A 141,767-nucleotide genomic window follows, 5' to 3' on the forward strand; every position below is an offset into this window, starting at 1 on the left:
AGAGAAACTTTTGGGCAGACAGGAAAAAGACACAGAGGGGTTTTTGTAGGAGAAGAGAGGTGGTTTTTCTGCAGGAGTGACCCAGACAGAAAAAAAGCTGATCAGGGTGGGGGCAAACTTGAGCTTCAGGAGGACTGATGTGGACAATTTCAGCAGACGCAATTGCAGAATCCCACCGACAGCAAACAGGCACCTGGGGGAGCAGAGCTGGCCAGGAGGGATACCCAGAGAGGATGGGTTGCTGCTGCAGTGGATCTAGGGGAATGAGGCAGCAATGGGGCAGTCTGGACCATACTACCACCCAGAGCAGCAGAGCCAGCGCACAGCAAGGATTGGGCTGAAAGAGCCAATGCTCCCACCACCAAGAGGTCCTGGGCATGGGAATGACCCAATGCACTTCCAGGAAAGGGGGACATTCAGCCCAGCTGGAAACTTCATCAGGAGAGATATAATTCCATTAAATTTCCATAAGTGCCCTTCAGCAACGCTCACACAGAGCAGACAAACAGCAGTGTCGTTAATCTTCACAAACCACACGTGGGAAATCACTCATGCAAATATTACTGATCTCTTTAGTGTGTGTTGGAAACTGCTCAGGTCTGCAATGTTGAGAATGGTGGAAGGACCTGCACAAGACACTGGGGAATATTGGGAGTCCAACAGATGGGAGAAGCCTCCCCACAGGGGAAGTATCAAATGATGTGAGTGTCTTATTTATGAGAGGATTGGTAGGAACACAGGTAGCAAATAGACCTGGCTGAGGAAAGAGATCAGACTATTTCCTGTATGGAAAAGGCTATGGGGGTATGGACTGGAGTGAATGAAGCCATTCAACTCAGGAAAACATCAAGCAAATGGCATCAGGAGCCCACATCCAGCACGGTGCCTTCTCCTGCCTGCCCCTGTCACATACACAGCTTCTTGTGGGCAGTGGGCTGAGATTGTGGGCCAGAAACATCTCTCCTCTCCTCTCCTCTCCTCTCCTCTCCTCTCCTCTCCTCTCCTCTCCTCTCCTCTCCTCTCCTCTCCTCTCCTCTCCTCTCCTCTCCTCTCCTCTCCTCTCCTCTCCTCTCCTCTCCTCTCCTCTCCTCTCCTCTCCTCTCCATTAGACCAGTATCTGCAAAGAGAAGGGCAAGTGGGGATGAAGGAATGATGTGGAAGACAATTTCAAGCTAGCACTCTGCACAGGCACAGCAGCTTTTTTCGAGTTAGGACACTAGACACCACCTGATCTACCCCTTGTTGGAGCCCCAGGGTGCTACAGCAGCAGCAGGACACACAGCCGTGGTGACAGCACTTCTGAGGTGGGCATGATGGACCAGTGGGTGAGACGTCTGGGAGCAAGGGACGTGCTGCTTATCACGTAGGCAACTGGAGGTAAGGCTTGTACGCTCCCCTGGGACTCTTTCAGCTGAGTATTTTAGACAGAATTTAACTCTTACTGCATGTGAGCAAGCAAGCAAGCAACTCCCAAGCAATGCTCAGCACAGCATTGCAGCACAAAATAATACAAACAGCTAGAAGCCCCATGCTACGCTAGCAAAACTGATGAGGAGAAGCATTAAAAAAAAATGCTGAAAAAGCAACACCATTGTTGGGGCTATGTCTGTCAGAGGCGCTTGCTGCTCTCTTTTCATGTTTCCACCGACTCCCTGGAGACCTCACGACGAAGGAGGCACAGAGAAATGCTAGCAAACAAGATGCAAGCATTCACAAACCAGAAGCATCTCATGTTTTTATAGTACTTCTGACCGCAGAGGAATGCCTTTGAAACCGAAACCTCCGGAAAAAGCAGCACTTGGGAAATTGTGTTGATATTATGTTTTTGAACTTGAGCATTCATGCTAATTGATGCTCTGCTGAGCAGTTGCAGCACAGAGTGGTGGAAGGTCTCTCCTTTCTGGCCGTTTAGACACTGACCACAACCCATGGGTAAAAGGAAAGTGAGGCATAGATGGCTTTGAGCAAATGATTGCTTAAATCATGATCTCAGCCCCAAATAAAGAGGATACATATAATCAAAGGAGACAGCTCTTTACTTTAGCTATGAACAGGAGCAGCAGGGAGAAACATGAAAAGGAAAAGAGCAGTGCAATTCATCACCAGATTAATATATGCAAACAGAAATGAGCAGTTTCCCACCTTGCAGCAAGGCAATAGGATCCATAAGACACCATGCTCAGGCAGACTCTCTCACCCCACCCTCAAGCCAAGCTCCACAGGGGAAATACAGGGCTTGGTGCTGGTGGAGATCTAAGCAGGGCCTGGCCCAAAGACCTAAGTAGGGCACAGTACAGGACCATGATTTTCAAGATGGACTGGGTTTTTCCAGAGCTGCGTTTTTAGGGACTCAACTTGGGATACTTGTTGGTGCTTCATTTTCCAGAAATGTGGAGACCCTGCTTTCCAGTGAACAAAAACAAGCCTTGTGTGAGAAGTCTTTATAAAAGCCATTGTGCATCACCCAGATGCTGCTGTGTCCAGGCTCAGGACAACATCTGGACCCCCAAGAAACCAGTGCACTCATTAAGACACAAACCCTTCCAACTTTTACCATGGGGGCTCCATGGGAGCAGCAAAGGGTCCTGGCACCCCCAAAAAATAGGGGCTGTGCTAAGCCAGGACAGTGTGCTGGCGCTTGGGCACCCTCACCATGGACCTTCTGCTCCCCATGCATTTTCTCCCAGAAACAAAGCCACCAGCAGCCAGGGAAAAAAACTCAAATGGCTGATGCTTTGCAGCCCTAGCTTCCTAAATAGTGTATGAAGAAGAGAGAAGCTTTCACGGCACATTTCTTCTGTCGGTTTAATCCAGCCGCTCCTGAAGATATAAATAGCACTTGTGTGCTGCTCCACTCCCTCCCACCCAGCAGGGAAAGGAGCTGATCCCACAGGCAGAGGCATTGTGCACAGTCAGAATAAAACCATTCTGAGTCTTTTGATTGCTGGTCTCTGCAAGTCTGATCTGAGCAGCAGCTGAGGTGGGCAATGTCACACTGCTCCAGAGACCCTCAAGAAGCTGGTCTAGGATCTCTTCTGCCACTGATCACACCTACAGCATGATCAGCTCCTGTGTGGTGTCACCTCTGGCCATGATATCGCTGTTGTGCCCTGTGCCAGAGATGTGTGAATTTCAGTGACGTTTCTTGGAAAAATCCATTTCTGGACAGAACAAGCAATTACTGCCAAATAACAGCAAGACCTCGGGACTCTTTGAGGCAAACAACATCTTGGGAAATCAAGCACTGATTGTATTTTGAAAGAGCTCCAGCCACAGATGACCAGTCTCTTTGGACTGGACACAGGTCAGGCCTTTGACACCCCATGGCAAGGGCTACAGTGTGAGGTGCAGGGGTCCTGAAAGCTAATATTTGGGTTTGGGCCAGTTGAAGTCACCTACTGAGCAGAAGGACTACAGGCATGGCTGCAATGGCTCTTCAGGCCTCCTGGAAGAGAGGATATGTAGAGGGAGGGAGGGAGGGAAGTTGTTCCCTCCTGCTGCTGCATGTCAAGCTGCCACCTTGGATTTCACGCTTGCAAAAGCATGAGACAAACAGCTCCCCAGCAGGAGCTCCCCAGGACAGGCACTGCATGTCCCCACGCTGCTGCAGAGGAGCATCCTCCACTCTGCAGTGGCTGGAGAGGACAGAATGGTGGACGTCACACAAGCATCCCTCGCTCTCTGCTCCATCTTGGTCCGAAAACTGGCCCAAGTGCTGCAGCAGCAGCCAAAGTATGGGGAGGCACAGGGAGAAGATCAGTGTGTGAACACCTCTGCCATCTCAGGGAAGGATCTCTGAGCACATGTGAATGAATAACATTTGCAGAAGCAGCCTGTAAACTCTACCTTTTATTAATAAACATTAGTTAGTAATGAAGCGTCAATATGATCCCACATCCTGTAGCAATCGGTATCTGCTTCTCAGCCTGCGAACAAACCCTGACAGTCCTGCCGTAGGCAAAATTCCCATTCAAGTCAGCAGGACTGAGGCTTTGGGCTTTGCTCATGAATAACTCAGCTATCCCCAGCCCGCGCCAGAAACTTCTTATTCCAGTCCCCGCCTCCACAGGTATTTCTGTGCCAACCACAGAGGGAAATGCCAGGAGCAGAAACAGGAGTCATTTGGGCTCTGCTGGAGATCTTTGCTGAGATGAACTGGGGCACGTGTCTGGCTCTGACCTCTGGGTCCCTTCAGATTCTGCCCATATGGGTAGCTCTGCACGGCTGACCCCATCCGTGCCAGAAGGTGCTCCCCAGCAGGGGTTTCCTAAGAGGCAGGGTTGGGGTTACCATCGGTCTACAAGCTCTGTTGTCCTGTTTTAGCTGCTTTGGGGACTAAGCCTCTAAACAGGAGCCAGAAGCTGCTGGGACCACCCAAAATGGTCATTGCCTGGACTGTGGTGGGGCTGGAGACCAGCCCCAGCCACCAAGGTTTGAGCACAGGTCCTCTCCATTCAGCTGGGTCACACGATTTCTCTAGGGTGCGTGAAGACTGGTGGTCCTGAAGCCATCCTTGATAACAATGGCAAAGGCACTCACCCATTAACATCCTAGTACCTAGGACAGGCCCTGATGCAAACTGCATCTGGGTTGCTCTGAGGTGGGGAGACACAAAATCACCAGCACATCCATCCCATGGGGCCCCATTCTCACCCCATCTGGTTGGGATCTTCTTGCTCCCTAGGGCATAAAGCAGAAATTAGGTAAATAATCATTACTTCCTCATGAGTGAGGAGCCTGCAGTCAAGCAGCAGCCCTGACACATGAGCTGCAGGAGGCACCCCCAAAGGTGACTCTTTCCCAGGCAGGCAGCTCCCCAGATGTCAGGAGGCTTGACCGTTCACAGCCTCATGTCTTCCTGATTGCTTAACAGATTTGGATTTTTTTCTCATGCTTCCACTATATCAAGGACTTGCCAAGTCAGAAGGAAGATGGGGTTTGGGTTTTCCTGACACACACACACAAACAAGGAGATGTTGGGAGATGATTCCAGTTGTTCACCTTGGCTGGTTTTTTTGTGCTTTGCTAACTGAAACAACCAGCGAAGCCAAACTGAAAACACTGCTGTCAAACATAACAGCCCTGAGGACACCAACAACCCTTGATGGCCCTGAGCAGCCTCACCTGGAGCCTCCAGCCACACCCATGGGCCCAGGAAAGGTATTTAAGCTCCGCCCCAGGCCTTAACTCCCTTCCTAAACTGTGTTGGAGGAGTGCTGATCTCTAGCTCAGCCCCAGCTTGTGCTTGGCTATAGAGCCCCTGGATCTGGACCTCAGGCTGACCTCCTGGATTAATCTTGTCTCTGCTGTGTCACTATAGACTTGCCTGATACTCCTGACCTATGGGCTGACTTCCCAGCTTGACCTTGGACCTGCCTCATCAACCTGGTATTGCCTTCTGATTTAGATTCTTGGTTGGACCTGGCCACCATCTCTGTGTCTGTCCTGCTTGCCTTGCTTGGGTAATGTGGGACTAGGTCCCAGCTGGCCCATGCCCTGATGGTTGTGTGATCCACACTGGCTCTTGGCTCACCTTCCTGAAGGGAGCAGCCCTGCTTTTGCTGTTCCATCATGACTGGGAGCAAGTGGGAAGTTGCAAAGCTTCAGCTGCATACATGAGTCCTCTGCCTAGAGCATAAAACAAGAAGAAAAATCCTCCAAAAAATAAGGTAGGCTTATGGATGAAGCATGTTCTTTCTTGAAAGTGCTTCACGTCTTTTGCAAAGACAAAAAATGTTTTGTTGAGTGAAATGAGGTTTTTGTCCAGAGTAAGGCAGGGAAAAAAAAGCAACCAGCCACACCTCCTACTTTCTCATTAACTTTCCAGCTACATCACAGCTCTCCCTCCTTGGCTAGATGCTTACCCATTAGTATGATTAGCTGGGTGGAAGGTAGCAGCTTGCAACCACTACCCAAGGAAATCTATTTGGGGATATTATAAACACTGTTGTTTTTCAGCTACGTGCTAAAATGCTTTGGTTTCTGGACAGCTGAAGTCCTCTTTTTTGTTGCAGAATAAGATATGACTTACTAAATTCATCAATGCTACTATGGCAGGGGCCTCTTCTCTCCTAAGAGGTAAGGCCTGGCCTCTTATGGACCATCTAGACTCTTACCTCTCACATGAAGGATATATTTTATGAACAGGTAATAACAGACAAAGCATTGAGTGTTATCCACTGCTCTCCTTTACCAACCATTTCTGACCTAGGGGAGGAACCAAAGACTTCAGAGTCCTTGCCAAATCCCTTGAGCTCTCTTCAGCAACTAGGGCGTATCAACCAATTAATGAATATAGATAGATTTTTATGAAAAATGCATGGTGAATGTACATCTCAGAGAAGGAAACATACATCTCTCTCAAGCCTGGAAATGCACCAGAACCTTGAGGAAGGTATCTGAAGTTCACCTGAATGACCTTGTACATATGGAGAAATTATTCTGCCCCTACAGCTAAGGGTTTGAGTGCTCTTTGTTGCATCTGGCGCTCACAGTCAAGAAATAAAAAGGCATAGAGTTGTCTTGCTAACATCTCTAATGTCAGGGGCACATCTGAGCCCATCTATAATAAATATGGTAATGGGAAAGGCAGAAGTCACTTCCATTCAAGGGTGGGGAGACACTCTCGGTGTCTTACTGTCTATTCTGGAGACAGAGTCTCTGCACTTATGGGGAGGGACTCCTGGACATGAGCTTGAGAAACAGACTCTAGCTGGAGACCAACAGCAAGTGGAGTACTTCAAAGGTCTATCCTGGGACCTGTGCTGTTTAATGTTTTTAATGACCTGGAGGAGATGGAGTATTTGCTCAAGGTTTGCAGATGACATCAAATAGGGGGAAGCAGTCAATATGCTTGAGGGCAGCATTATAGTGACTGAATACCTCAATCTATTCCTTTCATGGAAGTTCCTGACCCCTGTAAATTAAAATAGTCAGGAAAGTCTAGCCTGCAGTCACAGACTGTGGAATAAAAACCTGTGTACATCCTGAGATGTGCACAAGTAGGTATTTCTCTCCTCTTTTCTGACTGATCAGAAAGTGTCGGGATCCTGTGTTTCTGGGAGAGAAGTGACACAGCCAGCTAGCACTGCTGGATGAGGAGAGCAGGATGGGGTTTTGTCATGAACCTGCTGAACAAAGCCAGCAGCACAAGCTGGGGAGATGGCACATCCAGGGCTGCAAACACCACGCTGAGTTCCTCTATTATATGCTTGTCAATGGCTTATTGCTTCATCGACCAAGCTGGTGACTGGGTGTGAATCACAAAGTCAAGCAGGCAGGGACAAATCAATGCACTGTAATTCTTCCCTTCCTCTCTCTCTGGAGAGCACATACCGAATTGTGCATTGGTACTGATGTTGACAGTGAGGGAAGTAAGCTAAAGGGACACTTGCTCGCCAGGAGGTCTCTGACTGCAGGTCTGTGGTGCCTCCACATCACAGCTACTGCATTGCTTACCTGACTGTGCTAAGAGCTATATATTGCCTCAACCCCTAAAGAATTTCATGCAACTGAACCTGGGCTTGATGACTTATGATTTTAAGGCAATGTTTTTTCCCCTTCAGATTTGATTGGGGGGGGGGGGGGGGGGGGGGGTAGTTTTCCTATAGCCAAAAATGTCATAAGTTGGGTTTGTTTTTCTGCAAAAGTTTAAGAAAAATTTTCCATTTCTGCACCAGCTCTAATAAATAACAAAGACTTAAAGCCTCAGACTTAGCTAGAAGTGTTTTTATAACTGGGAAATCTCAGGGTTTTTCCTGCTCACTTTTGCTGAGAGAAATGAATCTCAATCTCCAATGGAAAAGCAGCAAAGCTAATGCATATCCATTGCCAGCCCAAGCTAGAAAGGTAATTCTTTTTGGCTGTGAGACTTTGGGTGAAGCTGCCTCTGTGGTTCACGTCTCTGTGGAGATAAGTTTCATTCAGACCCTTCTGCAGGGGTCTGTTCCATTTCTTGGTTCTGTTTACCCTGAAAGTTGGAGTGGGTCTATAGTGCAAGAGATAAGGCAGGATGTTTTAATCATTTCTAACAGTTTGTGCAGTCTGGGATCCCAGAACAGGGGATTTATTGCTTTACTGTCACAAACTCAATACTACTGCCACAAAAACAGCAATACTACTGCTTACATCCTGAGAGGTAGGTGGACAGTGGGGGTGTCTTCATGACATCCACTTCGGGCTGTCAGACGCATAACACAGGATGCTGTGACACAATCTTGGCAGAGAACACCATCTTTCTACATGACCTTCATGGTGGCTTTGGCTGCCTGATTTGTGGAATGATGTGGATTTTGGTAATTCACTTCTCTCTGGTGATGGCAGGGCTCTTGCTGGCAGCCCCACTGCTGCTGGTCTTGTCTTAGGACAGCGGGTACCATCTCAGAAGTGCTACTGCCCTATGATGGCACACATACCCTCTGCAGCTTCAGCTGTATTTCCAAATTGTTCTGAAAGGGGAGTTTTCCAAGGAGTTTTTGTGCCAGGTCACCATTTTCCACTTTCATGGCTGTAAGAGGAGATGGGGTATTTCATCCCTGATCTGGAGCTGAACAGAGAGGGATCCCTCTCGAGAAACTGGCTGCTGAGGAAATACAGCTCTCCGGTGACATTTTCATTCCTTGCAGTTTTCAAAGTGGATTAAGTTAAATTCCAGACTGATGTGGATTACTTCAGCCAAGCGAAGTGTGGAACAAGCTCCTTGTACGTAGTGCATGGGATTGTTGTGCACAATGACTACACCAATTATTTTGGGCTGGGGGAGGAAGCAGTTTCCTGCAGCTAACCTGCCTCTTGTTTTTTTCTGTTGGAGTGTAGGGAGAGAGAGGAAGGACATACAGAGAACTCTGGACAGGAAATCTTTTAATGTCATGCAACCAAGCAATATTTTGAAGGCTGACTGTACTAACCCAGCAGAAGGGGAAACTGGCTGAGGTTTAAGGACTCTTCCCTTGCTGATGCAGCCAAAACAGCCTTCACCTTTCTGCAGCCCTGTATGTAGTCCTGGGAAGCAGGGACCCTGCCTTGGAACCTGCCAGAATAACCTTTGTCTTTGGACAAAGTGCAAGCCAGCTGAGAAGGGCCAAACTGAAAGCTGGAGGTCACAAGTCAGCTTCAGTGGGATGGTTTTCCTGTTGGGCAGAAAAATAGAGTAAAACTATAGTAAAACACCAAGAAAAACAAAAAGCTCCATCAGGCTCCAAAGGTCTGGTTGCTTCCACCTATTTGTAAAATAGCATCACTAAAGTCAGCAGCCACCTCTGGCAGAGAAACGGGAAGATGACTTTATGAAATCAGGCTTTTGAGAGCCCCTCATTTGGGTGAAGTCTGTTCCCTGCCTGCTGCATGCATTAGCATTGAAAAGGCCCTCGCTGAAGTGGAGAGCAAACTTTGTGGCTGCTGATTGTGTTTATAGTTCACCAGGGCTGCAGAAACCCAGCAGTTTTCATCTCTGGCAGGGAAGCACAGCTCAGGCAAGGGAGCGCCCTGCCTGTACAGAGCTTCCACCTTGCTGCTGGCATCCCTGTTTGTGTTTTCAGGCCATGTGTCCTGGGAGTCAAAGGCTACACTCACATGAGCCATTTCCTCAGCTGCAGGACCAATGTACAAAACCAAAAGGCCTTTTTTTAAATATATGTAATTTTAATATGTCTGTCTTGCCATGTCTGCAAAAGCAGATGCTCTGTGACATAACTCTCTTGGTACTCCAGGGACATGCAGGTTAAAAATGTGCATGTCTGGGGTTTGGATTCTAAATTTCACTCATTTTGAGTGGAAGCTGGTGAATGTATATGCTGAGTGAACATGATTATTGGTGATCTGACTGGCTCAGGGCCCAGAGTTGAAGATGCTCTGGAAAAATCACTATTAGGATGAGGGTTAATGGGGGAGGGAAAGGCAGGCTGGAGCAGACTCCTGTGCATATGATCCTCTGCAAGAGAGTTCTTGAGTGCTAATTTGTTTCACAGTCCATTGAAGGACCTTGTGCCAAGCAGCTGTAACCCAGGACCAGATCTGCAGGAGCTTTAATTTGTTTTCTTCTGCTCTGGAGGAAGAGTTGGGTGATAAATTGCTGCTCATCACTGCATTAAATGATTGTGCCTCCTGCAGAATGTAGTTACAAATCAAGATAGTCTATGGAATGAAATTGTCAAGAACACTGGAAGTCCCCACCCAATTCCTGACCACCCAGGGAGGCTGGAGAAGAATCTGAGCTGGGATGACAACAGCTGGGATGTGCCTGGTGGACCTGGATATGTCAAAGAAACAGGAGATACAGTTTGTTGGGCCTAAAGAAGATTTAAAGAGAAACCAGAAAGCTCTACAAATATGGAGGAAAAAAGTGAATGAGTGGAGACCCTTGGGATGAGGTGTTGGCTTCTCTTGCTTCAAAGAAACCCCACATCCAGTCACCTAGAGCCTCCAATCACAATTGTTTAATGTCAGGGAAGAGCAATCCATCCCTTCCAAAAGCCCTTAGACAATGAAGACAGAGGGCACTTGGGAGACTGCAGAAGAGGCATCTGCTCCCACCAACAGCTCTAGGTGTGGGTGAGACTGTGGTGTCCCCACTAGTACCTTTCACCATAAAAAATGGAGCTGAAAAAATCATTGAACTTTTGTAATCAATAGCCAGTGACTTGGTTTTCCAGAACATGAGCGTATGTGGCAAAGATTTAACTTGGTATTTGCAAAAGCACCACTAGAAGTGCCAGTAGCCCAGCCTGGGCCAGCAGATTGGGTACAGCAGCCTGGAGAACATGGGAACTGATCTGAAGACTCAGCATTGCCATCAACAACCCTTGAGGGTCTAGGGTCTCTTCTACTGATCACCATTTTCAGCAGGTTACAGCTCTTGGAGGAAAGGCTGTTGGTGAGACTCAGTAACACTTAATAAAAATTCTTGGTGATATAATCCTACAGGACAGTCCCAGAACTTGTGGCATTTGAGGCCCCAACAGACAAGGAAGCCAAAGCAGGGAGAGCCCAGCTTGCTGGTGCCCACCATATCTTGCTCAATACTGCTTGCTGCAGCAGTAGAAGTTGCGGTCTCCAGTGTTAGCTTTGAGAGACAGGCTGCTACCCCTGCCATGAAAGCTTGGCAAAGACCCAGATGGGGTTAATAGGAACCACAAACTGGGAAGAGAGGAGCTGCCAGTGCAGACTGCTCTGAGTGCTGAAATAAAACTGAAATTTTTTTTCAGTTTTATTTGTGATAGCCTGACCCAGGAGATGTGACAGAGCAGTGGCAGGCTGTGGCTGACATGACTGAAAGACAGGGGCACGAGCTGTGATTGACAACCCAAGTCTGATGAATCCATCTGGAGAAGTGCCTTGTACAGCTCCACCTTGACCCCCTTGTGTCTCATCCCATGCAGTGGGTTACGAGGGGAGTGAATCTTTTGAATTCTCCAAAAGCCTGCGTGCCAATGGAAGAGCTGGTCTCTGCTCGGCAGAGCCACAGGGCAGGCCTAGTCACCTCAATGACTCAGAGGAACAATTGTGCTGGTGACTTTATTAATTCATGACTTTAGTGAATGAATGGAGACAATCTGGCAACAATCAACTGATAACTGTCCGGGGAATGAATAAAGGCACTTTGGCAATGGGGCTATTTTCCTAATAACTGGTCAATGATCAATTTGTGCAAAACTTTTATAACATGAATATATGTAAGAAAGAGAGCAGAAAGAGAAAAGAGAGGAGGAAAAGGGGAATCACCACCCGTGGATCCTGCATTGTCGCAGAGTAGCCAACTTGGTCTGTAGGTGGTGGGTCAACAAAGACACATGTGGGATGTTCCCTTTATATAGTCTTTCTTATGCATGTGCAATAGGTTGGTCCAGAAGGCTCTCATTTTCTACCTGCACAGTTAGGCAAGTTCTGTCTCTGGGCAACAACAGGGGAAAGAAACAGCCAACTGCCCCACCTCTGCAGAGCTTGCTCTGCTTCTCCCTCACAGGGCGTCCCACTCGAGTTGTCTGAGACATCTTCTTTATGAACAATTTGTGACACCTTGCTGGAGATTGCCTGAGTAAGAGTTGCTGAGGAGCAGCTCTCCTATGGTCAGATGTTCAGGCAGCTTGCTCCAGCCCAGTCCAAGCTTTTTCTTAGCTGCTGGAGGGGCAGATGACCACAGCACTGGGGTGAGCTGGAAAGAGTCACTGAGTGACCTCAGCTTATACAACATACTGAAATGTCTTCTTTCTTCCAAAGACTTCACTCACGTATAAAACAAAAAGCTGACCAAGATGTTTTCATGCTTATGAGGCTTTCAGGAGGGATGACTGGGAACCTGAGGTTGGGGATGAGAGAGGAAGGATGCGACCCAGGCTGGTAGCAGAGGTGGAAGAGTGGTGACAAGTCACAGCTCCGCAAGATGGGTTTCTGCCAGGGGTAAGAGTAACAGGGAATAATGTCTACGAGTTTTTCTTGGAGGGTCACTCAATAGCTTGTGTTAGTCTCTTCTATTTCTGCTTCAGTCAGTTTTGATTTTCTTTTCACTTAGAAAAGTGACTCTCCCCACCCTCGACTGCCCTGCTCAGGCAGTTGTCCCCTAGGAAGCTGAGGAAAATGGGTAAAAATAAGCATCAAAATTTCACCTCTGCTTCTGTAATCAAGCAATGCAGGCACCACTGTGACTGGGGGCAGCAGTGCTGGCTTGGAAAATTACAGCTGAGTCTCAGAGCAGTTAAAAACACCCTCCAGTAAACTCTGCTTCCTTCTTCCTTTCTGGCAGCAGAAAGGGTCCTCCCCTTCTCCTCCCAGTTTACTTGGACTCAGATTTAAGTCTGTGTTCTTATTTGTACCTCCTTGCTGCTTGCTAAGAGTTTTACTCCCCATCCTATCTAAAAAAGTTGAGGAATAAATTCAAGGAGTTTCTTTCCTGCTTTTTTTATCTCTGTGAAACTCCCCAGCTTGGTTGGTCTTGAGCTTCATTATGTCATTTTTGGCTTATGGAAAGATGAAAATAATGAAGTGATCAATCCCCCTGAGGAGACTAGAAGCCACTGTGCTCCCACCTTCATAATGCCACGTGCAGTCTAGGCTCATAGGGATAACACTAAGATGAAGATTTTCCTTAGGGCTTCCCAGGAACATCTCTTTCATGTTATCTTTCTGGTCAAAGTTGTCAGACACCAGGAATAATGTGTGTTTGTGTGTGAGCAGGTAGAGGTACCTCTTGCAAGGCTTTCCTGCCCATCGATGCCTCTGAGACCACTCTGTGCATGCCATTAGGCCAAGCCTTGAAAGCAACTCTGTCTTCCTCAGGCTTTGCCCAAGAGGATGGAGAGTGTTAATGCGGCGCTGGAAACCTCATGTTCTTGTCAAACCCCCAGTGATTAGTGTTCCCAGATTAATAGATACAGCTCTACTTAAAACCAGATCAATAGTTTTCACTCGCTTTTTTGGTCCCGTTCCCTGGAGCTGAGGCATTAAGTGATCGCTCCTGGAGATATATTGCACAAGGTGCAGTTCTGTATGGAAATGAGCTTCCCGAGGAGAGCAAATGTTCGGATAATAGCTCATGCCTTTGACCATGCCTTTATGGATGGTGACTGCTTGATCAGGGATATGTATTTCAGGGCTGTGAATAATTACTAACCTTATTTGGCAACTGATGTAACTAGAAAAGTTTCTTTCTGGGGACTCAAACAAATGTTAGTGAATAAAGGAACTGTGTATCACTTGCCGTTCATAAATATGGGGAGTTTAACCATCCTGCCCAGAGATAAGCCTGGTGAATGTCAGGTGCCATCAGGGGTGTTCTGCTGTTGTCCATCCCCTCACATCCGTTATAGCTTAGATTTGTCTCCCTGTGATCCGCTTTGTCCAGACACCAGCTCACTCTTTGTGAGCAAACTCGGAGCACTAGACATTTGGCTTTTCCTGCAGTTTGGTCATAAGCTGTTGGGCCACATGGTATCCTGTACATCTCAGAATCAAAGATTAAATATCTATTGCACAAGTGCATCTGGGTAGCAAAGAGGGTTCTTGTGTTTCTGGTTTTCTCTAGGCAGGAATGGTGCCAGTTAGAGACCATTGTCACAGGATAATGGGTCCCCCGCTGATGCATCAGCACCAAGGCAAAGCTGAGACACTTATTTTCCAAGCAGGAGATGCTCATCTTGTGACAGAGCTTCTTGTCTAATGACACTAAATGATTGATGCTGCAGATGCAATCATTTGCTTCGTTGGACATTGCGGGAGCTGTGGTGATACACACTAAAACCCATTACTGCACTGCTCTGTCCTCATTGTCTCCCTCACACTACAGGACTCTTGTCTTGAACAGACATCAGCCCATCTATAAAACAACTCCTCATCCAAAATGCATCTTAACTCAGTATCAAGAGGATCCCTGACTGACTAAGCTTTATCTTTTAAAATGTTTTCCTGTCTGCTTCCCTTCTTTTTGCAGGGTGACAGTGTGTCCCTTGGAAGATAATGCACTCAAAGCAAGATGGTGGGAACTCTGAAACAACAGGTTTGTGTGTGGGGACTGCTCCTTGTGCAGAGGCAATGCACAAAGTAGTAAAACCTTCCTGCCCCAGGGGAGGAAAAGCCCCCCCCCAAACAATTTCTGTTATGTAAATGTTGACAGTTTTTTGTTTTTATCCTCTGGCTGTGAGGATCTCTTTTTGGAGGATGTAAACTTTGAATCTGAGTAGATTTGCATACGTTAAAGGGCTGAGTTTCTATAGGAAATGGCTTGGTCCTGACTGGACACCAGACCTGCCCCATCCCCACGGAGGTGCCTGATGTCCTTGGCTGGGGGCTACCTACCCTGGAGAGAGTTAACAGGGTGTAATAATACTTGAGAAGCAAGCAAGGGACTGGTTATAAATCTGGTATGACAACATTGCAGCAGGGCAAGCTGATTTTAGACTTGCTTAAGCACTGTGTGTCAGGGAGCAGGGAGGAGTTTGGCAAATGATGGTTTTTTGAGTCCTTTCTCCCCATGGGTGCTGCTGTGATGGGAGACCTTAAGGGTTGAGTCTGCTGATTTGGACAAAGACCCTACAGGAGTCAGTGCTGGGTGTAGTGGAGTGCAAGGTGCTCCCTGGGTGCAGTTATGGGGATGCTGGCCTCAGTCCTATAAGATCTCTTCAGGTGTTCTTCCTTCCCCATGAACCTCTCTGCAGGGGATACATCAGCAGTGGAAAGGAGGAAGGGAAGCCAGGACAACTTCCATCCAAACCCATGTGCCCAGTCCTTGCCAAGAGGCTGTGCAGCCCTTCCCCTTGTCCTGAGGAGGTCTCTGTGCCCATAGAAAGAGACACAGACCCATGGCCAAAGCCTGGGACCCCTTTCTCTGGGTGCACCCTTCTCCTGGAGGTGACAGATCATAGTCTGTAACATAGGTATGAGCAAACAGCTGAGGCAACCCCTGGTCAAGGCTCAAAGCTCTGAGTTTCTGGAGAGCAGTAGGCAACAGGGTGACAGACCATCCAGCCCTCTGTTTCCCCTGTCCTTCTCCCTTCTCAGCACCCAGAGACATTTTCAGCTCTAATCGCCCAGCAGCTGACTGTCCTGACATCAGGAGCTGTACAACCTTGTGCCTTGCTTCCTTGATGCCTAATTTGGTAGCCCCAACCATGAGGTGACACTGGGTATGCTGAGCCCGCAGGAAGGAAAGGGCTATTGGGAGATGTCTGAGCACACAAAAAATGAAAGAAAACAACATTGTCCCCCTGAGCTAGCAAACCTTTGCATTAAGGCACATTGGGCTATTTGGTGTTTGCCCAAGGTCACAGGCTGAACGGGTCTGAGAGCTGACCATGGACCTCAGAGGCTTTGGCTTGGTCTCCAGCCCACAGCTGCTGAGGATGAGCTACAGTCTGTCCATGCAAACCCCACCAAGCACCTCTGACATGATTGCAGAGCTAGAGCAGAAGCAGGCAATAAATAAGATGTTTCACACAAGCCTGGCCCTGCTCTGAGATCCAGAAAGCCTCCATTCAGTTGCATTCCTCCTCCCATTTTCACTGCCAAGTCTGGAGAAGCATCAAACCATCACAAGGAAAGCTGCGAGTGTGTTACTGCTAGTCTGTGGCTTCATTTAGATGAGCATCACCTGCCATACAAAGCACAGAAACTGGATGATGGATTTGCTGATGGCAGAAGAGCTCCTGGTACTTTGTCTGACAGAGGGAGCACTGGGAAGAAGGGCATAGAGGGCTGTGACATCCTTGTTTCACATCCTCCCTTAACCAGAGTCACTGGAAGTGCTGGGGTCTGGCTGGTGCAGACATCCCATTTACTGTGAAAAACCCTTAGAATCTAGTGCATTTCCACCAAGTATTTCTGGAATTGCCTTTTGTTATTTCCAGTAAGCACAAATTATATTTTTAATATAACACAAGCTATGCACTGTCATCAGCATAGCACTGCACTCCCATCAATATGAACTAATTGGGGAAGCAACTTCCCCTGATAAAACAGTGCAGAGTGGAGACACACTGCAGTTCTTATGCAATGGGCCAAACTTTTTGCATTGCCATTTAAAGTGATCAATGAGCCCGACACATCCTTGTAATTAGATTTTGTTGCTGATATCTAAGCTCATACTAAATTAGACTAATCTCCGGCTTTCAGAAGCAGATGCAAGTTATCTGCCATTGAGATGCTCCAAGCGCAGAATCAGCTAACGGTTCCCAAAATGTTGATTTTGCGGTGCTTGTTTTGATTCCCTGCAAGGAGACACCTCTCTGGGGTGTAGCAGTGTTTCTTCTCCCCTGAAAACTCACAGATTTACAATTCAATGTGGTTCAGGGGGAAGTGCCAAGTACTCTGGGGAAGTTGCTGGTGGACCTGGCCAGAGGTGGCACGACATGATGTTCTTCCCCTCCAACTTTCTCAGATGCGATCAAGTCCCTGGGTGTTCAGGACTCAGGAAATTGCATTTTTGCTGTGGGCACAGGTGCAGCATCCTGGAGGCACAGGTTAATGGCAGGTCAATGTTAGGGAGGGTTAACGGATTGCTGAGTGATCTTGGCATTGAGTTATTCTGAGAGTTTTACCCTACTTTGGGGCTTGGCCCTGCACCAGTGTGTGGGTGTTTTTCACCCACCAGCTCTCATCCATGTGCCTTCTGCTCTGTAGGAGATGTAATGATCTATTCTGTGAGGTTATTTCTGTCTGACTGCTCTTTTTGGTCTCTGCTCTAGCCACCTCTTTACAGCAGGCTCTGATAAACTGGGAACTCCAGGGAACAAGAAACTCTGCCAGAAGCAGGAGGACCTGTGACCAGAGATGGGAAAGGTACAAGAGAAATAGTCTTCCAGGATGGAGTTCAGGGTGGCAGGTGGGAAGGACCCACCATGGAGGGTGGGCTCATAGCCTGCACCTCTGCTTCTAAGTAAAATCAGCCAAGGTTTGTCCCTGAGCCCTGGGGTCCTTGGTTGTGACAGCACTAATATCTTCTCTCCTGGCTTCCCCCCAGACAGGGCATCCTCAGCCACGCTGATGTTTGGGAACATACCCTGTTGGGATATGGGCTATCCTTTGGGAATGTATCCTGTCGGGATATCCTTTCAGGAAACAGTCCCCAGAAAGGCAGCACAGCTCTGCTCTGCCCTAGAGTGAACAAAACCAGCTCAGCCTCAAGGGGCAGTCAGGAAGGGATGGCCATCAGCAGCAACACTCATTGCTATGTTTCAAGGTGTGTTAAGTGATTTTCACAGACAAAAGCAGAACCAGAAATGGTTTAGAGAACAAAATAACATCTTCCTAGAGCAATCTGAATTTCCCCTGCTGTGTTGTGAAGCAAACAGTGTTTGGGTTGCAGCATTGATTCTCCACTTGCTTCATCTGTCAAAGGAAGGATCTTTTCTGAGCTGGAGGCAACAACATAAGGAAAAAGGCCTGGGGAGAGTTGACAAAATGTTTTGGAGTAGCAGGAGGAAGGGCTGAGCTGGAAGTCTTCCCCAAGCCCTGCCAGGCCCATCTGGAGATAGGATCCTGGTGAAGGTGGCCAGAAGCTGGGTTGTGTTCCTACCCCAGGACCAGGAGGCGGGAACACAGCTGACTCCCCAGCTGGCTTTGCTGGTCCTCAGGAGTGGCTGACATCGCTGGCTGCTGGGAATTTTACCCAGAAAGAAAGGGAGGGGAGAAAGACCTCAGTAACTGCAAACTGAGGTCAAACCTGACAAATAGCTTTAGTCCAAAACATGAGGGGAACCTTTTTGAAAGCGTCAGGACGTCTTTCATTGACATTTCTTTAAGTGTTTTCATTTGATCTTCTCTTACGATACTTCAGGATTTCCTGGCTTCAGGGCAACATTTTCTTCCTTTAAAATGACATCTGCTCTTTTTTTCATTTTAAAGGGCCCCATAAAGTGCAGAATTCCAGTAACCTCAACACAATGCTTTGCTGCAGGCCATGTGAATGGCTCTGGGATGATGTAGTGGTTTCCTTCTGCTGTTTCCAAACAACCCCAGCCCCTAAATTCTGCTTGATCAGCCCAAACCTTCTGTCTTCTTGTGCCTTGGATGAGGGGTCATGCTGCTGCAACCTGCGGCTTCCCAGGGCAGTGGTGTGAGAAGCCAGACCACCCTCTCTCTGAAGTGATGCACTGCCTCCCATCACCGTGCAGCCAGGGCCTTTCCAGGCAGCTTTCTCTTCCCCTGGTTTGCCAAGCCTGGGAATTTAATTATGAACTCGATGCTGCCTCCAAGCACAACTGGAGGCTTGCTTGATCCCAGTAGCATGTCATCATTTGCATGGCCCATGGGGCTGAATGAACCCAGGCAGCTCCTCTCCTTTGGGATCCATGCAGCTGGTCTCCTCTGGCAGAGTATTGCCTGCTCAAAGCGTGTAGCTGGAGGAAAAAAGGGAGAGGGAAGGAAACGGGGGATGTGAACTGTAGGACCCTGGAGAGGCAGCATCATCCCAGCCTCCCTGCTGAAGGCAGGGTCAGGAGAAGCCGCAAACCATCTTGGTGTTTGCAATAAGGAGAATGGGAGAAGGGGAAACACCCCGGATAACGTTGCTTCCCTGGATACATCATTCTTCTGGGACAGAGTGGGTAAGTGCAAGCAGGAAAGGTGAAACACCACCAAAGCGACATATCCCCCTCCCATGGTCCTACTGTGGGCACTGGGTTTCTCCCCATGGGCAGCTCTCCCTTTCTTCTTATTACCTGTTTAACTGAAAACAGATCACCAAATTTGACCCAAATATTCCTTCCCAGAAGTGCAGGAGTTTGTGCCCGGAAGCACTTTGCCCTCCTTGCTCCCTTCTACAGCCCCATTCTGCCTTTCAATCTGCCATGACTGCTCATTGCCAGGGTTCCCGGCGTCCTCGTTAGCACCCCAGTGCGTGCTGACGCACCTTCCCTGTGCACTGAGACCTTGAGAAACGCCGTGTTAATGATGCTGCTCCCGCTCTCCCCAGCAGACTCAGCCGCTGTGCTCAGGCTCTCTGGGGACCTCCCGCCTGCGGGTGCCCTCGGCGAGGTTAATTGCAGCAAGAGCCCCGGCAGCTTTCCAAGGAGGCCATTCCAGCAGGGTGCCAGCACAGTGGAAATCAAAACCTTCCCCTGTCTTGGTTGCTCTCCATAGAGCTCAATTATGCACAGAACAGCTGCCCTGCTGTTCCTGCAGCACGGATGGATGAGGTATCATGCAGCAGACACTGCTGCAAAAAACCACAGTTTATTGTTTAACTGAATTTACCGTTTCCAGCCTGGATGGGTTTGTGCAAAAAAGTTCAATTTCACAGCACGTCTTTTTACAAAGGAGCTCAGGACAGGTGACCCAGGCAGAGAGCACCTGCATCTCACAGGGGGACCACGGCGGGCACCCAGGTCCTCGGCAATGCTGGCATATGCACAGCACGTGTGCTTCCCCACAGCCACACACACCCAGGTGGAAAAGGCACATACAAGATACTGCAGTTGTTTCAAGGACTGATGCTATGGAAGGTGCTATCAGGCAGAAGTATTTTATATACCTGGATAATGCTAATGGACCAGGACAGGGGAGAGCCTTTTCTCCTGCCTCAGGTGATTCAGGTCACAGAAAACTGACTCATTTCAGCACATGCTACACGGATGGTCTTGGTCCTCAGAGATCATGTCCACCCCTCCCAGCTCAGCAAAACTGCATCAAACTGGGAGAGAAGAGTCTCCTAAACCTGAGGCTCCTGACCCCTGCTTGAACATTTCCATCTCCAGGACATCTGCAGAGAGATACAGAGTTTGCTCAGATCTCTTGTCCTAAATTTCTCTTTTGTGGCCAGACATTCCCAGAGGAGCTGACAGCCTCCCTCACCCAGCTCTGTCTGAGTGATGGGAAGAACGCTGTTATTTTAGCAGAACATAGGTGATATCACGATAAGTTAGGGAAATATTGGCTGAGGGAAAGGCTTGTAATGTGTCCAATGCTGTCAAAGATCTAGGAAAGATACGGCCACCGCAGGTGTGGCCTGGGGTTAACTGGTATTCCTTGAAGTTATTAAATCTGAAAAAATACCTGTGGTTTGTTGTGATTAGAGCTCTGCCCTCTTGGGGAGATAAGGATCTGTCAAGTGCTTATAGACTTATAAATTCAAGAGCTTCTTCTGCTTCAGTTTATAGAAATCATGTATAGATTCACCTGCAGGAGCTGTCTCCATCAGCCCTGCCAGAAGTGGAGGTGCAGGTGAGTGGGAAAGAGTGTCGGGCACGACTCCCTGTGCCAGGCAGAAGGTGAGGGCACAGCACAAGGTGGCATTTCCCCATTGAGAAATTGAGGTTTTGGATGAATAGCAGCAGCAGGTAGTGGACAGGAGGTGCCGAAATGCTTCAGGAGCAGAGCTGAGCTGGCCAAGGGCTCTGCATCATTCCCTGGCAGTGCACCAGTGCTGGGGGAGCCGTAAATGCCACTCGTGTGATCCGCAGTCCCTGATTTATGAACCTCGCCTCCCTTCTTCCAAGCAACTTTTCTTTCTGCTCACGAAAGCAGCCACCCAACCACCCAGGAAGGCAGTGTCTGGGTGCCACCGCTCCCACTGGCTTGGCTCAGGGGATCTTCACCTGAAGCATTCCCCCAGCCAGGTCCTGCCTGCCCCTCACTGCTGCCAGGGTCCCTGAGCAGCAGGTCTGGCACTAGGCTGCATCCCAGATACATTGTCCAGCCACAGGGATTAAGCAGAGTCTCTCCAGCGGGTACCCAGATCAACCCCTCTCGCCTCCCAGCCTCAGGCACGCTGCTGGTGCAGCTGACCATCCCCCTGCCTCATCCCCAGTGAGGATGAGCCCTATTTACTGCTTCTATTGAAACATTTATTATTTATTATACTAGTAGCACAAGCAACACCTTGCAGCTCTGTTCTGGACCAAAAGCCAATTGAGATTGCACTGCAAAGCTCTTCTTTATGTAGAAATCTTCTCAAGCGTGTTTCTTCAGTGAGGCTGAATGGTATCTGCTCCTGGGGCATTTAATTTGTCCCTGTTTAATAGCGATCATCCTGGGCTCTTTCTTGCTTTCGGGGCCATTTTTGCTGAGTAACCCTGCCAGATAGGCTGGCTGAGCTCTGCAAATGCTCTCCTGCCTCGGCATTTTCTGGGTGAGTGCAGAGAGTAATGCAACAGTGAGCTGCAGTGCAGATAAGAGAAAGCTACCTGCAAGCTGGTGCAGAGGACTCTGCCCTTTATTTCCTACAGGCCAGCAAGTAGAGATGGACTTCTCTTCCCTTTTTTTTTTTTTTTTTTTTTTTTTTTACATTCAGCCTGCAAGCTAGGTCTTGATAAATACCAGGCAAGTGACAGTGGCTGTGATTCAACTTAAAGAGAGGGAAGGTTCCCAAGTACTGTGGGGACACAATTGCTCTGCAGGGAGCTGCCCGAGTCCCAGTGCGATGCCAGCAGCCTCTCACGGCAGATGCAACACAGCCTCCTGTCAGCAGCTCAAGGGGAGGAGGGAGCTGGAGCCAGTGCAAGAGAAATACTGGGATGACGAATCAAAGTGTATTCCCAAAACTGCAGTCCCATTTGACCCAGACACATGGTGCTCCCTTCCTGGGCACATGGGAGGAGAAATGCGTGGTCTTGCCCAGCAGCATGATAGATTGGGGACAATTCACAAGAAAACCTGTGAATCAGCCCAAGGTAAGGCTCCTTTAAAAACAGCACCTGCACCTTTGTCCTGCTCCAGTTAGCCAAGGAAGGAGACCACCTCTTCAGGTTTCCCATACAGTTAAACCCCACTGGACTCTTGTATCAGGTCTGCATGGGAAGCTGCACTGGGAGAGCGCATTGACTGGGGTGTGCGTGAAGGGGAGCAGATGCTGGATCACACAGACCCAAGAAGTCATGTCACTGCTCAGCTACCTTGGGAGAGCTCTAGCATGTCCCTGCAGCCAGTATCGTCACAAGGCAGGCTATGGCAGTAATCCTAGCGTCATTTCCTTGTGTTGGCTTCTGCCAGGTTACACCAACAGCTTAGACCAGCTGCAGGGACACCAGCCAACCTCCTCCCACTTTGCACAGCTGCAGCCAGGCAGGAGGGGGTATCAGCAGACGTGGAGCACAGGCAGAGTGAGTTGGAAAACCCACCACAAAGAGGAACCATGCAGTCCCAGTGCCTCAGCTCCACCTACACTCCTCGCTTTAGCTGTCAGAGGGGCCAGGACACCAGTAATGCTACAGGCAGAGGCAGGATTGCTGGCCAGCATCAGAGTAGATACCCACATGGTGCCAGTCATGATGCAGCATGTCTTTCACAGGCTTACAATAAAAATGTCTCTTGCCAGTGAGGCTTGGTTGCATCTCTCTGGTCATCCCAGGCACATGCTTCTCCTTGCAGTTCAGTCACACAAAGCACAGGTCTTCCTGAGACCACTGCAAGAAGCTGCCTGTCCCTCCACCCTGCCACAGTGCTGCCAGGTAGCTCTCAGGGCTGGAAGAAAGGGGAGGGCAGGGCAGGACAGGGGGAACATGTGGGCCCCTTGCTCACCTTGTCCTCTCCATCTCGACCAACAGGTCCTTCATTTCAGCTGCTTTCTGAAGCACCATCCACAGAGCAGCACAGCTCCATGAAAAAGGGCTCCCCACCTAGCACAGCTGCCAAATACAAGGGTGTCTGATTTTAGCAGGACAAGATGAAGCAGGGGGGTGTCCGCTGACCCCACAGACCTTCTGTTCCCAAGGCTGAGCACAGTGAGTGATGGATGGCTTGCTGGGTGCTGCTGGGGAGAGGCAGGGGGTGGAGGAAGGGTGGAGATGATTTCCATCACCCTGCAGAGTTGGCAGTCTGCAAGGAGCTCGCCGGGAGCAGAGATGTTGGGGGTGGGGATGGGAGGTTATTTATTTATTTATTCTTTTCTGCCTCTCCACATATCTAAAAATAAATCAATTGAAACAAATAGCAGGAGCAGATCAAGGCCAGCACAGGCTCCCAGCGCCTCTGAAGAGCAGCAGGAGCGAGCAGCAGATCTGGATGCAAAGCAGCCTGATGGGGCTGGCATTTTACTTCCAACTTCTTTTCACCCAGGATGCAAAGGTCACCGCATCTGCTGCCGCTTTGTCTGCCCATCCCTCTTCCCTCCTGCCTGCTGGGAAGAAGGCTTGCAGGCAGGCTTTGATCTTTAGCTATTGCAAGTTGAAATCTCAAGTGTCTCATCTCCAATGTGAACCCCTCCAGGGGAAAGAGCTGCTGCGGGCACCCTTGTGCAGGAGATTGCAGCATCCCAACATTGCCATCACGTCCCCTGCAGGCACCTCAGCACTACCCCAGTCATGGGGAGGTGCCCGCATCATTCCCAGGCCTTTCCTAAATCTCACCCGTTCCTGGTGTTGTGGCCACCCCAGAAGCTGGAGCACTTCCTCAGGGAAAGCCCCCAGAGATAAACTCACCCATGAGTCATGGCCCATTACAGCAAGGCTTGTGATGATGGATCTGGAGCCCAGGGAAAGGAGAAAGTGAAAATATTGTCTTTTCTCTTTGCATTTCACACCATTCACTGAAAGCTGAACTTTTCTGGGACTTTGGAGAAGAATTTGCACTTTGGGGCTTGATGGGACACCTCTTGGCTGGTATGTCTGCCCTTGGCTCCTAAAAGGCTTTGCAAAGTGCATTGGCTCTACTGTCATTCCTCTTCCCCTGGTCAAACAGGGACCCAGGGGTGTGATCTTTTGAGCACAGATCTCTGGTATAGAGCTGACTCCAGACAGTGGTGTGACAAGCCTGGCGTGGTGTCTCCTCCACCAAGGTCAAGGAGAAGAGTGTTAGGGGCAGCACAAGCCCTTGGAGACCAAAAATCCTGGGGTTTAGTCCAAGATCTGAGGCTGAACATCTTGCAAGCACGACTAAGAGTCCTTCTTTCACTTTCCCACTGATAAAGAAAGGGTCTTGCTCCCTTTTAGAAGACCACTGCCACCTCTATAAATAGCAAAGAATCTTCTGATGGGCTTGTGCTAAGTCTCCTCCTTATGCCAAAGCTCTGTGACATTTAAACACTGATTCACTACATGTCTTAAATACATCGTTAGGTTTTTGTAGGGGAATTGCAGTCAGTTATGAGGCTCCTGTAAAATCCTCCTTCCCACAAGGTGATCTTGCAGCCGAGATGGTGGCGTAGATGCCCCAGAAGGATGGCAGGATGGCTGCACAGCCCTGTACCACCACCTCCCTGCAGGAACTCAGTGGGATCCTGAAGATACAACTGAAGAGGGCCAGGAGCCTATTTGCCAAATCAGAACAAACACCTAAAAGCAGACACAAGAGATTTAGACCGCTCATTCCCTTGGCAGATTTGGATGGCAGGAGCTTCAGACTCAGAAGCAAGTCAGCAGATTCAGATATTGTCTCCCTCCTCTACCCACAACAGCCCTAAACAATGCTCATTGCTGATGCCCATTTCCAGAAGTGATTTTGGCTTCTACCCATCCATGGCCAGCAGTCCCACAAAGCCCAGGGACTTGGGCCACAGCCAGGAGCCCCTCTGGGAAGAGAAACCAGTGTCTCTTTGGAGAGAGGCTCCCCTCCTTCTTCTGGAGTCTCAGAGATGCTGCCTTGCCTGAACCCCAAGGTTTCAACCACATTTCTTGCAGCCTCCAAATTTTTGCTGTGGATGAGATTTCCCAGCATGGTGATTTGTGCCATGGAGAAAAGTAAACTGAGACAAAGTGGGAAACTCTGCCTTTCGGTTGCCATTGCCAGCAGTCCCGGATTGAGACAATGGTCGAGCACAGAGGCTCCTCTGCCTTCCTGTGACATGGGGAGCAGGAGGCTCTCCCAGGGCAAATGCAGTGTGCTCAGCGCGCCTGCTTGCTGGTGGTCACTGAGCGCCTGCTCTCCTGAATAACTCTCCCTGTCCTTGCCCAGCACTGTGATTTGTCCTGGGTGTCAGCACAGCACTCCCTGGGAGCCATTAAGATGAATCTAATAAATATAAATATGACCTTGATGATTCCTCCACCAGCAGAAGCTGGAAAGAAAAGAAAAAAATAAATTTATTTTACATTTCAGTAGCACGGAGGACATACAGCAAACGGCACTGCTGCCAGAAAGCCACATTTGCAGTGGGGGGTTTCAAGAGTAAAGGACTCTGCTGTCACTTGGCTGGCCACCACTGCCTGCGGTAAGAGTCACTTGCTCTGCTGCAGCCTAGGGGTGGGGTCCCACGCACCCCTCGTTAGGATGGACTTCATTAAGCCCCCACAGGATCGGCAGCAACAGGGTGGAAGGGAGCAGGTTGTGGCCCTGGGATGCAAGCACAATGGAGCACCACCAGGACCATTCATCTTCATTCCCAGGGGACATTCAGCTAAAAGGGGGCTTATAAAAAGACCTCAGGCTTCTGCCAGCTCCCAGGAGCAAGATGGGTCTGTTGCTGCTGTGGAAAGAGCTGTCTGGACTGGGGATGTTGCTAACTACAGTTCTACAAAAAAAAAAAAAAAAAAACCACAAAAAAACCCCAAACCAAAGTCTAAATCCATTCAGGACACGTGAAATACTTGGCTTGTTTGTATGTTTTGACATCTACAACACTTAAAGCCAGCCTCTAAGCATCTCACATAGAAACACTGACATGTTTTCGTAAGAGTGCACTGAAGACTTTGAAGAGTTTTAGGGAGTTCTAGTGGGAGAAGTGTTGTTTCAGCCTCCTCTTGCCGACCAGAAATTGTCCCCACCCCAGCCTCTGTGCACAAATCCACAACCTGCCAGGCTGGTTTCAGTGGGACCACACAGCAGGGACATACTCTGAAAAATGTGCTGTTCTGGTCTGCACTGTAAAAATGGATGGATCAATGATGGATAGAGGATGGATGGATGGATGGATGGATGGATGGATGGATGGATGGATGGATGGAGAGAGAAAGCCCCAAAAATGTCCCTTCTACATAAAAAGCATACCTGGGCAGTATGAACATTGAGGAGATTATCTTCCTCTTGTTTGACCACATCTGGAATATTTTGTCCAGTTTTGGGCACCCAATACCAAGACAGACATTGATAAACAGCAGCAATTTCAGCAGAGAACCACAAAGACAGTCAGGAGCTGGAGCCCTTGCCGTGTGAAGGCACTGCAGGACTGGGCCTTGCCAGGCTGGAGAGGAAATGGCTTTGGGGGACGTGACAGCAGCTTTCCAGCCCCTGGGAGAAGAGCTCAGGAAGATGGAGCCAGGCTACCACAGCAGCGCATGGCAGGAGGGCAAATGACAATGGACACAAAAGAAACAAGGATGGGAAACGCTGGATATAAAAGGTTTTTTCACAGCAAGGACAGTCAGGCAGTGGAGCACATCCCCAAAGGGGCTGTGCCACCTCCTCCCTGGGATGTTTTCGGGACCCAACTGGATCAAGCCTTAAGCAACCTGGTCAGACCTCACAGCTGACTGTCAGGGCCTTGAAGGCACTAATTGGTTGTAACAGCCCTGAGCATCCTCACCTGGGCCACCCATGGGCCCAGAAGCCCATTTAAGCTCAGCTCGGGGCCCTCACTCCCTCCCTGAGCAGTGCTGTAGGGGTGTTGGTCTCCAGTTCACCTGCAGCCATGCCTCTCCTTGGCCACTGATACTCCTGATCTGGACATTGACCCATGGAGTGACTTCCCAGCTCAACCTTGGACCTGCCTCATCACCATGAGTTTGTATGGTGATCTGTTTGGCTGACTCTAGCTGATAGCCCTGTGTCTGTGCTGCCTGGAGATGGTGGGACCAGGTCCCTGCCCTCCTGGCTGTGTCTTTGGGTGGATCTCCTGGGGGGCTCTGGAGGATTTAGTGCCCTAGGCTTCTCCTTCCTGTCCCTGCCGCAAGAGGTAGGACAGGTACCTGGGGCTGCTCAGCATCCTGGATCTGCCTCCAGAGACACAAACACAGGTGAGGAGAGGCACCAGCATAGGCATTGCTTCTGCTGAACTTGTCTTGATGGTGTTATCCAAAGTGGAGTATATTTTTAGACTGGTGTTTGCAAGGTCTGTTTCTTCCTTGCTACAGTCATTGTGTGTGGGCAAAGCCACTGTAGAGGAGCAACAGGGTGAAGGGAGTTTCATGTTGGAGAGGGAAAGGCAGAGCCCACTCAAGTAAGTGTGGGTTCAGAGAGATGATGAGAACAGCCATACCTGGTGGCTGAAGCTTGTCTGGCAGTCCAGGACAGCTTAAAGCAGTCCCAGCACCTGCCAGGGAAGGGCTGAGTGCTGTACAGCCACCCTGTACCACTGGAGGGTCAGGGCTGGATTGCTCTCTACCCCCATGCCTGTGGTAATTAATATCACCAGGGAGGTAGTACACAGATATTAGTACTTGATGGTGATTAATGGGTCTAATGGGATTCTACCAGCCAGTCATTTTTGTTTTTCACTGTGTCTTTCTGAGCTTGGCAAATGTAATAAAAACTCTGAAATAAAGACCATATTACTTTTTAATATTTCAGTGCTCTGTTATTGAAAACCATTATCTGAGGCTTCTTGCCACGGTGAACTCGTGCACTGATGCAGCTCACCACCCACACTTGAGGGATCAGTGTTTTCCCACCCTACAGAGCCAGGCGCTGCTCCCACGCATGCAAGGCCAAATCGCAGATTTGACACGAGCAGAGTTTGTCTCCCTGAGGTCAGAGGACCAAAGGGCGCCTATGAATCCAGGTCTACAAACCCCTCCTACTCCAAAAATTCCTTCTCCTTTAGAAACTCTAAAGATCTTCACTTCCTCCTCAAAGCATATGTTAATCTAATTTAATCATGCCTAGTAATACTGAACATTAAGTCCTCAGTGAATTCCCACAGTGATTCTCTTTAGCAGCAGGGCTGCTCTGCTGAGCAGCTCTAATTCCTCTGCTGGAGGCAGTCACCTGCTGCAAGTAAAACAGTTCATTTAATGCATCGCTCTGGGCAAGGACTGGTCTCTGGTAAACACCACAGACCAGAGCTGTGTGGAAGTTTGTGCCTGCACAGCAGCGTTGCATGCTAAATACCTCCTGCTGAAGCGGGTTCTGGAGATCACGTTGGTAAGTGCGAACTTGATGCTCTGTGCAGAAAGACCACCCTGGGTCAGCATTTCTGCAGTAAAAGGCTGCCCAGAGCTGTACTGGCCCTTTGGGCTGTCTCACTGCAGACTGATGCCCACCTCTTCCCAAGCGACTCCTTGTTCTTGCTGATTCCACCTTCAATTCCTGCTGCAGTCTGGGTTTTGCATTGCTTGTCCCTAAATGCATTAGCTAGCTCCTCCTGAGCTATTCAAGAGGAATGGGGATGCATCAGGTCCAAAACTGACCTTCCCAAACTTGGACTGGGGGCTTCTGCAGGCAATGCCCATGTCTCCTCCACCATTGCAGCTTGCTGCAGAAGGGGTTAACAGTAATCAGCTGCTGCCAGCAACTGCTTGCCCATATTTCACAGCTGTCCATGTCCTCCCCTAAATGCCATCCAGCTAAGATGCAGCCTAATTGATTCCTTCCCTAGTCCCTGTTTTGTTCATTGCTGATGAGTGTTATTAATTGTAGTCTGCCCTCCCTGTGGGTATAATCCAGTGAGGACAGCTGTGCCCTTCACTCCATGGCAGAGCTCATGAATCTTCTTAGAGGAGGAATGGGAAAGCCCTGGAGGACCATGAGACCAAATGAGCTTCAAAGAAAAGTTCAGGATGTTTTGCAAAACCTCCTATAGCCTTGGCATAACCTTAAAGCAGCAGGATTAGACTGGGACGGGAATGCAAGCTTTGCATGCGCAAAGGAGACTTTAAAGCATCTGAAAGGTGCCATGTATGTGGAGTCCTTTTCCCCATCATGCTGTGGAGAGTGAGTTTATCTCCTGTTGCTTTCTCCTAGTGCTGGTCTTGACAGGACTGTTAGTGTTACTTGTTTTAAAAGAGAAGTAAAATGCATCTCTTAACCCAAGAGGGATGATCTGCCAAGAACTCCCCAATGTCTGCTGACCCCATGCCCATGCAGAGTGACCCTGCTCAACCCCACAGCCATGCAGAGCTTGCTGGGTTTGCCATCCTGAGTCTGCACTGAGTGATGGCTTGGGAATGGCTGAGGATCAGGCACTGGAGTCACCCAGGCACCTCTCACAAGTATGGCAATCTACCTGAGTCATCTCTTTTCTGTTCAGCTTTGAGTGCTGCACACCCAGCTGGCTCAGAGCAGAGCTTTGCTGGACCCTCTGCATGTCCAGGCTGACACATATCTGAGACCCTCCCATCATATTAAGGTGGGCTCTGAATCTGCTTGTGGGATAATGGTGCTGGTGCAGGTGATGTGGGGAGGTCTCTGAGAGCTCTTCTCCAAGCAAAATATATCTCCATTTCTCTTCCGGCAAATGTGTGAAAGCTCTGGAGAGATCAATCAGCTCTGAAAGGATTATCCATGGAGCTTAGTGTTCAATTAATGCCCCAGATCTAAAGATGGGGCTATTTTTCAAAAGGGACACCCCCCACTTAGGAGTAATGCAATAGCTAGTACAACCTAATCACACTTCCCCACGAGCCCTGTCACTGCTCATGATGGATAGTGTTAATTACAGTATGCTACAGGAGCCACGGTCCAGCCCAGAAGAAGGGTCATCCCAGCACTCAGCAAGCCACTGAGCAAGGATATAGATGTTTCTTGCCAAAAAAACTGAAGCCACCAGCCCCAGGAAGAGTTGCCCTCACAGCAGCCATGTGTGGTCTTTTTGGCAAAACTCTTGTTTGATGAGCAACTTTGGGATGTTCCATACTGCAGCTCTGAAGCTTCCAGTGTGAGGAACGTTCCTTCATGTGAAATGGGGACATTTGCCGTGTCTCTGCAGCAAATGTCTGATAATGTGGTGGAAGAGGCTAGAGACTCATCTTTTGCCCAGATGCCTGCTACTTGACACAGTTGCTAATGTCTAAGAAAGTTTAGCCATCCTTGTGACATCTCACTGAAATGAAGCATTTTGAGTGGCAGCATCTCACTTTTTGATGAAATCTCACAACAGACTTTTTCTTCTTGCTTTTAAAGTGACTCCTCAAAGCCAGACTCTATCTGCTGTAGATAAGAAAACCAATAAATGAGCTTTTCCTTCCACAGGAACGCAAGACCTCCCTCCAGCTGAAATCCAGCAAGGAGTCACAGCTCCCCAACCTGGGCCAGAGTCCTCCTGCACTACTTTTTTCCTTCAAAGGCCCCAGGTTTGCTTGTCTGGATATACCCAAACATTTTTGCCCTGGGGAGAGGGGATGAGAAGCATGCTGTGCCCTGGCACTTGCTGCTGGTGTCTGGCTGGCAGTGGCAGCTCTGCTTTGGTTCTCGGTGGTGGAGGGATGCACGGAGGCTGTTTTCTGGTGGTGCATGCAGCAAACGCAGACCTTTCAAGTGGACTCTGAAAGCAGATTCAATTAGTGAGAGAGCAATGATGTTCCCTTATTAAGTGTTGCTCTCCAGGCAGCTTCTGGAAGCAGCCAAGCAATGGTATTAGAGGCTTTTAATTTGTTTTCCTGGCCCTCCTGGGTGAATACACATACCCAGTGCCAGCACAGGATGGGGAGGGCTGGACTGGCAGTGTCCTGTCTAGCCCTGCCAGAGGGGACCTGACCTGGTGTCCCCTTCCCCCAGCTGGAAAGGGCTGTGGGGTAGAAAATGCCAGAAGATAAGTGGGGTTATTCTGCCGCTGTCCTGGGATATGTAAAATCAGGGTCTTGCTGGGGTATTGCAAGGGGCTGTGTTGGTGTCCCCAGCTCCAGAGGGATTTTCGCACTCTGAGAGCAGGGCCAGCATCCCACTAGATGGCACAGCAGGACAGCCGGGGCCACCGCCTCCTCACAGCTGCCAGTCCCAGGCAGCACTGGGGGTGCAAGGTCTGGGCAGACTCCAGACGCCCCTAACTGCCCCGGCCTCCAGTTTCCCTAGCTGGGAAACAGCGAAGGAAAAGGTCCCAACACTGCTGCATAAAGCTCTGAGCTCTGCCAGGAGCCTGAGCAAACCTGCTGGTGTGGACGTGCACTGCTGGTGCCATCCATCGCCTAGGTGACACTTTAAATGACAGCTTCAACCATGATCTGAGCCCCTGGCACAGTCAGGACCTCTCTCCACTTCATATTCCTCCTCTTCCAGTATTGCATATTTATGCAATTTATACTTCTGACTGCTCTCTCACCCGGAGCAGCCGTGGACCTATGGGCTTTGAAAGTGGGGCTGAGTCCTTGATCTTCCTCAGGGTCTTCCTGCTCAGCCTGCAACTCTTGCTGCAACGCTGCTGCTCTGGCACTTGTCCGAGCATCCTCCTGCAGCGCTCCACTGCGAACGGATGCAAGTGGAAAACACTGCCTGCCTTCCTGCAGCTTTCCTCACCCTCTCTCAGAGCTGGGCAGAGAGGAAGAGGGGCTCCTCGGGCGGGTATCGCCTCTGCTGTCCCCACTGTCAAAATTCACCCTGGGCTGGCCCAGCTCCCAGGACGTGTGTGGCTGAAGCTCCAACCATGAGCAGGGCTCTGCTGCCCCAAGTGCTGCGCAGGCGAATGGCATCAGCAGCCTGAGCCGGGAGAGCCGACAGAAAAAGCAGATGAGTTTGGGGTAAGCAAAGGAGCCAGGGGTGAAGATCTGGCTTCTGGCTCATCCTTGCCCTGGGATGGCTGGAGATGTGGGAGGAAAGCAGATTGCCTCTGCTCCTCTTCACACCTGGCAGATGCATTGCCTCCTCCTGAGCATGGAAACCTGACCTGGGCGAAGGGGGTGACATCACCCCCAAGGAACGGGATCTGCCTCCCGAAATGCACAGCCATCGAGCGAGGATGTCAGCCCTTCCTCCTGCATCACAAAACCACAGTACCCGGGCTCAGTCACGCTGGGACGGGCTGGAGGACGTGGAGGCTGGTTTGTTTGATCAGGGCATATTTGGCTCCGCGTCCCCTCCCGCAAGGCGAGGCGTGCTGGCACTGACACAATGCCTGTTTGCATAGGCCTCCCGCTCCGGGGCAGCTCCCCGACACTGCTGTGCCTGGGCACTCCACGTTTCAGTTCACCCGGCTGTTGTCTCTTTTGCAGGTTCTTTCCCCAAACATCAGCTTGGGTGATCTGGAGCCCTGCTACAGAAGGAGGGACCAGCAGAGACAGAGATGAATGTAACCACTGTAAAAATTCAATTCACCAGTGCAATGAGTTGCAAGGTCTCTGCGCTGGCTCAGCTAAACTGGTGTCCAGTGGGAGGTGGTGGGAGCTTCAGTGGACATCCCTGTGGGTGCCCAGGGTGGGTTGCAAGGGGCTGAAGTGCCCTACAGCCCTGGCAAGTCAGGGGAGATAGTGGGAGCAAAAAGGAGGTTCCCATGCGGGGTCAGATGAATCCTTTCTCATCTAAACTGTCTATCTAAACTATCTTTCTTCGGGTTGCCAGCAGGAATTTTTTCACCAAAATCTTACCCAGTTTGATTGCACCCAGCCATATCTTGCTCCAACCCACCCACAATGGGGTTATGGGACAGAGCAGACCCCTGCCCCAGCAGTTCAAGGTCCCTATTTTCTTCAAACCAAAGCCAGTCCTGGGGGACACCTCCCACCCTCACTGTGCCACATAAGACGCCCTGTAGAAAGGCGCTTTGGGAAGTGGGGATGGTTAAACACCAGTGATGCCTGGACCGGGGGAATCAGTATGGGAATGGGTTGCAAGGAGGGTGCTGGAGCTGTTTGCTGAAGCGCTCCTCCTTGGAGTTGCAGAGCAGAGCAGCTATCTCTCCAGTCCTTCCCCTGACCCTGCTGTGTCCAGGGGTGAGCCAAAAAACAATGGGACTTGGCAGGGGTGTCAGGAACTAATTATCCCACTCTAGGGCCCCTCTGCTTCCCACAGTGCCAGGTAATGCTCAGGTCTCCTTGGTGATGGATTACAGGATTAGAGGGTTCAGGTGAACCCTCTTGCACATGATTTGGTTACTCCCGGGAACAGCATCATTTTGACATGCTGTGGGAAGCATCCCCGCTGCTGCCACGTGCCCAGGAAGGACCATGCATCGGCTGAGGGAAGGACCAGGAGGGCAAAGGATCCGTCCCACAGTCTGATGCTGTGGTCACGGGTGCCAGTGGTATTTGGGTCATGTCGGGCCCTGGCACTGAAAAGCATGGGGATGTCCCTGCCCTTCCCCACCTCTCCCACCTGGGAGCACACAGACGTGCCCCTGTGGAGGGCAGAGACTGATGGGATGTACTCGTGGGGCTGCAAAAACCACCAGGGGCTTCCCAGTCACTCCTTTCCCACTGCACCGGCTGCTCACAGCAAGACAAAATCAGTGCTCCCAGCACTTCCCCACACTGGAGCTGTTGCTCCCATCCAGGCCAAGCACCTGCAGGGATGCATCTCCGACGCCGTGGGTGGCAGCCCCCAGCTGCTTTTGCAACCCCAAACTCACTGTTTGGGGGGTTTGTCCAGCTGGTGACTCCAGATGGGGCTGTGGGTCTATGGGCAGGGAAAGGGCACTCCACGCCCTGGGTCACACACACCGGCCGAGCTCAGTGCCTTCGGTGCCTTCCCACTGCCCCTGCATGGCTCTTCCAGTTGGCCTCTGTCCCACAACACCTTCATGCTGGTCCTGCAGCCCAGGTGTTGCTGCTTTCCCACTGCCTATGCCTTGCATCCTGTCAAAAGTCACCTGCTTCACCACATCCGCATCCCTTACAAGGCTTTCACAGACTGCCTTCATCCTTCTGCATCCCATCACCATTCTTTGCCACCCTTCCTGAAGCCTTGGACACATTCCTTGCTCTTCTGCTCTCCACCCTTTCCCCAAGGTCCTCGAAGAGCTGCCCGTGGGCTCCCTATTGGGATCCTCCTCCAAATGTCCCCCCAGGGCTCAGGCTGTGCAGCCTGCCCTGTCTCCTTGCAAAGTCCCCACCAGTCTGTAAAGCCACCGCCACAGCAATGACACTGAGACCACAGCATCTCAGTGCACGATTAGAATTTCAGCAGGGGGACCTGGGATCATTTTTATCCCAAACCAATTGGCTGTAGCAGCTGTGGGAAGGCTCCTTTTCTTGTCTCAGCTAGCAGGTCCCCTGCCCTACAGCAGCAACTGGCATGGGGTACCCTCCAGGAAGAGGGGAGAGGAAGAAATGGTCTTGGGAGTGGAGAAAAAGGACTTAGATTCTAGGGTGGTGATTTGTCTGGGGCAGGATTGGGCCTGGGGATCCCTCTACTTTGGGGATGTTCAGCTTCAGAGTTGAAGATGGGTGATGCCCATACAACCCAAAGAATGGGCTGGATGTGGACGTTCCCTACCCTGGCTCCTTCTTCTGCCTGATATCTGCATGGCTGAGGGAGGTAGGGAGTGGGATGAGCAGCCATCTGGGTGGAGATACAATGTGGTCGGAGATACACCATGGGTGTGCAAGTGGAAGGAGAAAAAATATGGAAAGGGAGGATTTCTCTCCAAAGTTGCTAAATGACAAAAAGCCAGGGGAAAGCTTGTAGGGACCTTTCCTCCCACCGGTACAAGACAAAACCCCCTGTACAGGGCTCCCCATGGGCAGGGGGGACACTGAGGTAGCCCAGCCATTTGGCTGCGGCTCAGCGGCCAGCAGTGGCCAGGGCTCTCCCATCCCACCTCCCGGCAGCGCTGTTTGCCATCTGTTATTTAAGCATTCATCTTGTTTAAGCACCACTTTAGCGCTGCGGGGCTGGAGATATCTTGTAGAAAAGAAACAAGAGCCTTCCTCCTCCCCTCCCTCACTTTCCCCCGGGCCTATATTACCCCAAATAAACACTCACTTTGGGTAATAGTTAACTTTAATGGCTCAGTCCTGGCTTCGGCTGCATGATAGGGCACCACGGGGAGACTCGAGGGGTTGATAGTCCTCAGGATAAAGGAGATAAGGTCTGGGTTTGAAGGGCAGCACTCGCGGCAGCTGTCACGGCAAGCATGGACGTTCCCACAGGGGTGGGAGCAGCCACTGGCACATGCACCTCTCTGTCACCCACCCCAAAATTTAGCCTGCCTTGGCACTCCCTTCCCAGCCCTTCTGTTTTCCAGGTGAACAGATGGTAGGGGCTGACAGCACCACCACTGGAGCTGGTCCCCCTGTCCCCCAATGCCAGGCATCATCCCAGCCCTGGGGTCCCATCCGAGGCTTTGCTGTATACACCAACAGCCACATCTCTGGCCCACACCACACTCCTTTGCTGAGCTGCAGAGATACCTGAATAACCCGCCCAGCAGCTCTTTCTCTCTTAATTGTGCTTTCCCGAGTCAATGGATAACTTTACAGCCCAGGCCATGAAAACATCAAACAGAATAACCTTGGGGAGACAGCTATCTGCTGGGGGGGAGATGCACTGGGTTAGTCACTTGGAGGGAAAGGGACAATTAAGTTCAAAAATAAATCCATTCTGAAAGTCACTGCCATGTCCAGCAGGCGCCTGTGGGCAGAGATCAGCACTGGGCTCACTGCAACGCCAGTGCCACTCGGCCAGGCTGGGGATGCAGAGTGGGCACCCATGGCATCTTCTCCAGATCCCAGGGGAAGCTGGGTTAGGTTTTCTCCCACCCTGTCCCACCAGACCTTGCGCACAGAGTGCTGCTGTGCAGGCACTTCACTGTCCTGGAGTGGTGGGACCTTCCTGCCTTCCCCTCCAAAATCACCCCAGGGCAGCTGAGGGAGACCAAAGCCTTGTTGAGCCTCCCCCACTGACCTGCGCATGTCCACCAAGCCCACCAGACCCTCCTGCCAGGGTGACTCCCATTGCTTTCCAGGTGCTAGACACGGCATGGTGACATCAGCGTTGCTTCCTCCTGGATGCCAAGCGAAAAACCCGAGAGGACCCAGTTGGTGCCTTTGCCTCCTGGCCATGCCATGCAAGATCATGCGGCAGGACCCCCTCCTCCAGGCTGTCACCTCTGTTTTTTATCCCCCACTTCCACCTCCTCCTTCCTTCCCTGTCCTTGACCAGCCACACTCTTAGCATTCCTGCAGCTTTAACAGCCCCATAACTGTGCAGGAACAGTCAATGCAATCGAACCACGGTTTTACAGCAGTGTTGCTTCATCGCCGGAGCACAAACAAGGCAAAGATGGTACCGGCAGCTGGGGGGACACTGCAGGCAGTGAAAGTCACGGGGTGGGTAAGGGGGGTCCTCTCGCTGGCTGGGTCTGAAGGGTGAAGGGCTTTCAGCAGAATGAGGTCCTGCTCTGCTGAGGAGCCTCTGGGGGATGAGCCTGAACTTCTAGCTCTACTTTGAGCAGCATCCCAGATTTGCCATTGTTTGGAGAAAGAGGATTTTTTTTTTTAATTGCAGCCTTCTCCTCTGTTTCAGGGAGAAAGCTGACCCAAAGGGACCTGAGCAGGGTCTTGCATCTCTCCCTTGGGGATGCCCAACACAGAACAGCTCCCCAGCACCCAAAGGGACTGTGTCCTCCCAGGACATCCCACCCTGACTTGGAGAAGGACTCTCCACCTCTGGGTCAGCAGCTGACCCTCAGACCAGAACAGGGCCTTCTCAGGTCTGTGATGCCATATGGGTAAAGCAGAGCATCACCACCCCAGGGCAAAGGACCAGGGTTGGGGCCCTGGGTAGGGAAAGGGCCAGGGTGGGGAACCAGGGGCTACACAGCCCTGTGCTCCAACAGGGACAGTCTGTGGCCACCTTGATGCCTGCCTGCTGTCCTCAGCCCCACCGACACGCTCCAGTCAGTCCTGTCCCTCCAAACTAGGGATGGTACAAATCATTTTTGGCTATGGAGGTAGAGATGAGTGAGCAGAGACAGCTGTGGGTGGGCTTGACAGGCTATTTTCTAAAAAGGATGGTTTGGAAACCTGACTGGGGCTTTTCTGGAGGGGCATTTTAACTTGAGTGACCCAAAAGGTGAGCCCCTCTTACCACCTCCTGAGTTGTGTCCCCCCCAGCTGTGGCCTATGGCTACGGGAAGCCTTTCTGGGGCAGAAGGTCCCCATCCCACATGACAGCAGTGCCACAGAGGAGAAGAAGCCATGGCAGCGCCATCCACACTCTCCTCTGATGCCCTCTCCAGGGTTTTTCCTGCTGCAGCTCCATCAAGGAAGGACACTTCAGTTCCGCATGCAATAAAATAGCCACTCTCTGGACTTTCCTGACGTCATGGCAGATCTTCCCCATTATTCACTACTTTGGTGATCTTGCCAGGAACAGCTTGGTTGAGCAGCCAGAGAAAAGTCCAGAGCACAGCAGCATGCCGAAGGACATGCAGGGTGGAAGGATGGGGCGGGTCGAGGATGTGTTTGGGCATGTAATGCCTCTTGCCATGGGAATGTATTTAGCAAAAATGAATAGCATCCCAGCTCCATCCATACTGGCCAGCATGAGATCATACATCAAAAAACGAGTTTCCACAAATACTTGTAGAGCAGGAGATGGCTTCAAAGGAGGCGTGTTGTACCCAGCAGTCAGTCCGTGACGAGTCCATGGCGATCTCCACAAGGCTCCCTTTGGCCTTCAGACATCCCCAGAGGCTTCAGCCACTGGCCCATGTCTTCCTAACACCTCGCTCTGCAGAAACCCCCATCTCCTTTCCAGCCCCAAACCTCCCGCCCTGGGCCAGAGGTGTCTCTGACATCCCCATGCGCAAGGATGGGGTCCCTGACAGCATCCCCTTCCTCCTCCCCCACTTCTGTCATTATCTGCAGGCAGAAGAAATTGGAAAGGTAAAAACCAAGGCTGTTGAGGAGTTGAAGTCAGCAAATAACTACAGGTTTCTTCTCCCCTTTGCTAGCCATGCAGCAAAAGAGCGGTTCACAGTGCTGGTTTCTCCCCCAGCTTCCCCTGCCTATGGGCTGCACAGGTTTGCTGTAGCACCCAGCATCAAACACACCTTGGAGGGCTGCGGCCAGCTCCTTCCCAGGCAGGGAGCACTGCCCAGCGCTCCCTCCAGCTCTGCGCAGGCAATAGCTGCAGCAAAACTTTTCAACTGCAGGGAAGTGACAACAGGAGAAGGTGGGTGGCTCAATGTCCTGCTCTCCCTGCCCCCCTAATCTTCGTTAGATCTCGGTCCCCAAGTTATTTGGCAAGTGATGGTGGAATCTGGAAACAACTGAGGGAGGAGAAGGACTTGGAAAGTAAAACAGTACAATAGGAGAAGGATGTAAAACAACTTGTCTCAGCATTGTAATGAAGTTCAAGATGAGGAAACCTAACCAGTAGGGAAAGAGGATTTTATCATGAAAAATGTAGCTGAAATGCAAGACCTTTGGAAAGCAATAGGGAGTTGTTGATTCTACCATGGAATAAGACTCATGATCCGGCAAGCATAGCCAGGCCAGGAGGCAACCGCGGGAAGCGATCACAAAGAAGATGCTGGAGAAAGCAGACGGGATCCTGCCAGGAATGGCTTATAAAGAGCTTTTTAGTTCAGCCTATATATAGGTATGTGTGCGTGTGTGTATTTGTAGGTGTTTGCGTATGTGTGTGCAGGTGCGTGCATGCAAAAGGCATGAGCTCAAAAGCCCTTGCTGAACCCGTGCTGCCTGTTTGCATATGTACAAATGTGTGTATATATACACACAAAAGTACACAGACGGGGATTTTGAATACCGTGTCCCCAGCCCAGCACTTCCTCGTGTGTCCCCCGTCTCTTCTCTCTTCCCCTCTGCCTGGCCTGGGGACGGAAGAGGCTCCCACTCTGCTCCAGCTCCCTCTGACCCACTTGGCCTGTGGATGCCCCCCTCTCCCCTCACAGAGCAAAAAAATGGGAGCACGTAGTAAAGGCAGAGGGGATTTTAAAAAATAGTGCCCTGCTCCTCCATTTTCTTTGCACAGCATTGCAACATCGGTTTGAGAAGAAAGGGCTTGCCATACCTCCAAAACGTCAGCTTAGGTCGCGTAACAACACTAATAGCGTTGCCTGGTGCCCCAGGCTTATACCATGCACAGATCTTTCCCTTGCTCACATACCCATTTTTCCTAATACAACTTAAAAAAGCTTTTTTTCCTTTTCTTAAGCTTGTAATCAACATACACACAAGCATCAGTGCATAAAGGCAAAAAGAGCATTTGCAGTGGGAGGGAACAGAAGAAAGACCATGTCTCCATGTGATAAAATTTTATTACAAAATATGAGATAGATTAATAGTTGTAGGGGAGTTTCAGGAGGGAGAGGGTTATGTAACAAAAGCATCACCGGAAAAATAAACCTTCCACCCAAGTTTTCCAGGTCCCAATTTTTTTTTCACATTGTGTTCATCTTGGACAGTAAACAATCACTTTCAATCCACGCAGATCCGCGAAGCAATGCAGTGCTCTTTTCCTATTTACAGTGATTTTATTTTTTTTCCCCGCTATGATACAGGCGCAGCAGAGACGAGCCGCCTGCCTCCTGGCCGGACTGGCATTTGTTCTCCACCAAGCACAGGCTTGCAAAGCCTTCCAGGCTTGGAAACCAATGTCCCTGTCACCTACATGTCCCAGGGATGGAGGGACCTTCGTTCAGCTGGGGTTCACACACTCCCAGCTACTCAACTTGGCTCCAAGTCATCCCTCCCACAGCAAAGAGGGGCTTTGCTCCATCAGCATCACTCCTCATCTCCCCCAGCTTTCTCCCAAGGAATAGCTGCTCTCAGCCACCAACAGCTGCAATGAAATGCAAGGCTAGAGTCTGTCCACTTCTGTACACAAAAAATAGAGAAAGAAAAGCTGAGGCTTGCTGTGGTTTTCCTTCCAACTTTTTCGTTTTTTTTTAAACTGTTGCCTTTGCACTAGTAAAACATTTGCATGTCAGCATTTTGTACACAGACCAGTGGTACTGCTTGGGAAGCAGTACTTGATTGGGGTGGGTTTTTATTAAAACACTTCTTCCTCTGCCCTCCCCTCAAATTAAAAAACAAATAAAAAATAAAAAATACATATATACACACACATAGTCTATGTGAGGATAAGCAGATGCATTTTTTCTGTAGTGAAAAAACCCCAAGATCATCAGGAAAATTATTCAAAATTCCCCTAAGATTTAAAGCTGCCTGTTGGTTGTTTTGGTTTTGTACTGTTTTTCAGCAAACAGGTTTTGGGCCCCATCAGCACAGCAAGGGAGGGAGAGATGGAAATGGGGGGGGGGGGGAGTGGAGGTTTCCTTCTCCAAAAATAAGAGGAGTGGCAATGAGACCCCTCTGAGAGGGCCATGGGTGTGAGGACTAATCCCATGCCCAGCCTGATGTCATGGTGGCTGGGTCAACCCTGTACCCTGCAGTTTGGCCAACACATTTATGAGGTTCAACCACAACAGACACACTGAAAAAAAGGTCTTCCCACATGGAGGTTGCACATATAGCCATGGGAGCTGCTGGCTCCTGAGGGGGAGACATGGGGACTGCTGTGCCAGGGCTCACCCGCCAAGGAGCTGAACGGGTGCCAGCAGAGCAGGGTGGAGCCCAGCAGGTCCCAGCACAGCTGCAGTGGGTCCCCACCAGCCCCATTAAGCCCCACTGAGCTTCCTGGAGATACCAGCAGGGACCGGCTGAGGCATCTCCACGCTACCCTGAAATTCCTTTAGCATGAGCTCAATCCTCACGCGCCAGCAGACACACACGTTCCTACACCCTGCACTACCCCATTCTCTGAGGGGTTTTTCCATAATCAGCCCTTCCCTGAGGCTCTCCAGACCCATCATCTCTAAGCAGGAGCAAGAGGTAAAACTGCTCCCTGCATGGAGGCTTCAGGACATGCACCACTCCCATCCCCAATTTTTGGGGGGGGAGATGGCACTGCAACACCCTACTCGCTCATATGGCTCAACCTAACCTCCAAGGTGAGGTGGTAAAAAGAAAGAGCTCAGGTCACAGTGGTGGCACTGGCAAGGTCCTGCTTTGTGCCCTGAAGAGGAGCCAGACCCTACAGCCAGCAAGGTAAATGGCAAACGAGCCCATTTGCTCCAGCACCTGCTGATCCCCAGCGAGCTGCGATGACAAGCAATGAAAGAGTTGGAAAAAGGACGTGGAGGACATACACGTGGTCAGAGAAAGCTGATTTATGAGCCAGACTCTCCAATCCTCACTTGAACACGGTATCAAGAAGGTGCCGTCATCAAACCCTCCAGCCAGACAAAGTGCTGAGGTCTGGAAAGCCCTTCCCACACACCATCAGGGAAAGTCACCCAAGCCAGCTCCCAGCAACAAGGTGTCCTGACTTCACCCCTCCATTACCACCCTCCCTGGTGGTATGGAGAAAGGAGGAGGCTTATTGCCAAACAGCCACACGAAGGGCTCACTGGAGCGCTGCACCACCAGCCCCGGGCACACCATCCATCCCAAAGCCTACACCACACTGTGCACCCCCCCCAGATCCTTCCTGCCCTCACCTGTCATGCCAGACCAGCCACGTGTGCCGCAGGTGTGATTGGTTTTATTTATCCAAGGCAAAGGACAACCAGGAACCCAGCTGCGGTTTTCGGCTAATGTGCTGTTGGGCAATAGCGGAGAGGGGTGGCCTTCAAATTTCCACCACCTGAAGATGCCATGGTTCAGCATGGCCTTTCAGTTCACGCTGCAGACACTCATCAGTCTGCGCATTACTTAAATTTGTTCAAGGAAGAACAAAAGAGGAGGATGGCATGGGGGAAATCAATATTCTGTTGAACGCACCAGACCCATTATTTGTTCCTGATTTATTTATTACCTGCATGGCTGCTGTTTAAACTGGCATGGCCTGGTTCTTGTTCTGCCTAAGTTTAACCCCCGGTAGACTTTGAATAATGGCTGATGTACCCCACACGTCACAGCACCCCACAGAAGAAGAGGGAAGGTGCCTTATGGAGCCCGAGGCGGTGAACCTGTGAGGTAGGTAACATGATTACAATCTGAACAGCAGGATTTATCGGAATTTGTTTCAAAGATGCTTTCTTCTTCTTTTCTGTCTGAACGTGATGAAATGGCAACAGCAAAAGACCAGTGTGATTGGCGATGACTGATTCCTTGTGTACATGTTCAAGGCACGAGCAGACCCTGCCCAGTGCTTTTTGGAGAAAGGCACAGTGTATTCTGGGAGACCAGAGCTTTATCGGCAGCTTTTTCTGCAGTCCCCTGGGTGGCTTCAAGACTCCTGCTGGTCCTCCCAGAGACACCTGAAGTAAAAATTCGTCTTGGAAGCAGAAATGCTAAGGACACAACCAAACAACCTGACCAAGCAGGGCAGATATTCGCAGCCCCAAGTGAGCTGGCTGCCAGGAAACCACAGGTGGGCTCAATGGGACACAGATGATGGCTCTTGTCATCTGCTTTTGTGCTGTCCCTTGCTTGAAGGCACATCAGGTGAGTATGTCATAGGCCCTTTCTTCTATGCCCCCATAGAGACTGGGATTGTCAGCCCAAACAGCCCTGGGCATGTGTTCTCACACATCAGAGGTGCCACATCCACAGCCACACCATGGGGCAGTCCAAGAGGATTGCACCGGCAGTTTGAAGTGAGACCTCTCACGCACAGCCAGGCTACCAATCCATCACAACCCGCCTTGGGCTCACCAAAGGCACCACCCTGGAAGGGGTAAAAAAATACCAAAGAGCTTGAGACACGAAGGACAGTTGCTCCTGAGTGTCAAATAAATAGCAGGTTTGCTGAAGAAAGCCCTTTGGAATCCAAGGTCCATTGCTCCAGTGCCACCGGGAGCCTCATCATGAGATCAATCTATAATTATAACTCTTTTTTAATGAGATTTCTTTTAAAACCAGAAACAGTTGGGGACAGGGTTTGCAGAGGGGGTTTTCCCACCACCCCTGCCCTGCCGGTTGATCACAGTATGGGTTTGTTCCTATGTATGAGAAGAGGGGAGGCTCCTCGGAAAAGAAGAGTTTCAGCTGCTCTTGGAGAAGTGGCGAATGTAGGTGGCTCCTAGTTCTGGTGCCGCTTCATGTGGAGAGCCAGATGGTCAGAGCGGGAGAAGCACCGGCCGCAGGCTACACACTTGAAGGGCTTGGCGCCCGTGTGCTTCCGGTAGTGCCGGGTCAGCTCGTCGGAGCGGGCAAAGCGCCAGTCACAGCCTTCCCATGTGCACTTATAGGGCTTCTCACCTGCGGGGAAGAGCCACAGGTCACAGGCACAGCCTACATGGACACACATCTGCCCAGCCTCCCAGACACCCACCTCATCTTCTCAGAGGTGCCCGTCCTCCTTGGGAGGCCCTGGGGTCACCCAGGGCTGCCCTGCTGCAGAACAGGGCTTGTGGTCGTGCTGGTGCTTTACGCTACCAGGGCTCACTTGCTGTACAGTCCATAGCCATCAAGGGACCACAAATTTTTGAGCTGCAGTAGCCAGGTCTTGTCCATGTGCCCCCCCCCACCTTTGCTTTCTAGGCTCAGTTCCTAATGCTGTTCAAGTTCTGGTTGGATTTTGGAGTTTCTGGCTAAAAATTTTCTTTTTTTTTTTAACTAAAAAGCCAAAAATTCCTATGAAAGGTGTTGGTGCTCATACAGGTGTGGAGGGCAACAGGAGGAAGAAGGGGGTTATGCCATATAAATTTTCTCGAAGCCTCACATCTTTGAAACCAGCATGTAACACTCTTTGCCTCAAAGTTCAGCCCTGCAGCAGCTCTCTGTACACAAAACATTATGTTTTCTTCAGAGCATTTGGGTGATGTAATGCCTCAGGTCTCTCCCCCCTCCTGCCCATACACACCTATTCCCAAACTGAAATCAATTAAATTGTGCAACTTCTCAGCCAGCTGGGAACTGGGCTGGAAAAGCCCGTGCTGGCTTCCAACTCCCTGCGTGCCCAGGTTGTAGAGCTGAACCCTGGCTGCAGCCCTCTCCACGCATGGGTGTGGTGCTCTCAAATATTAGCCCTCGCTCTTAACAGCCTGAACAAGCAGGCAGAGTTCAGGGAATGTGCTGACTTTCCCGACCTCAAATATTTACCGTTTCATCGGCCAATTGCTGAGCGCACCACCGCAGCATGAATGCACGTACACATGCAGCATGCATGCACAGGCATGTGTGTCGTGCTCTGACATGTTCCCCAGTGAAAGGCCGTTCCTCCCCACAGCCTGTTTACTAGGCAGGCGGTGCATTTGGCCAGGAAACAGAACACGTTCAGCCACAGCAAGATCTACAGTGTCTTTGCACACACCGGACAAAATATGAAAGACAGGGCACCAAGACCACATCCTGCTCCTCAAAAAGCCCCTGGGATCTGCACCACGGGGAGGAGAGAGGTGCATTTTTTATGGCTCAGGTAAATACAGAACTTAAAGTCAATTTACGAGCAGCACGCTGGATGTTTTATGGCACACTGGGGATCTCGGGGTTTGCGTTAGCATGCTAAGACAAAGGCGGGATTTGCACTGTGCAGCTACAGACATTGTCCCAGCCAGGTCACCTGGCTGGGTCAACCCTACCAAGGCCCTTTAGTTTCAAACAATAACAGGTTGATCTCCAGGATAGAAACAAAATGCTTTCCATTGTCCCACGAGCTGGCTCCATCTCCCAGGACAGCACGGCAGGGCAAGCTCAAACAAAGGACCCAAACTGGCATTCCCAGCCCCCGGGAGGCGGGTGAGCAGCCACTGGGTTATATATTTAATCTCACAATGGCACCCAGGAAATGAATGGTGTCTCCAGGAGATGAATACAGCCCAGCCCATAGCAACGGACAAACCACAAGAAAAGATCTTAGAGATCATGTACTTCTTAGCCCAGCTGCCATCAGGCGAGGAATTGAGAGAAAAAGCTTTATTAACCCTTCTCTGTTTTGCATTCCCTTCTTTTTACCCACCCCACAACACTACTGGTTTTCTTGACTACTCAGGTCACATCCTCCTTCATCCCTCTGCCCTTCCTTCTTACAGCAAGTGAGGTGAAAGGAGGCAAACAGACTTGGATTTCCAGCCCAATTACTGAGAAACCTGGAAAAATTACTGCATTTTATTAGGTTGAAAAACTGCCCAAGTTTGCCTGGATTCATCTTTACATTGTGACTTGTAAAGACGGTGCCTGTCTCAGACGGGTCACATATCTGGGCAGAGAGCTAAGACCCGTGCTTCAAACAGAAACGGAAAAAAGATACTTCAATTTTAAAGCAAGAGCCCTACCATAGCCCTGAATACAGACTGCTGTTGTGACAAATGCTTATCACCACCCAGCTCGCAGAGCTGGGACAATGTCCTTCCTGTTCCTTTCTTCCACCCCTTCCGTGTTGTTCTCCAGCCTGCTCCTACCCAGGCCCTGCCAAAAAAATATTGTACCTCATGCACAAAGAAAAATTCTTTGCTGGCTTGTTTGAAGGACTGATAAGACAAAAACGGAACAGAGCCAAGTGCAAGAACTGATTCCCAGCCTCAGGATGGGTTTTGTTCGTTTTTAATAAAAAAGAAAAGTGAACTCTGGGCCAGCTTAATTGCTTTCAGTAAAGATCAGCCCTTCTATAAAAGAGATTTATGAGGGCACTGATGGTTCCTGGACTACCTGAGGATCTGATAAAGTTTCAGGTATAATAAATGCCTTAGTGAGACCTGTGCTTGAATGCACAAATGCCACTGAGCTAGATTTACCCCAGGGAAGTTGGTTGTGGTGGGAGCTCCTCTGTGCTAATGACCCTGTTTACACCAGCAAGAGCAGCCCATGGCACCTTTGCCCTCAGGAGTGAGGGCACAGCCCTTCCGTACCTGTATTTGGAGCCCTTCTGTACCTGTATTCGGCAGCTCCAGTGACACACCACTGGCAGCTACTAAGGGGACTGGGCGTGAGTGGTCTGTGTGGCTGGTACACAAGGAATCCCTCCTTGGGAACCTCAGGAGCACTTGACACAAAAGACAGCCCTTGCCTCCTCAGAGGTCATAGATATGCACCACACACCTTTACGCAATCTTTCTGTAGGCTGAGCAGGATCAGACCTGGCTAGGATTTGCAAGATCTCAAAGGAAGAGCTCAGAGTGGTAGAGGTTTTGGGGGCACCTCCTTCTCCCAATCCATCAACTCAAGAGGCTCCAAGAGTTCTCCTAAATTCTAGACCATCCCTCCAGAAGGCAAGCAAGTGCACACAGCAGTGCACAGTCGCTATAAACCAGTGCAACCATTGGATTTTCTTTACCATTAACATCAATAGACTTAATTGTGCTCCTTACCCCAATAACCACCAATTAATCAACTCAGCTACATTATCACTGCCATTAACAGACACAGGGTAAGAAATGTGGGCTGGAAGAGTTTCCTGAAGATGTGGTGCTCTTACCTGTGTGAGTCCTCTGATGTGCCTTCAGGTGGGAGCTCTTGGTATAAACTTTTGAGCAACCTGCAAGAACAGAAAAGACACAACTTCCCTGTGAGAAAGGGGCCCTTGCTCAAACAAATCCAGAACATTTGTATTTGAGGTTAGGGACAGAGCAGGCCTGAAAAGCACTCTGGGTAACAGTATGCAAATAAGCCCAGCTATACCCATTTTGTTTCAGCAGTAATGAAGAAACGTTTGTTCTCCAAGACAGATAGACCTTTACAACACTCCATCTTTTGCCACACAGTCCTGACACTCATGGGCATTGTGCTGGGAATTGGGAGCAGGGGGAAGTCAGGCACAGACTTTCAAATCCCCCCTTCCTCAACCAGGTCTTCAAGGCAGGATGAAAACATTAAATTCACCCCTGTTAGCTGCTGGCTTTGTGCTGCTGTTTGTCTTTCTGGATTCCAGATGTAACCAATATCACTACTGCAAGGCTGGAGGGAAGACATATTTTGTAAAAGTTCCAGCCCCAGCAGATGTGGTAAAAATGTTCCAGGAAGCAGGAAACACCAGGTACACTGTGGAGCCACAGCCTGGCTTTCAGGATGCAGAATAAAGCCAATGGGAAATTTTTTGCAGAACATCAGCAACAACAGGTTTAATCAAAGAAAGGCTCTTAACAGAAATACCATGACTTTGGCAAAAATTCCAACAATGGGCCTCTCAAATCATTGCTAGTTCCTCATTTCAGTTAGATAAAGCTTAGAAAAGCTTCTCATGCTGCCTTTATGGCCCTGCTTCATTCTGTTTTGACAAGTATATTAAAATACAAATTTGAATTTTTATGACCTGCATAAGCAACATAGTCATATCTTTTGTGCCACACAGCCTAAAGAAACCTCTTGCAGGAGATCTGCTCTCCATCCTGTCCTGCTCAGGGCATGCAGGAACAGCTAGCTGCCTTACCCCTCCCCATGGTAGAGTACTTGGTGACCTAGTTCAATTTTGCTTCTGATGCTCTGAAGCCTCGGAGGTCCCTCACACTCGAGAGGGACATGAGTATGCATGAGACCAAGGACTGCCTCCCTGCTGAGCATGGAAACAAAGCCAGCTGAGCACCCAGAGCAGTTTCCAAACCCAGAGGGAGCAGCACAGAGAAGCCAGAGCAGGGCATGGCCGAGCTTCATTTCCCCATGAGCACACAGAGGAAAAAGTGCTGGGGCCACCACCTAGAAACCTGAATTGGGGCTTTGCAAACAGGTCTCCCCTGTTCATCCAGTTACCGGTGTGAATTCGGCATGCCTCCTGTCACTTCCTCACGCAGACCACGTCAGTAAGACCTCCTGCCCCTGCCATCAGTCCTGACTGGTTTCACCTCTAGCTGAACCTCAGTGTGAAGGATTAGAAGAAGCCCTCCTCTGTCTCTGCACGTACACACTACCAAGAAACCCAGTGTTTATACAGTGCAGGTTGGGGGGTTTTTTGCACCACAGATGTGTTCCTGCCTTCCTATGCAGGCCAAAATCCTGCTGAAAACAGGCAAACTTTGCCTTCGTAATGCATCCTGCAGGATGAGACTCTTGCTCGGACCAGTTCTGACATGAGTGGAGGTGTCTGTCTCAGAGCAGTGGGCCACTTACACCCTTAATCTGTCTCCCACTGTGACCAGCAGAAGGTAAAAAGTTCAGTACAAGATGTTAACCACAAGAACATGGGTGCAGCTTCTGGATCAGAAAGTCCCTTATCTGCAGGCTGCCAGAGGGTAGGAAGGTATAAGCACAGAAAGATCTCTCTAAACATGTCCTATTCTTATATACTTCCTCTGGTCACTGCTGGAGACAGGATCTGGGCTAGACAGACCTCTGGGCTGACCTACTACAGCCACTCTTGTGCCACGGAAAGAGCACATAAATCTTGCAGGAGGCAGTTAGGAAATTACTTTCCTCAGTTCACACACCCCCATGGGAAAACTGTTTGCTAATCCCCAATAACTCGATGGCTGTGGCTCGGCCCAGGAAGTGGGAGGTGTGTGTCCCTGCACAAGGACTGGTGATTTTCAAGCCCTGACACCGGTTTCGCTGGGCTTTCTCACTAGTGACACAATTGCTTCTCTCCTGTGCAGCATGAATGAGATTTTGCAGCTGTGGGTCCCATAAGCTCTCTGTGCACAGTGCAGAAAACTCTGCCAAGATGGACAAGCTCATGAAATGAGGTGACACGGGGAACAGCTGCAGCTCTGGGCTGATCATTACCCTGAAATGCCTTTCCACACCATCCTGATGCAGTACATGAAGCCACTGAAGGGAATGACACAGAGATATTCAGCTCATTGCCTCTTTGGAAGAAGAGAACTGGGGCTACAGAAAAAACACTGTAAAGGCTGCTTATGGACATTATTTGATGGTTTGCCACACATTATGGGAGAGTGGGAAAGGTCGGTGAGAAAGCCAGCGTGGTTTCACCTGTGGAGAGCATGTGGCTGCTCAGGGTTAGGCAAGACCAAAGCAAAACAGGCAGCTAAGGCACTAGATTTCCAGAAATGTCCCTGTGCTTGGCAGGAGCTCTCTGCCTCTCAGAGTCAGGCTTGCTTTTGCCAGAGTGCAAAGGGGAAAGAAGGGAAGAAAAAGGCATCAGCTCTTCTACTCCCTTGGTGGTGGTAGGAACCCCACTTCCCTGGGGCTCGCTACCCAGCTCCATAGCTCCCTTCATTATGCAGATAAAGTTACTTCAGATTAAACCCTTGCAGAGGCCCAAGGCAGCCGCCAGCCTCAGTGTGTCAAGAAGAAACACACACACCCCCACCAAAGCCAAGCCAGTACATCAACCGTGAGCATACCTGGGTAATCGCAGTGATGGATTCTCCTTTTCTCCAGCTCAGGGTTGTTGCGTCTGTTGTATTTGGGGGGCTGCATGACAATGTGCCCTTGGGAGAGGGTCCCAAGGCCATTGGGGACTGGGGGGACCTGGGATGACTGGACCAACTTCAGTCCAAAAGTGGCTTCATAGGATGGTGGGGGAGAGATGGTATTGATGAGCTCTGGTTGATTTTCTGGGCTGCCAGGCTGTGAGTTGGGGGGTGAAGGGGGCAGGTTCACCCCTGGAGCATGGTAGAACTGCCCTGAGATGCTGAAGTTTCCCTGTCCCTGGGAGACATGTGGGTACTGCTTAACTGGCCCTCCTGGCTGGACAGGTCTGTGGAGCACACTGGACATGGTGTTACCTGTGGACATGGTAACACCACTGAGACTGTTGATGGCCGTGGTGCTGTTGGAGGAGGATGTCAGAGTGGTAATGTCAGCACTTCCATTGCCAAGAGGCATCTGGTAAAGCTGGGATTGCTGTGGATTGGTGGATAAGGGGATCTCAGAGGGCATCTCCTGCTTGATGAAGATGTTGTTCACTGCCACTGACTGAGGCATGCTGAAGACACTGGTGAAGTCAGGCAGGGTCTGTGTGGAGCCAGAAGCAGAAGAGCAGGGCTGAGAGAAGCTGGTGCCAGGCTCTGTTTTGATCTGTGGGAATGGCGTCATGGGTTTGGGTGGCCGGTAAAGTCCAGTGCGCAGGTGCGTGGTGTCTGGCAGAATCACGTTGATGTTCACGCTGTACGGCGTAGAGGTGGGCTTCTCTGTGGAGAAGAACTCATCCACCACTGAGGCACTCTCCCGGCGGTACTTCTTGTCTGGTATCATTGGGATGGGTGGCACCTCATTTGAAAGGTACTTATCCATTTCGGACCGCGCCTATGGCAAAAAATACAGACAAGAAAACTCATGAAGAGTGACCTTGACACACTGGTGGTGGGAGTCCAAGGTTCAACAAGTACTTAAGCTAGCAGGAAATGGAGAGAGCAGCAAGAACGGCCCAGGAGTCATCACAGGCTGTGGTGATTTAGCTTCAGTCTCTGACTCAGCCAGACTCTCCAGGAGTGAATCACTGTCCTCTGTCCCACTTCCCTCCTACCTATCTGCACTGATAACAAAGGGTAAACGAGTCAGAGGATGCAGTTATGAGAGAAATATAGCCTGATAATGAAGAGCCAAGCTTTAGGTACAAAGCTTTGGTCACACAAACAAGAGAATTTAACACTAGAAATGGGATAAAATCAGAAACTCTGCTCCACTCAGCCTCCTGCCTTTGGGCATGTTGGATTTGCAGCCCACCTTAGACATGCTGACTCTGGTCTCTAAACTCAACAGCCTGAGATGCATTGCATTTTATTCTAGGACAATATCCTTAATCAACTGAGAATATTCTAGGACAATATCTTTAATTAATTGAGAATAATTTGGGCTATAGTCCTAGAAATCTAAGTGATGTTGCCACTAATTCAGTGAACTGTGAGCCTAAAATGGAAACTGCCAGGCATACTATTGCTGTCTTGACTTGGTAAAGTGACTCAGCCCTCACCTAACCTTTGGTTTAGTTCTAGTTTTGTTGAGCTGTTCTTACAAGTCTGGGTTCTCCAAGCTAACAGGACCTCTAGCTCAGACAATCACCACTTGCCAGGTTTCTTCCCCTCCTGGTTCATGTCTGATGCAGCATCACACTGGATCCAGGCCCAATAATTCAGCAACCTGATGGAGCAATCCACTAGGAAATTCATCCCCTGGCATTTGATGACTCAAGTTCTGCTCTTTGTGGTTAAAGATACCAGCCCTAATGCTCTTCTATAAAGCTACAGCCTTTAATTATGTGGTTATCCATGTGTCAAGCTCATTGCAAAGCCCTCGTAGACTCATTCATATGTAGAGGAGCTGGCAAAACCACCAGGTTTCCCTGGCAGTGCCTACAGCACACTTCAGGAGAGCAAGCTGATCTCACCCCACACCCTGCACGCTTGAGCCGAGAGTTTTACAGCTCTGAACTATGTCACTGGAGTGCAATGGGCCAAAGTCATCCCTGCTGCAACTTCATTGCTCTTAACAAAGCTGGATGGGACCCAAGAGATTTCCTCGCCCTTTCCAGTGAAACATATCACTTTGTGCTTCCAGCTAATTCAAAGAGCCTTTGCACCTCTGCAAGCCATACTGGCAACGCATGGGTAAGCTGGCTTCCACCCAAATACAGGTACGTGCCACAGATACACCCTCTTCTAGACAGGTAGAAGCTCAGAGCAACTGGACTTGGAAGTGCTACACTGACTGGAACTGAACACACTGCACTGGGACTGCGTTTTCTATGATGTGCTCAAGGCACTAGTGTGTGTACACACTGTGCTGTAAATCCTATCTGTCCTCACCGAATGTGCAGGCCCTGAAAAGTCCCTGCTCTCATTAAAGGAAGCTACCTGTTGGCACTACAAGCTCACTTTATGTCACGTCCTCACCTAACCACCTCTGCTCAAGGCAGCGCTGCCTCCAGCAACACCCCCCCACTCCATGCTCCAGTGAGGAAACCCTTGCTCAGGCATACCTTAAAGTGGGAAGCAAGGAAGAGAACCAGAGACCCCCAACTCAGTCCAAAACCCTGATTTCCTCTCTGCTCCCCCCTGCAGTGTCCAGCTTGGGCTCCTGCCCAAGGGAGAATGATGCCAAAGCTTTGGTGCTGAACCCTGCCTATTCTTGCCCTGTGCACCCACACTGGCATATTGTTGTTACCCTTGGGAGTCAGCTTGCTCTAGGCACTACCGGAGGCTACAAATGCCGGACATACCTGAGCAATGAAATGACCCACTTGCCAGGAGTGGGGGCAGGGGGAAGGTGTTGGATGCCTTTTACTTCTACACTTTCCTTATCTCTGGCATTTAACTTTCTCACCTTCAGTTCCCAAAGGAAGGTCTCCCCTGCCACAACTACAGTAGGTCCTTATATGGCAGGTGACCAGGCAGGTATGTTAAATGTAGAAAGGTATGGAGGACCCTAATTTCAGATCTAAAACCTGCATTCTCAGCCAGACTCCCCTTGTCTGCTGCCTGCCCCGCTGTTTGGTGTCTCCCAGCCTCCTTTTCTCTTATAACCACCCCTACCTGCAAAAAAAGTCTTCTTCCTGTCTGTTAAAGCCTGATAAATCCACTTCTGATCCTGAGCAGCCCCAGGGTCCTGGGGAAAGGGGGTGTCAAAAGAAATGGGCTTTCACTGGACAGGAGAGGACACCAGCCCTGTCCGCAGCTGCAGCCCCACTGGTGTGTGCAGGACGATGAGGGCCCCACTCCACTGGAATCCAGACTGCTACAACACTGCTGATTGTGACATAGGTCCCACATGACCCTGAGGGCCCCAGCATCCTTCGAAGAGGGAGAAAGGGGCTCTTTGTTTGTTTGTGGCCCAGAAACATCTAGCAACCCTAGTCTGCTCCAGCACAGCTCGTGCTGGGTGCTGACACCTAATACCACACCATTTCCGTAGGCACCTGCCAACTAATGTTCTATCCAAAACCAACTCTTCAGCCCACGGTCAGCACAACTGGGATGACTAAGTGCTGATGTGTCTGGGTGGGATCCAACTCAAGTGTCCTGAATGCAGGTGTCTCTATCTGGCTGTCACTCATGGCTCCTTTCACAGTCTGTGGGGACACACAAGCCATGAAGGAGATAGCTACACAGGCACCCGGGGGGCTTACACAGATGGAGACACCACGAGTGGGAGGAACACACCATGGCGGGTGATCGGAGGCAGAAGGAGGGAGCAGAGGCACTGCCATGTCCTTGCCACCTTGTGGGTGGCCTGTACTGGGGCTGGGTGGGTAGGGGGAAGTCCCAGCTCGATCTCTTAGGGGCTTTAGCAGGACCTGTCACCAATGGGGGCAGAAGCATGCAGATGGAGGAATAAGGAAAGCGTTTCACCTCAAGAATGAGCGGCGGCATCCGCTGTTCCATCCTCATAGGGTGCAGCTGTGGGGCAGACAGGGCTGGGTTAGTGGGGTGACCTCCCCCAGAGCCCAGCCACTCCCCCGCAGGCCTCCCCAACCGCCCTAGGCCATGGAGGGCCTCACCCCTTTCCTCCCTAGCCCCTCACAGCCCCCAGGGCCTCAAGCTCCTCACGCTGTCATCGAGCAGGTCCCCACCACCATCACCAGCACCTCCTCCTGCCCAGCACACCCCAACATGGAAGCAGACAGCAGTTGCCAACCAGCGGTTGCTGGGAGACAACACAAAGCCAGAGCCCCCTCTGTCGTGGTGTGTACCTGTGTGTCTGTGTGTGTCTGTGTGTGTGTGTGTGGAGGACCAGCAGTGAGGGGAAGGGTGGAGCCAGCCCTGAAGTGGGTGGGGTGATGCCCCCTTGTGGGCGGGGCCAGCCCCTCTGTGGGCGGGGCTGGGCGGCAGCCATCTTTGCCCTCGGCATGTGCCCTGGCTGCCCAGGCCTGGTGGGGGGACACCCTCAGCCCCCGCCCCGGGGCCATGGCACAGGAGGACGCTGCCCACCTCCCACTGGCTCAGTGGAAGCCCAGGCAAGGGCTCTGCCTGCCCAGCCTGTGCAGGGATGACCTCCATTTTCCTCTTGCTCAGAGGTGGGAGCAGAGCTGGCTGTGCCTTGACATCACCTTTTGTCTGTTCACTAACAGGGATTTTTTTTTTTTTTTTGATCTTTCTTTCCTGTTTAGCATCACCTGTCCCGGAGGGGGGTGGGAGGAGGGACAGAGCAGCCCGCTGCGGGGATGAGCAGGGACTCGGTTCCCAGCCCACACAGCCAGTCTCTGGTTTTATGTCTCAATCCTCACCAAGGGGCAGAGCAGGATCTGCCACAGCATTTGGTGAATCTGGGCAGCAGCTCAGCCTGACTGCAAGGTTTGATGAACTCTGGGCTTCTCACAGGGAAAGAAAAGATAGCTGAGAAATACAGAGCTTTCCAGAGGAGGCTTTGAGGCATGGCGCAGACCATCAGAGATTTCCAGCCCAGTCAAACCAGTAAGTTCTCCCAGTTTCCATGGAGCTCCCATCTACAAAGGCTCTAACTTAGGGTAGGCAGAAACGTTCATGCTGTGTCCTGGGAACTGGCTGGAAATCACCAGAGCAGGCATCAAGTGCTGAGCCTGCAACACTCACTCACTCAAGTCATCCATAAGGGTTTTTTTTGGTGCAGACCCAGCACCCCCCACCTGGAATGGGCACCCACCATGAGGTGCTGTGATAGACAGGACACACCATACTCAGCTGCACACCCAGGGCCTCAGACACAACTCCTCTCCTCTGCCCAATGTTTAACAATCTCCTCATGCCATGGGCTGTGGCATCTGCAAGAGCAAGGATATGAGAATCTTTCCCTAGGAAGACCCTCAGCCATACCACAAGGGCTCAGACAGACCGTGCTTCCTGGCAGAAGTGTGGCAGCACCACAAGCTAGATTCAGCCCCTCCGAGGTGAAGCTCTCAGCGTCACACCACTGCCAGGCTCCTACAGACAGAGGACTTGGGGGAATTCCACCTCCTCAGTCCCAGAAGCAGGTACCCCAGCAGCAGGGTCCCCAGGGATCTTCTCTGCAGTTTAGCTTCAGCTAGCCCACTCCTGTTCTTAGCAAGCTCCAAGGTGGAAAGACTTTGCCAGAACTTAAATCTCTTTTATCATTCCCTGTATGCACTACAGCATGCTTGCAAATGTCCTGCATGCCTCTATTCTCCTGCCTCAATTCCCCCCAGCTTTCCACAGAGCACTGAGGGCTCTTCTCAGATCTGTCACCCAGATCCTTTCTCCAAGGTCAGTGCTCAAAATAGGCCACAGTCCTCCAGCACCAAGTAGAGGGGAAAAGTTACCTCCAAAACCCAAACCAGTATTTATCTGCCTTCTGTGGGTTCAGCACCAGCCTGTGCCCCATTGTCATTCCACATCCCTCTTGTGAAGCTGCTGCTGCCTGCTTGCTTCCAGTGTGCCCATTTTCTCCTGCACAACCACAAGGTTTCACCCTAACCTCTACCACTTCTCCAGTTCAACAAGAGTGTGGTAAAGCCTTTTCTCAGCCTCCCACTTTGGGGTCATGCACACATTGTCAGGCTGGTCAGTCAGATCATCAAGGGCTAGAAACCAACCCAGGCTTCCCTCCCTCTCACAGAAAATCAGCAAAACCAACTCAGTGGACTCCATTTTCCCATTTTGGGGGTGTTCAATTCAATTCTGGGAGTTGCATTTAAATGGAGGATGTTCCTTGCAAGGCCACAATAGACCACAGAGCTACATGGCCTTGAGCAAACAAGTGCCAAACAGGCTGGGGATGCTGAGAGCTACCATCCCTGGACATCCGCTGGTCTCCGTGTGGTCTTCATGCCTGAAAGCATGAGGAGATGTTTAAACATTAAATATCCAGGTCAGAGCTACAAGGTTTTGGGGTTGAAAGCTGCATCCCATCACCCCCATCAACTGGAAGAAACAGCTTCAGAAGCACCTGCATACATCAGGCTCCTTCACAGGTAGTGCTTGAGCCTGCAAGTGGTGGTCCAGCTTCTTTATCCCTCATTTTGGGGTCAACCACACTAGGAGACCAACAAAACCCTCTGCTCTGCCAGCCATCTGCATTTAAGACCTGCCATGGTAAGCAGCACAAATGCAAAGGGAGCAATTGCGGACAAAGCAGGCCCCACCAGGAGGAAGCTCCATAGACACTGGGTCTCTGCAGACTCCTTGGCCAGCCCCAAATGAGTCCTGGCAGCAGGCTGCAGCCCTGCCTGAGGCAGATGAGGGCAGCTGAGGACACTTCGGTGGGCTCACATGAGACAGCAATGACCCGGAACAATCAGCCCATCCCTTCTTCCCTGTCTGCCAGCCATAGGCAGGCAATTAACCATTTTCTTGCCTTTTTGAGAAGGACTAAATGTATCACATAGCCTGGGAGGTCAGTTCATCTCAATACTCTAAGAGAGATACACACCATGACTTGATGGACAAAGCCTCCAGGGCCTTCTAGCTGAAGAGCACTAGGTCTTTAGTGGGTTCAGTGGTTTATTTTCCCCTATAGTCACTAGCAATGCCATCATTGCAATCACCAGAGATGAGGGTGAGAGACAAGGTCTGGAGGTGGGCATGCCCCAGACTCCACCAGCTGCATCGACAAGGGCTCCAGCAGCCATCATAGGTCAGTAGCTCAGGCAAAAAGTGATCAAAGGGGAAATACATGCAAAGCAGACGTTAGCAAAACTTCTGTGAGTTTAGAGGTGTCCAAACTGGAATCTTTGGTCTGGCCAGGAAAGGAAAGGCAATAAGGATAGCCCTTCATACAATAAAAGCACTGAACTCCTGTGATATTTTCCCCTCAAAGTCATAGTATCTATTTCTGACCACAGAGGAGGGTCTTTTGAACATGCCAGAGAAAAGAAAGCCAAAAAAAGTCAAACAGGAAAAGGAAAGGGGTTAGAACAAGCACTCTGTCCACTCCAGACAAGGCCATTGGACACCAGTTTGTATCACTGGACCAGCAGGACCGTGTTACACTCAGCACTGGCACATCCAAACCTGGGACCTGGAGACCAAATTTCCCTGGAGGACAAGATAACCTCAACAGCCTCTGAAAGAGCTGTATGTTGTGAAGTACCCAGCACTGTGAAATCAGTAAAAACCCAGCCTTTCAAGCCAGTTACTCGATGAAGAAGGCAGACAATGAAGCCATGCTTCCCCAAGAGTGGATTCTCCTATGGCTAATAGGTGCTGACATGAGTCTTCCCCCTCTACCATCTGCCAATTTTCACAAATCCTGAAGGAACCTCCTGCCTTGGAGACCACTATCCCTCGTTCAGATATTGTCAAAAGCAGGGTGAGGCATTATCAGGACATCGATCAATACACGCAGAGTCCAAGACAAACATTTCTTGGGAGGACACAGAAAAAAACAGCGCTTGAGCCAACCATGCCATTTTGCCAGCAATTAACCACGAGCATCGTTAGAACAGCGCTAGGCACTGCAAACTGTCAAAGCAGGAGGTGGGACATGTCTTTCTCATGATTAAACTCTTTCTAATCTGAAGTTGATAAATAACAAACTGCCATAGAAACATCAGATGTTGTCACCACACGGGCAGCAGCAGAGAACAAGGAGAGAAATCAATGTTTGCTAAACAGGCAATGAGCCTGTAAAATTGGCAGAGGGAGCGGTTGAGGGGGAATGGCCTGGGGGGGGTGGCAGTGGGGAGGAGTTTCTTCAGTACTTGGCAGCTTCGAGCCTTGTGCTAGTCCCTGCCTGGCCGCACCCCCCTCCCCCAATCCTGCTCTGCAACGCTGGGAGGCATCAAGCCCACTCCCCCCCTTCCCAGCTGGGTCTTAGGCTCTTGCTCATAGCCAGCCCCTACCGCCGTGCTGTGCTGGTCACTGATGCAAAGAGCTTTCGGGAGGGGGGCGCAAGCAAAATGCCAGCTTCACCCATGCAGGTCAGCCAGCAGCACAACCCTGAGATGTAGGGGTTCAAGAGATGGGTGAACGGCAGGACACACACTCCAGGTGCAAGGGGGGACCCCTCCTCAGGACGAGGGACCCTCCCCGAGCACAGGCATGTGGGGGACAATGGTTGTGCCAGTTGCCCAGGCCCTGGGATTATGCAGTACAGCCTTTTTCTCATACATGCACCTGCATGAAACTCCAGCCTCCAAGGGAATCAGCAAACAATGGGAAGGATAATCATCAATCAAAACCCATGGCAAGTACCTGGCAGTACCCCTTTAAAGGCACACATTATAAATAGACTGTATTTATATACAGATTTGGTTCAATATCAGCATTTATTGTCTCCTAGTTAAATATTGACCTGAGTAAATATTTGTTTCTCTGATCATTTGGTTTTGATATTGACCTCGATCGACATTATTTTCTGTTTGTTCCTCAAGTCTTCTGGAACTCTCTGCAAAACGGGATTAGCAAGGAAACCCCCAGGACTCTTCCTTTCAAGTACACATAGGGCCAAATGTTTAGCCACTGTTAATAACAAAGCACGGTTGCAGGCAACAGAGCCAGACTCTGTGCTTATGTAGGTGGGTGCTGGGCTGCAGAAGGCCCTGGATGGACTCCTCTGCTTGCTCTATCTCAAAGAGGCTAGGAGCAACTCCAGAAAACTAGTGCTACCCTCAAAGCATTCAGCTGTGTCTGCATTACATGCAGTGGGGCAAGATTCATTTTCACTAGCTTTGGCCACCTGGAAAGTGAGCATCTAAGGTGAAGTCTCTGTGCAAGCTCTCTCTGGAGTCCATGGAGAAGACTATCTATCCCACCAGCTTTCCATCTTGAAGCTGTCACACCTTTCCACCTACAAGAGCAGCTCCCGGAGCAGGACAAAGATACACCCTTTCTCCAGGTTTCTGCCAGGAGATGGCCCAGGAGCTGAGCCACACTGCTCTGGAGGGTTATTCTGGTACTCTTTTCTGCCCTTGTGTTTGAACTACCCAAGGTAATTATCACCTCTCAGAAACAAGGAATTTCCTTGAGGCCAAGAGTCACCATCAAGGCAGATGTGGGCAGCTGGGAGGTTGGCTGGCTTCCGGCTGAGCCAGTAGGCAGCAACATTTCCAGCAGACTTGCTGACTCTGTTTGCTATTCCTTTCCTCCGACAACTGATAAAGACTCACTCAGAGGCAATCTACCTTGGTTATTTATCACAGAAATCATGCCACTACAGTCAGCAATCCCAAAGGCCAAAGAAACCAGGAAAAACACCCTCATCCAATTCCAAGGTCAAGTGCCTGGAAGAGGAGCAATTTGGAGTAGCCAGGCTCCAGCAGGCTTCAAGAGAGCAAGAAGAAACCTTTGAAAAAATAAAGCCATAAATGGACTGAAAAATAACTAGCAGGGTAGACCTTGGAGACACTGAGCTTGGAGGAAACTCTGGCCCAGCTGCACCATCTTTAGGCCTTACTGAACACAGTGGCCATTCAGCCCACCTGGCCTTAGGCAGGTCTAGATGAGGGTGGGGGGTCCCAGGTTGACATTAGAGTAGCTCCACACTGGTTTCCCCTTTTGCAGAACTACCAAGTGCAACCTCAGCACTGGATGGAGCCCAAAGGCAGGTGGGGAAACAGGGACAGCCATGTCTCCTCGCCCAATTGCTCCCTGCTCTGCCCTGGAAGGAGGGCAGCTCTCTTAAAGTGTGGGAGGGGAGGTACATGAGGTCTTAAGGGAGTCATGCATTCGTACACAACTTTCTGTTTCTGGGGTCAAGCACATCAAAGCCAACTGGAGGTTTTCTGTCAGGCTAAGTGGGCACCCATTGTTGGAGGCAGGAGGCTGAGCTGGGTAGACTTTTGGTGTGAGCTGGTCCAGCCATTTGGATGTTTTTTCTGGAAAGATGAAATGATCTAATGTTATTTCAACTCCCGAAAGATCAGGAGGCTTGGAGTTACTTCAGCCCCAGCCAAAGCATGCAGGAACTCAAGCATTCCCCCAGTTTATGCATGAATACTATCAAAAGTTGAATTTGGATAGCTGTGCAGCTCCTGCTGGTACCATCGTGTAGAAGCAGGTCCACCTGCAGCTCCACTTCTCGGTTTCAGACTCAGCCCCAGCACACCCTCTCCCCTGAATCTGAGAAGATGGAGGCTCTCAGATGTCACCATTCCCCAGAATGACCTAGACAAATTTATCCACCTGTTTCTAGCTGTTGAATGGCCACAGGACACTGGGCTTGTCCTTGAGCCTTCGAGCTCCCCTCTGGTTACACATCCATGCCATGGGTCCTGAACCAAGTGTGACATGGGAGAGGCTGTTAGAGCTTACAGGGAGCTTCCCCAGCTGGGTTATGGGTGGGATTTGTTTCACCTCAGTCAAACCATCTAAAAGCTCACACTCATCACCTTGTCTCCTCCAATCAGAAGAAAAGCAAAGCAGCACATTCCCAGGGCAGGGTCTGACAAAGGCAGAGTGAGTCATCCACTGCTTGCTGGGGCTTGTGAAGTCCTCCTGGCATTCAGCAAGCGATAAAACAGGGCAAAAAGCCTGTTCTTTCCAGTACAATGCTCAAGGCAGACCCAATACCCCATGCACGTCTGGGAAAAGCAAGGTCAGGTTTCACGTGTGGACAGCAAATCCCACTGTCCTTGTGGCCCTCAACTTCCTCTACCAAACCAGTTGCCAAAACAAAACAAAACAAACCCTAAGGCAGGTGAAAACATTGTCTTTGAAGGAATAGGTCTTTGGGCCAACTTCTTTCCTCCAAGCTTGCACAGCACCTAGCACAGTACAAGGCCAAGAAGATACTGCCAGAATGAGGGACCAAGGAGGACGCTGGAGCAGGTCCACCTGCTGCAGCCCCTCCTGCCATGTATGCTACCCTGTGTATTTCCTAGCATATGTACTGCTAGGAGGGCCATTCTGTTAGCCTGAGAGCAGAAAGCCTCAAAGAGTTTCCTCAAGATCCATCCTTTCAGCTTAAACTGCCTTTTTCCACATTTTCCCTGTATATAAATGAAGTGCCAATTGCTGTTAGTTAAGGCAGACTGATTATGGCACAGGCAATTGACAGTTCCCGTGGAGAAAGCACCGAGCCTTGGAGAAGCTCTAGCCAGAGCATTTTGGAGCCTGGGGTTTGCGAGCCCCTAGGAAATGCGAGGGCTGTGTCCCAGAGGTGATGTCAAACAGTCAGCCAAGCTGATGAATTTGAGTTCTCCCAAAAGCATGACACAGAACCTCAAAAACACCAAACACTGAAAAGTGCTCAGAATGAAACGTTACATTCTAAAAGAACAGCATTTTGAATGATCAGTTGGGAAGGGGAGATGCCCTAATTTTTCCATTCAATTTAACAAACTTGGGTCATTTCCACATTTTAGAGAACATCAAACCTTCTATTCATTGCAAGAAAGATTTTCATTTTAATATATTCAGCTATCCCTGGGTTCAGCTCCCTAAACTGTCCTTGAGTAGCAGGAAAATGGAAAATGGTAATGTTCTATAGGCAGCATGAAAATGATGGGCTGTATTGGCTGGTGAGTAGGTACCCACATATCTCTGCCCTCTCCGGGATGGGTTCAGATTCATAAAACAAATGACCTTAGATGTGACAGATGTGATACAGATGGGTAATATTCTTTTCTCCTGCAAGGGATAAGTACCTGCATTTTCAGACTAGCTATACTGGGACCAATTTCTTGCCATTCTCTTCTCCTGCTTGTACTGGAAATACTACAAAGAGCAAGGTCATTAAATGCATTTTAATACTTGCCAATCCCGTCCTTGGTGGAAACTTGAAGGTCCCCGTCACATTAAAAAAAATATTTAAAAATAATAATTTTCAAAGAATTCTCTAAGCATTTCTGAACTTAATGAAAGATTCTTTGTTTGAGTTTCAATCTGAGCTTGGAAGGGGCTGAACCTCTTTGATGTGGTAAACAGCCCATGGGGTTTTTTTGAGAGTTTTCGTGCTAGCTCAAGTTCTGAGAACATCTGAATTATAAACATTAGTTATCCAATCCCCAAACACCAACTGTACCCTGTGACTCATGTAATTCACCAATGGAGCACAAGAAAAGCAAATATTCTAATCAAGGGGCTCAGCTAACAAGACGCTCGTAAGTGTGATTATTTGCAGTGGATGGGTTAGATAAAAGAACTCACTGGACCAGGGAATGAGAACAAAATAGCGTAGGTAGCTGACCAAACAGGTTTGAGAGGGGAAAATTCACAGTTGATGATGCACCGGCCAGAAATGCATTACCCTAGACCTTCGTGAGTAATTTCAGATGACTGTGTTTGCTTCCCACACACCGTTCAGGAAGAGCGATAAAGGGAAATCCGTTGCATTTATTATGGAGTCGGAGTCCCCTGCTCATTTCCTCCCATACATACCTGCGTTTTCAGTGTTCCCCACAACATACTTTTCTAGCTAATTTGCAACCTCTCCCGTGTTGGCAAGTGGAAAACAGGTTCCAGCGAGGACTGCACAGGAGGACAAGGAACAGCACACCTGTAATCTTTCTTTCTCAGCGCTGTCCCTTTCTCTCGCTCCCCACCTTGCCGAGCCAAACTTCCCCCAAGCAGAACAATCAGCCTTTGTACCACCCAGACAAAGCCATTGTACTCCAGCGAGCTCAAAGTTCGGCCAAGCCGTTTCATCCTACACCTTGTCTGCTTCCAGCAGCACTTGCGTGCACACATGCACACACACAGGGAAGTCTGTGGGTTTGGGGGATTAAGAAAAATAAAATAACAAATGCTGTGGCTGAGATCCCCCAAATTTCCCGGTCTTTGGCTCACCGGTAGCACCAGTTTTGTCCAAAGCCTGCTGAGCAGTAGCAAGCTCCCCGCTGACTTTGGACCTGCTCCCACAATAGGATCTGATCTGCAGTGAGACCACCACCCTGACACAGGGCTGCGGCAGGCGGGCGTCCTGCCTGGGGACTCTCCCTGAGGGCTGTCCTGCAGGAGTAGAGGGACAAATTCGTCCTTTGTGGGGACTTCATTTCTCATGGCCCTGCTGACACCTGCCAGACAGAAAGCCCATCAGACTTGCAAATCTATGGGCTGGTCTTGAAAGCATCAGGCTTCAGCTGATACCAAAGCAAAACAGTCTGAAAGGATCCCTCCCTCCTGAGATCCCTCTAGCCAGAGGCCATGCAGCACTCAGCCCCTCTGGCTGCCAACCCACCATCTTGACTTGTGCTGAGAGGGATCAAGTAAACCCATTCCTCCTTGTCCAGGGTTTAACGTGACATGTCTGTATCACCAATCTCAAGCCTGCCCAGGCTGATGGCACCCTTTGAAAATAAATTTTTCACAGCATTTTGCACATTCTGTGGAATGCATGGACATTGTTGAACACTTTTGCAAGGCCAGGAGGATCCCAGAGGGCAGAACATCCCAGCCACCCAAGAGGGAGTGAAGATCCATGACTTCACACTGCTCATAGAAACACATTACATGGACCAAGCAGCTCAGAAAGAGGAAGAAGGAACTGAGTCACTGAATCCTCAGCAGATCACACCAGCCTGCTCCATTTCCATGCCTGTTTGCACAGTTTTAAGTGTGGGATCCTGGCAGAGGCCTGAGCTCAGCTCCCTGCTCAGCTGGTGGAGTAAAGAATGGGTGAGAACTGAAGGCAGCACATGGCTCCTGCCAGTGTTGTGAGTCGCGGCTTGTCTGACACGTGGCAGTGCAAAGCCTGCATAGTCCCCTTGCACCGTCATGATCCAGCAGAGATAGGCAGGGGAATACCTTCGCATTGCAACACCATGAGCTCAAAGCCTGTCCTCAAACACAGGCACAACCTTGAAAACCAGCACTACCCCTTTGAGCTCGTGTCTGTGGTGTCCCCGTACATGGGGCCACATCCAGCAGCGTGACTTTCTTCTCCTGAGTGTGCTGGGCCTAAGGAGGACGCTGGGAGAGGGCACAATATTTTCAGTCCCCTGTGAACACCCAAGGAGTGACATTAAGCTGCAGAAAGATGCCCAGGCTCAGCTACCCCCAGCCACAACGAGATGTCAACATCTCATTACAGATCCAGAACTACCATTTCCCCTTTCTCTGCAGAAAAGCTGAATTCGTTCATTGCATGCAATTCCTGACAGCCCAATGAAATTAATCACTCCTTGACAGCTGTGCTGTGGACTTCTGCATCTCTACTAATAAATAAAGTGGAGCCGGAGTCCTTCCTGGCCCTGATGCAAACCACATCTATATGAGCAAGACCCATCACCCTGGTTCCAACTGGGCTGTGCAAGATGCTGGACCACCAGGGAGCAGGAAAACCCATCCCTGGTCCAAGAGAGAGTCACCATCTAGTTATCACACCAGTACAGCCACATTCATGACAAGGATGTGGCCGAAGGGGCTCAGACCCATGAGATGCAGGACACAGCACACCAGACCTCATGGGGACAGAGCAGGATTGAAATGACTCCTGCATTGTCCAGAAAGCTGGAGCACATCTAAAAATGCTTGGCCCAGCTTCTCCTGTGATACCAGAAGCAAAATCTCTGCCAGAATAAAGTTAGAGGAACACCACGGCACCTACGTCCACTCCATTTAAAGGATCCGGGAAACGCGGTTCACAGTACTGAGGATCTGAAGTGCCAGGAAAAGTTCTCTGGGAACAGCACCATCGCGATACCATCTAATCTGTTTAAGCACCTCCCAGATGCTGGAGCTCTTTTCTTCCTGTGTGAGCCCCCCACCCAGCCCTCGGGCGGGGCAGAAGGGAGGTGCACTAAGCACAGGGGTGAGAAACTGCCTGTGGGGTAGGAACTGGGCTTAGAGGACACCAGGGGAGCCATTTGCTACCGTTTCTCAGTTTACAGCAGCATAGCCCACCCAAGGAAAGCAAGGCAATGAAGGACAAGCTGGCTTGGGGATATCCCCAGCCACACTCACAGGACCTTCCTCATCACCCATGGCAGCCTCTGTCCCCTCTGGGTGCTCACCAGCCTCAACACAACTGCCCTTGGGGCTCCTGATACAGGTAGGCAAGGGGTTAAACCAGGGGACAGATTGTGGGTTTTGTCCATCTCTCTTCCTAGCAGCTCCTTCACCAGATCCTGACCTCACTCAATGCTGCTGCAAACCCAGGTGTCCCTCCAACATCAGACAGCAGCTCTGAATTCATGGCCGATACAACCCATTGAGACAAGAAATCCTTGAGGACAGGCAATTGCACCCGGCAGGCGATGGCAGGGCCAACACCCCCGATAGCTGCCATTCTCCCCACCCCTTAATTGTAGCAAACCCCACCATGGAGAGAAGCGCCAACTCCTTCCACCTCACCAGCACTTTGTGCTCCTCACAACTGCAGCAAAGCTCATTAGGAGCCAGCTCCTGTCCTGCACATGTTGGGCAGGGAACAAGGGATGTGCCACCTCCTTCCCAACTATGCAGGCAACCTTCCTTCTAGAAACAGCTCCCAAATCATGGAAACCTGGGTCTGTTTTCACCATCTCACTTTCCACCACCACAGCTATCTGCCCAAGGACAGCTCTCACAAGAAGGCAGGAATCAGGCTTGCACCACTGAGGACCACACTTACACCCAAGGAAGACCATGGCATAAGGCCACAGGTGGCTCCGGGAGGCTCAGGAGGGATGGGGTGGCTTAGAGGACTTGTCAGTCCTGGGGTAGCTCATCTACCGTGAGGTCAAGCCCAGCCCAGATGGACACAGTCACCCATCTGACAAGCAGCAGATGATCCCAGGAGGGTTCCCCAGCCCCAGGTAACAACAACGTGCCCAGGAGGTGCTTTGGCTCATCAGACCTGGAGAGCAAAGGGCAGCAAAGTGGGAGCAGCAGATGAGCCCCAGTGCCCCCCCCCCCCCCCCCCCCACCTTGCTCATCAGCGGGTATCTGGCAGCCACACAAAGGGACCATCTCCTCCTCTTCTGAAATGCTTCCCTGGACATGCCTTGCTTTTGGTTTAATTTATTATTATTTTTACCTTCTGTCTAGCATCAGCCTCTTGAGATTTAGAAGGGAAAATTCTGTTTCTGGCCAATCTGACTCAAATCAGAAATGAAAAGTGCTTTTCTCTCAGAAGGCTTTTTGTCTCCTCTTTTCTCTTTTTGTTTGTTTTTTAATTTGGGGCAGAACAGCTGGAAAGGCAGAGAAAAGGGAAAAACTGATCATAAACTCCACAAAGGATCTCTTTCCACCTGACTTGGATCGAATAAAATTTTCAACACCAAATAGCTCCTACCTCCCACTCTCGTTTGAAAAGCAATTTGTGGAGGGGGGGTGGGGGGGAGGTGGGGGGGACGACGACGACGACTTTGCAGCCAGCAAGATAAAGAGATTAGCTGTGAGTTTGCTCCTTTCTTTGCCTGAGATCAGTGAGACAGAAGTCAGGAGAGTTGGAGCAGCAGGAAATGCCCTGTGGGTGAGAGCCAGTGCCAGAGCTCTGACAGGTCATAGCCTTTTCCATAAGTCTTGTCAAACTGCTCTTATAAACACCCTCCTGACTGCAGCCATCCAGCTTTTCCACCCTCCAGCTACGACAGTTTCTTCAGCATCGCTTCTACAATGACCACAGCCTTTGGCATTTGTTAAGAGAAAAGGGGCCAACACATGAAAAACTCCTCCCCGGGAGATGTGGGGTCCAGTCCTGGGCTGTGAGGGTTTTGCCACCCATAACGCTTCACCCCGGGTGGGTTTGCAAAGGAGTCCTGACACGGCTGTGGGGGGCTGAGCGGGTGATGCACGGAGCATGGGTGTGCTGGTACTCAGCTCCAGCCCTGCAGCTTTCCAGCCCCTGTCCCAGGGACCCCAGTGTCCATAAAGGAACACAGGATGGTCTTATGGCAAAGGGATGATATCTCTGATCGCCCACCCCCGAGGCCCCCACCTCAGCTGCCTCCACCCTGGAGCAAACCAGCAGTGGGGTGGCATTGCCCCAGGGACTAAACCAGGGTGGGAAACTCCTCTTCCCTTTGAAGGGCAGTGAGGATGGTGTTGTGGAATGAAGGTGTTTCCAACCGTGGGTGGGCTCTGCATCCCCACATCCCCCACAAGGAGAATGAGAGGTGGCACAGAAGGCACCACTGGCCGTCTGCCCCCACGATCATGGCCGAGGTGTGGGGCAAGCACCAGCCCTACTGCCTAATCCCACTCAGCAGCCGGGACTACAGAGGCAGAGAGAAAGCAAACCTCGCCCTCCCCCCAGACCAAACAGGGAGCCGCCGCCCTTTCCCACCGGGGACAGGCCCCAGAGATAACCCACACCTTTCTGAAGAGCTACCACCCGACCCTCCGACTTCAGATAACCCACCCGAACCCGGCGCAGAGAGGCAGGGGCTTTGGGGTTATGGGGAGACGCACTGAGCCGGGACCACTGCAGAGGAAGGAGGAGTGGGCTCCACAGCCCTCTCTCCCCATTTTGACCCTCACATTTGTGACCACTGCTCGTGTGGCTGCTGCGGATGCCAGATCGCCAGGGTGTCATATGGAAGCACGGCAATGGAGACGCTGCCTTCATCTCCCCACATCCCTCTGAAGGACGGAGCCCCAAAACTGGCCCTTGGGGCATCAGTGCCGCCGGGAGAGGGGAAGCAGGCAGTGGATACACAACCCCAACCCCTGCCCCATGCCATACCGCAGCCACCCACCACGGGGATGCCCTCCCAGGGGTCCCCAGAGGAATGGTGACCAGGACGAGGGGGTCCCTGCAGGGCAGCCATGGAGAGAGCGGCTGGAGCCGCCCTCCCATCCTGATCAAAATGGCGCTGGGGACGTGGGGCGCGAGGTTAATCATTAGCCGCTGGCAGAGCTGGGCACCCCATGCCCCAGCTCGCCCCATTCCTCCAGGGGGAAAAAGAGGCCAAAACTGCAGCAGAAGGGTGGGAGCAGGCCTGACTCACCCCCTTTCCCACCAGGAAGAGCAGCTGAAGGCTCTTCATGGTGGAACGAGGGGTCCGGCGCCCAAAACACCGTCAAGGAGCCTTGCCCCCTTGCCTAGGATGGGCAGCAGGGCTTGAACGTGCTTCTGCCATGGCTCAGGACAGGGGTGGGCATGCAAGAAGGGTGCACGTACAAGAGGGACACACGTTCAGCAACACCCCAAAGCAGCTTATCTGGGTCTTTATCTACAGTGCGCATAGGGGGGATGCCGCCAGGGAGTTTCAAGGAGCATTCCTTCCCCGCCATGGTGGCGGAAAAAATAAATATAATAAAATAAAATAGAAAATAACCTCCTGTTCCCCTCCGCATCACGCACAGATACAGTGATCCTGTTGCCCGTGTCCTTCCCAGGGATCTGGCTGTGGCACCGAGCCCCTCTGCACCCCCTCACCTGTCGGCCCTGGGGGAGAGGGACCAAGCCCCAACTGTGGAGAGTGAGCAAAACCCAGACTCTCCTCCAAAACGGGAGACAGGGCGTTTCGAAGAAAGGCAAGAGGAAAAAAAAAAAATGAAACCCAACACGCCCAAGAGAAAATCCAGCGGAGGGGGAAGCACGAGCATACAAAGCAACAGAGGTGTTTTAGCAAGGAGCGGAAAAACAAAGCAGAATTAAGTCAAAACCCACGCTTGCGTTTGTAGGAGGCATTAGCAGCCTCCGTGCACCTGAGCGGGCGAAGCTGGCCTCTTCCTGCTGCCCCACGGCAAACCGCTGGCCTCCGCCTTACCTGCGCCAGGTCGGGCGGGTTTTCCAGGGGCCGGGCAGGGGCTTTGATGTCCTCAAAGACAGGGGCGTCTTCGCCGGGTTCCCCCGACATGGTGACGGGCTTCAGTGGCGTAAACGCCGAGGCGTCCTCGGGGAGCGGGGTGCGCAGCACCAGCCCGCTGCTCATTCCTCCCGTACCCCGTGTGCCCGCTCCCCCAGGAGGAAAACAAATCTTATTTAAAAAAAAATATTAAAAAAAAGGAAAAAAAAAAAGGGAGGGGGGGGGAAAGGAAGGGGAGGGGAAAAGGGAAAAAAAAACCTGAAGGCAGAGACGAGCTGGAGCGAGTTGCTAATCCTGGGAGGCCAGGTGCCGGGTCGCGGGAAGGCTTTACCTGGGCTGCGGGAGGAGGAACGCCAACCTGGAAGCAGCGGCGAGGCCGTGCCGAGCCAATCAGGCTCCCGCCGATAGCCCCACCGGCAGCTCCACCGGGCCACCAGCACATAAAAGGCTGTTGGGAGCAAGTGGGTGTCCGGGAGCCTCGCCGTCAGCCATGCTCTGCCACAGCACCCTGACAGCACTGCCACGGTACAGCGGCTCTCACCGGGACAGAGGGACTCGGTCCCACCAGTGCCACCCCAATCCCGGACCCCTGGCTGGGGCTGGGGCAACCTGCGAGGCTAGGGAAGGGCCGAAACAACCCACGTCAGGGAAACTTTCTCCCAGATTGAGTCCCCTGCTCTGAAACAAGGGATTTATTTTAGTTTTTAAAAGAAATGGCTTTTTTTAAGGAGAAAATGCCCTTTTCTAATGAATGGTTGGATTTTGCACGAAAACTGATTTTTAGAGACAAGTAGATTCCTGCTTGCTCGCACTTCTCATTCCCAGGGGACAAAAAAAAGAAGGATCAAAAATAAATTAAGTAAAGGGAAAAAAAGGATAAACCTTGAGGAGAAAAAAAAAAAAAAGCAACAAAGGAAAAGTTTAAAAGAAACAGATATGAGGGCACAGTGCTTTCCAGCACAGCTCCTATGGAGAAACCAAGCAACTACGTTTGGGTTTCTCTTTTGAGAACAGGGGCAAAAAAGAAGTGTAAAAAGCCAGAGCAACAAGGGAATAAAAACCATCTTTTCTGGGGGGGGAAAAAAAAAAAAAGCCATTTCTCCTTCAGATGTGTCCAGCCCCAACTGTGCTCAACACCTTCCCGAGGAGCTGTACCATGTCAGGCTAAGCAAGAGCCCAGTCTCCCCCTCCATGCTCATCCACCCCAAATCAGCCCTGAGAACTCCCTTCCCCACCTTCTGGTGCCTCCTGGGCAGGATCCCACATAGGCTGCGCCCTCACAGGGAGGCTGCAAATATCACCCCATCCTGGGACATCCCTGGGACCTTCCGGGGACTCGGGGGCCACAGAAAATGGAGGGGGGGGAACTAAGGCTGCTCTACCCCCCCAGCTAAAGGGAAGGAAGCTGGGCTCCTGCCAGGGAAGGGGAAAGCCTATTCCCATGGGGCTGCTGCCACCCTGGTGAGTGCAGGGTGGCCAAAAGGACTTTACACCAACCACACACATGATCAAGGCCCATGATCGTTCAAAAGATGGCAGGAGCCACGGCAGGTGAGTTTTGGTGTCTCGCAGCTGGCATCCCCCCATGCTTCATCCAAGCCAGGGTCCAAAAAGCATCAGCTGTGGGGGCTGAGCATCCCTGAGAGTGGGGCGAGGGGTGACGGCTCCAAAACACTCTTGGGGAACACCTTCCCCGAGGGCATCAGGTCTACAGAGTTGCCATAAAACATCCTCCAGTGGTGAGAAAACTTTGCCCTGAGCAGGATGAGACCCTTAATAAACACAGGGAAAGCAATGTGGGATAGGGCTCAGCCGGGTTTTAACAACGGCCAGCTTCCAGCAGCATAAACGCACAACAAATACAAACGGTTTCTATCGATGCGAGACTTTGGACCGATGTCCAGGTCCTCCCGAGGGGCCGCTTGTGCTGAACAAGGGAGAGTTCAGCTCTCGCAGCAAGGGGACAGGACAGTCAGAAATGTTGAGCCCTTGGAAAAGCAAATGAGGGGAAACAGCTCAGGCCTTGCCAGGAGCATCTACCCTGCCTGGCTTTTCTTTCCAGGGAAGCTGTGCTGCTGCTGAAGCCAATACCAAGGACATGGTGGGCTCCTAAGTGATGCCAGGGAGATGGGTGATGTCTCCACCAAGCCTTGCAGAACCGTGCATGGAAATTGAAACCCACCACACAACAAAAGATTGATGCTCAGAGCTGAGGGGGGCGGTCCTGGGGTGCCAAGGGCACAGGCAGCAGGGTTGCACTGTGCAAACGTGCGCGTGGGACTGGCTCTGTAGCACCATCTCTCCATCTTTGGAGGAGTTGGTATCAACAACTGAAGCCCGTCTTGGAAAGCAGCTAGATGGTGATCAACATCACACTCCTCATCACACAGCCTTGAGGAACGCTCTCGTATGTTATTATGAATATAAGAACATTGGGCAGTAAATACTAGAGTTAATACCTGATGAAAGTGTAGCTGCTGCACTTATTCGATATTCAGATTCAAATTTAGGTATTAGGGTCAGAAGACAATTTTGTTTCCATTTATCTTTCTTATAATTTGGGGACAGTTGTGTTACTGAATTTATAATATCCTATGGAACCTGGATAAGAACTCCTGCTGCATGTAGACCACCAAATGCATCCATTCCTCCATCCTTTCCTGAGCATTTCACAGACCAAGGAGAAGATCAAGAACTCCATCTAGATCTCCTAGAAGAAGTAGTTGTTCAAAGAGTCTGTGCAGAGGATCTCAATCTCCCCAAGAGTGATCACCCCACCTTACACATCCTTAAGGACTTTGGAGGACTATATCACAACCTTGAATCAAAATTTAATAAGGACTGGAAAATTCCTCAACTTCCTTCTTGTCGTCTAGAAGAAAATCATAAACTACCCACACCAGATAGCAGCTTATTTGCCATTATTTTGTGCCATCAAAAAGAAACATGAGGCATCATTACTTCATCTGGTCACGTGTGCTGACTACCTATAAAATCATTTAGAGTCTTGTATTGTTTATAGAAAAGGCAGTAATAAGTCCCAGGAGTGCTGGGGAAAACTCTACACTTTGGAGTGTAGCTTCCACAGATGGAAGGCATAATAGAGCTATTAGCCCCTCAATTTCAAACACCAAAAAATTGGTATCAATATTAACAAAGATACCAAGGAACTATCCCTGAGATCCCATCTCAAGAATGGGAACAAGACAGAAGATGATATCTCAGGGATCATGGGTACCTGATAAATCTTGGACTTGACTGGGATAAGGACCCAACTGATACAAGAACCATCAAAGGTCCTTAACAGACTAAAGAAGAAGGAACCTCCTCCAGCACCACCTCAACCTCATGCACCTCCAGGGCAACTACTCCCATCTGTAGGGAATTGCCCAGGAATGGGGTGGACGTGCTAATCCAAACCCACTAGGATGCTGTGGCACAAGGAGTGGGGTTGGGGTCTCAAGATTTTTTACAGGTGCTGGATGTGGTAGCATTCCAGAAACTGAAGCAAGAAATGGGAGATGCAAGAAATGGGCGATGTAAGAAACAAGGAAGAATTACAAGCAGCGATCAACAGAGCAAATGTGGCATGGGTAAAGGTAAAACAGACACCCCCAAGGAGCTTCCAGTCACAAACCATAATTGTAAGGCCTGTTGTACCATCCAGGAGTGGTTTATCCTTACCAGCCTCTGGAACAGCATCCCATAGGGGCATCCTTAGCAGTATCACAACAGGAGGGAGGACCAGCACATACAGATCATACATCTATCATAACAAAATCAGAAGTGTCCCTGTGGCTGGTCATATTATTAACAGGGTTACCAGGGGCTGCATTCCTGTGGAAAAAAATCCTAAAAATACTACAGAACGTAGATTGGTGGTGGACTTGGAACTATCAGTTTTCAAGGAATCCTGGCCTAACTTTCAAGAGTCCTGGCCTAACTTCGCTTGCCCAGACCTTGGAGCATTGTCCCAGTTATTGCTCCAAGGATTCTCCTGGACATTGTTGGATGTCTCTGCAGCTTTTTATCATGTTCCTTTTAATCCTAATGTCAGTCACTTTGTTACTGTTGGGGTACCTGGATTACAAGGGTTATACACCTGTATGTCCCCCTCTACTAGATGGGGATTGTCCACAGAATTGCATCTCAAATCAGCAAGAAAACAGAGTTGTACAAACAGCAAACCTTGCTGCTGTTACGAAACTACAAACGGGACTAACTCACATTGTTGTTGCACCCCAAAACCATGTGCTTCAGGAATATTCCTTTGGGGACTGGCCTTAATCCATTTCTCTTGTCTTTATTATCTACATTACTTGTTCAGTATTATAGGAAGCAATTTGACCATATTTTTATTTTTGCTTACATGGATTATTTGGTGGTGGGTTGTAAAAACCCTGTTCGTCCTCATGCAGTGGTCCATCATATTATTGATCATTTATTGTCACTGAGAGTATAAATAAAGATAAAAGAAAGTTTTCAGGAAAATATTTAGATTTTCTTGGTTACCAACTGGGAAGTTTTGGTATTTTCCCTAGTGATGATAAAACTTGTAAGTCAGAAGAATTACTTTTCTCTCCATCCCATCACCAGAGCGTGGGCTTGCAGCAAGGGGGCCGGATGAACCCCGCTCCTGGAAGTGGGGCACATGCCAGGCTGCGCCTGCCCAGCGGAGATCAACCTGGCAATGATTTCCCAAGGCAGAGCAGCTTTTTGTTTCAGGGACGGGCCAAAGCCATCCGCAGCGCCCTTATCTGCCGCCAGCCCCGCAGGAAGGGAAACGGCCTTGAGTCTATCAACATTGCCGGGCACTTTGCTCCTTACACCCCCGCCACAGCCTCCAAGGAGGCCCCCACCACGCTGCACCCACGGAGTCAGGCACACCCCGACCGGCGTTGGTCTAAGGTCCCATTTTGTCCCCACATGCCACGCAATACCGAGGACAGCATGTCTTGCTTGAGTGAGGTACAGTGATAACGGCAGCTCTCCCGTGACCCAGCTACGCAATCTGCTTCCCTCCTGTCATTCCCTGGGTACAGAAACCCCTTCTGCAGGGGCAAACTGATGCTGAGATGCTGAAGGGGGTTGGGGAAGGGAGATGCTGTGAAGAGGGTGGAGGGTCCATGGTAGAGCTGAAAGGGGCTCTCAAACCAAGGGTCGTAGTTGAAGTCTCCCCTTTGCAATACAAAGGAGAGGATGGGGCTTGCTGGTTGTTGGAGGGGTGGAAATGGGGGAGCCAGACCCTGATCCCCCCACCCAGCACTGGGTGGGGATCGAGCACTTGGGGTTCATGGGAATGGTGAGTAAGGACACCCAGGTCCTTCACCGGTGAGCAGAGGGTGCAGGAGCCAGGAAGTGAAGCCCTGGGCTGAGTTACAGAGACTTGAGCTAAAAGACAAGAAAGGCTCCGAGCTTTGAGGAAATCTGGATCAGGTTGAGAAATAAACCTCAGCTCCCACCTCCCAAAGCATCCCAGGCACTGCTGGCAGCCAGAGGCACCCCCAGCCAGCCCCCAGCCATGCTGGCTGAGCCCCAGGGGCTCACACCCATCCTCAGACCTCACCAGTTGGTGGTCACAAGGGAGCCCCAGGAGCTACTCCTTATGGGTGCCAGCCCAGCATCACAGCCCCGGTCCCATCCCTGCCCGGGGTCCCACAGCACATCCCACCAAGCAGGTTGTGGCAGGCATGTCGGGGAGGGGAAGGGGGGCCAGACCCTGGCTGGGGGTCACCAAGACTGGCTTTCCTCCTGCAGCAGCTTTTTCTCACCGTGCTGCAGCCCCCAAACTCATCCATCCACCCCCAAAGCGGTGGCTGGAGCACCCACCTCTCGCTGCGCCGTGATGGACATCCCCAAGTCCTCTCTGAATCTGCCTCCCTGGGCCGAGGCCACAGCAGATTTGGGCCAGGAGCTCCTGGTTTAGCCTCGGTGCTGGTTGGGAGCCTTACGCTGGCCAGGGAAGGGGGACACACACACCCCCCGCAGCTTGCCTTTCACCATGAGCAAGAGACAAAGGTCTGCAAAGCTGCCAGAGCAACCTGCCACCTCGTCCCCCCGCTCCCCCACCGAAACCCAAAACCACCTATTTTTGTCTTTGCCTTTCTCCTCCTCGGGAGGTTTCCAGCCATCAAATCCTTCCTGGGAGCCCTTCAAAGGAAAAGCGGCCGCCCCATCCACTTGCTAAACCAGTCTGAGCAGTGCCGGGCTGGCAGGCAAGAGAGGCCCCTCGCACCCCCCTGCCTGGCCAAGCTGGGACTGGGAAATGGCTGAGAAACCAGTCAGAGGGACCTCGGGTGACCCCAGAACAAGGAGACAGATGAGCATTGCACCCCACGGGATGAAGGCATCACCACCCCATTGCACACCCCAGGGAGGTGGAGATGCCACCAGCCAAGTGGGACCCCCCCCAGCAGGCTGCAATCCCCCACACAGCCATTGCTCATCCACAGAAGAAAAGTAATTTTAGGCTTGCTAAATTTTTTAGCCTGGCCGTGACGTAAAGAGAGGCCAGAGAAAAGGGCAGCCAAGTGATGGGGAAAGAGCCCCAAGGAGCTGGGGAGGCCCCTGTGTTCCCAGCCAAGCGGAGCTGGAGCATGGGGAGGTATCGCAGCCCCGGGCAGGGAAATTCAACAGCTACCCCAGGTTTTCCTGGGAGAGGAGGAGGGTGCTGAGGAAGCAGGAGGACCTGAGGCAGAAGAATGTTTCCAGGACAAATGGCAGGGTGGAAGTAAGGGGAAGGTACCTGCCTTTCTCCCCCCAAAAATCCAGCTTTGGTCCTTCCCCAAACCCAGAAAACAACAAGGGGGGTTTGCCTGTGCTCTCACCTGGGCTGCAGGGATGGACCTGAGGGTCCTGCAGGAGGGTCTATCTCATCAGCCCTGCAGAAAGCTTGAGTAAACCCAGCACAAGGGAGACACAATATATAGAGAGTGAGTTTAAGTATCTGCCCTCCCCGAGCCCCACCTGGAGGAGTGATGCCCAAAGAATAAAAGCAAGAGCTGTAGCAAAGCCCAGGCCTGCCCCAACAGCACATGGAAACCCCTCCAACACCCACCAAGGGAAAAGCCAAGCTACAAGCACAACCCCACCCAGTCACTGGAGAATCCCCCCAGCAGATGTGATGCTGGATATTCCCTTCGTGCCACAGAATCTGGTGGCCCTGGGGCCCCTGAGGGGCTTTGCTAAAGCTCAGACACCACTTTCCCCAAGAAAGGGGGTGGCACAGACTTCCCTGGGGTTCACCTTGCTCTTGGCCCGGGCACAAGCAGAGGCTGAAGGAGACTTCTTGGTGTTGGATGTTGAGAAGGTATTGGAGGCTCTCAGACACATGGAAATGTCACCTGGGGCTGTCACAGGATCAAGATTCAGCTCTGCTGTCTCCAAGACAGGTCCTGGACAGCTTCAGAGTCAAGAAGCTTTGCCAAGAGCTGCCTGCAGCCTCACTGTGGAGGTCATGAGATGCACATTCCCCACACGTGGGGCACAGTGAGGGCCAGCAGCTCCCACTGGAGTGACAACCCAGCCGGCAGGCCCAGGTTCACAGGGTGAGGCAGGTCCAAGGTCAAGGTGGGGAGCCAGCAGCATCCATGGCTGTGGTGGAACTGAAACAGCTACAGCACAGCTCAGGGAAGAGCTAGAGGCCCCAGGCTGAGCTTAAATGGGCTCCTGGGCCCATGGGTGTGGGGTGGAGGTCTCAGGTGAGGCTGCTTAGAGCAATTAAGGTCAATTAGTGCCCTCAGGGTTTTACATAGGAGAGCAGGCTGGGAGGAAGCAGAGCCTGGACTTCATGAGATGATGGTATCAACCCTGGGGAGGGGTTACCACCCTGCTGCCTTTTGGGCAGGACCTCAGGATCTGCTTCCACCACAGGGTGATGCTCATGCTGGAGAGAGGACTGATGTCCCTTTGCCGTATGTGTTTGACACAGGACCCTGTGTGACCTCCACAGCTCTGTGCCTCCTCCCAAGACCTGGGGGCTTCACCCCACCTTCCCACCACCCACCCAGCCTACGCTGACAGCTCACCCACCCGTACGGCCGTGCCCTGCTGTGGGACCGGGGGATGCTGAGGTCCAGTGCCACAAAAGGTCTCCCAGAGGCAGGAGAAAGGATGAAGGGGGTGAAATCGGAGCTGGACGGGGGTCCCACAGAGGGGTGCAGCGTGGGGGGGTGGTCCGAGGGCTTCCTGAACTCATCCGTCAGCAGCGGCAAGGCGAGCGGGGCCGGGCAGGAGGGATGTTTGCGCAGGGGCTGGAGTGTTTGCCTTGCCTTGATAATGACACGCAGGCCGTCACGCTCCAGCCAACGGCCTGGCCCTGGCCACACGCCGGAGAGGCAAAGTAGGACAGACGGACGGACAGACAGACAGAGATGGCTTATTCGGCAGCGCTGCAAGCCCAGGACAAGGCTGGCTTGGCAAGGTCAAGGACCATCACCCCTTATACTGAGGGTTATCCCCGCACCATGATGGGCTGGGGGGAGCAACTCTGCACAAACTGGGGGGCAGCAGAGGGCGCTGCCTGCAGAGACACACTGGGCACCCCCATGCCATCCCGTTTCCGCCCCCCCGCGTCACCAGGGTAAATATTTACGGCTGCCGGGGCCCGGAGGCAGCGGCTCCTCGGCACAGGGACATTGCAAAACCCAGAGCACGTTCGCACGGAGCTGCGGCAGGTCTGGGCCCCCCCTCCTCCTCCTCCCAGCCCCCAGCAAGCATCCATCACCCCACAGGGCCCCCGGCATCACACCTGCTGTGGGGAAAACAGGGAATGGGGCCGGATGGGGGAAAACCAGGGAAAAGACACTTTGCCCCAAAACCGTGTTCCCGCCAGCGTGAGCTCAGCTGGAAAAAAGCAGCTGACAGAGTTTTCCCATCTGAGGGTACAACAAAGCCGTGGTCGGCACCTGGGAGGGGTGACATGGGGACACAGGGGTGCTACATGCCACCTGTTTGCAGCCAGAGGTGTCTCTGTCATCGATGCAGCGAGTTTCTCCCCCAGCAGGTCTCAGCACCCTTCTGGGTGCAACCCCAGCTCTGTCCCAGCCACCATCACCGCCAGCGTCCCCGCTTGGGGACACACTGGTTTCACTTGTTAATTTGGGGGACAAAACAAGCACTTTTGTGGGTGGGTTTGGGGGACACCGAGGCTGAGCCCTGCAGGGCTGGGGACCGGTGCCACGCTCCCCAGCAGCTCCAGATCTCACCACGCAGGACGCTGCAGGGCCAAAGCCAAACGGTTCCAGGCTGCCTTCGCGGCGGAGGGTTCCACACCCACGGGAGTGCTTTCCCGGGGGAGCAGCACCTCGGCACCACCAGCCCTCTGCCACCTGCGTCCCAGGATTTCTGGGTGCCAGCAGTTTCCGCCCAGGGTCCAGTTCAAAGTGTGGGCACAAATAGCTCAGGGTTCGATATGCAACAGCCAAAACCTCATGCAACGCCATCGCTTTGGGTTTTCTGCCCTTGGCAGAGAAAACGCCTCTTCTTGTTGCCGTTCGCAATCTCCTCCTCCAAAGGCAACTTGCCCTCGCCCGCCCCGGCGCTGGCCCAGCGCGGTCCATGGGCGCCACCGGCTGCACGGGCGCTGTTCTGGTCACGCAGCACCGCGCCCACGCCACCAGCAACACCCGAGACGGTATTTTGGGGTGCACCCCCCACCTGCAGCATTGCCCGGGCACCCCCGTGCACAGGTGGGAGAGGGGTGCCCTCCCCCGGGAACCATGTGACCGCGGGGGCAGCACCCACCCACTGTTCCCCCCGGCGCCTGCTGCAGTGGCACATGGGGACACCGGGAGACCCCCCCAGCAGAGGAGTGGTGAGGAGGGGGGAGCTGAGGCTACCCGAGGGAGCACCCCATAAATAGACCTGGGGGCAGGAGGGTCCCCGGGGCATGGCCTGGGGTACCAGCACCCCCGAAAGGCCAGCACAGAGCCCAAGCCCCCCCCAACGCCCAAAAATCACCCCTGCACCACAGGGACAACCTGCTCCTGCAGCACCCCGAATGCTGCTCCACCCCAAAAAAATAAAATCAAGCTGAGGAGATGGAGAAGCCTCCCATGCCGTGGGGCACAGAGATATGGGGGCGCATGATTGGGGGGGGGGGGGGGCACCCCTTTCGGCTGCCTGCCTGGAGGAGGGGAGATCCAGGCCCCCCCACCCCAGATAAGGTGGGAAGCCGGGAACATCCTGGGGAAGGGGACAAGGGGGGGAACCACTGGATGGCAGCAGGAGCCCCCAGTGGGATGGGGGGACATCAGGGCGGGGTTTAGCACCTCTCTCTGCCTGGGGTGTGGTGGGGGGCCCCTTCACTGCCCACTCAGAGGGGTTTTTGCTCCCCATTCTCTGCCTCAGGAGTGTAGGGAGGTGGTTTTTGGGTGCTGCAGTGGTGGATGAGGGTCTCGCCTCGAGGGGAGCCCCCCTCCATCACACGGGTCACTGCTGAAGCACAAGGCAGGCCAAGATGCCAGTAAGTGTCCCACGGGAGATGTTTAAAAGGAAGGAAAAGCCACATTTTTCCACAGCTCTGAAATCTCTTCAGTTCCTGGGAAAGGGAAGATTATTAAACCAAAAACCGTCATTTCGCCCAGCTCAGCCCCTCTCCTCCTGGCACTGAGGATGCAGGAGAGCTCCTGCTGCCCGCGCTCTGCCCTGGTCCTGGACCCTGTCCCTGCCCCGCCGCTGCGGCAAAGCAAGACACAGACGGAGGAAATTCATCTACTTTCAATATTATTCCTGTGTAGAAAAAACGTCAAACAGTTTTGTATAAATATCACAGCTCAAGAGTTTAAAATTGCATGTTGGGTTTGTTGTTTGGTTTTTTTTTTTTAAACAACAAAATAGAAAACAGAAACACACGCCACCCCCTCCCTGCCCCGGGGCTTGGAAAACAGCAGAGGCGCAAGATGGAGTCCCTGGATGGGGGGGTCCCATGGGGCTGCCAGCAGTGGTGACCCCAAAATCTCAGAGGAACAGATCAGCCCCCAAACCCCAAGGGTTTTCACAGCCTGCCCTTCGGGGTTTCTCACCTTCTTTAGGCCAACGCTTCCCAGGAGGATTTGGGGCCATGCCGGGTGAAGGAAGGACACGGGGGTGCAGCCCCAGGAGAAGCCAAATCAGCCGGCGAGCAGGGCTTTGGGAGCGGGGACACACAGCAGGATGGGGACACGCACACACACAGACCTTGCCAAAATCACAGAATCACTTCGGTTGGAAAAGACCCTTGAGATCACTAAGCCCAACCATTAACCTCACACTGCCAAGTCCACCACTAAACCGTGTCCCCAAGCGCCACGTCTACACGTCTTTTAAGTACCCCCAGGGATGGCGACTCCAGGATTTCCCTGGGCGGGCAGCCTGTTCCAGTGCTTGACAACCCTTTTGGTGAAGAAATTTTTCCTAATATCCAATCTAAACCTCCCCTGGCACAACGTGAAGCCGTTTCCTCTTGTCCTATCACTTACGAAAACACCCCCAGTTCCCTCAGCTGCTCCTCACAGGACTTGTGCTCCAGACCCTTCACCAGCTTCGCTGCCCCTCTGGACGCGCTCCAGCCCCTCAAGGTCTTTCTTGTAGTGAGGGGCCCAAAACTGAATCCGGTACTCGAGGTGCGGCCTCACCAGTGCCGAGTACAGGGGGATGATCCCTTCCCTGTCCCTGCTGGCCACGCTATTTCTGATACAAGCCAGGATGCCATTGGCCTTCTTGGCCACCTGGGCACACTGCCGGCTCATACTCAGCCGGCTCTCGATCACCACCCCCAGGTCCTTTTCCGCCTGGCAGCTCTCCAGCCTCTCCTCCCCACATCTGCCGTGCACCAGTTCCCCCTCCCCAGGCAGCCTCCCCCCAGCTGAAGGCATGGGCTCACAGAGAGCTTTCAGCACCGCCCCCCCCCCAACCAGCCCCACAGGTACTGGTTGGAGGGGATAGGGGGGTGTCACAGCCCCCCACCATGCTTCCCACCAAGGCTGCAACCCCGAATCCTGCCACCCTCCCAGCACAAGAATGGGGCTGCTCCCACAGCAACTGGGACGGGGCTTTGGCTGGAGAAGGTGGGGGGGCACCCCACAAAAATAATAATTACAATTAAAAAGGGTGTGGCCACAGTCCGCCTTTTTTAACTTAGAAACAGTTCAACTGTCCCATAGTCTTCAAAAAAGAAAACAACCAACAGCTGGCAGCCCGCACCCTCCCCGTCCCCCCCTTAAAACTCCATAAAATCACAGTTCCACGTTCCGCAGTTTCCCTTTTTTTTGGTGGTGGTGCTCTTGTTTGTGGGTTGTTGTTGGGTTCCCCTGCCACCCTTCTTGCTTTTTCTTTTCCTCCTGGCCCTCCTGCGTGTCCCTGGCAGCTCCCATGAAGTCCAGCACATGCCAAGGGATGCAGAGAGGTGACGTGCCAGGGTCCCTTCTCCTGTGGGGACAGGGACACGCAGTGGCTGGGGATGGAGAGGCAGCGGCTTTCTGGAGAGGAAGGAGGCCGACAGCTATTGCACAGGGGCGACGGCAGAGCCCCACCCCCCCCCGCCTTTGTCCTTGCCCTGGTTCCCAGATTTTGCCCACAGGGACTGCGAGGGGGGCAGGAGACAGCAAGCACACGAGATGGAGACGGGCAAGAGGCTGAAGAGGCAGACGTGCAGGTCTGGAGGCCAGTGCTGGGTGAATCCTGGGTGAGGAGTTAAGGAGGAGCCTCCGGATGTCGCGAGTGGGGAGGAGAAGCCCAGAAAAATCAAGAAACGGGAGCAAGGGAGGAGGAGGACCAGTCCGGAAACCATCTTTTTACATCTTGCACCGGTGGGGCTCCCGGAGCGGCCACAGTTCACTTGCCGCTGGGCAGAGCTCAGCCTCTCTGCTCCCAGTCCCTCCGCTGCAGCCAGAGGAGCAGGGGCGGGGGGATGCACTCCCATTTTCCGCCGCTGTCCCCCCCCATCCCAGCCAGGTGCCCCAGGGACTTTGGCTCCTCACATCATGATGTGCCGCCGGCGGTGAAGTGCCAGGTGGTCGGAGCGGGAGAAGCTGCGGTCGCAGTCCGAGCAGCGGAAGGGCTTGATGCCCGTGTGCTTGCGGAAGTGCCGCGTCAGCTCGTCGGAGCGGGCGAACTTCCAGGTGCAGCCTTCCCAGGTGCATTTGTAGGGCTTCTCGCCTGCGCGAGGGGAGCAGAGAGGGGTCAGCATGGCAAAAATTACCCCCGCCCGCTAACAGAATAAAGCAAAAAGCAGAGTTTCTTGGCTGCAGCGGGGTTGCCATGGCCACGCAAACCCCTCAGCATCGGCGCTGGCCCAGCGCGGTCCATGGGCGCCACCGGCTGCACGGGCGCTGCTCTGGTCACGCAGCACTGTGCCCATGCTGCCAGCAACACCCGAGACGGTATTTTGGGGTGCACCCCTCCACCTGCAGCATTGCCCAGGCACCCCCGTGCACAGGTGGGAGAGGGGTGCCCTCCCCTGGGCACCGTGTGACCGCGGGGGCAGCACCCACTGTCCCCCCCAGGACCTGCTGCAGTGGCAGATGGGGACACCAGGAGCCCCCCCGGCAGAGGAGTAGTGAGGAGGGGGGAGCTGGGGCCACCCGAGGGAGCGCCCCATAACAAGGCTGGAAGTACCAGCACCCCCAAAGGGCCAGCACAGAGCATAAGTGCCCCCCAAGGCCTGCAGTGCTCCCAAAGTGACCCCCAGCCCCCAAGGGCCTCTTCAAACTCTGGCAGAGGGTGCCAGCACCCCCAAAGGGCCCCCCTAAACCCCCAAAGGGCCTATTAGAGCCTCCAAAGGACCCCCCAGCCACTAGCAGAGGATGATGGTACCCCCAAAGGGCCCCCCTGAACCCCCAAAGGACCCCCAACCCCTGACACAGGCTGCCAGCACCCCTAAAGACTCATGAGCCCCCAAAGGCTGCTCCCCCAGCCCCTGGCAGCATCCCCAAAGAGCCTCCCCAAGCCCTCAAAATGACTCCCAGCCCTGGCACAGGGTGCCAGCACCCCCAAAGAGCCCCCTGAGCTCAGGGATGGGCCACCATTGCTCTCCCAACCCATCCCCAGGCACCCCCAGCCATCAGGAGCCAGGGGCGCTGATCCTGACACTCCCAGTCAGGGGGGGTGTGTGGTGCTCGCCCCTACCTGTGTGTATCCGCCGGTGAGCTTTGAGGTGGGAGCTTTTGGTGTAGACCTTATTGCAGCCCTCGAAGTCACACTGGTGGATGCGTCGCTTCTTCAGGTCGGGAGAATCGGCTCGCTGCCCCCGTGCCGCCGGCCTGCGAGGAGGAGGGAGGGATGGAGGGCACAATCCCTGCACCCACAGACCCCACAGGGTGCCCAGGGACACAGCTCAGGGGGGACAACAAGGAGGGGGACACCCATATGAGAAGACTCACTCTCTCTGGAGGTCCTGGAAAGGGGCTGGGCCGCTCTCAGAGGCGCTGTCCTCACTGTCGCTGTTCATGTCCATGGGGTATATGGAGCCTGGGTCAATTTTCACTGGTGGGGGGCGGGAAAGAAAAGCTGTTGAGAAACAAGGAGGGAGGGGGTGAGGTTTGTGAGCAGAAAACAGAGACACCCCCCAAAAAACCCACCCCCCCACACACACCAAAGGGACCAACCCTCCCCCTGCTCCCACAGCACCCCAAGCACTGTTCCACCCACAGAAACATAAAACCAAGCTGGGGAGAAGCCCCCCACACCATGGGGCACAGAGGTGTGGAGGGACATGACTTCAGGGGGTCACCCCTTTCGGCTGTCTGCCTGGAGGATGGGAGATCCAGGCCCCCCCACCCCGGATAAGGTGGGAAGCCGGGAACATCCTGGGGAAGGGGACAGGGAGGCACAGGGGGAGGGCAGCTGAACTGAAACCAGAGCCCTGGCAGCAGGCAGCCAGTGGGAAGGGCAGGCAGGCTGCCAGCAGTGAGACGCGTGGCAGGCAAGCAGGGCAGGCAGCACCATGCCCCGTGTGTCCCCTGCCCTTCCCGTGTCCCCTTGGGGGCACAGGCTGGGGGCTAAGGGCCCTGGGGGGGACTTTGGATGAAGGTGGCAGGTGTGGGGAAGCAGATGGCGGGTGGGGGGGACACCTCAGCGTGGAAAAATTAGATCCCCTTCAGGGGTGCTGCTCCATGAAACGGGACATCCGCCCTCTCACCCCCCAAAAAATTTCAGGGTTTCCCCCCACACACCCTTACCAGATCCAGCGTTCTTGCCGTCCCCCCCGATGAGGGGTACAGTGATGGCAGTGACGCCGTCAGTGGGCATGGTGGTGTAGACGACAGGGAGGGACTGGACCACCACAGGGATGGTCTGGAGGTTGCCCATCTTGCTGGGCAGGTTGACGGAGGGGATGGTGTGGATGACGTGGAGGATCTGCTGCCCACCGCTGCCCTGCGTGGAGGCCAGGATGGAGCCGGGCGAGAGAACGGCCGGGATGGCCGAGGTGGAGCTGAGGCCAGAGGGTGAGATGGAGACGGTGGTGGGAGCAGGGAGGGGGGGAGCCACCAGCAAGGGGGAGGACTGGACCGAGGTGGGGGGCGGCGGTGGGGGGGCTGAGGCCGCCGCTGCCACCTTGGACTTGTTGAGGGAGAGATCAACGGGCTCAGCCTGGGGCTGGCCACAGTCACTGGCCAGCAGCTCCTCAGGGGGCTCCGTCTTGATGTCAGTCAGCAGCACCGGGGGGTCGAGGGGGCCCTCGGCCAACAGCGCCGACGAGCTCATGGCGGGCGTCGCCTTCCCCTGGCCCTGCAAGAGACCCACAGCCCGTGAGAGGACGGGTAAACCGAGGCACGGGGCTGAAGGGCTTTTGCCTCAGGCCTTGGCCCCCGCTGGGTGAGGGGACACCAAGAGGCCCCCGGGCCGCGTGTAGTGGCAGCAGCCGGGCGGCCGAGGACGCGTCCCCCACCCGCGCCCGGGCCCGGGCCCGGGCCCGGGCTCGGGCTCGGGCTCGGGCCCAGGCCCACCGGTCCCTCACGACGGCAGCGGCGGGAGCCGAAGGCGGGAAGGGGAGAGCCCGCCCCCCCCCCGCCCGCGCGCCTTTGTGCCGCTGCCCGGCCCCGCCCCCGCCTCCCTCAGGGCCGGGCGGGGCGGGGGGAGTGGGCGTGGCTCCCGCGGGGCGGTGGCGGGCCCCGCCACGCTCCCCTCCCCCGCGTCTTAAAGGGGCCGCGCCGCCGCTGCGCGAAACCCGCCCCCCCACCCCCCGTGCGGCGCAAGGCGGCGGCGGGTCACTCACCGGCCAGGCGGCGCGGGGGGGGCTCCTCCGCGGGTGCGCGGCGCTCATCCCCTCCGCGGGCAGGATCATGCTCCCCGCCGCGCTTCACCGGCCGGGCCGGGCCGGGCGAGAGGTGTGAACGGCCCCGCGGCTCCACCCTGGCTCGGCCCGGGGTGGAGCTCCTTAAAAGGGCCCGGCCGCGGCAGGGAGGGGCTGCGGGGCCGGCCCCCGCGGGAGGCACCCGGGCAGGGCCCCACCCGCGACAACCCACCCTACCCCCCCCCCCCCCCCCCCCCCCGCGAAACCCCCCCACGCGCGGAACCCCCCAGGACCACACACCCTTCCCGCCCCCCCGCCGGGGGTCCCTCCGGTACGAGGGCACGCGTGGGGGTGCCCAGCACGCAGACGCCGCGAGGGACACCCCGCCCCCCCCCAGCAGGACTTCCATCACCCCGGCACTGACACCCCCCTGAGCACCCCCCACACCCCCCCGCACGGCCAGGGACCCCCAGCACGTACCTGGCTGCAAGCAGAGACCTTCCCCCCCGAGACAGGCACCCGGAGCCCCCCACGCACACTCACACACACTCACACACACACAGACACCCGCGCGGCCCCTCCCCGGGGCACACCCAGCGCACACACCCACCCCCTGCGCACACACACACAGCCGGGACCCCCCCAAACACCCCCACTCCCAGCCAAGAACACCCCCCCCAATACCCCCACACAAAGCTAGGGACCCCCAAAACACACTCACCCCCCCTCACAAATTACTAGTACCCCCAAAACACCTCCCCTACAAGCAGGGACCCCCCCCAAACACCCCCACTCTCAATCAGGGACACTCCTAAGACCCACACACACTCACACATCACCGGGACCCCCAAAACAACACCCCCCAGCCAGCCCCCCCCAAACACACTCACATCCAGGTACCCTCTCCCTCCCCAGGGACACCCCCACAAGACGGCCACACAACTGCCCCCCCCCTGCAGCTGGCGACCCCCAATCCAGCACACCCCCAAGAGCACCCCAGGACTCTCAGACCCACTCCCACCCTCTCACACCCGAGGGGGTCCCCACAACCAGATCCCATTTGGGGGGGGGGGGGCACAAAGGGGCGATTCCTCCCCCCCTCGGGGACCCTCCCCACCCCAACTTTGGATGGGGACTTGCACCCCAAAACCCTGTGGGACTGGGGGGTGAGAGAAGTGGCAGCCAGGTGGGTAGGGGGCTTTACTGCCCCCCCAAATCCAGCCTTGCTGCCCCTTCGGGGACCCCCACAACCCATCGAGATTTCATCAGTGAGCTGAATTCCTCTGTCCTCAGCCTGGGCTCACCTGAAACCCACCCAGGCGGGGGGGGGTGGGGTGAGGGGACCCACGAGCTCCCCCCCAAGCCCCATGTCGAGGGGTCCCCTCCCTACTCCTCTATTTTGCCTCCCCCGGGAATAGTCACACACACCCCCTTTTTGTCCTAAAATAGCTCAGGGAGGGATGTGGGGTGCCCCCAAACCATGGGGTGACCTTGGGGGCAGGGGGCAGGCGTGGGAAAATACAGGCAGCTGCCTTCCATCCCTCCCTGCCTGGTCCCTGTGTGTCCTCCCCCCCGGTCCGTGTCCCCCACCCGTGGGCGTGGGGGGGCACACCCCGCCGCCGTCACACCTCCCCGAGGAATTTCCTCCCCGCTCCACCCTCTGGCAGCGGCCGCCCGGGATGCTGGGGGGGGAGGGGGGTGGGGGGGAGGAGGAGAGGATGGGAGGGGTGCTCGTGGGGACCGAGCACGGGGGGATCCCCCCCGTGGGGCAGTGGGGGGCTCAGCCCCACTTCCCACGGCTGGGAGGTGACGGCTGGATAGGCTTCAGTACAAACCCCCCCCCCCCCCCAAAAAAAAAGCACTGCCCTGCCCGAGCCCACGGCACGGCCTCACCCCCCGTGGGCCACCCCTCGCCCCACATTTTGGGGGTGCGGGGCGGCTCTCCCAAAGCCAGCCCCCCCCCCCCCCCCGGGAGGGGAGGAGGGAGGGAATTTGCGAGCGTGTCTGTTCCCGACGGCTCGGCCCTGGCCGCAGGCAGGGCGCAGGCAGGGCGCGGGCAGGCAGGCAGCCTGAGGGCAGGGCGCTGCGGGCAGCCGGCTGGCAGCTGCCCCCCCGGTCCGGGCGATGATGTGGGGACCGGGGGACGCGGCGGTGTCCCCTCGATACCGTCTTTTTATAGCCCGGGTAGCGGGGGAGGGGGGAAGGGGGGGAAGGGCACCGAGTCCCGCCAACGCCATCTGCTCCGGGGCCACCCCGCCCGGCCACCGCCCGCCAGCGCGGGGAGGCCCTGCCCTGCCTGCTGCCCTGCCTGCTTCTGCCCTGCCTGCTTCTGCCCTGCCTGCTTCTGCCCTGCCTGCCCCTCCACACCCTTCCCTGCCGCCCTGCCCCGCGGAGCAGCCCGGGCTGGTGGGGGGGGAAGGGGGGGGCACACACACACACGACACGCACAAGGAGGGTCGGGCCCTTTAAGAGCAAAGGGCGTGGGAGGGGGGGAGGGGAGGGCGGGGCGCGCCGCGACGTCGCCCCTCGCCCCCCCCTTCCCCTCCGTCCCCCCCCCGCGGTGACCTCCCAAGCGCGCGGCAGCGCCCGCCCCGGAAGCGGCCACGGCGGGGGGGGCCCACGCGGGGCCCGGCGGGGGGGGGAAGGGAAGGGAAGGGCGGGGGGGTGGGAACCGCCCCCCCCGCCCTTCCCTCCCCCCCCCCCCCCCCCCCCCCCAGGCCCCGTGCTGCTAAACACCCCCCAGCAGGTCCGTTCCCACCCGTGGGCGCTGCCCCTTTAAGAACCCACGCAAAATGGAAGCGGCCGCGCCCGCGGGTCTCCCCACCCCGGCCCGTCCCGGTCGAGGCCCCACTCACTTTCCCCCGCGCCTCCTCCGAGCGCATCCCCTCCGCCGCCGCCGCCGCCGCTGCCCCGGGGCGGTGCCGGGTGGGGCGGGTGGGGCCCCACGGGCGGGGAGGGGCGGGGCCGCGTTGGGCGGAGCTCCCCTCCCCCACCCATTTTTGGGTGGGGGCACCCCCGCCCCCCCCCAAAAAAATAAAAAAGGGGTGCCCCGCCCTGCGGTGACATCACCAGCAGCCAATGGGCGGCTCCCCTCGCATCCGGCGTTGCCGTGGAAACAGATGCAGGCTTTGGGGAGGAGGGGATCCCCCACCTGCTCCCATCCCCCCCCAAACCCCACCCCACGCAGGGCCCCCCCCCAATCGCGGGGGAGGGGCATGCTGCTGGAGGGGCTGAGACCGGGCGAACTCGTGTCAGCGGTGGCTGGGCAGTGGGCAGGGGCAGAGCCCCCCCCCATTTAGGGGGGCCATGTCTCCCCACCCACACGTGACAGGAGGGGGAGCATGCCCCTGCACCCACACACCGCCCCACCCTCTGGGGCCATGGAGCACCCCCAAAACCCCAGGACCAGCACCCATGGGTGCCTCAGGAGGGTGGAGGCAGGACGTGGCCCCTGGGAGGACGTTCCCATGGGGGGGGGCCGGGCTCTGCCTGCAGCCCTGCCTGCAGCCCTGCCTGCTGCCTGCCCACACGGCCCTGCCGGCTCTCTGCCTCCCGAGGCCCCCACCACCCAGGTAACCCCCCCCAAAATATTTGGGCTGTCTGGAGCACCCCCTCAGCACCCCGCTCTGCCCCAACACCCCAGCTGGGGGGCACCGGCGCGGCTCAGGGGGCAGGTTGGGTCCCCCGGGGAGGTCAGAGCTGGGGGAGCCTCTCCCAGGGGTTCGCTGGGGCTGCAGCTGCAGGGGGGGTGTCTGGGGGTCTCCCAGCCTCGGGGTGCCCCTCCCCGTGGGTCCCCGGCCTTGCCTGGGGGCAGCTCCTGCCCTGAGTTTGCCAGCCCGGCAGGAGCCGGTCACGGTCACAGCTGCCTCGGCAGTGACCTTGGCCAACGAGGAGAAGCTGCAGCTGCTCAGCGTGGAGGTGCCCGTTGATACAGGGACCCCCGGTGACACCCCGCTCTCACCCAGCTGCCGCAGCTCAGCTGGGAGTGGGAGCAGACCTACCCCTTTTTTTTTTGCAAAAAAAATGCAACTCCCCCTCCCAGAAAAGATGCAGGGGGGAAGCACCTGCCTGAGCCCATGTGGACCCCCCCTCGCCTCCATGGGTACGGACCCCCCTTGGCCAACCCCCGCCTCTCACCTTCTCCAGAGCTGTGAAACTTTTGGGGATCGGAAAAGCTTTTTGGGGTGAGAGCCAGGTGGTGAGAGTGAGCACTGCGCCTGGAGGGCCCCCATCCTGACCCCCACGCCGATATCGAGCTGCAGGACCAGCTGCAAGGCCCGAAATGCCAGGGAACTCCCCAAAAAAAGACAGGAAAAAGGCAGCGGGTCGCCCTTCCTGTCCCCAGAGCTCTCTGCGGAAACATGGCCCTAGGGAAAACGCCAGCCCAGCGTGGGGTGGGGTGCAGGCAGCTGCCTGCGTCAGTGTCAGTTGAGGGGGTACGTCAAGGACGCCTTCAGGCAGGAGGGGTGGGACAAGGAGCCCTGGGCAGGGGGTTGTGCTGGTGCTGGGGGGGGCTCTGCAGCTCCTGAGGGGTCCCAGCCCAGCAGCATTGGTGCCTCCTCCAGCAGCTCTGCTGGAACTGGGGGAGGGTGGACTGAGGTCAACCTGCTGTTTATTTATTGAGTTTCCTTTGAATAAAAAGGCAGCAAAATGAACTCGTGCTTTTGCTGCACCCACAAGACACAGGGCGCTGGCTCGTCCTTTTCTTCATCAAAGAGGAAGGGCGTTGTATCCCAAACTCATTTATCTGCCTTGAGAAGAGCCAAAGTCTTCATCCACGCTCACCCCGGCTCGGACAAGGTGTCCTGGGCCGGAGGGCAGGGGAGGTTCATGCATCACTTTTAGCAGAGGAGAGAAGGACAATGGGGACAGTCCCCCCAAGAAAGGGGCCACACATGTCTGTGCTCCGAGTGGTCCCTTGAGCACATCGAGCCCCAAGGGGAAGGTCCAACACCACCACCCCTTTGGCTCCAAAAAGCAGCACTGTTGGTTTCAGCATCAAGGTTGAATCCAGGTCCATGGGGACAGCCACCACGGCCAGGCTGAAGGTGAGGGACACAGCCCTCTGCTGCTGAGCTCGTCTCGATGCTTTAAGACTGTGGTCTGCAACCCCCCAGGAAGGAAAAGGGCTGGTCGCAAAGAGGGAATAGCAAAAGGACAAGTAAGGAGGTGTGATGGATGTGCTGATGGGTGCTGACGGCTACCAGCAGCCTTCAAGCTTTTTAAGCAGCAGAACACAGGCCAGAAACATCTGCTCGGCTACAAAAGTGCTGCATGTTGTTCTTGCCCACCCTGGGAGCAGACAAAAAAAATCAAAGCACCCCAGAAATGGGTGTGTTTTGCTGTTCACCCACCCCCCTGAGGTGAGGAGCTCTATGTTGAATAAGACCAGATCCCTCCACCATCAAACCAAGTGCAGTAGCTCCATGCCTCTGCTTTCAAGATTAACCACAGATGTGATCATTGATCCCACAAAGGGAAACCCACAGGCTCTTGGCAGGGCACCATCCTGCCTCTCTCCTCCCTGATGAGCCTGATCCACCACCATCGGCATCTTGAGGTCTGACTGTACTGAGATGTTTACGCAAACCCCTCTGCAGGGAGCTGGTCCCTTCCCACCGCTCTGCCGAGGGAGCCGGGTCCCTCCGGCACAGCCACAGCCCCAGCGCCTGCTTCTTGCAGCTGGGGTTTGATCAAATGCTTCAGGTGGGCTCAGCTGCATCCCTCCCATTGCAGGTCTCGCCCCCTTCCAGCCCAACTCAGTGCCCGCCCCTTTGTTCTTGAGGTGCTGAACATGTAAGCAAGCCCAAACATCCACACAGTCTTCTCGAGAAACGTCTAGAAAAATGGATAAGATGGAAATTGAAGGAACTATCAGATTCAGAGGGTTGTGATGAGCACTAGGAAGTTCCAATGGTCACTGGTTACGGAGATGACTATTCCTCTCTGTTCAGCACTTTTGAGACCATAGCTGGACCCTGTGACCAGTCTGGGGCTCACCAGTACAAGAAAAGCAGACAGGAGATAGTGGAGCTTGACTGGGAGGTACAAGGAGAGACTGAGGACACTGGGTCAGCTCAGGGGCTCTCACTGCTGCCTGCAAGTGCTTACAGGAGGGTACAGGAAAGAGCCAGGCTTCTCCTTGTGATGACAGACAAGAGGCAACAGCTCAAAATGCAATGGGAAGCTCCGATACATGGATTTTTATTGCTCAGTTTAAAATCATGAGGATGATCACCCCTTGCACCAGGGCTCTTAGACAGAAACCCCATTCTTGCACGTGTCTCAGCTAGGCCAGGCCCTGAGGTGTCTACCTGGAGGAGGACGATGGACATGGAGATGAGGCCTTGCCTACATAAGTCTGACATACAGACTGTACAATCTTAACCACCCAAAATTACCCTTTCCCCAGCTCACATAGGGTGAAGATCCCTCATCTGGCCAAACGCTATTCCCCAGAGGGTCACAGTGGCTGTACGTGACTTGGACACAAGACCTTCTGCACTCCAGGGTGGTGCTGATGCTAATAAGGAGGTACCTACAAGCCATGACTGAGCAGAGCAAGGCTCTTGTCAGGGAACTTGACTTCACCTTGCAGAATCCATGTCACCCACTGGATGGTTGGAGGAGCTCGGTCCCAGCTGCAGAGCAGTACCTGGCAGCTGCTGGGCACCGCAGACCTGTGTCCATCCCACCCAGCTCCTTCTCATCTCCTGGAGACTTTGACACCACCGCTACTACTGCTACAGAGGCGGAAGGGAAGTACCCTGTGGGAGAGCTCCAAAAGGTCAGTTGATCTCAACACAGCTCATCATGGGGGTAACAGCTGCTTGTTCACCCTCAAGTCAACCCTACTCAAGTCATCCAGGCTTGGTCCAATGCAGGTAGCAGGAAGGAAATTGTTAGAACCCCCCTGAGCAGAGAGGCACAGTACTAAGACATACACAGCAAAGCGCAACTTTTTTTGTTTTTCTTTGATAGCAAGAGCTGCCAGAACAAAGGGGAAGAGTCTTCCAGAAGGTCAGGCGAGGGTGCAGAGCCTGATCCATTGAGCCTTGCTGCTCGCTGATGCCACGGGACCGTGGCTGGTCACTGGAAGGACCCTGCCCGGCACAGTCACACACTGGCAGCGACCCACCCCGGGCTCCAAAAAGGCCCCCAGGTTCGCTTTTGGGAAAGAGACAAAATATACAACAGTACTATCAAAAAAGGTAAGTCTTGAAATAAAGCCATCCACATATTTTCATCCATACTGCAGGTGGTCGCTTGACAGTGCAGAGCGGCACCAGCAGCCTCTCTGCCAGAGAGCAAAAGGAAAATGTTGACTTCAAAAAAGCCCCCAAAACACATGTCCTATTTGCAGTAAGAGAGAACAGCAGAACTTTAGCTATCACCATCATGTTGCTGGCCCTGGAGAGGCTTCAGCAAGGCAGGGTAGCTTCACAGCGGTTTGTTACCTGCTCCCTCACCCCACATTTCCCCCCCCTTAACATTATCCCACTCTCATGTACTAAAGTTTATCCCTAAGGAAACCCAACAGCAACTCTCTGTAACCATGGAAATAAGGCAGCATTTCCCACTGTCTTTTCCTCCGTCTCTGGCAGGAACAGCTGCCTGCTATGAAAACACACTCGCAGCAGGAGGTGCTTCAATCTGTGCTAGAACTGCGGCCATAAGCCATCTTCTGCTCTCCTGAAGCTGTGAAAGCTGCCCATCTCCTGCAAATAATCCCTTGGAGGTGACGTTCCTGAGGCTTCCATCGGCAGCGAGTCATCCTCTCACTCCACTCTACAGCGCTGAGGGCAGGGTTGGGGTGCAGAAAGCTATGAAGTTTCTCCACTGACTGGAGCAGAAACAGGGATGGCTGTGTCCAAGCAGTGGGGCAGCACCTGCAAGTGGCAACTAGTCCCATTTCGGCTTGCTCCGGCCCGATGTCACAGACTTGCTGTTCCCACTCCAGCACCAGCACTATTCCACACCTGCAAGCACCGAAGCAAATGGAAACCCTCCACTGCATCTCCGGCTCATTCTGAAGTTCTCCTGAAACTCCAGCACCTGAATTGTTAACAGACATCTCTGTAAGTTCCTCTCCCACAGGGATGCCAACTTGCAGATCCTCACTGAAAACACACCCAGCCTGACAGAGCAACAACACATCTGCTGAGTAGGTGGTGCAAGACACGGGTGTTTAATACTATAAAGATTGAGAATCGATGGAAGGTTTGGTGGGGAGCCCATCCTCAGCCCTCCAGCCGAGATGTGCCCTTTAGCTCCCCCTTCTCACATAACAGACTCACCCTGTTGGATGTTCCCCCTGCCCAGTGTGTGTGTGGGCAGGGATACAGGGGGAAAGCATGATTTTGAGAAAACAACGCGGAGAGCCAGGCTCAGAGTCACCACACCCTTTTTTATATAGTAATTTGATGGAGCAAGAGAGAAAAAAGGAAAAAAGATGCTGACAAGCATCAGCTCCCACCCAGCAAACCAGAGATTCCCCTAACTCACGGTGCTTTTGTTGTTCCTACGTTTAATGGAAATGCACACAATAAAATTCATTAAAAAATAGACAGCCACGTCAAGTAACATTGGTGCCAAACACTGCCCAACTGGCTCGTTGCAAACATAGCTAATGTAGCTCATGCACACACCCTCCTCAACATATTCTAGGTCTCCTCTGTGCCCACACCAGCCCCTCCTGGCTCACCAGGACTATCTTGATGCTTGGTCAATTAGGATCTTTGGCCCCTTTTATTTACTGTGGTCTTTCCATTGCTTTGGCAAGTGTAAAGAGGCCACTGCCAGCCTGCTTCACCTGCTGAGTGAATTTTTGCCTCCACACGGGGAAAAAAAAAAATTATCTTAAATGAAACTCTGGAATGGCCTTCCCAATAACATGAAAGGAGAAATGCAGCTACTACACATCTGCTTGCCAAAGCTGCCCTAGGTTTTAGAAGAAAGAAAACCCACTTTCCAAAGCTCTAGGATCTGAAATCCCTGGTAGCAAAAATTTATTTTCATGACCGAAGACAAGGAGAAATTTATAAACATATTCTAGCAACCAACCAATAAAACAGTAAATATTCCATTCCTGTGACTTATATGATCACCTGGGAGCAAAACATCCAAACCAGCTCTGCCATGTGGCACTATGACAACCAGGAGCATGAGACCACGTGCACGTCACCCGTCCTTACTTCTTCCCAACCCCACATATGCCAGGGAAGTCTCTTTTGAAGGTCCGCAGTGTATCCAGACATCCGAGTGACTAGTGTCCAACGTTAAAAGGAGAAAAAATAAAGCAGCACACTCATTTCAAAGCCCAAAGACATCAACATTGTTAGATTCTCCTAAAAATAAGTAGTTCCAATTCATTTTTTCTCCCCCCGAAGACCATGTGCCTTGGCCAATGTTCAGCGCATGAGCAGGCTGTGCTTTGGACCATCCACTCTCTCCAGCTTCTCAAAGTGTTTTCTGGCATTGCGGATGTTGATCAGCGTAGCCGCAGAAGCTAGGACGGAAAAGGGACGGGGGAGATAAAAAAAAGTTAAAAGCGATGCAAGTAAACAAGTCCTCAGATGTTAAGTGCTGCCTAAAACCAACATCCCAGTCAACAAGCTCTCTTATTTCAAGACCACTGCTCCCTAGCTGTACAAAATTTAACACTGGAAGGTCTGGGCTGTTTGCTGATCCCAGTGCAACACCAAGAAAGAGTCAGAGTGAACTACAGTCAGGGATAGCTGCACAAGTCACCACAGCTGCTCATTCGCTGCTCCTCAAGCACAGTATCACCACAGCTGGTAATTCAGTCACAGGGTTTACACAGGTTCTCCCTAATTCAGTAAACTAGTCAAAAAGTTACAGGCAGCACCAACACTGTAAGCCACAAGGCTGTCCTGGACAGTGTCTCTTAAGCACCTCAAACCCTAACAGAAGTAGTTTCAGTTGGAGTTCTGCAAACAGTTAAATAGTCACACTGTGCCTGTGAGAGCTGACACTGCTGGCTACAGTTTCTTCTTTAAGATAAATAGATGCTACTATAATTAGAGTCCTTGCCCACCAAGACAGTTCAGGCAGCAAGAGCAAAAACTCAAATACGATCCATCTCTGCTTCCTCTCCAAAACTCACTGGGGCTGCCAGATCAGAACAGCCCAAAATAGGTTATTAGATACAACCTACTAAATCAGGTCACATCTGTTATAGTGGTTCCCCACCGCTGTTACGATCCTCCACTTGACAGCAACAAATAGCTCAGCTGTCAAAGGCACACATCTCTCGCCTTCCGCAAGGTACGTCACTTTTTAACCACCTTCCCCCACACTCTGCTCAGACAGGGCAAGTCAGCAGGACAGCAGATCCCTCTCCATCTTTTAATTACAATCAGTTTTACTGCATTGCCTGGTGTTTGTCATTTTCCAAGAGAAACACAGTTCAAACAAGACTCATTCAGCTTTTTGTCCCTGCAAACAAAAAACAGGCCAGAGGCTTATCTCTGCTTCTACTTACGTATCGAAGGGTCTGACATAACCACCATCACATATGTATTTGATGTAAAGATGTCAATGAAAGCAGCAAAGTTAGAGTTCCTGACCTCCATGCTCTGGAAAGAAGCTGCCAGCTTACTAAGAGAGTAGAGGAAAAAAAAAAAAAGAGTAAATGAACCATTACTGTAACATTGCTCAAACAGCTTTTGCGCCAACATCCCATTACTTGAGTTGTTGGTAACAAAGACATGTTTGAGTACTCATTTGGCAAGCAACACCAGGTGTGACTACAAGTGTGTTTTGTTTTTTTTTAAAGACAGAAATCTTTAGCTTGAGGCCAAATGAGAACAATATAAAGTGATTTGCGCATTGAACGGTAAAGGTAACTCAAGATCTACAATCCCAGTGAGTCTGCTATGACCACGCTTCAGTGGCACTTGCCCCACAGATGTAACAGCTCAGCCATTCAGAAGGACAGCTGAACACGCTGTGGATATCGAGCAGAAATAAGTATAAAACTGAAACATCTGGAGCCAGCTCTGTAAACCATGCAGCCACTTCTCCATCCTATTCAGACTCCAAACACTTGTAGATATTACTAAGAGACTGTGAAAACCGAGACCGTTCAAAAGCCAAGCTACTCCAAAGCCAGCTTCCCACTTTTCCATTCAAAATATTGATAAATAGGGTCTGGAAGCCTCTTCCTCCCAAAGCAACTGTGTGGTACAGGGTCTGAAGCAAAGCTCTCCATCTGACTTCCTGCAGCACTGTTGACTGTCACCAATTTATCAATTCAGTCCTGGAACTTCCCTACCTCGCCCAGGAGAACGAGGTCTAGAAGAAAATGGTTGTTTCAAAACAAACCTCTTTCAACCATCAGCAAAGGAGGAAGTTACAAAAGATAACAATTAACTTGGTTGTGTTTAAGGATGGTGCAATTTAACTACAGCATCTCAGCTTGCTGAGGAGTCAGAGAACTAGTACCACTTTGGCGAGCCTTCATGCCTCTGGATGAAGCTGAAACACCTGCTGCAGTATCTTCCCCACCTAATGATTAAACCAGCTCACCTGCAACTTAGCTTGAACTGTTTAATAATGTTGCTGATTTTCTCAAATCTGTGGACATCCCGCTGTTCTTTGCATTGATAGTGAGAAATGACCTGGAAGGCAGAAAGAGAGAGAGCACAGAGTTAGTAATTTATTTCAGCAGAGGTTTCTCAGGCTTGACAGCAATTATGGGAAACAGGTGGTGACCAGAACAGGGATTTCCTTTGCCTTTTGCTGATTGAATCTTGGAAACTATTTGCAACAATACTTGCGGTGTTTTCATGGTAAAACAAGACTCAATAATACAGTCACCAGGAAGCCTTTCACAAGCGCAGATGCAAGTATGTAAGATATACAAGAGACACTATCGTCCATCTGAGGTCTGAAAACTCCAACTTAGCAGCAATTTAAATCTTGATTCAAAGGAGAAAGGGTAAGGAGAGGAAAAAAAATGCAAGACCACCACCTCAGGTAGAGGAAACAGACACTTGAGAAATACTGGAATAGCTTTTCCTTCCTAAATTTATCATGCTGCAGATTCTCAAGGACTGAACCTGAGAAATTTCCCATTCTGCAACAGGTAGGATGCACAAGCACTGCTCTCAAAGCCACAGCAAGCTGTTCCTCCCTAAGAAAAGCAGAACAAAGGCAGCTGGTTTCCTAGGGAGTTCTCTCTCCATCAGTTCACTGAGTCAGACCAAGACTGTGCTAAGCTGCCTGAATTCAGAGCAGTTCCCCTCCTCTTCCTCCCACACAGTGATCCAGCAGCAACATGCAGACCTCAGTGGCTGGCTGCAAAGATTCAGAGGATCAAAAGTTTTTTGGAATCCTTGCAGTGTGATCCACAGCTATTTCTCCCTGATCACTTTCCCACTTTCCTGGTAGCCTACAGACCTTTACTCCTCAGCCAAATTAGCTAACGGGCTGAGAACTACATTTACTGCATAAGGTGAATGGCACACAATCACACAGTTACATCATCTTTGTTCCCACAGCAAATCAGAAAGGAGTATTTTAAAAACCTTATGCAAAGGAATATTTTAAAAACATTATGCTGTGTGCTTTAAGCTCTTAAGAATCATAAAACCAACTGCTACTGGAAGAGCCAGACACCCTCTCGCAAGGATGTTAAACTATTCCTTTTCCACCTATGGAGCCACATTTAACAGACTTGCAAGAACTAAGTTTTTTGTGTTGTGGTTTTTTTTTTTCCTTAAGCACTTTAAAACAATCATATACTTCCTACTTTTTAAACCTGCCCAATTATTCATACAAGTACAGGTTTAGCCAGATTCAAGGATGGCATCCATACCAAAGCCTTCATTGTATGCAAGTTCGTTCCTTAAATTTCCAGATAAGTTTTGCTGTTACTGCGATTTCAATACAATTTCAGGGTAAGATTTCACTTCAGGAGAAAAGAGTCCTGGGGGAAGTTTAAATATATGAAGAAAGTGAGAAGAAAGAGTCTTTTAAAAAGTCACCATTACACTGAAAATAAGCATTGAATTTTTGTAGCAGAGATTGTTCTTTTTCAGTAAAAAAATGTATTATAACAAAGTTCTGTTACATACCATCAAGGTGAACTATTTATTATCTACAAAAGGTCAAAAAGCAGAACTTGCCAGAAATGGCAGGAGTTTACTTCTGATAGTTTAAGAAGTGATAGAAGTAATGGCTCCTTTTCCACATTCCCTCCATCATTTCAAAATCAGACATTTGGCCATCAAGGAAAGCACTCAAAAAAATTCAAAACCATTCCTCCAGGTCAGCAAGAGTTTTGGTGCAAAGTCTGAAAAGACCAATCCAGAAACCAAGAGTATGGACGAACAAGCAGCAGCGGTGATTGTAACCAACACATTTTACCTTGCAGAGACAACAGCTTGGAAGCACAGTTACCATGCAGCCAGTAACTTTGAAAGCCACAGCAATCCAATTGCTTGTGATCCTCTACCCATACTCTGGGTTTGGAGAGCATCAGACAAAATAAAAAATAGAAATCAAGGCCTGTTAAAATGCCAGGCCAGGGGAACTGAAGAGGCTTATTTCAAGCTAAAGAAGGTTCTTGCCCTGGGCAGAAAGGAATTCTCAAAAAAGTCCTACGGCCAACAACAGAATGGGGATATGAAACCCCCTCATAGCTTGGAATAGGGAAATACCGATCAAGCCCTCAGCTCAGCTGCCAGAAGTGGAAATTTTGAGAAGGTCCCATGAGCCATGGAGTCACATCAGCTACTTTCAATATCACAAGGCCTGGATCAATGCATTCTGCCATCTGGCACCTCTCTTTGGGCTACCGCCACAACAGCACTTTCCATCCAGGGAACTCCATCCTAGGCTGGGCAGAGGAACCTGAAGGGCAGAACTGCTGTATTCACCAGGAAAGTGGCTCTTTCAAACAGAAGCACTTCATCTGCCTCGATGATCTGAGCAAAGTTCCTCAGGTTCATTTCCAGTTGCTGGACATTGGGGATCAGCTGATAGACTATACTGGACCAAGCCTGTCAATAAAGAAAAACACAACGTAAGGGCTGCATTAGCACTTTTCTGCCTCACCCTCTTGTTATGCAATGTGCTCAGAAACTGATTATTTGTAGTTCTGGGTGTTGATAGCCTGGGCAAGACTGAGAAGCTTCTCCCACCTCCATTTCTCTACTACAGTGAAGACTACCAGTGCTACCCCAGACCTGAGTAAACTCTTCACTAGGCCAAGTTCTTTTCCACATCAGTCACAGAGAAACTACAATACTATTAAACAGGCTTAAATCATCCTAATTTTAAGCTGGCAATGCTTCTATCTACTGCTCCCAGATAAACTCGCTGAAGTTTTCAGACTTTTTTCTAATCTTGAGCAAGGTCAACATGCAGAAGGACACTTGGCAGCTCGTCACTGATCCAAACAGAAAGCTCTACTCTAACCCAGTGAATCAGGAACAAGTCCAGAAGGGACTGGGGGTGCTGTAATTGTCATATGTCCTCATTCAGACTCCAGTCCTCCAAGCTCAGTTTCACCTCACTGCCAACCTAGTGACCCAGGTTTGTGTCAGTGCCTGACCACACGCTTCCCCCCCAGGAGTCAGGGTAGATATTTGTGTCTCCTATTTACCAAACACTCCTCCCATCCCACTTGCCAAACACAAAGTTAAAAGTCCAAACCAAGGGCATGAGCTCTGAAGAGTGTTGGCAGGGCTGTGTCTAGAATAGCACAGGTCTGCTGCTGCGTAAGCGGCTCAGAGTAACCAGCGTGACTGATGGACATCAGGGATGGCTGAAGGAACCCAGGGTGTGCCCCTGCTTGCGGAAGGTGATTTCTAGAGGGAGCCGGGCACATGTTTTGTCAAGAGTGATGTCTGGCGTACGGTGCTGCATCAGCCTCAAGCACATCATACACTGAAGGCAGGGGAATTTGCTACAGCTTTAAATGGATTTGCCAGGATGGTGAAATTTGCTGTCCCAAGTCCTGATAAAGTCAACAAAAAGAGCCAAATGGTCCTCACCTTCAGACAAGCAACGCAGCCACTATGCTACCACCACTGCTTATTAGCGTGAGCTGGCAATTATAATGATCATTTGCTCTCAGCGTAGCCCAGGTAGGACTCACCACTCCAACACCTGGAAGACCTCTGACACTGCAGTCAAGACTGACTAATGGCAAAAATCCCCACCCACAAAAAACCACACCCACTCCTGAAAGCAAAGCAAATTCCCAGAAAGGTAAATGTTTGTGTTTTAACAGTGCTGCAGAGAAACACAGGAAACAATTCCATGCTGGATAAACGTGACTAAAAGATGCGGAAGCTCCTTGTAAAGTAGCCAGGCAAAGTGTTTAAGCAGTATTAACATAGTGACACCATGACTCCAGCACGTGGAGGGCTTTTACATTTTTCTAATTAAAACCAGGATGCTCAGGTGCTGTTTACAACAGCTAACCCCCAGAAGTAGTTGCTGCAGAACCAAAAAGGGCCAGTCACTAATAAACCAGTAACAACTAACCACTCGCCTTCCTCATGCTCTTGTTTTCAATAAGGAAGGGGAGGGGGAAAAGCCAGATACAGAGAGGAAGCTGTACAAACCTTGTAAAGTGTTTCATCCCAGATGGAAGTTCTAAAACAAACACATTCCAAGGGCCGGGAAAGACGCTTCAAGTCTTCTTCACGCTCTTTAAAAATCTGGGAAATAAAAAAAGATTAGCAGTTGAGTGCAAATATTTCTGCCTTTGGTGTGGTTGCTGTATTGCATTTACAGCACGCATTTCAAACAAACCTCGAGTACCCACAGCACCTGAGAAAAGACAACAGCAGAGCACACCAGCCAGGACAGGCTGGCAGAAACCCCTTCCACTGGAGCAGCATGGAAAAGCAGACCATGGCTGTCTCGCAATAGATTTGACCAGGACTCAAAGCTGGAATAACTATGGGTGTCATGGAGTGGGAATGGAAGCGGACACACATGAGTGTCTCTGAGGACCTAAATTTTGAGAGGACCCTGGTCACAGGCAGAAAGCTCCATCACTGAGAACAGGATTGGAAGAAAGCACTTGAGGTTCATCAGTATGAGCAGCTCTGAGGCATGTACCTATACAGCCTTCTGTTCTCACACTGTACTCTGCCCTTAGAAGTTATGGTTACAAAAAAAGGGAAGCAGGGTGAACAGCAAAGATCAGACAGCCTTGTGCCAGGCTCCTACAGAACTGCTAAAAAAGCAGCAGGACAGCCAGCAATGTGCCTCTGCAGGGGAAGATACAACAACTGCCTTCACCTCAGCTTACTGTTTTCAGGAACATGACAGAACATTAACCAATCCCCATGAAATGCTGCGTAGGCCAACACTTACTATTTGGGTCCTGGGATACCAAAGGCTTCAGTAAGATTTACACAGATAGTGATTTGGCTCAGTATTTGCATGTTCTTCTGAGTAGCAGACACCTTAACAAAGATCTTGATGGGTATGCAATGGTACACATTGAAAGCATATCTGAAGTAAGGCTCCTCTTCTGTCGACCCCTCACTTCAGGGCCTCACTAGAGTCTACACAACTATGTAAAACCAGCATTTTTCCACCAGTCCCAAAACAAACCTGGACAGGACAGCACCAAGACTCATCCTTCTGTCTGGAGGGAAGGCAGATGGAAGTGAGGAAAAGCTCCCTGAATCAACCCTATGAACAAGCTATTTCTGCACTGAGCTGGAGGGCAGAACTAAAACTGGAAGAGGAGGATCTCCACTCTCAGGCAGCACGAGTGATCTGAAGCCAACCTGCTATGTGGAAGTCTGTCTGTGCAGGGAGGTCAGGGTGTGGTTTCAGCCACAGCACCTTGCATGGCCTCCTTTGCAGCTGCCCAGGCACATACTCACCAGGAATCAGAAGAAAGTTTAATAAGACACCTTACTTCAGACAAAAGCTAACCGCCTAAAGGGGCCTCCAAACTTGCTGCAAGCCAGGGAGGGGCCAAGCAGCTAGGGATGTGCTCATCTAACCCACAAAGATAATTCCTCCTTTGGTATCAGGAGCTGGTTGCTTTTCAGTCCAAGCTGAAAAAGCAAGGTTGGTAGGAACTTGACATCTTCCAATCTCCCTGCAACCTTTCAAAAGCTCAAAAAAAGAACAGAAAACACCAAATATCTCTGAAAGGTTGATCCTCAGCCTTTGCAGGATGCCTCCTGGGACAGAAGAGTGCTTAAGAGGTGACCGATCTCTGGGCAGGCAGGCCAAACTGACAGAGAACAGAATCAACTGACAGAAACCACCTTCTAGTTAACTGGGAAAGTTTCAACTCTGTGAAAGAAAAGGCTTAGAGTAGTTGTTACTAAAAATCATTAGTTCTGTTCTCCCCTAGATTACATGCAAAAGATAGCGATGACACACAATTTAGAAAAGGCAGAAAAAGCTTAGAGGGCTTTGACAATTCTTAACATCTGAGAAACCCTTCTCGGAACAGTGCTGATGGGGCTGTATTTGAAGTATGAAATCACAATGCATTAGCACAGTCAAAAGATGTTCTGTTTGAAAGCATTTCTATGACAGCTATCGGCTTCTCACCAAATCCCGCTGATCCTCCTGCACCAAGTCCATCTTGTGCACTAGACAAAAGATCTTTGCATCAGGAGAGTTCTGAAGAATTGCCTCCAAGCACGACTGGTAGTAGTGCATGTCCTTCTCCAGTTCGCGGCTCTCTACATCAAAGACATAGATGAGGACTTCTACATTGCGGAAGATGTTGTCCCGCTGACTGGTGAAGTAGTTCTCCATAAAGGTGTCCTGTCTGCGAAGGAGCAGAGCAACAAAGCAAAGAGACTTCCATTAGAGCAACCAGGTCTTGCTTTGCATTGTCAGGAAAGGTGCTACGTGTAAAACACCTCCGGCTAGAAAGGCAAGGCTCGCATGTTGAGCTAGAGACCCCATCACAGAAGTCTAGACAAGAGACCTGCGAGTGGCGATATTCCCCATGACGTGAGGCTTCCCAAGCATTTCCAACCAAAGTTGGATGCTCCTGAAGAGTATCTGCTCGCCAGTCTCACAGGAAGCTGAAGCTTCCTTCACATCCCAGCTGGCTGGTCAGTGTCCTGTGCAAACAGTTACATTGCTTCTGGACCCAGACTGGCTTTTAGAGAGCTGCATATAAAAAAGCCACAGCAGAAGCTAAAATATAACCAAAACCATCAGCGTAGCCTGCTATGACAGGATTTAAATCTCCTTTAACTTTTGCTGAATATGGCTCAGACAGTGCATGAGGACATGAGAGCTGCTGAAGCCTGGAAAAGTTGGACAGCTCTGCTGAGGCTCTGTCAGCAGGAGAGCATTCTTCGAAAAGCTGCTTCCAGGAGCCACAGGGTCACTATCAACCTTCAGCAATTCTGAAACCAGTGTCACCTCCCACCACCTCAGGAGAAAGGTGAAGGACTCAGGCTTTTCACCAGGAGAAGCAAGCAGGCGGCAAGGGAAGGGTGGACCTACACACTGCACCTTTTATGTAGGGATAACTCCAGAGACAGCATAATTGTGCCAACTTCTTCCACCCACCTCCACGCACAAGCCTAAGATGTGGCATCTGCTCTTTCCAGAGTTGTCTCACCAGTTTTACAGCGCACCCATGAAGCTTGTTCTATTCCCTTCGTGCATAAGCAGCACACTGGTCCCCCTGGGGCAGGAGGACCTCTGTTTTGTACATCCCCAGTCTTATTCCCCAGAGCTATTCCCCCCAATGGTTTCAAAAGCAAGAGAATAAACAGTACCTACCCTCCGCAGTCCCAGAGATTTAATACCAGGTTTCCTAGAAATCTAACATGGGAGTGCTCCACATCAACTGGAAAGAGACAACAGAAGTTTAATGACTGTACCACATACCCACATCCACTCCTCGGGCAGTCAAAAATGCCAGTTCTTCACAACACAGCCCACAGTTTGTAAAGTCCCATCTAAACAACATTGTTGAACACAGATCTGTAGCTGAAGGCACTATGGAAAAAGTTCCCAGAGTAATTCAAGCCTTCCTACTCCCTACCCAGGACACTATTCTCCTGAGAAGCACAGGAGGTGGTTCCCCTTTAGCATGTTCTCTGATCTTTGTGATATTTTAAGAATGACAGTTCCAGCACACTCTGCAAGGCCTTAAGCTAGCCTTAAAAGAATAAATCAGTAACACAGAGAATGTAAACTTTATGAACAAAGAGGAAATGTACACCAATCTGTGACATTAAGTCCTCACAGGTGCTTCTCAGTGAGGAGCACTGGAGCCTGACAATTCACACCTCTGTTTCAGAGGAATCACCGCTTTTTCAGATCAGTGGCTTTGGAGGAAAAAAAAAAAAAGCGCAGAAGACAATAATTAAGTCTAGTGCAGTACCTTGCCAAAGCCACAGGTGCAAAGCAAGATCACTGTGCCTCCAGGTGTGCTAGCTATCAGCTGGCTAACAACAGGAAAGCTTCACCAAGGAGGACCATGAGGACACTCTGAAGACTCCTCCAGTAATAGGTGTAGTTGCAGCAAAGGCTGCTTCGTGATCAAAAAAAAAAAAAGTTAAGGCTAAAAGTTCAACAATAAAGCAGCAAAACTGAAGCCAGTGCTGCTTTCCCTTTCATTCCAGCTTCCTACCTGCCTTCAGCTGAAGTCAAGAGTGAAGCTCCCTGTGAGGTGTGGCAGCTGAGAGGATCAGCAGACACCCACCTACTCCAGAGCAGAGGAGAGGCAGGGATTGCTGGAGGGAACAGCCTCACCCCTTTAATGAAGGGGGTTTGAGCTCTGAGAACTTGTGGTTCAAACAAGAGAAGTCTTACTTGTGGCACCCAGGCGCCGTGTGTCCCTGGCGATGTAGTTTGCAAAGATAATGGACCTCATGCTGGTCTTCCCAGACCCACTTTTACCCATCAGCAGCACCTGGGAAGAAAAAAAAAAAGAAAGAATTAGCTACCACAGAGCACTGAGTCCTTCATGGCTCCCTCGGAGTTATCATCTTACTGCCAAAGCCACCAAAACACAGGACCAACATACTTCAGGTGTGAATGCATCAGAAGAGAGAGGCAAAGAAGAGTACCATGCCTGGGAAAGCAGGAGGCAGACATCCTTACCTCCCTGCTATCCACAGTCACTGAATCATTGTCAGACTGAAAACCTTTTCATCTTGACTGTGTTCTTGAACTATGCCCCCCCCCCCGCCCAAGAATCTCTGCCCCTCCAGGCACTGCACTCCTGTTCCTTCCACGGCTGCCTACCACCCTGAAGGAAGTGCCACCAGCCCACCATCCACCAGACCCCCTTACCGAGCGCCCACTGGCAGAGGACTCGTAACCAGTACTCAGGGAAGAGCAGGAGCTGCTCCCAAAGCTGCCACAGCCTCCCCATCCCCAGCCCCTTGCACCCGCACACTTTTCAAATGCACTCTGGAACCACAGGTGAAGGCTTGATGGTTTTGATGACAGCAAAAGAACAGCTTTATCTCAAGCCTTTAAGATCAGGCTGGAAACAATCCCTTGTCCATTCAGCACTGGTATTCTCTAACCATCACTTCTCTCCTAATCATGCTCTTTTCCTTCTCGTAATGTGACTTGTTTTCTCTTTCCTGACAAAAGTGAAATACAAGTTCATTTCAAGTTTCACGTGTCAGAAGATCAGCAAAAGGTTAAAAGCAGAGGGGACAGCCCAGTTCAAGTGCACCAGGCTATCACACAGGGGAGACACTTGACTCCAGAGTCCTGTTTGCGGATCACCAGGCCCAAGGAGGGTTAGCACTTTTGGTAGCCAAAAACTAGGGGATGATTGCAGGGGGAAGAGGGGAGGCAGTCACACAAGGCAAGACTCTATATTGTGATCTAAAAATAAAAATTAAGAAGCCCCGACAGTGACAGCCAACACAGACTTGCTCGCAAAAACAGCTGTTAGACAAGTTCCAGTTACAAAGTCAAATTGAGCCTTTGGCAACAGCTCTGCAAATCTATCATCAAGGATAGGTTTAACGAGAGTGCAAGCGGCCCAAGTCTGCCTGCCCAGCCCACACCACTGCCAAAAGCTAACTGGGAAGGCACTCGCTTGACTCCCAGCCTCACTCTGCGACTGCACAGCAACCACTGCCAGAATCTCAGTGCAAACCAGGAGAGGCAGAATCACACCATCCTGTTTGCACAAGTTATCCTTCTGAGAGTGACTGCAACATTTCACAGGCTGGCAAGCAGCCTTTCCAAAAAGAAGCTGACCACACACCTCGATGATTTGGTAACGACTTTTTCCTTGGAGAGGCAGGCTGGTCAGGTCACACCTGCCAGCCTTTCTGGAGCAAACCCCCAGAAAGCTACACTGCCTTCTCCCCTGAGCTACAGACAGAGCAGAAAGACTGTCAACGTCTCTTATTTCATACCACCTGCAGAAAAAGCACATGCAGAAACTCAATACAGCTCCAAGGCACAGCCCAAGTCAACCTACAGGCAAAATCCAATTTCCAAGTTTCAGCCAGCAGAGGCCTTTCAAAGGGGTCAGACACCAGCACGTAGGGCCAGGCAGGGAACCCAATCCTAACACGCCATGGACAGACAGACAGACATATATTCTCTACACAGCTGCTTTAACAGCTTTGAATATGTTTACTGCTGGAATATACCCCCCCCCCCATTCTCAGAAGAAGTGCTACTCCTTCCCCACGTGTTAAGTTCCATCCTCCCAGGACCCCTCAGTGAATTACAGGCTCCCCACACAAGTAATGCATCACAAGGGTCTCCCCCCAGGGCCAGCGAGGCGGGTTAGAGCATATCCTCTTCCCTGACTCTGCGGGAGGTACGCAACAAGCAGGGGGTTTTGCAACACGTACCAGAAACACTCACACAGCAGTTGTCATGGATGGCTCTGCAGCAAGCCTGCCCTATCACTCGCACCAGTGAATAAGCTCAAACCTCGTTTTAATTTCTAGTGCTTTAACCAAAGGATGCCTCTGCTGACTCTGAGAGTCTTAAGAGGTACCTGACAGCCAAAGAACACACTGAGGTACTGAGATACAGATGCAAACACATAACGATATTAGCAAATGCAGATGGGGAAGGAAAACCCAACTGCAAAGAATTCTCCTTTCAGTTCTTACCTTTTTCTTCATGGCTGTGCTTGGCATCACCCACCTACAGAGAAAAGACCATCTTCTTACATTGCTCTACTTTCCTGGCTTACAGGCTTCACTTCAACATCCAAATCCCACCCACGTAAGTACCATGCAAAAGGGGAAGCACTCCTATACCGACATAATTCCCCCCAACCTCCACCTCACCAGGCATTTGACAGCTTCTGCTCCAGATGGCATGGGGAAACTTTAGCAAAAGCCTCCTACAGCCAGAAAACCCTCCAACACGCCCATGATGAACAACGTTCCCGTAATTACACGGCCGAAACAGGCCTAAGCAGGATAAATGCGGCCAGCGCTGGAAGGCAGCGGGCGGCAGCCGCACAGCCGTCACACTGCGCGGGTCCCCCGGCACACGGCAGCCAGGGCCGGCCTCACCCGCAGTCGCTACTCCCACTCCTTCCCCCCGGGATGCTCCCGAGTCCGCACCAAGCAACCCATGACCGCGGCGTCACATGTCCCCACGCCCCGCTCCCGCCCGCACCGGCACCCCGCACCGACCATCGCCCGGCTGCCGCCGCCGAGACCTGCCCGCCCCCAACCCCCAGGCCGCTGCCTCCGGTCCCCGACCCCGCTCACCCCGCAACCTCCCAGCTGTCCCCAGCCCCACCGGGCCCGACAGTGGCTTCGCCCCCCGGCTCAGCCAGCGCCGCCGGGCCCCCCCGACTCCCGCTACCTCTAGCCGCGATAGGCGCCTCCCGGGCCGGCTCGGCAGTGCCCGCGGGCGCCGGCGGGGGTGCCTGCCGGCCTGCCCGCCGGAGGCGGCGGAGCTCAGCGGGACCGAGCGCCCCCCGCTCCGGGGTAGGCCTCAAAGCCGCGGCCTCGCGTAAACCCGCCGCGCCGCCGGGGTCTCGACCGCTCCCGTCGCGGCGCCCGGGACCCCCCGCCCCCCCCCCAGCGGCGCTCACGAGACCCAGCGCTCGGCGGCCGCCGCCGGTCACGTGAGCGCTCACCCCGCCCTCTCCCGCTCGCCCGCGCCCCCTCCCGTCATGTGATGCGGCGCCGCCAACAGCGACGCGGGCGGGGCGAGCAGAGGGGCGGGGCGAGCAGAGGGACGGGGGCGGGGCCGGGAGGCGGCGAAGCCCCGGCAGCCATCTTAGGTGTGGGCAGCCCCTTTCTGGCGGGGCGGGGGGAGCTTTATGGTGGAGAGAGCGGGGCGCGGCGGCCGGCAGGGGCTCCCGGCGGCGCGTGCAGGGCGGTCGAGCGCGCCCCGGCGGAGTCTCGACTCGTCTGGAGCAGCGGAGCTGAGGGCGGGCAGCGCCATGGGGCGCGCGGAGAAGAATGCTTTCAGCGCCTCCCATATGGTCTAGCGGTTAGGATTCCTGGTTTTCACCCAGGCGGCCCGGGTTCGACTCCCGGTATGGGAAGCATCTGTTTTTCGCCTGCCTGGCAAGGGAAAGCGCCGGTGCTTCCCGCCCTCCTTTTTCCGCATTTTTACATTTTGCGGCCAAATCTCTCTCAATTTCTCTCAAATTGCAGGGGTCTCCAGAAGCTGTACGAAGCACTCTACCACTGCAAACCCTGTCTCCCGCCTCAGTTTAAAATGTTCAAGTAAATTAGACAACAGAGGACCTCACTAAATGTCCATTTTTATTTAATGCAGGCGAGAAAATTGCTGCTTGTGTCGCACAGTGTGTTTTAAACCGCCCTGGCTATTGTCCAAGGCCAACAGTATTGTACTGCACCTCTAGCAGCAACAATCTGCTACAGCTAGACATACATACAAATACATATATATATTATATATATATAAATGAGCATGTAGGGCTAGTAATTTATGAAGGGAAATTCCTTAGCAAAGCCTCAACATCTCTCACACCCTCCCCCCCCTCAGAGCCTCAGCCTCTCACATACCCTCCCCACCCCGAGCCTCGTCACCTCACTTATACCCCCCTCAGAGCCTTGGCATCTCACACACCCCCCCTCAGAACCTCAGCACCCCATGCACCCCCCTCCTCAGAGCCCCATCACCTCACATACCCCCCCATCAGAGCCTCAGCACCTCACACACCCCCCCATCAGAGCCTCAGCACCTCACATAAACCCCCAGCCTGCTCAGCTTTAGCACCCAGCACATTTCAACTTTAAGCAAATCCCAGGCAGGCAAGAGCTTGGGGCATGGCCCCTCAGAGCTGCCTCTCCTCCGGAGGAAGCCCCTCGCCAGCACGGCTTTATGCCAGGGGTCCCCGACAGCGCTGGGGATCCACAGGCAGTCGTGGGGGGACTGAAGGCAGGCGGTGGGCTGCGCCTCAGCGGGGCTGAAGATGACAGTGGAGAGGGGCTCATCCTCTGGCAGTAGTGGGGCTTGGCCGGGAGCCCTTAGTCCTGCCCAGCTCCTCTCAGCCCGGCCAGGCCTCTTCCAGGGTCATTACTGGGCACCAGCAGTGGGTGCCTGCGGGGTGTCCCTGCACAGCCTGCCTGAAGCCCCATGGTAAAGTGGGTTCCTGTGCCCTCCTTGAGGAGTGTGGAGAACGTGTGGGTGTGATGGTAGGTGCTGCCCAGGGAATGTCTGTCAGCATGGTAAGTTTTCTGATGCTACTGAAATGGCAGTCAAGAATCATACAGGGTTACAGATGGAGTTCTTGGTCTTCAACAGCAAGCAGTAAGCAACACTAAAACCAGCAGCTTTTGTTTAAACATTTTGTTTTAACATTTGTCTAAACTACGAAGAACTAAATACTTCAGTCACTACCAAATAAATTTTGCATGTTACACACCTCTGTCTATGAACGTGGAACATTCACAGACAATATTTCTCTTGCTAAAGAAATACAGAACCAAGAAAGGAAGTGTCAATCTGTAGTCTGTATCAATCTCGGTACAAGTACAAACATGGGTAGTTTTGTAGGCTCAGGATGGATATGAGCTAAAACCAGTTCTGTGTCAATTTTAAGTCAATACAGGTTGAGTAGCCTGATCACGATCCAGGTACAAACCCTTCTGTGCCCCCATAAAGGCTGACAGAGAACAAACCAAAGAATGATCCCATAATCAGTCAATATTTGAGTCTCCTCAGTTTCTGTGGTGCATTTGTCTTACTCCCACATGCTATTCAAATAGCAACGCATGACATGCCAATGCTCTGTAAGAACTGAATTAAAATCAACTAGTTGGTAGCTTCTTAAGAAGTCATGCAACAGAACTGCTGTCCTAAAGATAACCAGTAATGCAGCAATGGGATCTGCTCCCAAGTTCACGATATTTGTTGCCTTTTGAAGCAATTTAAAAGGAGCTTCACAATCAGAGCCATCAGGTTTTCAGATGAAGAGGCAAGCTGACTCTAGGAATGGTAGAGATGCACAAGTTAATCAGGCTGGGCTTCTGGGTACTGTCAGCTGAAGTAAACTTGGAGCTCTGCATCTGATGGTACTACAACGTACCTAGGGGCAGAGTGTGGGTCATGTACCAGGAGAGGGGTCACAGCATATTGCTATACTGAAAGGGTTTAGAATGGGAGAACTAGCTTGGCCAGAGCTTCAGCACTGCAGGAGGAGCCCTCTCCCAGTGGAGATGAAGATAACAGGAATTTACCTTGGATAACTCAGGACAGGACCTGTAACAAGTGTCTCCTTTGGTGTCTATACATCAAGCAGGATACAGAGAACTAACATCAGACCAGAGGAGACAGCTAGCAGAGCAGTCTGAACTTCTGAGAGGGAAGAATGCCTGCAGCAGCTCAAAAGATGAATCTCATAACCAAGAGAAGAGGTGCAGTCTGTGGCAGTCTCGTCTTAGACATTTTCAGGGGCAGGATTGTTGCTGCTAGATTAAATGTCTATTTAAAAGCTTACATTAGACAATTCTATATATTTAAATCAGCTACTTTTTTTAAAATAATCGATAAAAGTTACCTAGCTTATTCTTCATCACCTAAAGCTTTTAGATCAAGGCTTGATGTCCTAAAAAATTAAAAAAAAAAATAATCCAACAGTAAGGGAAGAAAAGTTGCCCCATCAAAAACAGAATCTGTGATCTTTGCCAAGAATCAACTCCTGTCTTTAAAATTTATGCAGGATCGGATCTCTGAATATTCGAGAGTATCAGAAAGGGGAGGCATGGAGTAGCTTTTTTTTTTTCTCTCTGCATACTGAAATTTTTATTTTCTCCAAACACGCAAGCCTACATGAAGCCCTCCACCAATGCTAACACTGTAGCTCTACTGTTCCTTTTGCACCAGAAGTGTGTAGTCAGGCTGAAGAAGCTCCCCCAGCTGACGAAAGAGCTGCTGAAAAGGATGGCTCAAATGCAAAAGGAACAACTCAGTCCCAGAATCAAGATAATTCTTTTAAGATCTCAAAACAGAAAAGGGGTATGTGATAAATCTTAAGAGAACAGAAGTATTTCAGCCTACCAGGACAAACACAGTATCAATAATATTTAGTGTACGATCTCCCAGGAGGACTCTGTACTCTGTAGGGAGGGTCAGTGCTAGTCCTCCTCCTCCTGCCCCAATGTATCTGGAACACTTCGGCTATTTACTGCTCTCGCATGCCTCCTTGTGACAGTATATCAGCCTCAGAAGTACGTTCACAGCAAAGGCATTTCCTTTCTCTTGTAATTAAAGGAAAGGTGGTCCTGGCAAGAGTCTCTGTGAATGGAAGCTCCACATTGTCACATGCAGCCAGAATGTTCTTTCTAGACCCCATTATGAGGATCGGGGTAATTGCACACTCCCTGCAACAGCTTGAATGGATGTGAGCAGTCACTTTCTCAGATGAAAGAACAGATTGCCCTCTGCTTGAGAAATGCTTTTCTCAAGAGACACAAGGCTCTTGGGAGCACCCAACAACTACAGGCTCTTCTCTATATTGCTTAAAGCCGTTATTCTAACAGGTTCAGTGGAAACAGATATGTAAGTAAGGAAAACCATTCTAGAAAACTGGAGAAAAGAATATGCAGCTACTAAGCACGTAAGGGCACAGAGGAAAGACAGGTCTGATCAACTGTCAGAAAGACAATCTGCACTGGTAGGCTAAAGCCATATGTCCTTATGGTTTTAAAAGCTACAACAGACAGAGCAGTTGTTGCAGTCAGTTTCAGTTGAATGGACTCTGCAGGGAAGACATTAGCAGATACACTATTGGGAAGAAAAGCACACTGCTCCTAAATTAGTGAATGTCAGCTAGGGCAATTGAGGCAGAAAGCAATCCCTTTATAATCAAGGATGACTTCCACATACATGCAGTGCATGCAATATAATGGAAGTTTAGCCAGTAAACAAAGACTAGTTTCTTGGATGTTGGATAAAAAGTGTCCACACAGCAATGAAAATGTTTTCCAAAGATGGCAAATAACAGCTGTAAAGACCAGTGTCTCAGACACACAACACCCAACTACCCTGTGCTTATTGCAATATTGTTGAGGTTGGAAGGGACCTTGAGACTGTCTAGTCTACCCTGCGCACAGCAAGAGCACCTGGAGCAGGTTGTCCAGGACTGTGTCCACTTGGGCTTTGAGTATCTCTGAGGATGTTCCACAACCTTTCTGGGCATCCTGTTGCAGTGCCTGATCACCCTCGCTATGGTTTGGGTTTTGGCTTTTTTTTTTTTTTTTAAGTGGCAATTTCTGTATTGCAGTTTGTGTCCACTACTTTTCGTTTTACTAGGCACCACCCTGAAGAGTCTGGATTCATCTTTAGTCTGAACAGCAGGTATTTATACACATTGAGATTCCTCCCTGAGCTGTTTCTTCTCCAGGCTAAGCAGTCCCAGCACTCAGACTCCACTAGTATGACAGTCCTGCCACCTGATACCTTAGCAGCCCTTCACTGGACTCTCACCAGTCTATCCCACTGGGGAGCCCAGACCCAGACAGAGCACTCCAGGCATTTCACCAGCACTGATCACCTCCCCGGCCCACAGCTGGTGTCTACCAGGACCCTAGGTCCTCTGCAAAACTGCCTTCCAGCTGGTCAGCCACAGCAGGTAGTGGTGCATGGGGTTATCTTAATTTACAAACCTGAAAGATACACAGTCAGTAACAGGCTGGTAGACTGCTAGGAAATTCCTCTCCCTTCTCCTTAGGCAAGTAAGCTAAATTACTATTAGTTTAATTTACTAAGCAAAAACTGTACAGTCAAAATACTTCTATGTTTTTCACTCTGGCAAAATGACCCTTAACTATTTAATGGTGTTGGAATGAAAGTGATTGCCCTAGAGGATTTGAAGCTTTCAAGCTTTAAGCCTTTTTTTTCCTCCCATTACTTAAAGCTTTTAAGAGCCAACACAGACATGAAAAATGGTTTTATGTGTCTCCTTTTAAGAACGGGAAAGATGTCAAGAAAACATCCACCCCACTTCCTTTTTCTATTTGCTCATGTCAAACATCTCATACAACATCCTTGTCAAACCTTGAACCTGAAACTGTAGGGCTCTGTAGTTTTGTCTGACCCTGTGGTATATTCATTTTACATTCATGCAAAATAGTTTCAGTAGCAGCTGTAATAATGTCTTTGTGTTCTATAACAACATGCCAAGGTCCACCTTTGCCATGGGAATTTAGAAGCTCTTCATTTCTCTTGCTGAACTCTTAGCTGTCCCAATTAAGCAGAAAAAATTAAAGGTGTGATTAGCTGTGAAACAGCACACAAGCAAGTCTCTTTGCCAAATCTATGTTTTGAAAAGTACTATACTGTTTAGCAGTTGGTGGGAAGTCATAATACATTATTTTGCATAATCACTATTACAAGCTGCTGCTACTAGATAGCTGTTCTCTCCATTTTTGAAGGGGGAGTAAAATAAATGTTTTATTTCTCCCACCCTCCTTCCTTCTGTACACCTCCCCTATTTTTAAAGCGCATTGTCAAAGTAAAATGTAGAGAGTCCAATTACTCTGATAAAATCCTTCTAATTCCCTGATATTCTTATAGGAAACTTGTCTCAAATTTTGGAACTAAGTTTATAATTCAACGGCACAATACCAGCATTCAATTACTGCTAGCACCTAATCTGAGCCTTCTGCTACACAGATTCTGCACATTGTATACTCAAGTTGTTAATGCTATCAGTTTTATTGGCAAAACTTTCACCTGAACAATCCAAAAGGCTCAAACTATAAAAACTGCAGCTCAGGGACTGTATAGAAACAACACTACTTCACAAGACAACAAGCAATCATACTTTTTTGCACTTTCAAACTCTTGCTTTTACAATTGTTACACACAGTAAATTGCCAGAAGAGATCTAGCTGCACCATTTCCTTGACAGAGTGTTCTGGCTTTTGTATTAAGCTGTAAAGGGGTATTTGCACAGAGACAACACCATGAACATACCAGTACTCTGATCAGTAGTACAGGAAACAAGCTAGGAAAATGTGCTCAGTTCCAAAAATATCTGGACTTTTCTAACTGTGATCACAGCCCAAGTGCTGTTATCATTAGGAAAAAAACAATAGCTTCAGCACCTATGTATTGTTTATTTGGCTTGATTACTGCACTAAAATCAATCACAATGACTCCACAGAACTGTCATTGTTGATCAGTACCCACCTTCCTCAAACTGAGCTGCCAAAACTTTAGACAAAATGTCTTTTTCTTAAAAGTGAGAACTTCCTGCTCCCCGGGGTAAAAAAGCAGCCTGTGATTCACTGTTGTCTGATAAAACTTGTACTAAGCACTCAAGCAAATTATAAGATACTTTCTTCACTGCCTTCACTGCAGGTTTTTCTTAGCACACTAAACATTTTCATTTGCTTTAAATGCTTTTATGTAAGAGAGAGACAGCAAAATAAGATAATACAAGATACAGTCTTCACATGCTACCCTGGCACCACGGGCTTACATCAGTAACATATGCTTTCTGCAATGTCTACAGAATGAATATACACTTGTGCTCAAGTCTGGTTGTTTGTAGAAGGCTATGTGAGTGTCACCAGGTGACCCACAGGCAAGCAGGTATTCACTCTTGTCCTTGGCTGCAGGTACTTCAGTGGATGCAGTCAAAGCTGTTGTCTTCACATCCTCCTGGAAGGCCCTTCCCAGCATCTCCTGCAAGTCTGTAATAGGCAAGATTTAAAAGGTAGAAGTTTGGTACCACCCTGAGCTGCCAAGATAAAGACAAACTGCTCTAAGTAGAACGGATCTGCGCAGAAACCACAGATGTTTTCATACAGGCACAAAGGAATTTAAGTATTAATAACTATCCATGCTGAAGGAAATAAGATACCTCATTACCTTTGGAGCTATATGCAATTTTAAAACAAGAGAAATAGACAGCCAGCCCTTCCTTCTCCCCCTGCCCCCAACCTAACTGAAGGTCAGCAATAAATCTTGTTTAAAAGAGTGGGAAAACAGTGCACTGCACGCAGCACTCAGTCTTTAAAAAGACCAAATCTGCAGGTTAACAGCAAAACCCTCCAAAGTAGATACGAGGTAGGCTGAAGAGGCGATTTCTTTGTGCAAGTGCTTGCTGTAGGTAAGAAGGGTGAACAGGCTGCCTCTCCTTGCTCCAGCAGCACCCAGTGTCAGTCAGGAGACAGTGAAAAATTTCAGTGAACTACAGTATTACCAGAACCATTTCCAATACATTGAGAGAGCAATTTAAGAAGAGGATCGCACAGAGAATGCAACTAGAAAAAAATACCCTGCACAAAGGCATGAACTGACCCGTCACACCCAGGGGGTAGCTCAGAGGCATGTTGATTGTGAAGCCCATTTCCGCAGTGTGAATTCTTATGTTCTTATTGAATATATCACCACTCATGAAATACAGTACACTGCAGTCATACTTTTCTCCACGGGGTGAGTCTGGAATGAGAGAGAATAAAAAAAAATACACGGAAGACAAATATGAATAGAAGTCATTTGGAATTCAGTCACCCAGCCATTCTTCTCAATTTACTGCCCGTGAAGTGCACAGATTCAGAATTCTGTACATTCATTTTCCCAGAAGCCTGAGACTAGGCTGCAACACATATCAACGGAAAGTACCACACAAGTGCCTTGGCCTATGAATTACTGGCATTCAACCAGTGGCTACGGGGCTAGCAGGCCTGCTCAGAGCTCACACTGAAGCATCAGAGCAGTGTGATGAAGCAGCTCATCGTTCTGGAAGAGGACGTAAAGGAGCCTGTTTTGCAGCTGGGAGCTGAGATACGGCATTCTCGCTAACAACCCACTGCAGAGATCAGCAGCTGTACTAGGGCTTCCCTACAGCACAAAGGGGCTGTGTACTGATTAAATACCGTGTTCTGTGTGTGGGAAGAGACACCTGAATGCACATCTTCAACCAAATACTTGTGATGTAGCGGAGATCTAGTGTACTTGTCAGGTTTGCTGTGGATAGGCTGTTTCATCTTCTTTATCTGGCAGGTGACAGACACCCTATGAGGAAGCAGATAAAGCAAAAAATACAAAATTTGAGATAAACAGATTCGAGACTGTCTCGCAGAGTTCCATTGACCTCTCCCCCACTTTGCTTTTTGAAGTGTGTGTCTCTAAATACTTGTAGTTCTGTGACCACATGCAGTCTTTGAGAGGCTGATAACAGATGGTGCTCGTTAAACTGGAATGAAATTACAAGTTTAACAACCTCAAAGGGATTTGCCACATGGACATTATGCTAAATCAAAAAGGAGAAGCAAAACACTTTTGAAAGGTCCTAAAAGCTTTCAACAACAGCATGCTGACGTGGCTCATCTGCACCTTAATTCTGTCCCTTGGACCAAGTGCAGGGCTGCATTCAGCTAGTTCCTGCAATCCACCTCTGTTAGGGTCAGCTTATCTCTGACTCGGGGGGTTGATCCCAAGTCAGCCTGGAGGGCAAAGTTAATGCCCTGGCAAAGAGTTTAGTTCAGTATTTTCTAAGAATATCTGGTCCTCAAGCTGACAGAAAAGGCAGGCTCTTTCTTGAGAACTCTGTCGCTTTTCATATCAAATGGCTTTGTAGTCTTTGTGTAATACACTTTTCAGCTTTGTTGTTTTACGTTTCATCTGTAATCACCTAAAACGATCATGCAGTATATGGAGGGAAAAAAAAAAGGAGACAAATCAATGAATGATTAGACGTGTTTGCACAGGAGAGAGTCTTGTAAAATGTATCCTCCAGCTTCATGCTGAGATTTCCCCTTCTATTCTGAGCTTTATTTTGAAAGCTAGATGTTGCCTTTGCTTTTTAAGTTATGCAGCCTGTCTCCCAGGCTAAGGCTTTGCTCTTCTCAGATTCTCAGCTGTAATCACACTTCTGTTTTCTGCAACATTCCTTTCTTATCTTCCGCTTTGAAGACAACGATTACAAAATCCTTTCTAAAACCTGTCAGGATTACACAGAGCAAACGGTCAAACTGTTAATGACCTTGTAGGGCTCCGAATGCAAACTGGGATGCCAGTCTCTACTTTAGCTCACAGATGTGCATTTAGCTTAAAATCAATAAAATATTCACACACTAACTCACAGGTAAGAATAAGAATTATTCCTCCTCTCACTATGTGACTGTCCTGGGAAATGTGATGAGTCTAACAGCATGTGCCAGACAGCAGGCAAAAACCTGTAAGAGCACAGACGGCAGCAATTCAGGGAACCTCATCTAACGGGCACCCCCATGGATAAATCACAGCTTGAAGCAACTCTTCATTTACCCAGCTAAGCCAGGGAGGCTTCCCCAGTGAGTGATTTTTCCCAGGATTATGACAGTCCTGTAGGTTACTCCACCTCCAACTTGTGCACGTTAAAGGCGATTTTGGCCAGGGTTACACTGCGGCCACTTAAGTTACTCCCCTCCGCCTACTGCTGCCTCCGAGCTCTGGAACACAAACCACATCACAGTCCGAGACACCTAAGCAGCTGCCTCTCCCACAATTCTCAACAAGATCTGTTCTGGCAAAGTTGTAACTGCCCTCAGCACAACTTTAGTCTCTTTTACGTGCTTTCCCTCAACTGAGATTTTTAAACACAGAAGTGGTGACGCTTTCACTTACCCCTCCTAAAGGCCAAGACATCTATCGTGTAATTCCCACTCAGACAGCCCCGCAAGCTAAGCTGGGGAAGACAAATTCACTTCAAATCATTTCAGCTCTTCTTTCAAGTGAAAAAGAAGACACCACATGCTCTAGCAATCTCTTTCACCTTGGGAGACCAAAGATTTTTAAGCATTTATACCTGCCAAAACGTTAGCTTAATCTAATACTTTTATTCTTTAGTAGGAATCCATATGGCAAAGCCTTTTGGTTCATGGTCCTCCAGGACCACCCCTCCAAGGGATTTCATAAAGCCACTACTGCGATCAGTGGAACTCATCACTCCCCATTTCCACTCACTGTTGCTTATGGTTTTACTTCTCCGTTAGAACTGGCTTTCACTCAGCCTGCAAGGCCAGCATAGCTGTGGCCTGTAAAGAAAACTCTTCAGTGAAGCAAGGCAACACACAAGCCACATGCTTCAAAAAATAAAAGCAGTGCTGTGAGCAAGGGACCTAACAAAACGCAATGCCAGAACTCGTTGCGCTCACCAGACACCTCCCGTATTCTGTATTACAACCTGAGCATACCAGTGTATCCTCTATCCCCACTCTGCAACAAAATCCACAGGAAAGGAGAAAAAAAATATATTAAACATTATACCAAAACAAGGTGAAGATGCACCTGAAATCAGAAATCATGTTGTTCTGTCTAAACATCATGATACTACTGGGGGGGCACGCAGGCAGGAAATGTGGGCTGAAGAAATGTTGTAGTGCCAAGCTTCTGGGGAAGTACAGGCAAAATAGAGAAAGGGACAACACTGTCATGACTCTGAAGTCAGTGAGATTTAACTATAAAATACACAGGAACAACTAAAGAAATACCTGCAGATTTTCTAGCACTGAAATCTTTACAAAAGTAATTCATTAGGCAGCGCACCCCCTCCAAAACCACACAAATAACCAAAACTCTGACTGTCTAAGCAACACATTTTGTCTACATTCTAACTTCTTTCATGAGATGTAGCCCCCCACACACATCCCCAGCCTCCAAAAAAACCCACTTGCCATGAATTCTGTTTCATGTTTTGGCAGCAGCTGTGATTACACAGGCCTTTTCTTCAGTTGTTCTATAACATGATGCAAAAATTTTGACTAGGCACAGTGACAGCACCAAAAAAAAGGAAATAATATTACTTTACAAATAACAAGAATCTTACTTGTTTACCAAATAAGGGCTCACATATGTACTGTACGTTGCTGTAAGTATATATTTCTACATAAACTATGATTGAGGGAAAGGATTACAACAGCTGTGAGAAAAACTAACAAGTTTACAGATGTGAAACCATACACACGTTTTTCCACTGAACCTGCTCTCAGCTTGTTCATTAGAAATGACAGAAGTTTTTTCTTAGTCTGAAGCTGAGCTTTCAAAATAACTAATTTGTAGGAACAACGGGAAAAATGTGAGATTTCATTAGGACTTCCCCAGTCATCCTGGAAAGGTTACAAACCACTTTACAGTGTTTGTTTCTCTTCTAAAGGGGCACAGCCACACAATGAAATATTTAGTTTTACTGTAATTGCTGGTTTACTCAGTTATTTGTTGCAATTAGAGGTTGTAATATTATACAAAATTGGGAGCAAGGGGGAAGCGAGAGGAAGGATAAGAGAAAATATACATAATATCACTGCAAAAAGAACAAAACATAAAATACACACAGAGAAGTGACTGCAACGCTTTAAACTGAACACACTGATCCCAGAGAACAGGCTACCATTACCAGGTCAAAATAAAACGTAAGAAGCTACAACGGTAGCCTGAGATGACATCATTTAAGCACATGCACCCTTCTGGAAGCAAGGCATAGTACCAACACGAAGACACATACTTGTTGGGAAGAGCTGGGTGAGAAACTCAGGATGTGTCAGGAGAAAATCCATCCTGCTGCTTTGTCTCTGTGCCTAGAGAAGTCACAGAAAGAAAATCCCTCTGGGTGAGCCCTGCTGCATGTTTTAACACAACAGTTAAAGTCAAGCTTTTAGTCTGAACTCTGGTACAAGCCACCAGCTCAGCACTGACAGATGTTCACACAACCAGTTCTTACAAGTGTACTTTTGTCGTAGAAACCCATCAGTGGCTATCCAAGCTTTAGGAAAAACTGATCTTTCAGTAGAAACAACACCTTCCCCTCAAACAAAAAGATTGAGCATCACCCTGCATCTCAGAAACCACTCAAAAACTTCCTACTATGCTTTGCAGTGAGGAAGTATAGGTGCTCTGAAAATAAAACAAAAATTCATACTACTCTTCAGAGAGGAAAAAGTATTTGTGAGCACTTCACCCCTGCAGCAGCCAGCCGAGCTAACACTCGAACAGAGGGCAGGATTCCAGGGGGACACCGCGGAGCCACGCAAACCGTTCCCAGCCCCCAGAGACGCCGAGACACCCCGCACCCCACTGCCCCCAAACAAACACAGCAAAGCCTCAGCCTCTCTCAGAGCTGCCGCGGGCCGCAGCAACACAGCGCGGCGCCAGCCGCCTGCGAAGCCGAGCTGCCCCTCCGGCCAGCCCCTGGACTCCCTGTGCTTAGCGGCTCCCACCGCTACAGCTCCCCACAGGCCCACCTGCCAGACCCGAGCTCTTGGGCCGAGCCCTCCCCACCACCTCCCGCTCACTCACCTCAACACACCGCTGACAGGCGAACGAGCCTCCAGCCGGAAATGGCGGCGCAGCGCTTCCGCTGGTGACGTCACAAGCGCGCAGCCGGCTGCAGGGCGCATGCCTGACGCAGCCGCGCGTGGCGGCACTGCGGCCGTGATTGGCCGCTTCTGCCTTGGCGCATGCGCACTGCTGCCAGCTACGGCCGCGGCTGCTTCCGGGTCCCTCAGGGCCGGGCAAGGCTGCGCCGTTCCCGGTGCTCGCGGGCCGGCAGCGCAGCCTCTGCGAGCCGTGGGCGCCCCGCAGTGTCTCCGAGGTGTCCTGCGGGACCTCGCCGGGGTCGGTGCCGTGCGTGAAGGCCCGGGGACAGCAGAGCGCGACCCCAAGGACAGGGCACGCACGGCGCATGCGTGACCCGCGCAGCTCCCTGCCGCCCCCTGCCGGCCGCTCCCCCGCCCCGCAGCCCGTCCTCACGCATGCGCCGTGGGGCGCGGCCTGGACGCCGGCCTCGCCGAGGCTCGTTGCGACCCGGGCACCAAACCAACGGCCCCGCTCTGAGGGTCCCCACGACCCCCGAACCCTGCCCCGGCAGCACCTCAGGCCTTCCCACAGCCTCTCCTCATCCATCTCCACAGTCTGCTTTCAGCTGCCCCCCCCATCTCCACCGCACTGGTGAACTACCCTGATAATGGTAACAGCTCTATGATGTTAGTGATAGATTAATTTCTGAAAGGTGCTTAAGAAATGTGTTACGAGATGGATCTCCTTTTGTTACAGAAAAAGGATTTTTTTGCATCTGTTGATGAAAGGGATGAGGGGAGGCAGGGAATTGATACAGGGAAATGATCACCTGCTTTGCAACTTACTTATAGCAACTTACAATGATTCCTGAATATTGCTTAATAATCCTGCTTGCCTTGACTGTTCTGTGGAAGCTTACCAAGGACTACTGTGTTCGTCAAAAACAAGAGACATGTCCTTGGGAAGCAGATGTGTTCTAACAAGCTAAGTCCTTACAGAGTACAGATAGCCATGTATGGACAGTAGAAACTAGTATGCTAGTGCTTTTACATAAGATAGAGGGAGTAAACCGGTTAGGACCACTCTTGTGGTTCAAGAAGTTATTTAGGAGGATTTGCGCATGCTCCGAGGAACGGGGTGAAAAGTACAAGGTGAGGAAGACTATGAGCCTTCCTCCAAAAGACCCCCGAGGACGACCACCAGGAGGCAATGTGTAGGCGCAAAGATAACAAACTGCTGACACCAGCCTTTTGAACTAACTCCACCTTACTAATACATATGTATATTTGTATTATATGACGCTATGAATATGCATATCTACACTTTATAATTTATGGTAAAATGCGCTGTTGGTATGCAAGCTTTGTGGAGAAATCCCCTTGCACCCCAGTGCTGGAATAAACATACCTGCTTTACAGCTCTCCGAGTTGTAGAGTCTGTTTCCGTGCATCAATGGGAACCATCTGGTGCAGGTGGAAGACGCAGCTCTTCCTGTGGCAGGTCCAGCACAAGAGCACCCTGTCCAACGCTTAAATGGGGCACAATGGAAAAATTTCAGGCTGAGGAATAGCCTGAAAAAAGAAAAGCATCAGAAAAAGGCAGAGGACAGTGAGGGCTGCAGGGCCCACAGGAGAACAGGTGCTTTTATCACCACCTTCATTACCACAGCTGATGTAAAGGCAGAAGAGACTAGAGGTGTCTACATAGCACAGCACACTATAGATCATATGTAAAGTTAAAAAAAGAACCCACAAAAATTTGAACAACAATAAAATGAAAATGAATGTAAAGGAAAGTAGGCTTCGGTAAGCGTGATGTGGCTCTGAGTAAGGTGAAGCAGCACCATCGGTCACAGTTAAAGTTTGGAAATGTGCTCTCCAAACAGAGCAGCCTCAGCACTCCTGGCTGGTTTTGCAGGGTAAATCTCTGAGGAAGGACAACTTGCTGAGAAGCTGCCTGACCCCACAGTACAGTTAGGTTCGTTTCAGTTGTTTGAGGCAAGCACCCAAGTACAGAAGGAGTCTATGAGAGGTATCAAAAAGCAATGGGTTGGAAACAGAGGGAAGTTGAAGTGCTGTCCCTCTTCTAGGTAGTGAGAGATTGAGAGATAAGTAGGATAAGTGTGTGTATAATATGCCTTGTAAGATGAACTACCATGGCTGAAGTTAAACAGCAAGTTCTCAACAAATGAAGTGATAAGCAGCAAGACATGGATCTAACTCAAAGCTGCCTCCAACTCCAAATGAGAGAAATCCTGTTTCTCTTACTAAGGATAAATGTCTTTCCTCTTATTATTGTCTACGGTGGTTAACAGATCACCAGCATCTCTGTATGTAACATAGAAAATTATATATAGAGAAGTAACTTTATGTACCTACAAAACATATTTTTGAGATCTAGGAGAAGCTCAGACAAATCACTTAAGTCTGCAAACACTTTCCACAGCACACTGTACTATATCTCCCTAGGTGTAGCTTTTCAACAGAGGGACCGGGAGGATGGCACCCGCATCCATCCTTGCCTTGGAAGAGCAGAAAATTACCCTCAGTGGAAGCCAGGGGTCCCTCAGTTATAGGCATTGCAGAGTGCTATGCGTAATCTACGTACTCACACATCAAGTTGATGACAAAGAGATTTTTGTTACTGAGGCAATGACGAGTAAATGGCAGAAATGTGCAACCACAGTGATCCTGTCTTGGGGAAACCACAGCAGCTATCAGTCCTTGCGAGGAAGTTGGTTGATCTGAGAAGCATTTTTATAAGTCAGGGAAAAGCACAGGCAGCAGCTTCACAGAAAGGACACGCTTTGAAGCTGAAAACCCTGCTCTACAAAAAGGAGCTTGCTGTTCTGCACAGCTGGTCAGAACTGGGCTCAGGCGCGTAACAGCAGCATATTGAAAGTGGCATTTAGCAATTTTTAAGGAAAACATCTTTCGGTAACACATCAGGTGTCTTATGACTGTTTTTGTCCAATTACTGTGCTACGAGCACTGCAGACTGTGGTATTATTGTCTGCTACCACATTATTGCTGGTGTAGGTGTAGCCCCAAGTCTCTGCTATCACACAGCTATTTTTCTAGCTGGGTAAGTAGCAACTCACGAGAGCATAACAACCACATAACACATCAGCTGTGATGGTCCTTTGCCCTGAGAGTACAAATAATACTGGAACCTGCTGACTTCACGGAAGCCTCTGGAATGACCTACAGCTTAATATTGGAGGCAGAAAGTGTTTGGAGGGACCAGAACAACAGAAGAGGAAGGTGTTCCAGGAAAAGGAGTGTGGGTGATCTGTTACCCTGCTCACTATCTCTAGCAGTATGAATAACAACACCCCTTCTCACCACCAGAAACAGGGTTTCTCTTGTTTGGAAAGATTTGATTTTACTACTTCAGTCAGTTTACCTTTCTGTCTTCTCTTGAACTAATAAATATTATCTCTTTTCCTTTTCACACATGCAATCTGATAACAAAACAAAACAGAAACACTGAAAGCAATGCTAAGCCAGGAACTGTTAACAATATCCATGTGGTTGGAAGGGCTGATTTATTCCTCTGTGCTAGCCTAAGGAGAGAGAAGTAACAAAAAATTGTTATCCATGTAACTCAGGATTGTTACCCAGGCTGGGATACCTCCTTCTGGAGGAGTTTCTGGTGGTATCAAGGGTCCCCTGAACTGCATTTTTGCTCCATTGTTTTATCCAGTTCATTAGGTATTAGTTGGAAAAACCCATTCACCCATACTCTCTCGTGTTATCTGTCACCATTTGTTATTGTTGGTTCCATCTCTATAGCAAACAGATAAACTTTGCATTTAATTCAGATGAGCAACTATAACATTTAAGCATCAATTTTTACCACCTTTTTTTTCCTTTCCTTAAAGGAAAGATCTTAGTACACCACTTGCTGTAATGCACTGCAGTTAAAACTTTTTGGAAACAGTAAATTCAGTGTTTAAGCTTTGGTTGTTAGATAGGGAGTTCCCTAATACCTCACTATACCATCTTGTGTGGGAGTTATTTTTGTTCTGGGTCAATCATATTGTTGCTTACAATAATTCTAATAGGAAGAAAGGGAAATCTGTGTGTGATTCACTACTATGCATTATTCAGCACTTGGTAAACATCCAGCACACAGCTCTTTCCTAGCTCCTCAAGAGCACTGGCATGAGGCACTGCAAATCAACATTCTGGGGATGAGAATTTCATTCATTCAGCCCGCCCCCGGTCATCAAAACATGCTTCATGCAAGGCAGAGCAGCTTGAGAGCCAGAGCTTCAGAACCTGCCCAGCTGCTGGGTATGTTCATTTGGAAACAATTAGTCTAAATCAGTCTCCACGGAGGAGAAAAGCAGTGCTGAGATCTACCCCTGTTCTGCGTTTGCCATGCCAAGGTATCAGGCTCCCTCCAAACAAACAACTGGAGGAGACCCAGCCCCTTAGCAATAGCCTGGTGACAGCTGACAGGAATCCAGGATTTTGGTTCCAGACTAGCAGCAGAGGGAAGTGGTGTAAGAGTGAGGATGCTGAAAACATGCAGGACATACAGTGGCACCACACCCATACAACGCAGCTTCTTAATGATATCCTTAGGTGTCATTCAGACAAACCCCTCAACAAGGGCTTGCTGGCATTGGTTGTGTCATTTTATAAAAAAAGTAGGTCAAATCTATTGTGACTCATGTTTGTTTCTAAAAAATACAGACTTGGTTATTGAGGGTCCAAGTTCCACCTTTTTTGCTGAGGAACAAAAGACTATCAGACAAATCCATAAGGTTTAACTGGCTGAAAAATGCCAGTAAACACTCATGTAAGTGCTAGTACTGTACCATGGTGAACCCTGGGAAAATCTGACATAAATATCAAGCAAATGTCTGTAAAATATTCTCTGACATGCTGGGTTATGTTGGCATGCATCACCTGACACAGGCCACGATTCTAGCATCACATTACCAGTGTATGAAGACAGCTTTGTCCAAGCAAGCTTTCAAGCTAAAAAGCCCCTTTGGTGTTTCTCCTCCCATCAGAAAAAACAAAGAAACAAACCCCAAACAAATAGGATTAGTTGCATAAATCAGGATTACTCTTTGAAAATCACATTCAGGGCATTTGTGTCTTAACAAGTCTGGGTGAAATCAGAAATTAATGAATTCAGGAGTTTTGCTACTGGCATTCCCCCCCACGTCGTCCCCCCCCCCCCCAATTCCCCTGAAGGAAAAGTACTGTATAGGAAATGGATTCCATAGAGACACAGTGCTGTAGTTAAGTCCCTGTGCTCAGCAGCTGTCACTCCTCTTTTTATATATGCACATGTATTTGGAGCCGAAAGGGGCGACTGAACTTGCACAAAGAGAAAGCTTCTCTGGCTTTTCTGTTTTCTTGCACTGACACACACATCCGTAGACCCTGCAGGAAGCACTCTGAGCATTTTTTGGCTCTTGCTCATTACAGCAAATATTAAAAAGAAAAAAAAAACCCAAAACCCAACCCAAACTGTCAGACACAAGAAATATTTGCCTCGGCCCAGTATCAGCTTTCCGGCAGGGGTGGATGGGATTAATGGCTGCTGGCAGGCTGCACGGCTTACTGAAGCAAGTGCTTCAGGAAGACAGAGAGCTCCAGCAGGCTCAGAGACATAATTCACACCAGATGCCTTTGCTCTGGGTTCTCTTTCTCTCCCCTGGTGTGATAATGATCCTGATTTATTAGTGAAGATACAGCAGCACCCTCTTCCCAAGCGGTGTGCTGTCTTTACAGCCTGCCTGGGTTCTTATTAATACTCTTTATCCCTCCCATTTCAGAAGGAGCAACAGTACAAGGCAGAGGAGAAGCTGTTGCCTAGAGATCAGACCATGATGTTGATACCCAGGCCATGCTGTTTGCCAAGCATTATTAACCAAACCTGTGCAATTTCTGCATGGATTGTTTGGTTGTAAACAGGTTTATAGGGCAGCAGTATTAACACAGGCAGGGAGGACACACAGCATCGGTATTCCTTCACACACAGTGGCAGCACACAATCAGTCCAGGTTTGCAATCTGCACGCTTTAAGCGGCGGCAATTTTCAAATCCCAGGCTCATCATAAAGGTGGGAAATATTTTGCAGAATCAGATTCAGATTTTAAATATTGGCTTTCTTAGCACTATTTCTTCTTCCATCCCTTGATGAATCCCATCCGGCCGTGGTCTGCTGTCTGGAACTGAAGTGTTGCATGACATTCAGGACCAGTGACAAACCCTGCCAGCCAGCCGGCTCGCTCGGCTTTCGGCATGCTGCAGCACATACACCAACAGTACCCGGTTTCTAAATCGCACTATTTGCATCCAGCACTTCACACATACAGGATGAGCCTGTAACATAAATAACACTACCCCATCTCCCACTCATTTATGTAATCTCTGCCTCCACACAAACACATGGTTAAATAGACTCCAAAGGAAAGCCCCAGTCGCTCAGGACTTGCATCTTGCTATCTGGCCCATCAGCTAAACCAAATCCTGATGCACAGAATGCTTGTCAGGTCATGCAGACTGACTCCCTCTTGTCTGGTGCAAAATTAATCTTGTTAATTTGCTGGGCAGGATCCTTGGGACCCCTCTGGTCTATCACTGATCATCAGGCCCAGGCCAGTAAACAAGTCAAGCTTTCAGCATTGTGAAGTTACCAAAGGATAACCCAAAGCATCACCTAAAATGCCTGTTCTATTGGACAAATCCCATTCTATATCCATATACCCTGTTCTTAATGCGGGAAGGACCTTGGGCCAACTTTAGGCTGGTGGAACCTTTCTTGAGGAAAACAGGGTGACAGCTGGCCTCTGACAGGGGACATAAAGCCTGAGAGCATCCAAGCTGCAAAGCAACTTGATCCCCACTTGCTGAAACTCCTTCCCAGCCATGAACCACTCGGGATTCATTCATGTCACTGGGTGAGATTTTGGTTTCAGGTAAATTTAAGCTAATTGCTTCCACTGGCAGTTTGTTTCTCTCACTAAGCTCAGGTTGTTAAAGGTCTGGGATGAAATTTAAGATACAGCTTTTGTAGACAGCTCATTATGAGAAAACAAGAAGTACAAGCATGCTGAGCCATTTGAAAGTTGGGAACAGCAGGCACATTTTTACCAAATTATTAATTATAATTACTGAACATGCACACTGTCCCAAGTGCAGGGCACTAGCCCAGACTTTTGTTCAAGAAAGGCTACTTGGGTGGGACAGCAGGATGGAAGCCACACAGCAAAACCCACCTGCAATGCTAGCACACACCTGAAAACTCTTTTCTGGAACAACTACAAAAGGCTTCACAAGCTGCAAGTATCCTGCAGACATGTGTTGGGACCCCCTGCCTATGCAGGAATCTTGCTGCAACCATCTATTTTTGTCACCTCAGGATTAGATTTCTACAATGCTTTCTTTGTGGCATTGCACCTTAAAACTACTGAGGAGCAAAAGGTTATGTGAGATCCTGCTTACCAAGTCACGTGTCACTGTGAGAAAACACCACGTAACTCTGGTGCTCTGGGCCCTGCATTCGCTGCCAGCAGGCTCCAGGTGGAATTCAAGATGTTTGGTTTTCACCCGTAAAGCACCGAGTTCTTTGGCAGCAGTGGGTGCCCTTTTCCTGTGCCAAAATGCTGCAGCTGAGCCCAGAGAGAGAAATTAGTTTGGGGTATTGTTCATGTGAGGAGGAGTGAACTGATGGCAGAGAAGTCTTTATGGAGCTGCCACAGCCCTCAAATTCTTAGCTAAGTCAGCTAAAGCCAAAAGTTAATAGTGTCTTCACATGCTGAAATACTCATCAATATTTCATTGGTTGTACGAAAGTATGGTCTAAGGAAAAAATAAAGTATTTCAACATCGACAGCTCTGTTATGTATTTTAATGTATGGCATAGGCCCTTCAACACTTTTATAACTTACACTGCCACTAGTTAAATCACAGCTACATTGGCATTGTTGTTAAAGTTGGACCAGAACCCTACCTCTGAGCCTTAAATTGTGTCACATCCAAACTGTTCAGGGTGTAAACATGGTCTAGAGCACTTCCCAGCCTAGAAAATTTCTAGCACTGAACAGACTCTGTAGTGACTGACACATTGGGAATCTGCCTGGATGCAGAGTGAACAGGTATGTAATGATTTTCCTTAGCTCCAAATGTCTATTTAAAGACTCCACCCTCCTGTCCCTGTTTGTGAGCTTTTTGGGCTTTTCTGTACTTTTTCCTCCTCCACCCTTTTCTCTCTGTCTAACCATCCCCCACCTCTAAAGGCAAAAAATCTTCTCTGCTGTCAAAGTCTCTTCTTTTGTCCTTGTGCTAAACCTTCATTATTGCATCATTCTGTGCCAGTGCACTTGTCTCCAGACCCACAGCTCTGCCAGCCATCCACATCACCCAGGGACTAATCCCCACTGGTCCTGACTCACCGTCCCACTCGTTACTGTGCTCTGGGCGCCCATTGCACGCTGCGTGGTGCCAGTCAGGCCAGGCGTGATGCAGAGCCTCAGCGTTTCTGATGCAGGGCAGGTGTGGGTATCGCGTGGTCCCGGAGGAGTGGGAAATGTCAGGGAGCTCCGCAGCACTCCCGCATCTAGTGGCTCTCACAGCCTCACTCTCCCAGCTGTCAGAAAGGGAAGCAGAAGGCAACTAGAGATTTGGGGGGATGGAAAGGAGGGAAAAGAACCTGAACCCAGTAGAAGGCAGAATCTTCTCCGTGCTCTCAGACTCAGCTATTAAAAAAAGGGGGGAGTCATTACATTACCCAGTGCCCAGACTCCTCAAGCAGCAAGACACCTGCTTCAGAGGGACACCACCCCTGGGACTAGTCCCATAAGACAACTGCTGCCTATGCCACCTGTGGTCAAAAGTATATTTTTAAACAAATTGCAGGAAACAGTTTTTCATTCACAATTTCTTTTTGTTGTCATTAACAGGCAGGAGAAAATAGTGGTCACCTGTCTAAGGAGAAGAAAAGCTGGTAATAAACTGTCCTATTAAAACAAATTCCCTAGATCTCCTCTCCAAAGCTGGCAGCCGGCAGTGTTAAGTCTACTATCTGCCCATGCTTGGCTTGTTATTTAATTATGACAGAGATAGGGGTGACAATCTAATTACACTGAAATGTGAATCTGGGCTTAGCACAGCACATCCCATATATGACCCAGGAGATACTGAGAGAAGGAAGAGTTTCCAGGATGGAAACTTTCATTTATTAATGGTTTTTCAAACAAGGGCCATCTTGGAACCTGCTGAAGGGAGGCCCCAGCAGAGATACACCATAACCTTAAGGACTGTGTCTCAGGCAGTTTAACAGAGTTGTGCGTAAACCATCTCCACTGACCACCAAGGAGAGAACCAAAGGTTTGCCTTTCTGCAGTCCAGCCACCTGCCTAACTCATGTTCTTGTTCCTGAGCAGATGGAGAGGAAGACACAACATCTCCTAACTACCTTGTGACTGAGAAAAGGTGCCTTTTTCTCTTCACTATCATTATCCGTCAATGCCTCAAAAACAGTAAAGCCTTAAACAAAATGTTTAGTTAAAGTAAAATCCCCTTGTTATTGAAATGGAGGCAGACACAGAGCACTGACCAGTCAGTGGGTACAGCAGCAATCCTGTACCACCCTTCTTCTCCCCTCATCCTCCTTTCCACATTTAGATCACAGTTACTGCTGTTAGAAGTGCAAGAACAATGAAAGTCTACAGGGAGCTTTCTGCATAGTCCAATTAAGTGCAGCTGCTCCAAAATATCAGTCCATTTTATGGCTGCAGTGTTAGCGTCCCTACCTCCAGCATCCCTGCTGCTTGCAGAACACAGGACGGAGCAGATCTCTCTGCCAGCCCTTAGCTGGGCAGTACTTATGCTGCCCAAGTGCCACCTCACTGGCAGAAGTGTGCTGCTTACCTTCTGTCCTGTCCTCATCATCCCTCTCCTCAATTCGAGTACTGCACAGGTTTTACTCCATGCTCGGTCTATGTTAGTTAAGGAGAGGGTGCTACTTCAGACGAGTGCTGGTGCTGCCAAGAGCTGGAAAGGATAAACATGATCTATGTGCTCCAGAACTGAAGTGAGACAAAGACAGCTAAGGCTGAGGATACTGGAAGTTATGTTTAAAAATAAGAAATAAAAGCAAAGCCTTTCCTGTCAGCTCTTACAGTGCTTCAGGAGAACCAAATATTTCATTGGGCATTAGGAAATGAACAGGTATTTCTTACAGCAGTACTCACATGTCAGCATGAGACAGCCCTGTAACTGGCTCTTGGTATTGATGTTAAGGACTGAGGGAGTTGTACAGCTTAAAAGTCACTTTCTGATTCTTTTGCCCCATCAGATTTCTCTCCAACTCAGGGCTGAGGTACACTGAGAGAGATCACAGAAGGAAGTTTGATTTCCTGAAGCTATTGGTGAGCCTGCCCTATTGATTAATGGAGTTGCAATATCCCAGACTGCAAAACTGGTTCAGTTTTCCAGCATTAAATTTCCCCTGTTTTTTTTAAAAAAAGAGAAAATACTAAGCTGAACACTACTCCAGCACCATTTCAAGTCTGTGTATCCCAGACTGACAATCCTCTTAGCAGTTACTGTCACCCCAGGAAAAGGATTTGACACATTCTATATAGGAAATGTATTTTTATGGCCATGTAATGAGCTGATAGCTGTTTGTCCCCTCGAACAGCCAGGAAAGCATTCATGGCTCTCAGAAAACTTCTTCTCGATTCCAGTCACAGGCATGCCAGACTGGAGCCCGCAGATGAAATGGAAACACTATTTTCATCTACATCGAATCACGTTTTCAGCTTCTGATGGAGACATTCAGCTAGATGTGTGACTAAGGAGCCACCCTGGGCCAGCAGCTACAGAAGGGGATTAGGAGGGAGGACTGGAACCAAATTTATCTTTCCAAGAAATTAGCTCACCATCTTCTAATCAAAACTGGATTCAAGCTTTTGATTTTGGAAAGGATCACACTAATACATTTCTCACCACTCTACTTTTGAAGACTTTCTAACCTACAGAAGAGGTGAAGGGTTTCACCCTGTACGGAAGCAGCTTTCTGCCAGAGCAAGCAGCAGGGTATCGCTGAGTGACCTGCACACAGTGATTGGACCTTTCCCCATTGCAATAGATTCAGCCTATTCACAGGCAGTGGAGGAGAAAGAGGAAAAACAAGTAGATAAAAAAGCTACATGAGAACCATCACAGGTCGGGTACAGATTCAGAAAGTAGGCAGGATTCAAGTCAGATCTATTGCTATTCAAGGCAGGACTCACACACTGTCTTTAGCAAAGCCATGAGTGCGCTGCTACTTCGAACAGGAGACTTAAGACAAAATTTTTTGAATGTTTAGATATACACACAAGAGATGCATGTGCAATCACCACAAATGCACAACCACTTGCTCCTAATTAGCCAAAGGGTAGGTATTAACCTACCTATCCCTGAAGCACCAAATATATGTAATCATGCAAAAGTCTCATCTTTCAGTCCTCTACACTTTCACCTGTGTGGAAAAAAGACTGTGCAGAGGTGCCACCATTTACAGGCATGCTTTGAGATGTCATTGCTGCTTAAATACTTTGGAACCAGGGGATGAAAGGTGCCACACGAGCCCCCCAGCACCCTGGGGAGGATGAGCTGTCCTGGCTGTTCTCCATGGAGGCAGAAGCTGGATAGAGAGAGGGAAGCCCCATTATTTTTCTTCATCATCCTGAAATTCTCTCCTGATCTAGCTCTGAGAACGTGTCTATTTGGAAGGCTTGCATGACCTCTGTTTTTTTTTAGTGGGTGGAGAGGGGGTGCTGGGTTTCAAAGAAATGTGTGATGCAAAAGGAGTTCTGTTATTCCAAGATTGTACTGGGATAATTTCCAATGATCTTTAACTTTTTCAGATCAATGGATTTACATCTGCTTACACCAGAAATCAGTTTTGATCCTGGTCTCCAGTGTGACAAATTAGGAATCTGAAATCAGAATCAGTCTAATGAAAAACAAATGTTTGTTGATCCGGTTTGCTGCTACAGCCTCACCATTTAAGCAAGCGAGACCTCAGTGCTCTGTGTAAACTATCTTTCACGGTAGAGTAAAAGTGCATTAAGGGGAGGCAGTTTCCATCTCAGCTACGGAGAGTAAATGACCAGAATGGCTGTTCCTAGTACATAAAAGCTGCAATTACAAGCTCATTATTTAAGCAGTGTATTTCTGATGATTAATCTTCCTGGATTCATTCAGACACTTAGAAATCTTTCTGAAGGGATCCTCAAAAACACAGCAGGTCTGAGTAATTTTGAATATTTTATTCTACATTCCTCAGAACAGATTTAAATAAATTACATTATAACCTCTGTATTTTAATAATTGTAAAACCTGCAGGGGAAGAAGTAAAACCACTTTGCGCTTAATATGAGTTTACCAATATCGTCCATAATGTTTAAAAAAACCCCAACACCAATAAAACCACACAAACACTCTCCCCCTTGATTTTAAGAACAATTTACATCTTTTAACATTTTTTTTTCTGATTTAGCAAGGCAATGATACGGAGATTAAATTAGCAGAAGTACTACAATAGCAACATTATTTTCTGTGTTCTTTATGAGCTAATGGCTTGAGGCTCTGAAACAATTTTTATGTCAGGCAAGATGGAGCCTGGCTTCCAAGCAGACAAAAGCACAATGTCTTTCAGCAGATTAAGCAGCTCGTACCTGCTAGTGATATATCGAGCTTCTTATTTATTGTTCTTACAGGAACTTTGTTTCATTGTATTATAGTTAGTATTCTTGTGGTCAATGAAATCTGCCATTCCTAACCCTCCTGTTAGGTTCTTTCTTCTCTTCATTATCCTGCCAAGCAATTTAGTTCTTTCTTAGTCAATAAATTGCTACAGAATTAAATTAGTATTGCTGTAGAAATTAGTCATAGAGTACCGGCAATATTATATGGGGCCCGATTAAAATATTCTCCTGTACAGAGCACAACAGCTCTATTCAACTAAATAAAAGTGATATATTGGTTCTTTTCAGTCTCTTTGGGCCAAATTCCATTACCTGAGTGTAAAACTAGAATGAGTCTCCTGATTACACTGAAATCCCTACATGTTTTACTCTAATGAAGCAGAGAGCAGAATCTGGCTGTTAGCTGTTGTCAAAGAATTCGCATTTACATTATTCTCTTATTGTTAATTTTGAGATTCAGTGGGACTTGTCCAACCCTTGCTAGCTGGCTCACAAAATGTCTCAAGAACATGACAAAATAAACGGGCCACATCATTTCTAGAAACTGCACATCTTTTTCTTTACTAGTAGGATAGCACTGACCTGATGGCCGGTACTTCAGAGTCTTATCTTTAACACCCCTGAGCGTGAAAGCTGGCTAACAGTGACTGAAGGCCTGTTATTAAACAACCAGCAGCAACAAAATGACACGCATCTGTCTCCTTTTATCCCTTTCCAGGAAGATGGTGGGTTTGAAATAAAGGCAGTGGGAGAGGCAGGGGCACAAAAAACCAGTGCCTCCTTTCACCACGGCTGTAGTGCAGTCAGGCTGTTGCCCCTCCTAACAAATACGGTGACCTTTTAACTTGTACTGTAACATGAAGTTACAGTACCTGAGAACCTGCTCCCTGATACTGCACACTAATGGATTTACCAGCCATCTGCATTCTTCTAAAACTCTTTTATCAAAGGGGTGAACTCTGAAGGGACTCAGGGACCTGGCCAAAAACAATGACTGCAATTTTGCTGTTTCCATGGCACTGTAACAAGGGGAACACAGAGTTAAGATTTAACCAGGTGAGAACAAACTTCTCATATCTCAGTGGTTTACTCACCTGAGTGACTGTGATGTAACTTGCCCCCACAGCCACCTCGCACCAGGATCTCCAATCTAACAGTTCTTGTGCAGTCCTGAAATGGAGATTCACTTGTTTAACATGTATAAACTGGGGTAAATTTATATAGGCTGTTAGCTTTCTTCTCCAGGAAAGCAAAACCTCAAATTGTTTTGTAGGACGAAGAAAATCATCATTGAATGAGACACAAATGAGGAATTCAGGAATGTAATATAACTGCAAATTTAATTGTCCAGGGAACTGCTTGAAGCATATTGGGAAGCAGGTTCCCAGGTAAGTGTTCCGAGCATGCTGGAATACATACTTGCTTTTGTTAAACAATGATGCCCTGTATATCTTATACCTTACTCTCACACAACTGCCATCTCATATGGCCATATTAAAAAGTACATTTGGAGCATATTTATTTCATCTCTTTTTGCTTATTTTCATTCTGTTTCTCCACAGTGACCAGATAATGGTGAAATGTGTGTGACTCTGAGAGGAAAGAAAAAAAAAGAGGACACTCTGATATATTTCCCCATTTTTCCTAAAAGGGGATGTCTGCATGTGTTCTTAACTCTTGCAAGCAACCCTAAAATATATTTAGACAGAAGCAAGTAAAAGAGAAAGCTATAAATAGCTTCAGTTTCAAACATATGAAAAGATAAACTGGAAAAAATAGTGATTTGCCAAAAGATAATTAAGATTTATAACCCTCTGTCAGAAAAAAAAAAAAAAAAAGATGAGTAGGATGTAGTAAAAATATCGTGAGATGGTTCCAGTACAGTATTCTTTCTGTTCCCTCTTAATATGGGGACAAAGACTCCTTGAGAGAAATCAGCACTGTATTCAAATTAAAAGCAACAGCTGCCACCTTCTATAACGTAGCCAATAAATTAATAACTGTGCAGAGCGGGGGTGCAAAAAAACCTCTAAGCACACACTGGGACTTGACTTGCTAACAGCATTCCAGGGAAAAATAGTAAAGCTGAGTCAGATGGTAAATGGGTCTGCACAATCAACAAAGGACAGCAAAGAGCCTGGTGACAAACCGCACCGTGCTTCTTGCTGCTTATTCTGCTTGGCACGCAAGGGCTAGTCAAGGTCTCTGAAGAAACAGCCAGTCTTTGGGGATCCTTGACAAGGAAAGATCGCCATGTATCACCGATGGCTTTAGTAATGGTATGTACCTAGAATGAGCTGAGGAGTATTGCTGCTTCTTCACTGCCTTTGTTGCTAAACAGTAACACATCAGTTCATATCAAATTAAGCTGACCCACATAAAACCTAAGGGGGAAAAAAAAATAAATCAGTAACCTGATTCTTCTCCCTATCACTAATAATGGTTAATCTGCATTTTACAGTCATTCATCATCTTAAAGTACAGGCACACAGCTGAAAATGAATACATTACTGCAAATTGCCACCTGTCTGCTAACTCGTATAACGAAGTGCATATTCACTCTTAGCCCATTGCTTGTGTGAAATTGATGTTATCTCACCACTGGTGTAGACTGAAACGTGCATAGGACCTGTTACTGTAGCTCAGTTGACAGGAAATAATTTGCTAAGCCACTTGGTTTCTTTTGATCACATACTAATATATTGGTTTCGTTTTCCTTTATATTTATAGTTTGCCTCACTTCTTCGCTTTTCTGGTGCTGGTCCAGTACGACCTTGTTTGGTTCATATTTTCCACATAAATAACGGGAATATTTTAACCTTTTCATTCTCTTTCAACCCATTTTTGTGTACCCAAATAGACTTAAGCCTGGCCCACTTCCAGTATGATCTTTAATCAGGGAGTTGAACTGCGTCCTGCAGAAAAAAACCCACATTATACATGATAGGTATGTTAAGTACAACCTTCAGGACAAAACCTATGATTTAAGGTTGCTTCATGGCACATTTTCTTAGCTTCAGAAGAGCTAGATTTACGTGGACAACTTTAACCTTCCACCTAAGTGAAGAATGAACTGAAGTCCTCTTCTGTGGTTTGATTTAGTGGGTCATTTTTAGTCTGCTATATTGTAAGATATAGGATTTCCTGAGTGCAAAGTAGCTTCAGGAGAGGAGATCACAACAGACCAAGCCCCCTTTTAGCTTTGCCTCTTGACACCAGCAGAATTCCCATTGGTAACAGACCCCTGAATAAGGTGTTAGAGACCAATTTGTTTGCAGTTCTGCTGAGTGAGAGCACCAAGAGAGCTGCAAATGGTTTACATTTCCATAGGACTTTATGCCATAGAAACAATACTCCCAGCTCCTCCAGTACCCTTTAGTTACTCTTTCACTATAAAGCCAGACCAGCCTGAACTCTTCTGGTTTAATTCTTGCTGTCAGTGATACATGTAATTATGTACAGTTTAAAATAGTGATACTGGAACATTTAGGTCTTTGGAAAATAAACTTAACACTAAAGAAGCACTTCAGAATATGCTAGACAGTGATTTCTGAAAAACAGCACTCCCCAGAATTAAGGGGACCCCAGAAGGCTGAATTAGCAAAATCAAACCCAGAAACTGAAGCGACTAAAAGCAGCAAGGAAAATAAACAACCTGCATTTCACCTTTCAATCCAAGAGATGGAGATAAACAGGGTATGCACAAATATGACCTTTAAAATGTTATGTAGACAATTCCGCTCAGCTCAGCAAATATGCCAAAGAAGAAAACCTGTACAAAACAAAAAGCTTTGGCCATCTCTACTTTTAGGCTAGGGGGTTTTATCAATGCCAGTTACTTCTGATCCTAAATGTGATCAACCACGACTGAAACAGACTGAAGTCGACTGTTGGCTTGAGCTGGCAGTCTTGTACTCTAGTATACATATTAAACAAATTAACATTTCTGAGAAATAGTAATTCTACTGTCTCTTAATTTCTGAGTTCTTGACCTTAAAATATTAGCATTTCTTTTCAATTCCTTGCACAGACCTTGCTACTGACCTGTAAATAACTTTAATCTGATAGGTTATTTTGTTGGATAGTAATTAGCTAAACTCCTTGGGGGTTTATTTACTTCAGAAAATAAAATCTGGTCTGTACCTGGTTTTATTTGTTTCCAGAAACAAAACCAAACCAATGCTCCATTATGCTTTTGTGAATTTTGCTCCCATCCACCATGTTACCTGGCCACCTAATGACAAAAAAATAATACTAATACTGGCAACATTTGCTGCAATAATAAAAATGTACTACCCTACCAACACTGCTAAGGAAGGTAATGCTTTTTCCACCCCAAAAACTAAACACAGTGCTTTGGCTCTCTAAAACATGTAGGCACTCTCTAATATGCTAAATGTGTTCTAAATAATATTGCTGTGTTAGTATGTCATCCTTAATTGTTGCCAGTTTTGACTTCCTTAAGAAATGGTACTTAATCCCTCTAACATTTGTACCTTTTCTTGGTGCTAACTTTCAGAGTTCCTGAATAATTTTAGTGATGTTTACATTAAATTTTTGCTGCCTTAGCTTCAGATCATCATTCTGTGTCCTATCACCATATGAAATGGATTATACGATCCCACAGGAAAGGAATTAACAAAGTAAGGGAGATATACTAGGTTACCTTGAAGACAGTTAGAGCCGCTGGTTATGTCTCCTCAGAGAAATCTCTTTCCTAAATTATATAAATGTAGTTGTCTGTGTCTTTCTATTGCCAAAGTCTTTATTCCAATGCCCTCAAAGACAGAACCTGTCCAACAAATGGCATGGTTTATTATTGATCACCAGTGATTAAGTAACTTTGAATAGCGCAAAAGGGTGCTAATTTTCTCTCAAGAGTTTCACATTCTCTAACCTAAATAGTCACATCCTTGGGCTTCAAAAGAAAGTTTGGGCTGCTTACACTGTTCAAGAGAAAATTCTCCTAAGGATTGAAGCTAAGACTCCCATAGCCATCTCCATGAAAACCAAGTAGCGCACTCAGAGCAGCAAGAGAGGGGGACATCTTTTACAAGACAGATCACCCAATCAAGAAAAGCTAATCTGGGCCTGATACTACATGTCCTTGTATAAAGGACAGAGAGCAACTAATCTGAGCAGAGACACTGCAAAGAAGCCAACTGATTTATTTGTCTCAGAGCTCGTATTATGGAGATATGTACTTCAAAGCTGTATCTTCCAGCAAAGAAAGAAGTATGAGAGACTGAGCTAATTAAATTGGCAACGCAAATAAATGCAGAGTAAACAACCTCACAGAATATATAAGGCTTCTGAAAAGAGTTACAAATTAAGTGGCCTCATTGCTGTTCTCCAGAAAACCAACTGGTTTTAGTGGAAAGATGGCAAGGAGAAGGTGGCCTTAAGGAAGCCCTAACCCTGAGAAAATGAACCAAGTTGCAACTCAAACAGATAAACTGGCTGAAAATGAATGAGAAAGAAGTTACAGACTCTTTACTTGTATCAGATGATAAGGGAATTTCATACATTTTTTTACCCTAAGGAAAAATTAGCCACCTCAGTTGGTCATAACAACAAAATCATTTGTTACAGACAGGGTGAGATCTACCTTATCAGTCTTTCAAGAAGTTGAAAAACTCCTCCTAATTATTTTAGCATGTGATTAAGCTTATCTAAATACCCCTCAGGTTTGTATTTGATGCAATAGTGACAGTTAAGTCCCACAGAGGATTCAGAAAACTGATGCTCTGAGCACCCCTGTATTTGGAAGGACTTTACAGTCAGTCATCTCTGGATCTGACGCAGACTCCTGGTGTGCAGCCCCGTACCAGGTACACAAGGTCCAGAGACATGTGGACACATGCTGATGGGCTACACAGCCCATCTCAAGTTGGTGAACAAGACTAAAGCAAGAACTCCAAAATTACCTTCTGATGCCACTTGGTGCCCCTCTGCAGCCACTGAGGAGAAGATGATGCCTCCCTCTGATGCACTAGAGAGAAGATGATGCCCCCTCGGTGGTGGTAACCAATTCTGTCCACAGACAGGAGAGGAAGTTCTTTCTTAAGATGGTTCTGATGCCTAAATCAAGTGCCTCAATCAACTTGTCTGAATATTGGCATATAAGGTCAGGAGATGAAAGCCCTGTACTTCCATGGACTGGAAACAGAACAAGAGCTAGAAAGGTGAGTGGGTTTCAGAAACAGACTGTTGCAGAGAGAGCAGAGGAGGCTCTCAGAGGGATTAATTGTCATAGCTCCACTGAAGCCACTGGAGCGATAACAGCTGACTGACAATCTACCTCAGAGAGAACATCTATAGTCATATGAACAGCATAAAAGATGTGCATAAATGTGGTCTGTGTCAGACACGCACCCACAACTGGAAGGTTTCTCTTTAGACAGGTACCTCCATAACTGTTCTCTACAAGAGTACTTAAAGGGCAGGTGGCTACTCTTCAAGACTGGAGAAAGGATGAGATGAGGCTCTTGCTATAACCCCCTGCAGCAATTCTCCTCTTCCTACAGCCAAAACTATCTGAAGAAAACAGAACTATAGGATTTCACACCCTGTACGTAGCTTCTGGTGCTGCCTGCCAGTTCCACTGTTTACATGAATGTGCAAAACTGGTCAGCAAATTCGTCTTCTAGCCAGCAGAAGGGCTACATTTTTGCTAGTGCTATCCCTCTTCTAATTATGTAAATGAAATAGGAAAATATGAAATTCCTTTTTAAGAACTGTGAAATAAAAAGAAAATTACTCCCATCAGTTTCCCATCAATTCCAGCAAACCCAAGATTTACCCTTAGAAGTGCTTAAAAAGCATGCAAGGTCTTTGTCCTTACGCTGGATTTGATTTTAAGTTACCTAATGTAAGGCCTCTTATTAAGAAAGCAGGACATCCTTTGATAGCATGTTTATGAAGTATTCAGTTTATTACACAAAATTAATAAAAATCTGTAATGGTTCATGTGAGAACCATGACAGACAGTGATTACTATCAAAATCAGTACTATTATTACAAAGACTAATAAACAAATATTGATTAGAATCAAAAGAAACCAATGAATTTTCATAAGATAGTGTTTAAGGGAATATAGACAATTTCTTCAAATGCCTTCTACACATATGCTGGTCTGTCTTGTGCCATACGCCTGTGGATTGGTGACGTTTATATTATTATTCTGTAAATATCCTGTCACTTCCAAAACAAATCTATTTCTTTTTTCACACTGATGTGAGCTTACAAGCTCCTTCTTCCTAGGTAAAATGAAACATAACCATCATATGTTCTTTGATGTGATGCCCAAAACCTAGCTACAACACAGAGACAGGTTTGCATGTTAAAACAAAAAACATGGAACAATAATCACAGAATCACAGAATGGTTTGGGTTGGAAGGGACCTTAAAGATCACCTAGTTCCACTCCCCCCACCATGGGCAGGGACACCTTCCACCAGACCAGGTTGCTCAAAGCCCCGTCCAACCTGGCCTTGAACACTGCCAGGGAGGAGGCAGCCACAGCTTCTCTGGGCAACCTGTGCCAGTGTCTCACCGCCCTCACAGGGAAGAATTTCTTCCTTATATCTAATCTAAATCTACCCTCTGACAGTCTAAAACCATCACCCCTTGTAAAAAGTCCCTCTCCAAGAGCGACAAGAACAATCTTGAGATAGTTACCAACACTGACATATTTGGTCATGAAGGTTCCAAAGCTATTGATTTCTCCTACTAGTGCCCTCAGGTCCCTGACACAGGTCTGAGAGATTATTTATAAATTCAGTGGCCTCATCTAAGCCTTTGCCTTTGAACATGTGTGAAGAATTTTCCCACTTACTGTAGCTACAGTAAGTGGGAAAAGAAATGGTGTAAGCCAAGATCTGGGGATCAGGATATCCAAGTTCCAAACCCAAACTGGACACAGACTTTGCCATATCCTGCGGGGGGGAAACATCTAAAGGAACTTCAAATCTTCACAAATTGATGCTTGTCAGGGCTTTACTAACACTGCTAACGGCTCCTATCTCCAAGCTTCTCTCGCTCCCACAGATATCAGTTCACAACAGTGCCCAGGTGAAATAATGATTATTTTTTTTTTATCTCTTTGCCTTGATATTGCATCTAAGAAAAAGCTCCATGCAATTTTCTTAGGTGTATTACTCTCTGCACTTCAGCCCTTTTGCGACAGCTCTGAAAGAGGTATGGCCAAGCTGGTATTTCTCAGCTCCTAAGGAAAGCACAAATAGTCACAGAGACACTCATAGAAATAGGTCTCAAAAAACCAACACGCATAAAGAACAAACTGAAATTTGGCTCTAGACAGACATATACTAAAACAAGGACTGGTGAGATGAAAGGACAAAACGATGAGTGAAACAGAATCTTGAGGGCCTTGTCCTCCTTTTATTTATGCCATACTAAGACATACCAGACAACAAAGTTACAGATACAAAAAAGTCAAGTTTTTGTTTTCTTTGTGATTATATGTGTCAAGCAAAGGAATGAGTTGTATACAAGAAATATACAATTCTGTCTGAAATACCCCATTTTCTTGCCTTTGAACCAGACTGCAAGGTAGTAATTTAAGGAAAAAAACCCCCGTCATCCAAAATCACCAACTTC

At 50.1% G+C, this 141,767-nt stretch overlaps 3 protein-coding genes, 1 long non-coding RNA gene and 1 other non-coding gene across 13 annotated transcripts; 2 read left to right on the forward strand and 3 right to left on the reverse strand.

Moving 5' to 3' along the window:
• Positions 1 to 43,198: 43,198 nt before the first annotated feature.
• On the reverse strand, positions 43,199 to 69,726 carry LOC141949291 (Krueppel-like factor 5). The gene is made up of 5 exons (XM_074882708.1): positions 68,467 to 69,726; positions 53,309 to 53,356; positions 49,364 to 50,267; positions 46,543 to 46,602; positions 43,199 to 43,388 (listed from the first exon to the last, which is right to left on the reverse strand). The coding sequence occupies exons 1-5, from the start codon at positions 68,629 to 68,631 to the stop codon at positions 43,210 to 43,212; spliced, it is 1,356 nt and encodes a 451-aa protein (XP_074738809.1). The 5' UTR covers positions 68,632 to 69,726; the 3' UTR covers positions 43,199 to 43,209.
• A 9,487-nt stretch (positions 69,727 to 79,213) lies between these two features.
• KLF8 (KLF transcription factor 8) lies at positions 79,214 to 87,652 on the reverse strand. 8 transcript variants are annotated; one of them, XM_074882702.1, is made up of 7 exons: positions 87,574 to 87,624; positions 84,701 to 84,837; positions 83,664 to 84,213; positions 82,866 to 82,968; positions 82,612 to 82,745; positions 81,465 to 81,642; positions 79,214 to 80,963 (listed from the first exon to the last, which is right to left on the reverse strand). In XM_074882702.1, the coding sequence occupies exons 2-7, from the start codon at positions 84,767 to 84,769 to the stop codon at positions 80,705 to 80,707; spliced, it is 1,293 nt and encodes a 430-aa protein (XP_074738803.1). In that variant the 5' UTR covers positions 84,770 to 84,837; positions 87,574 to 87,624; the 3' UTR covers positions 79,214 to 80,704. The 8 variants fall into 8 exon arrangements, with proteins under 8 accessions (XP_074738803.1, XP_074738802.1, XP_074738800.1 ...); XM_074882701.1 differs by having other exon boundaries at positions 82,866 to 82,992; XM_074882699.1 differs by having other exon boundaries at positions 82,866 to 82,992; positions 83,658 to 84,213.
• Positions 87,653 to 88,223: 571 nt separating this feature from the next.
• LOC141949150 (uncharacterized) lies at positions 88,224 to 92,203 on the forward strand. Its single transcript, XR_012630671.1, has 3 exons — positions 88,224 to 88,290; positions 91,131 to 91,505; positions 91,700 to 92,203. It is a non-coding gene; the product is annotated as an uncharacterized LOC141949150 (long non-coding RNA).
• Positions 92,204 to 93,697: 1,494 nt separating this feature from the next.
• LOC141949149 (ras-related GTP-binding protein A) lies at positions 93,698 to 107,716 on the reverse strand. 2 transcript variants are annotated; one of them, XM_074882392.1, is made up of 10 exons: positions 107,516 to 107,716; positions 106,807 to 106,840; positions 104,519 to 104,618; positions 103,481 to 103,547; positions 102,284 to 102,506; positions 100,318 to 100,413; positions 98,623 to 98,745; positions 96,269 to 96,360; positions 95,223 to 95,338; positions 93,698 to 94,226 (listed from the first exon to the last, which is right to left on the reverse strand). In XM_074882392.1, the coding sequence occupies exons 2-10, from the start codon at positions 106,831 to 106,833 to the stop codon at positions 94,129 to 94,131; spliced, it is 942 nt and encodes a 313-aa protein (XP_074738493.1). In that variant the 5' UTR covers positions 106,834 to 106,840; positions 107,516 to 107,716; the 3' UTR covers positions 93,698 to 94,128. The 2 variants fall into 2 exon arrangements, with proteins under 2 accessions (XP_074738493.1, XP_074738494.1); XM_074882393.1 differs by lacking the exon at positions 107,516 to 107,716 and having other exon boundaries at positions 106,807 to 107,313.
• Positions 107,717 to 108,134: 418 nt separating this feature from the next.
• Positions 108,135 to 108,206, forward strand: TRNAE-UUC (transfer RNA glutamic acid (anticodon UUC)). The gene has a single exon. It is a non-coding gene; the product is annotated as a tRNA-Glu (tRNA).
• Positions 108,207 to 141,767: the final 33,561 nt, after the last annotated feature.

Source organism: Strix uralensis, chromosome 13 (assembly GCF_047716275.1).
Source record: "Strix uralensis isolate ZFMK-TIS-50842 chromosome 13, bStrUra1, whole genome shotgun sequence".
In the NCBI taxonomy this organism is placed as follows: domain Eukaryota; kingdom Metazoa; phylum Chordata; class Aves; order Strigiformes; family Strigidae; genus Strix; species Strix uralensis.

Excerpts from the sequence above, each read along its gene's own strand:
- LOC141949149 (XM_074882392.1), bottom strand. The coding sequence starts at position 106,833 with ATGCCAAGCACAGCCATGAAGAAAAAG. Across the intron at positions 102,507-103,480 it reads AATCTCTGGGACTGCGGAGG|ACAGGACACCTTTATGGAGA; the intron begins GTAGGTACTGTT and ends GCTCCTTCGCAG. Across the intron at positions 96,361-98,622 it reads TTGAAAGAGCCACTTTCCTG|GTCATTTCTCACTATCAATG; the intron begins GTGAATACAGCA and ends TCTGCCTTCCAG.
- KLF8 (XM_074882699.1), bottom strand. The coding sequence starts at position 84,769 with ATGATCCTGCCCGCGGAGGGGATGAGCGCCGCGCACCCGCGGAGGAGC. Across the intron at positions 82,993-83,657 it reads GAACGCTGGATCTGGTAAGG|CTTTTCTTTCCCGCCCCCCA; the intron begins GTGTGTGGGGGG and ends GTTTCTCAACAG. Across the intron at positions 82,746-82,865 it reads TTCCAGGACCTCCAGAGAGA|GCCGGCGGCACGGGGGCAGC; the intron begins GTGAGTCTTCTC and ends TCCTCCTCGCAG.
- LOC141949291 (XM_074882708.1), bottom strand. The coding sequence starts at position 68,631 with ATGAGCAGCGGGCTGGTGCTGCGCACCCCGCTCCCCGAGGACGCCTCG. Across the intron at positions 53,357-68,466 it reads ACCCGCCCGACCTGGCGCAG|CTGCACCCTATGAGGATGGA; the intron begins GTAAGGCGGAGG and ends TCTGCCCCACAG. Across the intron at positions 50,268-53,308 it reads TGCCGCCGCTCATTCTTGAG|GCGCGGTCCGAAATGGATAA; the intron begins GTGAAACGCTTT and ends TTTTTGCCATAG.